General features: G+C 33.4%; 1 protein-coding gene and 1 long non-coding RNA gene across 2 annotated transcripts in view; both read left to right on the top strand.

Annotated features, from left to right (window-relative positions):
- Positions 1-34,404: 34,404 nt before the first annotated feature.
- Positions 34,405-92,764, top strand: LOC129320065 (uncharacterized). The gene is made up of 23 exons (XM_054965214.1): positions 34,405-34,731; positions 35,745-35,939; positions 37,327-37,357; positions 37,536-37,720; positions 39,396-39,555; positions 55,121-55,217; positions 56,173-56,342; positions 59,289-59,446; positions 59,636-59,821; positions 59,911-60,000; positions 64,577-64,657; positions 65,382-65,522; positions 65,608-65,690; positions 68,907-69,045; positions 69,122-69,205; positions 71,323-71,481; positions 71,565-71,652; positions 88,693-88,770; positions 89,059-89,125; positions 89,242-89,338; positions 90,213-90,329; positions 90,413-90,469; positions 92,036-92,764. The coding sequence occupies exons 1-23, from the start codon at positions 34,624-34,626 to the stop codon at positions 92,183-92,185; spliced, it is 2,721 nt and encodes a 906-aa protein (XP_054821189.1). The 5' UTR covers positions 34,405-34,623; the 3' UTR covers positions 92,186-92,764.
- A 41,443-nt stretch (positions 92,765-134,207) lies between these two features.
- Positions 134,208-144,179, top strand: part of LOC129319376 (uncharacterized) — a 13,276-nt gene continuing 3,304 nt past the window's right edge. The window contains exons 1-2 of the long non-coding RNA XR_008595492.1: positions 134,208-134,534; positions 137,656-137,773. This is a non-coding gene — a long non-coding RNA (uncharacterized LOC129319376). The remainder of the gene's footprint in view (positions 134,535-137,655; positions 137,774-144,179) is intronic.

Below are 144,179 nucleotides of genomic sequence, written 5' to 3'. Positions count from 1 at the left end.
ATACCATAGTAATTAAAATAACATTTGTAGTAATGTATGCCTATTGGAAAGGATTTATCATTATAGAAAGAATTAAATGTAATAAATTTACCTCTATCATGGTAAATAAAATGATAGTAGTATCAAATATAACTATTGGAATTCTATTTCATAAACCAATATTTAAAAACTAATATTTATTTCAAATCATAACCAGCATAGAAGCATGTTATCCCATGGTAGCATAATGCCAAACATATACTAGCAAAACTTATGACCTGCTAATGTGACCCAAGTGTACATTCCAAATGAGATACAATAAATTTTGTTAATCATAATACCTTCCAAACAATAATCTTCTTAAGAATACCTAAAATGAGTTCAAACAATATTCACAATTGTTCAACACTTGACCTCAACCAAAACTAGTTCTAGGATATACATTCGTCCACAACATAATCACATCTACCAACATAAATTAATACATCTTTACTAACTACTCAATATTTCCAAGCAAATTTGACAATATCATCACTATCTCAAAAGTAGTTAGGACCATAAGGGAAAGACAAAATTATCATGGTCTAGCATGCTAATCAAATCTAAGATCGTAAGGGACAAATAAGATCCTCATAGTATAGTATTCATATCAAGTTAAGGACCAAGAAGGACAAAAAAATCCTCTTGGCAAATAAGATGCAATGAATCATAAAATGAGTCTACATGTTCAACAAAATGTATCCATCCTAGGTTGGCAGAATATACCTAGCATAATCAAAATAATAAGGCTAAATCAAGAAATGGTGTCTTATACACCAAGTCACACCTATGGTGCTTCCTAGGCTAAACTCGTTTTTGTAAAAAATAGTAACAATGAGGAATGAGACTTATAAGTCCCAGTAACCATAATTAATATGTATTGATGCATGAAGATATAATTAACCATGCAATTGCCAAGTAGGCATACAAAACATTTATACAAACAAATATTTCCAAACAAACTAAACGAATTTTTAATTGTATAACTACATTTTGTATCCCTCCTTATGCCATGCTTATAAGTCTTGGGCCCTAACTTTTCAAACAAAATATTTGAATGAATAGTTTGGTATGTGTGAGTGGTGATTGTGTTAATCCTTTCCTATATCTGGTGGATATAAGGGAGTGTAACAACAGCTGTTAACTCAAGGTCATACATTAGATAACTCTCCTTGTGAGGTTGCAACTGCCTTGATGCATATGCTGTTACTCGGTCTTCTTGAATCAACACGCATCCCAAACCTTTTAGGGAAGCGTCTATGTAAACCTCATAAGGCAACCATGGATAAAAAATAATCAACATCAGCACCGAGGTTAACTCCTCTTTAAGCTTTGTGAAAGTAGCTTCACACTTTTCATCCTAAATGAAAGGTAAATCCTTTCTTGTTAACCGATTCAAATGGATAAATGTAACATCCTAAATTTCTAATCCTGTATCAATGACTGATTAGAAATGAATTAGTGATTTAATGTGGGATTAGAGTTTTGAGTAATGAAATGTTATATTGATTCACTGGGGTGTTACATGAATGGATATGAGCAGAAGAGTGGAATCCCAAAGCAGAGCGTATGAGCATAGTAAGAATTTCCCTCACTGTACCATGTGCCACAGCGAAGGATAGATGCGTCACGGTGCATGGTGCAGAACTTTGATTAATAAGACGTACCAGCTCATGAAAATAGAAGGGAAAACATGAGAGAAGAGCTTAAACATGGAGAATAGGGAGAGATATGCTAGGTCAAGCAAAATCAAGACCAAGGATGGTGTTTCTGACCTGTTACTTATCGGGTAAGTCACATACTGCCTTAACCTGTGAATTTACCCTGTTTTCACTTAGTTCTAACTAGTGAGAAATTGAATTTGAGAGTTATAAGGAGTTAATTTATTACCTAATAGTAATAGAAAGGTTCTTTGAAACTAAACTAATATTTTGTAACTAGTTGGAGTCGAAACGATAAAGTTTTAAAATTGTAGGCAAGATTTGCCCCAATTTAGAGAGAGTAGTGAGAGAAAATTGCTAGAAAATGTCAAAGCTTGAAATTAGGGGTAATTAGTGGTAACGTGTGTAATCAAGTGTGAAATATGGGTTTGATAACGATTGGGTGTGTTATTTTGATAATTGGCACTTTTTGTCAATGGTGAAATTGACTTCAAATGCCAATTCTGTATAGATTCTAGTGTGTGACAAAGTAGATAAGCAGAAAGAGATTTGAGTATGGAAGTAACAAGGGTAAACCTTTCTATCAAACAGAAGAATTGAGGTAACCATATAGTTTATTATGTTTATTAACTATTATAACTGTATAGAAATGAATATCAAATGATTTATTGTGAATTTATAAGTTTTATGCATGATTGTTATTGAAATGGTTTTAGTATGAACATTGGTTTGTGAAATGAAATTTGAAAAGTTATTGATTTCAATGGATATATATTCATATAGGATATGAAAGTATATATCTTATGAAAATGTGGATAAGTAGTGGAAATTGTGAAAGAACATGATCATATGGGGTGGGAGTTCACCCAGAATATGTAGGGAAGTGTGTGTGTGAAGATATGTGAGTGAAAAATCCTTATGGTCAGGATGACATCATAAGACATCTGGTATAGCATTATACAGGCTATTACTATGGGTAATCTAATACAATATATTATGGGATTATTACCATGGGACATCCAGGTAGTCTAGCAACTCTCTAGTGCCCAATAGGGTACAATTAGGAGTCAACGATGCCTCTATCACAAGTGTGCAAAGAGGGAAACCATCGTCCGTAGGTGGGTTAGATTACCTTTGGCTAGGTGTTTTTACAACTGAAAGTGTGCTCGGGTCAACAAGTGGTTGATCTAGAAGAGCTTATGGTTTCATGTTGGGGAGCTTTAGAGGATTGGTGGATAGTTGATCATGCTAAGATGTAAAAGTCCTTGAGATATTATTTATATGTGAAAACAATGTTTTTGCTATCATATACTATATATGAATGCTACATTATGGTTTTCATTACTTTAGCATGGTTATTTGTGGTAATAGGCATTTAATAAGCTATAGTGGTTACTGAGATTTTTATCTCACTCATGGTTATTTATATTTTTCAAGTTCTGGTGCTAGTGGATCAAAGGGAAAGGATATAAGCTAAGTAGAGATCTCTTGCCTAAATCTTTGTAAGAATTGGTGTAATGAATTTGTTGCTAGTAGTTGTAAATATGTATAAGTTGCCTTAGGACTTGAGCATAAGCATATTATAGTATTTGATGATTTTGAGCTTCCTAATCCTTGTATATGTGTGAATAATAAGATGATTGGATGGGCTAGTGGAGGAATGCATATGTGTGGGAATGTGAGATGGTTGAAAAGTATATGTAGTGATTTGGCCTTGTAAGAGAATATAGAAGTGAAAATGTGATTTTAGCCTAAAGTGTAAAATGGACAGTTTACAGGCCAAATGTGTGTATGTATAATATATCGTGCATGTGTGTAGTCCATTAAGTATGTATTACCTACTTGGACTTGGTCAAGGCCCAAAAAGTGACTAATGACAATTGATTTCGAACTAAGACACTTAAGTGACAATATTTTGGCAAAAAATGATCAAAATACACTTTGGTGTTCAATTTTTGATAGAAATATCAGATTGAGTTAAAACTAGTGTCACTAGTTAGATTTCGAAACAAGTTTCATGTGAGCTCTTGAACCATCCCAATTAGACATCATATATGAAAATGGCACACATCTGAATTTTATATCAAAAACTACCATTTGATAGCAAATTCAAGTATGTGCGCCGCAGCGCACGACACAGTGTGTGATTGTGGTCTCTGTGCCACATGTTGTGCCACGTGTGGCATGGGCCACGGTGCATGATATAAAATTTTACTTTATTTTTTAGAATGCACATGTTTCTTTTCAGTACCTGAATATTTGTTGCTTCTGTTATATAGGTATTTTATGTGTTGGGTTTTATAACCCGAGTGATTTATAAAATGATTTGAAATCTTTTCTTCGGATCCTAAAGCTTTCAATGTTTTCAAAGTAAATGATTTTAATTTGATTAGTAAGATTGTAGTGGAGTATATGGTAATGTCGATAAAGGGCATTACAATAAAAGTCTGTGAAAATCCTTAAATAAATCTTCAACAATAGCTAGCCATACCCACAAAACTTCGTACCTCAATTACTAACTTGGTCTTTCCCATTACAAAACTGCATCCACTTTATGGGGATCTACTAAGATACCCTCAACTAACACTAAGTGTTTGAGAAATTGTACTTCTCGTAGCCAAAATTCACACTTACTCAACTGGGCATACAAATGGTTATCTCTCAGAATCCTTAGCATAGTTATTAAATGTCTTGTGTGCTCTTCCTCATTCTTAAAACATAACAATATGTCATCTAGGAACATGATAACAAATTGATCCAAGAAGGGATAGAATATGCAGTTCATATAATCCATGAAAATCATAGGCGCATTCATCAACCCAAATGGCATTAATAAAAACTCAAAGTGACCATATCGAGTATGAAATGCTGTCTTAGGTACATCCTTAGAATTTACTCTCAATTGATGGTACCCAAATCATAACTCAATCTTAGAAAACACTGATCCTCCCATAAATTGATCTCCTAACACATTTATTCAACCAATTTCATCCTTTTAACCTAACTTTTAGGCTATCTTGAGCTTAAATCCTCAAATCTCAACCCTTCAACTTCATACTAGTCACAAAACCTTAGTTCTATATTTGATAGCCCATTTTAAACCTTTCTTTTAGATTACAATACCTCAAAACTTCATGATTCGATTTCTCAACCGATGAAATTCAACAAAAATGGGGTAAAAATAAAGCTTAGAGTTACGCAATACTTATGCAGCAAGTTATCAATTGAAGCAGAATCCCAATAGCTGGATAAGGCTTGCCCTAATAAAGATGGACTCCTTTTCCCCTTTGATGCATTTCCAGCAATTCCTCTTTTGATTTCATGAGCTAATCATGTCAGCTTTAAGTGATCCCTGAATAATGCGCCATGATGCATGCAGCTTCCATTGCAGCATATGGCACAGTGAGTCTAATTTGACTTGTGCTTGCGCGTTATGCCTCAGATTGTTGTTCTATCTTTCAATCCTATCAATATAACATCCAAACAACACAAAACATCAACTCAACACCCAAACCACAATTAATCCGCTAATTACTAATTTATCCCTGATTTGCAATTAGTTCCTAGGATTGAAATTCAGGATGTTACATATGGGTTTGGTTTCAATTAGATATTTCATTTGAAAATTGAACACCCAGATGCAAAATGACCACTTTTTGTCATTTTCACCAAACCCAAGTGCCCTAAATTAAACCCTTATATCAAAACCTATAAAATTATAACAATAGGGTGAGATAAACATTTTAGTAATAGAATAACTCACAAATATGAATTAATATGAATAACTATAAATAAGTAAGGCTTATATATAAATATACACTTATACATATCCAAATAATCGCATATCCATTTTCATAAACCATTTTCACATTTTAGTATGATCATTCTACCATCTGAGCCTCCATATCATCCCGACTAAAACCAAAGGCCCCATTGGATTAATCACACATTGGTCTAAGCACACCTTCAATGATAGAATTACTCAGCCAATGGTGTTTTATCTTACTTTTGGACTATGATATCCCCTATCACACACACATTTAGGCATCATTATTTTAACACCACATCACACAGATGCTTAGGAGCATAAATCTATAAGACTACACCCATATGGGCACTTAGGAGAGAATCTCCAACACCGTACCTCACTAGGTACTTAGGAAAATAATTCTCCAACACCATACCCCATCAAGAACTTGTAAGCATGTATGCCATATGATCTTTCACTACTCCTTATAGGTGAACTTCCACCCCTAACATGATCATGCTCACAATTCACATATACAAACTACATGTTTGTAATCCAAGCTATATATATACATATATACATATTATTTTATAAATATGTTTCTTTAAAATCATTTTTCATACACAATATGCTTATTTCTCAAACATGCAGCAATTTCAAAACATGTACATATAGTATTATAATTACTCACAAATAGTTTATCGAACTAATCAAATAGAATGAATTATTTAGTTACCTTAACCCTTTTATCACAAGAAAAATTACCCATGGTATTCTTTTTAGCACATAATGCCACAACTCTCTTTCACTACTTCAGGTTGCCCACATAACACATCAACCTACACAATTAGTACTATTATTCAATTTATAAATTGACCACAAGTACTAATCATTACTATTATCCACAATTAATCAATCATTTCCTTTCATTAAACTACCCTAGTCTTAACCACCCTTCCCAATGCTTCTATCACTTTAATCACCCCTGGTATACTTCACACCAAAATTCTCACCTTCTTCAACCATCGTTTTAAGGCTAATTTAAGCTCACTGCTTAAAAGCTTAATCATTAATTCTCAAACTAGTTGCAAAACATTAGTTTAACTCCTAAGAATCTTTTTGTTATTAAAAGGTAAGAAATTAACCCCTTAAAACTTCTTAATTTAATTTCTTTAAAACTTAAACTAAGAGAAATTAGGGTAAAATCAGATCTTAGGGTGGTACAAAACTTACTCAGCAAGTGATTGGTAGGAAATATCTCCTAAGGCTTTAAAATCTCTTGCCCTAGTAAAGTACTCCCTTCTCTCCCTCTCCTTTATCTCTTTCCTCTCCTTTCCCTTTTAGTTCTATGAGCTAACCACATCAGTTTATTCACAGTTTTATGCCATACACCATAGTGCATGAAGCATATGCCATGCCTGTAGCACAGTAAGGGAAAATCCCATCGTGCTCACACACTTCACTCTGAAATGCCATCCTTCTACTTAATCCTATTCATTTAACATAAAGCACACCAACACATCAGTCTATTATCCAAAATCCTAATTACCTACTAATTTACTAATTTATCCCTAATCAACAATTAGTCTCAGGATTAGAAAATTAAGATATTACACATAACTATCCCTCTTCTTCTTCAATTCTAATTCTCGACCCTACCTCATAGCTATATGGAGCTAGTTACACATTACTTCATGAGTAGCAACCCAGCAAGGCTATTGATAAAGTGTAGTTGCTTAACCCTCAAAATAAACTAGAACTAACCCTAATATAGTATAAGGTCAACCCTAGGTCTTCTCATAAAGTGGTGATTTGAACTAACTAGGAAAATTAACTTGGTGAATAGATTAACTAAAAGAGTAAAATTGTTACCTAATTAACTAGTGAATTTAAGTTGCAAACTAAACCTAAATGAGGTTGGTGGAATTTCGTATTAAAGTAGGAACCCTAAAGCATTATTGATAGAGGAATCCTGGCTTCTAAATAATAATGGCAGCTCAATCAACTTCTCCCCCTTCATTAAAAAAGTGATCACTTAAGGTAACTATCTTGAGCAATCTAGTCTCACCATTTCAATTCTTTAAGTGCTAATTACAAGCCTCTTAAGTAACATCACTAGCTTTGCTCAAGGATTAACCAAGTGATTAGTCAAATATCTTCTCCTAAAGCCACAGTCAAGAGGACACTCAAGTACAAGACTATGCAACTTGAGCAATTCATCAAGTATTTACCAAACAATTACATGCTAGGTCAATACAAGACATTCACCATTTGAAATCACATATTACAATATAAATTCAATAAGTGGTCGAACTATATAGCAGCAAAAGGAGATGAAATTTAAGTCAACAACCTTGTTTCAACACAAACATTTATAACCAACCATGAAGCTAAATTCAAATTGAACTACAATCAATCATAGTCATAGTATTCTAGTGAAATTGAAACAAGATGAAGAATAAGTTGAGCTTAGCCAAATGTTGTCTTCAGTGCTTCTCTTCCATCAACTCCTCCCTAGAATTCCATAGAGAATTTAGCTAGAAATCATCAAGAACATCTTGCTTCTCTAAGAAACCAACATGGTGGTGTGGTGCTCCATGAAAGATGATGAATCCAAGCTTCAATTTCTATAAAATTAGGAGGGGTGAGGTTAGCTCAATGAGAGGAGTGGAATGGTGGTGATTTTATAGAGGTTTGATGGCTGGAAATGAAGATGGAGGTGCTAGAAAATTAGGATTTCTAGAGAGAAGGTGGAGAAAATGAAGAACCATATGAATTATAGGGAGAATGGAAGAAATGAATAAGTGTGTGGTTAAAATGAGTGTTTGAATCTGAATATTAATGAAAAGGGATGTGCAAAATGGTTTGCTCAGCTGATCCCATTATTAAAAATAAAAGAAAAAGAAATTAAAAAGACTAGAGAGCTTCATACTATATGCACATGCCTTTAGGTGGCACTTTTTCATTGGTTGGGTGATAATTCCTATGCTCATATGAATATTCTCATGCTTTGTACTTAAAAAATTTGATCTACCCCATCCTTTAGGCATTTAGCACACCACTCTTGCCCAAAATGCCCTCCTTGCACTTCCTTGACCAATTGATATAAGCCCAAGTACACATGTATCACCTATGCCACATAATGAACAAAATTAATCAAGTAAATACATATGACATAATAATTCATATTTAGGAACATGAAATCAATTATTTTAATGGGAGATAAATAATAAAATGCATTCTAAGGGCTACCCCATGTGAAAACTATGTGCGCACACATGCACAAAACTCTTATTAAGTCACAAGGTCAACAATACTAATTTTATTATTTTTAATTAATATCTCCCAAACCACATTGAATTTTCAAAATCTAATTTTATATTCATTTTCCTGGCCATCAAACACATTTGGACTAATTTTATTGTACAGTCTCAGACCTTGCCCCTTGCTCTAGCCTTAGCCCCTCATGATCCCTATTATGATTCAGGGCATCATAGCCAGTAAGATTTTGTTGAATACTTAGCATCATCTTGAGCAACCATGCTAATACCAAGTCATTCTCTTATGGTTGCTTAGATGGCACCTCTAAAATCTAAGCCTCTAGACCCTGGGAACGATATGGATTCTGACCATGTCTCCTCATATTATAAAAGACAAAATTAATAAATACTCCCTCCGTTCAAAAATGTAAAGCATTTTTAACTAAATTTCACCCCTAATAAAGTAGTTACCTACTTTCAAGTTAACCCTATCTTTTCATATTTACCCTTATTAAACTTCTTACAATAAACATAAACTTTTTATCAATAAGGGAACTTTTAGAAAAAAGGCAATGATTATACCTCAAAAGACTAAAAATACCTTACATTTTTTAATGGAGGGAGTATCTAATAAGGCAACTAATCAATAATCTAACCATTGAAAAGGATGAATTAGATGTTATGAACATGATGACCAAATTTAATCCTGATCCAATAGTGAACAAATTTAAAAACATCAATTTACTGTGTTTGCTTTGTGAAAATGCAAAAATAGTTGTTACAAATAGTAAGGCTAATAGCTCTCTAATCAGGATACTAATAATTGATCCAATTGTAGACAAGTTAGATTTTACAATCCTTATAACCAAATTTAAGCCCCGATCCAATGGTGAAAGAATTCTTAAAGGTTGATTTATCAAGGCCACTCTGTGTAAATGTGAAAACAATTTTCTCTTTACTTCTCTCTGGAATGGCTATAGCCTAGTCACACATATACTATTTTTCTCATGACCTAATTTGACCCCTCTCTTCTCTACTTAGTGAAACTCACAAGGGGTTTTAAAATTAGGCCTTTTTTCACATAAGAAGGATGGCCAAACTCATTAACCTCAATTTTCCTCAAAATACAATTTAATTATTAATTAAACCTTATAATTAAATTAAATTCCTAAATAAAAATATAATCTTATAATTTTCTTAAATTAATTTTCCAAATAAAAATAGGAAGTTAAAATAGACGCCACACACTATAGCTTAAGGTGGCCACCTAATAGTGACACACTTGCCATATCAAACTTTATACTAATAGAACAAACACGACAACAATAATAGATCTAACCTCAAGCTCACATAATTAATTACCTAGACCTTTAATTAAGATAATCCAAGCATCTACATGCATGTAATTAAGTAATCTAGCTATAGACATCATGAACATTTCAATCCAATACTAAACAAGGATCCTGGAACACTATGTGCATTATTAAGTCTTTAGACTTTTTGCATAAACACAAGTGTCTTGCCTCATAATACACACGCGCGCGCACAAAAGACTTGAAAATTCATTCATGCATCAATACTTAAATCATGCCATTAATCCAAGAGGTGAAGGAATAAGCAATAAAACATCACATCACATACTTGCACTATAGACCTTGAAACCTAAACCCAAGGCCGTCCCAAAATTGCCTGAGCCAACCAATATAGCATGCATGCAAATGATCTGTAGTGAACTTATACAATATGATCCTATTATTGGCAAAATAAAACAAGTTTTACTACATGTAAAAGCAACAAAAGTTTACAAATCAATGCTCTAGTGCTTCGCCTCATAGGCTTCTACCTTGTCCTTCACTTTGTCATCTCTTAGAAAGACATTAGGTAACAAGAGTGAGATTAAACAATCTCAGTAACCAAGAACTTAATGAAAGCATAATAAAGTATGGCAATTACATCACAAGACAATTCAATAATATATGGATCCTTTAAAACATCACATAATTCACAATCTTGCAGAAATACAAGTGTACCAATGCTTTATGATTAATGTAACCATCTTATCTCCATCTTGATATCATCTAAAATAATCGATGGGCTAAAAACTTGTATAGAACTAACTCGTATGATCAGATTAGCTTTGCTCTCGAATTATGAGGGGTTTTCTAAACAAAAGCTCCTACACTCATTCTTAAATCATGGGTTTCCCTTACTCAAATTTCGAGGTGTTATAAGTGCTCAACCCACACTGTCTAATTCAGAATCAGTAACACGAAGCATCATGCTCGACCCATGCTACCCCATAGGTTATTCATAATGCTAAGTGCATTATTAATAATATATGCCTACTACTGTGTGCAAACTCAATGGAGGCCACACTATGTGAATTTTTCTAACTTTCTACTTTTCTAGGGTGAACTCCTACTTATCATGCTTATGTGAGTTCAACTCAACATATCAAATTCATCTTATACAAATCATAGTAAGTTAACATTCTCCTTTAACCACAATTTACTCAACATCGCATATTTACTATGGATTATCATATTCATTCATACTACCACCAATCTAGGCTTCTATTCCTTTATGCAAATGCCAATCATCTCACATAGCCAATCCAGGCATTCATATTTCATCACAACATATCATCTTTATCAACATGATAATCAAACAGATATCACTATCAAGCATACTTCTTATTTAATAACAAATCTCATGTTCAAATCTCAACAATTTCATGCTACTCAATTTATATCATTAGTTACATAGCAAATTAAGCACAGTTGCAGACATAATGATATGTAATAATAAGATTCATCGTTACCTCCACTTTGGGCTATCTCTTTAAGAGTCAAATTTAGATTTCCTGAGAAAGCTACTCCAAACATAAGCTCCATGTACAATCAGTTCATAAACAAATTCATAAAACAAATTAATGACTAATCATCATTAATTACCTCTTAATTGTGATTAAGGCCTAATTGCTCACTAAGTGTGATTAAGCACATGTAGACCCAAAGGCAAAATTACATTAGTTTATTTAACCTTTATTAAGTCTAACAATCACTGCTAATATATCTTATTAGCTTAACCTTAATTATTTAGCATTAGGTTAAATCCTTAACCTCCTATTAAGGGTATCTAAAGCTTCCATTAACAAAACTAAGGTGTAGGAGCATTAAATGGCACTAATAAACCTTATTTAAGTTTTAGGAGTGACTATAACACCATCATAAATTTGAACTTCAACTTCCCCATGCTTTAAATAAGAAAAACAAAGAGAGAAGGGGCAAAAGAAGATATAGTAAAGCTTACCCAATGCTATAAATGTAATGTGTAATGTCTGCCTTAACATTACCAAAATTCACCACACAATCACAACAAAATAACGATAATTAGGAGTTTCTTACTCGTAATCTCACAGCAAAATATAGAAGGGTTAAAACTAATAATCCTTTAGAAATAATTTGGAATATTTGAGATCTCATAAAAACTCTTCAAATAAGTAGTTTAAGCTTAAATTTAATGATTTATAAAGATATGAAAAGCATGGAAAAGTTTGGGAAGCAAAACACTTAAAAACAAGGTTAAAAATGTCATTTTTGTGCATTCTACAACATGAATTATGGCTCATGGTCCATGCACCATGACATGTGGCACAAAGAGGCTAATTTAGCCTCTACGCCATGTGCCACAGCTTGTGTGCAAAATGTCGTGGCACACGTGTCCTTATCATAACAGCTTTTCAAGATGAACTTCGAACACGTGCCGCCATTTTCACATCCAATATTCGATTGGATTCATGCGTCCATGTGAAGCTTTTTTAATAAGCTAAATAATGGTATAAGTTTCATTATGATCCGACACCGTATGAGAATTTTAGACACTTAAATGCAAAAGTTAGTTTTTAAAATGATTTTCAAGCATCAAAGTACCCAAAACTCAAAACTTATACCATTAACCTATTTTGAGGCTTGAACTGAATCCAATGGACTAATACACACACCTAATTGAGCATTTAAACATATAATAATAAACCAAATATGGGTAAAAATACAAAATCACATTCACACATCATTCGGCCTCTATTGCCACGTAATACACTATATATACATTATCACCACATGTATACAACATTCCTTGCACTTGTATTAGTATTTTAGCCCTTCACTATAAAAATTACCACATACTCACTTCATATACAACATTAGACTAAAATACAAAATACCATAATATACTACAAGTGCAACCAATCAAAATGGCATGCATTCCTAGTTGCAACTCATCTTATCATGCATTTAAGTTTACGTATACAACTCAAATAAAAATTAGGCATTACAAGTACAAGTGAAGCTAATCAGCTAATCCTTACCCAATTCCTTCCCTTGCTCAAACTCGACCGTAAAACCTATAAAATAATGACCACGGGGTGAGATAAAAATTTTAGTAATCAAGATAATCTACATTATCGATTAACATGCCAGGTTATAAACAAGCTTTAAGATATGCAAAATAATCACACCATATACGGTTCACTAGAACAAAATGCATGGTCGCTAATCATTTGGTCCTCTAATACTCCCAACCAAATTCGTAGGCTATTTCACAGAACTAAACCACATGTATGGTCCCTAAGTTTACCATCTATGCTAGGACTACTCGATCAAAGTGTCCTAAATCACTTCTAGACTATAGGTTCCCCCTATTACAAGTAATTAAGGTGTCGTTACTCCAATACCACATCCTACAAATGCTAAGGAGCATAATCTCTAACCTCACACCCTTTTAGGTACTCAGGAGAATAAGTCTCCAACACTGCACCCTTTTCAAGCACTAAGGAGAAATATGAGCTACACCTAGCATCCCGAGGTGCCAGCAATGCCATATAGACTTAATCTCCACTAACTCCACTAGAGTGACCTCCCACCATTTAACATGCCACATTTCACTCATATCTTCACTTGACCATACATAACTACTTTCTAAACAAACATAATGAATCTTACCACTTATTTCAAAAAGATGAAATTTCACAAGTTAATGCTCTACACATTTTCTAAAATACTTAACTTTTGCAAAATTTATATAAGTATATATAATCAATTATACATAACAACTTGTGAATAACTTATATAAAATAATAAATAATGTAAATTATCTAGTTACCTCAAACCTTTTGCTGCTAAAAGGGTTACCGATGGTACTAAATCTCCTCTTGTGTTAAGGCAAGTTTCCCTACACATCAATTTACAACAATAAGTACTATATGCTAATTTTCAATTAAACCAAGCACTAATTGATGCTAATATCACTCCAATTCTCCCACTTTTCACTCTTATTCTCAATAAAGAAAATAGTCAAGTTTACAACTAGTTCACACAATCCCCTCAAACTTCCCTCTAACTCTATCACAACATAACACTTGATATCTCAACTTGTCGTATATCACAACCCCATAATTAAGCTATGGCTTGATCTAACTTACATTAAACAATAACTAAGCTTCATATTACTACTTGTCTAAGGTGAAAAATCTTAAATCAAATCTTTAGAGTCACTTGAAGTCTTTAAAACATAGACTCAAAGCTTAATCCATTCATAGCAAAATTTACCTACTTCCCAAATCTAATGAAAATAAGTAGAGGTAGAGGAGAAAGGTGAAAAACTTATTTAAGAGTTTGAAGGCCCAACTTAGCTTCAAAATTCTCCCCAATTGAAGCCCCAACAGTGCTAAATCTTCTTCCTTCAAGTTTTAAGCTTTCCCTCACCAAAATTGCCATTTTCTGATCATTTTCACAATTTTGACTTGTCTGGCTGTGCTGTGCACCATAACTCATGGCACACAAGCCGCGGCTCATGACATAGCTAGTAAAAATTCACTTTTGCTCCCCCTGATGTCACATAATTTGATCTAACTTTCATCTTAACTTAATTTAGAGCCAAATATGACTCAAGAAGCTAATTGACAACCTAAAAAATTAATTAAATTAATTAATTATCTTCTTAACTAGTTCATCCCTTAATTAGCAATTTATTCTAAATTTAAAAATTTTAGATGTTACATAATGCCCTTCTCTAAACATTACTAAACTTAGGTAATCAAAAGTCCTCAAGCTTCTGGACTAGAAATTAATTATAATTACTAAATTATAGTAATTTATTATCGATAGAAAGTAGGGATCCCAATAATCTTTCAAAAGCATGGTTTACTCACTCAAATTTATGTATTTATGCACAATAAAAGCATTCCAATTACATGAAGACCATAATAGAGAACACAGGGAAAAAACTATAATTTCAAACAAACTGAGCCATATGCCACAGTATGTGTCACATGCGCCATAGCATGTGGCATAGAGCCATTACTTCTAGTTTTGTGTCATACATAGTGACATGTCCCTCATGTGCTGCAGTGTACATGATAGTTTTTCTACTGTCATGATAGTTTTTTATGCAAGGTTTTGGTGTGTTCTGTTTCCATATACAGTGTTCGATTAGAATAGTTCAAGCACCCACATAAAGCTTATTTCAAAATCTAACTAATGACATAAGGTTTGTCTTAAATCTAACTTTTCGTTTGAAAATTGCATACCTAGATGCCAAATGATCATTTAATGACATTTTCACCCATATGAGTGTCCCAAATTAAAACCATATATCACTAGCTTTTAACACATCTAATAAGACACTTTTCACCTAATTGACCACACACATCATTTATAATGACACCATTCATGATTTTGGCTAGCTAACTACCCCCTCACACAATAGGGCCTTTCTGCACACTTATGCACAAACATATAACCAATCAACCAAAAATTTATATAAACATTCAAAACACAATTGTGTACTTGCACAAGTATCTCTACCCTCCCAGCATCAACACACACATTCTGTAATTTGCACAAGATACCCTTTACAACATCTCTAGCCCTCCCAGCATCAACACACACATACACACATCTGAATTTGGCCACAAGATACCCTTTACAACATGAAAGGCTATTTTTCTACACTTCTCTCTACATGCATTAGCCAAATTCCACACACAATCATTACACATTTTCACATTCTAGGGCTAAATTACACACACACTCACAAGTGCATCCATCACAACAATGCATGCATTCCTATAGCAACTTATATATGTTTATATACACATTAATAATTCATTACACAATAATCTAAGGCAATCATAGTCTCACTACACTTGGCTCATTTCCTTTCCTCTGTAGCTACTAGTCTTAGGACCTATGAAAATATTAATCATGAGGTAAGATAAACATCTCATTAACCAAGATAATTCAAAGCTATCTACTAATACGATTAAAAAGCCTTAAAGTCTTGTCAAGCTTCTCTAATTACACACACCACTCACAAGTGCATCCATCACAACATATGCATGCATTCCTATAGCAACTTATATATGTTTATATACACATTAATAATTCATTACACAATAATCTAAGGCAATCATAGTCTCACTACACTTGGCTCATTTCCTTTCCTCTGTAGCTACTAGTCTTAGGACCTATGAAATATTAATCATGAGGTAAGATAAACATCTCATTAACCAAGATAATTCAAAGCTATCTACTAATATGATTAAAAAGCCTTAAGTCTTGTCAAGCTTCTCAAAGAAACTAAGTGTAGTAGTGTGAGTACCCTAGGTCATTCTATCCCCAAAGAGCAAGCATTCTGCAACCAAATTAAGCCAATGACCATGAAAAATTAAAAGTCTAAAATTGAATTGAAGAGTTTGAAAGAGAATTTAGATGTTTATGTTTGATTTTAATGTGAAAAAAATGTGTACGAATCAACCAAGTATCAAAGTAACTTCCTAAGATTAGAATCCACCACTTCCATCCTTGTTTTTCCTCACTAGGTTTAGATTCAATTGCTTTCTTTAATTGACGTATGAAGGTGTCTTAATGACCATCAAGATTGGATGATAGTGATTAAAACCTAGTAACTACTTAGAATCCAATGCATAAACCACCCAAATAGATACACTAATTTATGATTCAATCTTGAAACAAGTCCTTGCTCTTGTCTTGATCATATTTAATACCTTAAACTAATCAAGATTATGATATCAACTAGAGTTTAAGACCTAACAATATCTAATGCATGTCCAAATAGCAAGAGATTGAAATGAAAATATATATCCATTCATCAAAACCTTGAGGCATAAACATAAATACTTAGAGTACACAATTAGTTCAAGAATCAAATACACATGCTCGCCTCTTTGGAACATGAATTTCAGCTATAATGATTAATCTAAGACCTAGAATCAATTATCAAGAGCATGAATTATGGAATTAAATAAGGAAAAGAGAAGAATTCAAAGCAATTAAAAGTAAGAGAAAAGGTTTAGGAAAACTCAAGATGTGGCTTCATCTTTCTTGGACAGCTTTAAAAATCTAGACTCCCATAGTGAAGGAAAATGAGAGAAATTTTAGGTACAGTGGTGCTGAAAATTTCAAAAAAGTGAAAGAGAATAAGTGTGAATCATAATGTGTAAAATAAGGTGAATGTGTGCGTGCACAATCTAAATCCCTCTATTAAGTTTATGGTGGTGTAAAATGAGTATAATAGGATAGGCTTTAGGTGATCAAAGCTAAAAAATATCTGAAACTACTTAACAAAATAGTTAGGAGGTTCAAGAATGAATGTGGCCATCATTCACGCTAAGTTAACTTGAAAGCATATGTAGCTCTTGTAGGATGCTCCAACTTGATTAGAACTCACTAAACACTTCTAGAAATATGATCAAAGGGTGATTAAGGGCTTCTTGATCAAAAATCCTCAATGCTTAAAGTTATTAGAAGCTCTTTGAATCAACTCTTGCACATGTGTCACTTAGGGTCTTCTTGCTTTATAGTTTGTCATGTAATCCAATATTTTGCCACTTTAATCTTCATCCAAATTCTTGTTTCATCTACAATTATATACACAAGAGTGATCAAAGCGTGTGTGCAAAATTTCAAATCAAAACTTAAAGCTAATTGCAAGATACAATGCCATTTCCAAGCTCCTAGGCTATAAAATATGACAACTAGTATTAATATCTTTGTCTTGAAACATCCTATAACTTATGTCTTTTGATATCTCTTAGCAACCTAGAATGAGTTTGAATCTCAAATTTATTTCATTGATCTTAGAAAAACAAAAGACAACAAACTAAGCTAATGTCCTAAAAATGCCAAAAATTGTCAAATGACCAAAATATCCTACGCTATGAATGAACCCTAATTTATTCTAAAGGCCTAGAAATGCCTAATTAGGCAAGAATTAATCATCCAAAAAATGCAATAATACAATAATATCATCCTAAAATGTAATGCAAATAATGCAATATGTCAACAATTAACTATAAACAAGTAATTATCGACTAAATTCATAGGCAACCCTAACTATCACTAGAAGTATTTAGTCCTTACCCAACCTTCCATAGCTAAACCACTAGGCCAAGGTGTTCTATCCTTTTTTAGAACTATGAATTCTCCCTTCACACATGCTAGGGGTGTCGTTGACTCCTATTCGCACCCTCATGGGCACTAGGGAGTTGCTATATTGCTAAAAAAATTTCTTGGTACATTCCCCTAAAATTTACACCATGGGTCCCCTAGTGTCAACTAATCCATATGGATTTTTCATGCTTATCTCTTCAATATGGGTAAACTTCTACCCCTCTAATGCAAGTGAATGAAAATATATGCATATTCAAGTTTCTACATATATATCAATGGTTTACTTTTGAATCCATTTTCATAAACGATTTACTCTTTAAATAAATTCCTTTTCAAATCAAAATTACACAAGTTTACAAATTATGCCAATATTTAAAAATCACACACATTTACTTATAAACAGTTAATCTAATTAATAGACATAATGAATTATTCAGTTACTTCAACCTTTTTATTAATAGAAAGGTTACCATAGTACTTATCCAACTCTGAGTTTTGTCTAACTCAAACACACAATCACACTCGTCAATCTACACAAACTAGCACTAATAGTCAATTATCAATTTGACTCAAAAGTACTAATTATCATAACTAATCACTAATAACCATTTAATCACCTTTACTTAACCATCCTTGGTCCTAATTATCATCTCTAAACCTTTATCATTCCACTAGGTTCTATATCATTCATACCACTCTTTCACCCTTAAGCTTCATAATTTAGATTAAGTTGAACTTATAACCTCATAGCTCGCCCCTTGACCACCAAACTTGTTACAAGATCTTAGTTTGACCTCCGAGAACCTTTTATTACTAAAAGAAAAGAAATCAACCTCTTAAAACTTCCTAATTTAATTTTTCTATATCATAAACTAATAAAAATTAGCATAAATAGGAGCTAAGAGCGATATAAAGCTTACCCAACAAGCAACTAGTTAGAACTAACTCTCAATACTTTGAGATTGTAAGCCCTAGTAGAGCCTTAATCTTCTCTCTCCTCTATGCTTCTTTCTACTTCTCTCCTCTACTTTCACACACAGATCCATGTAACATCTTGAAATCATAATTCTGAAACTAATTGCTAATTAAGGAAAAATTAGTAAAGTAGTGAGTTATTGAGATTTTCGATCGTAATGTGGTGTTTTGACTCTTGGGAATGTTAAATGAACAAATTTGAGTAGACGGATCGTGTTCCAGAAAGAAGTGTGTGAATGTGGTAAGGATTTTCCTCACTATGCAGTGCATTGTGGCACAAGTTGTGTTTGCCGTAGCGCATGGCATAGAAAATTAGTTAATAGCGATGTGTCCAACTTGTGGAGAGAAGAGAGAGAAAGAAGGGAAATGCAAGAAGGAGGAGAAGAGAAGGTGTGAAGCTCTGCTAAGGAAAGGATTTATGGAGTTGTGGGAGATGTTTTTGACTAATAGCTTGGTGGGTAAGTTTCATACCTGTCTTAACTTCGATTCTACACTAAGTTTTCTTATTTTAAGTAATAGAGAAATTGAATTAAGAAGTTTAAGGGGTTTATTTCTTACCCTTTGATAATGAAAAAGTTCTTGAGAATCAAATTAAGGTTTTGTGACTAGTTAGGAGTTTTTAACGATAAAGTTTTAAAATTGTATACTCAAATGACTCTAAATTAAAAGAAAATGAGAATGAAAATTGGAAGAAAAGGTGTTAGAATTGATAGAAGTGATAGAAAGGGATGATTGGAGTGTAAGGAACCTAAATTGACCAAGTGAAAGGGAATAAATGGTTAAGTGTGATTTTAAGTGATAATAGTACTTATGGTCATTTGGTTAATTAACTAATAGTGTTAATTAAGCATAGATTGGCACATTTTGAGTGTTTCCTTGAGAAAGAAAGCTTGTGGGGACATTAATGGTTAAAGGAAATCCATAAGTAACATTTCTTGTATTAGAAGGCTTGGGGTAACCAAATAACTTACTCTATTTGATTATATATTGTAACTATTTGTGGATATTATAACTAGTGCCATGAATTTTTTTAATTGTGCACATTGAGAAAATGATGATTGTGCATGAAAAGATTTCAAAGAAATGGATTATGAAAATATATGATTATATAGTTATAAATATGGATTTGAATACAAACAAGTGGCTTGTATATGAGCATGATCTAATGGAGTGGGAATTCATCCATAAGGAGAAGTAGTGAAATCCATGTAGCATTTATTTCTTGGTGCACGACGCGGTGTGCGATGTTGGAGGATTTCATGTCCATAATGCCTATTTGAGGTGCAATGTTGGAGATTATTCCTTAGCATCTATGTGATGCGGTGTTAGAGTAACAACGCCCTGATCATCACGTGATATGGGGAAACTATAGTGGGAACAAAACACCTTTACCGGGTAATTCTATCACTGAAGGTGTGCTCAGGTTAATGAGTGTATGATTGGCCTAATATAGCCTATGGTTTCAATCAGGGTGACTTAGAGGCTTGGATGGTAATTGATCATACTAGTGGTGATATTTTGATGTAAAATTAGTTTATAAAATGAAACTTTATGTTATATGACTTTATTTGCTTTTAAATAAGATGTACTTATTTATGGTTATCTGTGATAATTAGTAGTAATAGGTTATTCTATTACTAAGATTGTTATTTCACCCCGTGGTTACATTATATAGGTACGAATAGTGAGGCCGAGTAAAAGGAAAGACTCTAGACAGTGTAGTGGTGCTACAGCCATGATCATTGTAAGAGCTTGTGTAATGAATTTGATTTTTTTGTGAATTTATAAATGACTAAGTTGCTATAGGATGCAAATGCATGTCTTAGTAGTGATGTGTGGTAAATTTTGTGAATCTTAGTCCAATCGTGTGAACAAGTGGTGAATGTGAATTTGGGCTAAAATTATTTTGTATGAAAATTTATGCATGTGGATTAGTAGTGAATGTGTAGTGAATTTAGTTAGAAATGAATGTGTATGTTCTTGTTAAATATTGGCCTTACTTCTATGTAAATGGGTGATTTGATGACCAAATCTCGATATAGGTGTATATATATATATTAATTGTTGTCAATTAGGTTCAATGGTTCTTTTGGACTTAGTTCTAGGCCAACAACAATTTAATGAGACAAAGTGTAAGATTTGAACACTTTGGTACTTGAAATTTTTTAGAAAAGTAACTTTTTTCACCCAAGTATCCCTTAAAAGTAACTTTGGATTGTGTTTAAACTTTTCTCGTTAATTAGCTTATGAAATGAGCTTCGTGTTAGTGCTTGAATAACTCTGATCGAATGTCATTTGTGGAAATGACACACACTCAAAGTTCACATCTGTGAACTATCATATGACAATAAATGTATCGTCATCCTCGACATTACCAAACACACATAACACCAAGCACAAAACACCATTATGATAAACCAGGATATTTAAATCCCTTAAAAGTGGTTATCATAACTCAATAGTTAAAAGAAAGATTTAAGAAGTTGGGATCTCAAGAAAACCCTTTTTAAAAGCCGTATGAGTTCAAACTATAGATTAAAACAATTTAAATTAGATAACAGCAACATAGAAATCGAAACAATGCTTAAAAAACAACATTAAAGTAAATCCAAAAAATTTTTTAGAAATTGCATAATGCACTGCGGCGCAAGCTTTGACTTGTCGTGGTGGACAACACAGAGGGATTACATTCACTCTCTATGTCTCATGCTGTAGCTTGCTTGTCAATGCACCATGACGTGTACCTGCTGTCATGATAGCACTTCAGGCTAACTTTTAAAGCATGTAAATCACCATCTGATGTCCTATTTGAGCGATTCAAGTATCCATATGTAGCTCTTAGAGCTACCTAGTTATTGGCACCTATCTCACCCAAACACTAAACAAAAGAAATTTGAACATTAAACCCAAAATTTTCTTTCCAAAACCACCACTAAAGCATCCAAACTCACATATTAGGTGCCAATAATCATGAAACCACTTTGAAAACTTAAATAGACCATAACAACCTATTTATATCAATTAAACCACAAAAATAATACTCCAGACACAAATTTGGCCATTAAAACCCCAATAAACATAAATCCAAAAAGGGGTACAACAATGCAATAATCACTCAAATAGCCATACAAACACATGAATCAACACAAAATAGCACTTGCCACCAGTTATCTTGACTCTCACAACTATTACATCCCAAATTATAATTTCCAAGTCGACATACCTATAAATTATACCAGAGTTCATGTAAGTAACAACAAAATGACTTAATGATCTTAAGTTAGCATGTGCAAATTCATTCATTACAAAACCAAAAGAAATAGAAAGGACTAAAAGAAATAGAAAGGACTATACAAAGATGACCTAGTCCCCTCGATGCTTAGTTGCAGCTTCCTTCCCTTTGCCCCTATTGAACCTTCACTTGTAAAATATAACCACGGGATGAGTTGAGGACTCAGTAACTAAATAGTTTAATCTAACTATCCATGCCGGAGAATAAATAGTGTGTATGTAAAGTGGTATTAAAACACATAACAAGTCATATATCCATACATATAGTTTTGGTATGATATGCATGATCAGCACACCACCTTATGCCTCCTTATATCTTCTGACTGAATCTGTGGGTTGATAATTTAATAGGATGAAGTTCATATAACTAGATTGGCTTAAGTTCACCATTAGTAGGAGGTAGCCTTGGCTAAGAGTGCCTTTACCCAATATGAACCACAAATTCTCCCTGCCTATGATTACTCGGGGTGTCGATACCCAATCTATCTATAGTATTGAGACTTCCAAAAATATAGAACTATGCACCCGGACTTCTACGATGCTAATGTACCATATGAATTTCCAAACAATGTCTCCCAACAACATATTAGGGTGAACTCCTACCCTTTCACAATGATCATGCCAAACATATGCTCAATGAATTCATACATAGTCATAACATATCATTTTCGCAAATTCTCATTTCTGCTTAAGCCATAGAATTTTACAAGTAATTATACTTAAAATAGCATTTAGCTTTCAAATACTATAACATTAAAAACAAAACTTTCCATTCCACTTCAATAGTTTTCAAATCATGATCATTTCATATTATTACTATAATAATTCAAAACCAAGGTATTAACTTTAATATCTATCACATAACCATCCAAACACATAAAAAAGAGTGTTTAGACAATCTGGTTATCTCAACCCTTTATCACTAAAAAGGTTATCATGGTCAAACTTAGCTCCACACGTGTCTACTAATACCACAATGCTCAAACAATAGTTAATCTAAAAGATTAAACTTTTAATCATCAATTCACACATTACTTACCCCATTTCAACATAATTTTAGGTACTCATATACCCGAAACCTTAATTTAGCCCTATCAATTCTCCCCCCAACATACTCCATTATCCTATTTAATACCCAAACAATTAAATAAAACACCACTTTACTATCATATTCTCTTAATCTCCTAATTCTACTTAGGGTTTGTCAAAGCCTAACCCAAAAACTTCAAACCACTATATAATCCATAAATCTAGGCTTAAAGGCTTAATTTAACTCTCCCAAACCTTAACTAAAGCAATGGGTTCAGTTATCACCTAAGAAACATGAAATCACAGCCCCACATTACCCTAAAAACTTAGGAGAATTCATAGAAAGGAGAGAGAAGGTGTAGGAAGCTTACCAAAGATAAATCTTAGTCTGAATGCTTTCAAACTGATCCCAAGGTTGAGCCCTAGTGGTCATCAATTGTTCTCCATTACCTCCTTACATTCTCTTATCCCACTTTAATTTTTGGTTTGATTTGCAAGTCTGATAATTGTAAATTTTGCACATGCACTGCAAGGATGACATAGAAAGTCCAACACAACATTTTGAACCTCTCTTGTGCAACGGCTTGATTGAACTCTGACCTAAGCCCCTTCTAAGGCTGTGTCTAATGATATAAAAACTATATTAGTTCTCCAAAAGCATCAATAATAAAAATTCATTTAAGTTTACCAATTTACCCTTCTAATCACTTACAATTATGAGATTTAAAATCTAGGATGATACAAAACCTATCATTGTGTTGCGGCGCATGGTGGTCATGTTACGACGCATGGCGCAGACAGGAAGGCTGTGGGCCTTAGGCCACATGCCACAATGCATGTGGTACACGCTGTGATCCATGGCCCTTTGTTAAGAATAGTTGTTGTTTTTTATGTGTTTTGAAGATAGTGATTATAGGAAATTTCTTCCGTTATGCATTAATGGTTGTGGTGATCGATTTTTTAATGAATTTAGAAAAAGTCGGGGGTCCTAAGCAATTTAAAATTAACATCATTTTCTTTAATTTAATGATGTGATGTGTAATTATGTTGAAAGTCTACCCAAGAGGGGGTGTAAATTAGACTTTATAAAAATTTAGCAAATAATAACTAAATTTAGAATATGATTTAGAGGGATATCACTGAACACTAAGAAGAGCGAAAGAGAAGAAAGAAGCTCGCAGAGATATTTATCTTGGTTCAATTTCAACCACCTGAACCTATGTCTAGTCCTCAAGTTCTGTTTAAGATTTCTCTACTAACTTTACCAAGATTAATTAGGGCTTTGGTATCTATAGTACAATCCCAGGCTTAAATTAAAGTCTGAATCACTCCCCATTGTAAAGGTAATGATAAACCCACTTAAACTCCTCAATTTTAAGTTGTTCTATTATGAGTCAAAAAAACAGAGGCCAAATAGAGTATGTTCAAAAATGAACAACTACTATTGAATACTCTTACTAAAGTTTTGATATATAATCAATGAAGCTCACTTGTAATAAAGATAAACTCAAAACAGGAAGACTAGACTTATTTCGAAGTAAAACTTTTTTATTCATGTAGAATTTGTAAGCTTGATCTAAAAATCTTTATTTGGGAATAGTGAGTGCTATTCCTAAATAGTCTATTCCTGAATAACCTATTCCTAAATAAGAGACTTTAAAAGATGCAATGCAAATAAGTTTAAAGAATAGAACACTATTCCAAAATAATTAAGAACAACTATTCTTGATTAAGCTATATCTAAATAAACATGAGAGTTGATACTTGGGAATAAGAGAGTTCACTCAGGAAAACTATAACATCCTCAAATTTAAATCAGGTTAATTAAGCTTAAATAGATCAATTAATTGTATTAGTGAGGTGTGTGGCCAGAGAGGCCTAATAGGTATGTTTGGTCTCAATTTTAGTTCTAAACGTGGGTCCAAAGAAGAATCAGGTCACCTGGGGAAGGAAGAGGAAGAAATTATGATTAAAGTAATTATGTGCCACGCACCGCAACTTGTGGATGAGTCGCCATGACGCATGTGTAACAACACGCTTGAGAGAGGCTCTTTGTGCCATACGCCGCAGCGCATTGTGTGTCTGTCGTGGTGCATGGTCAAATTTTTGTGATATTAAGTCACAAAATTGAAGCAAAAAAGAAGAGAAAACAAAGGAAACTGAGAGAGAGATAAAAGGAGCTGAGCTAGAGCTTGAAGAGACCAACTTATAGGAGTAATTTAAAGCTCATAAACATCAAATGTAATTTTCCTTACTTAAATCTTTCTCTCTTCTTCCATTTTCTTGATAGTAGAAGTTAGAGCTTGATTAATAATGGTGATTTTAGTCTATAGAGGCTATGGGTCTGAACCCATTAACTTAAATAAAGTTAATGGGAGTAAATTGAGCTAAGTAAACTTAATATTTATAGTTTTATGATGATTGGTAGTTGGAGGACATTAAATGTCTGAAATTCTCACAAATATGGTGGTTAGGAATAATGTAGTTTCATTAATGACCATTTAAGAGCTCAATATTATTAATGAGGATTAAAGGAAGCTAAGAAGCCTTATGGGTACTTTTACCTGAGTCAAGAATAAATCTTGAGTATTAAGAAATGTTGAAGTATTAGTGAAAATAGCTCAAATATGGATATTAATGTTTTACACGGTAAATGCTTGTAGAGTAACTACCTTCGACATTATTCAAGCTTCTTGAAAGCTTTGGAAGTGAGAAATTACACCTGTGATCTCTCAAAAGTTTGAGGTAACTATGAGAATTCTATATTATGCTTTTATGGGTTTATTAGTTTATGGATTTATGATTGATCATTGAAATGTGTAAATTAAAATAAAATGCAAGTGTGGCTTGATTTGTTGAAAAATTCCACTAGATTAATTTTGTGAGTTTTATACTTTGTGATGTGAAATTCTTTGAAAACAATATCTATGGATTCTTGTATTACGAAATAAGAGTTCAATGATTTTGTGATTGAGAAGTAACATAAATTTTTGTTTATGAAGAGTTTAATGATATTTAAAATTGTGAAGTTTAATGATTTTGTGGGCATGAGATATAATGATTGTGAAATTAGAGTTCAATGACTTAGTTGATTTGAAGTTTTATGAAAATATGTTTAAGAAGTCTAATGAGTTGTGAAATGATAAAGTTCAATGAAATCAATTACATAAAGTTTTATGAATTATATATAGTGTGAATTATTGCATAAATATGCATTGCATGATCTTGAGAGGCGGGATTTCACTTAAGAAGAGGAATTGTCCCTATGGTAAGGCCTCATCTGTGTGATGGTTTACCCGGATTGAGTATATTCATATTATCCCAGTTATTCAATAAGGAACTGTCCCACTATTCAATGAGGGACTCAAACTTAGCTAGCTATCCACTGATTCAATGAGGAGGCTAGTCTAGGATGTATGACACCCTATAGTGTGAGAAATGAGAGAAATCGTGTTCCATAAGTAAGTTGGGTGCGCCTTGGCCTGGTAATCCCCTCACAAGTGTTTAGGCTAGGGAAGTCATGAAGTATAGATTATCCCATTATGTTATAGCCCATGGTTTCATGTTAGAGGAATAAGGAGAATATAAGGGAGGTGTGATCATATATGTAGTAAGTAAAGGGCATATGGTTGTCTGTAGTGTGACCCTGATAATGATAGTCATGAATTGAGTAATAATTACTCCTAAATATGTGCGATTATATTATGTGACAAACTTTCTAGGATGTGAAGATTATTGAAAATTTTTATTTCCCAAGTATTTACAATTATGCTTGGAAGTGTGAACATAGATTCTTAAATGTTTTACATGATTTAAAATATTGATATTATTTGCCACTTGCATTTTAAATTGATTGACATGCATTAGTATAAGTTAGTCGAACATTGATTTCTGAGTAGTTATACTCACCCTATTATCTTTAATATTATAGGGAATAGCTTCAGAGGTGTGGACAAAGGAAAACATCCAGAGGCTTAAAACCGCAATCATATTATAGTAGGCTTCTTTAATTTGAGAATTTATATGTGTATGATAATTTCAATTGCCAAACTAGGAATTCTCATTTGATCCTTATTTGCATTATGTGAATTGTAAGTTGTAAGCATATTTTAGGCCATAGAAAGTAAGCTGATGATATATATTATTTGTTATAGGGCTAAAATACTAATGTAAGTAAGAGTAGAGCATATTATAGAGTACTTGATGTAAACTCCCCCTTATATGTTTTTGAGATTAAGGGGTTGAGTGATGAAAATTTGATCTGTGAGTATTTTATATGATATGATGTATTGTATGAGTTAGTCTTAATGATTTTTATGTGATCAAATTGGTGTTAGTGGCTATTGACTTTTGGAAAATGGTTTGGACACTTGGTTTTACGAAAACCGTTGAAAAAGTGTAAGTTTTGAAAAGTGTCTCCAATCTTTGATTTAGAAATAATTTGAGTCTAAAACCAATGCCATTATTTAAAGCTCGAAAAGAATTTTCTGTAGATACCTAATTTGCATCAATTAGACGTTAGACAGAGATTTGGGGTGCGTTGGAAGTTTCCCCTAATGTTATCAAATTAACAGTAGAGATTACTATCAAAATTCGTCCAATTGCGTCATGGCATGTGTCTTAGAGGTGAATACCCGCGGTGCATGTTCAACGAGCTGCAGCACATGCCTCAAAATTTCTCAGAAATTCTCTTGTTTCAAATTCTTAAATAAATACACTCACATATGTAATGATCCCATGCTTCTGCATATTTGTGAACTTTGATTTGTCTAATTATAAGACTTTGAAATGATTTTTGTTTCATAAGTTTAGGGTCCCTATTTTGCTAACCATTGAAAACTTGATATTTTGTTAATTATTATAATCTCATTCCCTAATTACTTAGGATTTGGTTTTAATTATGGGATTAGAAGGAGAAGGATATTACAAAAATGCTATTCCAAAATAAAAGAGCTATTTTAGACTAAGGACGATTAACTAAAAAATGATAAAGGCTCTCAAATTTTGAATTTTTGATATAAAGTTCACTTGAGACACCTTTCAAGAAATACAAGAGGTCCTAAAGGAATTAAGACTAAGTCAAATACTTAATCTTTAGAGAGAAACAATATGAATAGTTTTAAGAAAAGCTCACTTGTTTCTTGGCTACTTGGGAATAAGACACATATTTGGGAATAAGGAAATACATGGGAATAAGATGCGAGATTCAAAAACTTAAGTCAAAGATAACCAATTTCCTTACAAGCCATTATTTCTTAATTATTAAACCTATCAAATACAAACTTTTCTCATTTTGTAATCGTCAAAACCAGGGTTTAACATATGTTAGCCCCTTCTAATATTACGTGGATATTATGAGAGGTTACAATCCACGTATTATTAATTAGAATTATGTGCCATATGTAGTGACGACGTGGTGCCCGCAGCGTATGCCATGACGCATGGCACAAGGAGAGCATTCATACTATAGTTGATACGCTTCAAGCCAAACTATGATTCTTCCACTCAATCCTAGTCATTCAACATCCTAACAAGTTAACATGTTAATTCACCATCTAAAATCTTGATTATTTAATTAATTTACTAGTTTACTAATTTATCCCTAAATTAGCACCTAATGTCAAGATTAAGAATTTTGAGATGTTACAATAAAAGTCCTAAAATTCTCCAAAATCACCCTCTCTATTGAAACCTAACAAAGCCAATCTTTACTCACTAAATAAAAAAATCTTAAACCTCTCTTTTCTCTAATTTTTGAACAATTGATCAAATTTAAAATTCAGTTGCGTTTATTGTGGCGAGGAGCATTGTTCGTTGTGACGAATAGCTCAAAATAGACAACATCATTTAAGCCTAAAAATATAGGCCCAATTCAACCCATTAACTCCTAAAACCCTATTTTGAACCCCTCCAAAGGCCCAATAGGCCTAATTGGCCCTTCCAACCCAAAATACTAACCTCTAATTAGCCTAATTAATTAGTTAAGTCCTTAAATAAAATCCAGGATGTTACACAACTCATCATTGTTCATTCTTATCATAGCTACAAAATCCTCAATCATCAATACCATCATGCTTGTATATTCATATTATTAAGCAATTAATAAACAACTCTTAATACTGGACAATAATTATCTAATAGAATTTAGCTCTCAATTACCTCAACTCTTAGGTTACCACCTTAAGAATACAACTTAGATTCCAACAAAGCTTCCAATAATCCCAAACACTTCAAAAGTAGTAAATCTATAAATAAGGATTAACAAACATCATTAATGACTAATTGTCACTAATTAGCCCTTAATCACAATTAAGGCCTAAGACCCCCGTTAACAATATTAGCTATAAATAACCACATTTATAGCTTCCATCAACTTATTAACCCTAATTAAGCATAAGAAACACTGTTAACTCCCTTCGTTAGTTTAATCTATGCTAATTAGCATTAGGGTTAGCTTTAAACCATGATTAATGGCATTGAATGCCACCAACAACCAAAACTCAAGACTAGAAACATTTAATAACACACATAGACTCCATTGAAGTCATTATAATAGGTAGAGAAATCATCTAAGAATTCAAACAACAATTGTACATTCCATAAACTTATAAGAAAATGCATAAGAGGGAGAGAAGATGAAGAAGGAAGACCTAACCAAAGCTTAGTTAGCCTAAGATCACCCTCAATATGTGTAGCTAGTAAACCATAGCAAAGAACTCTTATTCCCTCTCAGCCTCTCTCTCAAAACTCCCTTCCTTTTTGTTCCCTTATATGCTAATTTGCAAATTTAAAATTTTCTTTGTCTGCTACAATACATAACACCATCTATTGTGGTGGATGGCCTAAAACAACAACCTTAACTTAAGCCCAACAATTTGGGCCCAATGGCTCCTCTAATTCCCTTCTAAGCCTTATATAAGGTTGAATAAACCCAAGGCCACCCAATTACTTAAACTAGAACCTAGATTAATTAATTTAATCCCTGATTAATTTTAATTAATCATGTTATGAATTTCAAGATGTTACATAGCTCATCGATTCTGATGCTATGTGCAATATTGTCATTGTGAAGATTTGCTTGTTGCTAACTTGGGATGATCTTTGATTTTCTCTTATTTATTTGTTGGATTAAATTGTTATTTATGAGTTTGATGAGTTCTAATCATCTTAGCATCAACTTGATGGTGAGTTTGATATTTTGCTTCTAATTAGTTCTAATCACCCTAGCAACATAGAGTCATGTTTCATCTTACTTATTCCATTTAGCTTGCCACTTGTGAATTTTTTTGGTCAAATTGAGTGATTTAACGGTCAAGGTGGATGATGTGACATCCTAAAATTTTAATTCGAGAAACTAATTACTAATTAAATGGTAAATTAATAATTTAAAGGATTAATTAAATAATCAAGATTTTGGATAGCAAGTTGGTGTTTTGACTCCTTAGGTTGTTGAATGAATAGGATGGAGGGAAAGAATGGCGTTCTAAAGTGAAGTGTGCAAGCACAGTGAGATTTTCTTCACTGTGCCATACATCGCGGCATGCGCTTCATGCACCATAGTGCATGGCATAGAAGTTGCTTAAGTCATATGTGACTTTGCTTGTGGAATAAAGGGAAAGAAGAGGAAAGAATCATGTTGGAGAGGAGAAGAGAGTATGCTTTGCTAGGGCAAGGAAGTTTGAACCCTTGGGAGATATTTTTGACCTGTCATCTGCTGGATAAGTTTCGTATCCCCTTAAACTCCTATTCTACATTAATTTCTCTTAGTTTAGGTTATAGAAAAATTGAATTAGAGAGTTTTAAGGGGTTGTTTTCTTACCCTTTTGTAATAAAAAGACTCTTTGAAGTTGAATTAATGTTTTGTGATTGGTTTGGAAGTTAACAACTAAGCTTTGAAACTATAAGTTTAATTTAGTCTAAATTTATAAATTAGAAAGGATGAAAGTTGGACAAGAAGTTTGTTGGGGTTAATAAGAGTGATAAGATGGTGTAATAGGATGATAAGAGCCTAAGATGATTAATTGTGATATTTTTAGTTAATTTGATAAATTGACATATAATGCTAATTTATGTGTATTACCGTGAACTTGTATGTTGACCAAATGAAAGGAATCTGAGAAAGACTTTAGTGCCATGGACAACCTTTCTAAATATAGAAGGGTTGATGTAATTGAATAATTTATTATATCTATTAATTAGTTTAATTTTTTATAAGTGAATGTGGTACTATAATCTATGGTTTTATATTTGGTATGTTTTGCAATTTACATGTTTTGGCATTCAAATAAGTTTGAAAGTATTTACTTATGGTTTTAAAAGGAAATTATAATGCATGTGTTGGGGGGGGGACAAGTAAATGTGATTATATGTGTGTAAAAGTGGCATGATCATATTAGAGGGTGAGAGTTTACCTTGAGCGTGTGGAGATGTGTGCAACAAAATTTATATGGTTAGGCTATCACCATAGGACATCCAATGCAACATCATATTTGGGACTATTATCATGGGACATTAGGACAGTCTAGCAACTCTCTGATGCTTGAAAGAGGGTGGTTAGAAGTCAACAATACCTCTATCATGTGTGTGTGAGGGGGAATGCATAGTGTAGAAGTGGGAAATCATTAAGAGTGTGTGTGTGTGTGTGTGAGTTTAGTGATTGCAAAAGCAAAATAAATGGTTTTGATTACTTATTTAGAGTCAATCATGTTAGTAGATATTTTATAAATTATTTTGATTACTGAGATTTTTATTTCACCCATAATTACCATTTTTATAAGACTGGACATCGGGAACTCGAAAGGGAAAGAGTCAGGCTGAGAGTAGTGATGTTACTACTAGCCTACTAGTGAGTGTAATGAACTTGAATTCATTATCTTGTTGTATATAAGTTTCCATAAGAGTTTATAAACATAAATGTCTAATGCACTTGTATGTTTGTGTGAAACTTGGCCCAATATGTGTAATCTTGTCATGGATGTGCCTTTTGTAATCAAGGGCTGAGTTAGGATGTCAAGTGCACCTATATATATAATTGGAATGAAAGTGTGTGAACTTTGGCCAAATGTGGATAATTGTGTGTGAATGTATAATTTTGCCCAAATGTGTGACAAGGATAGTTTAGCAGCTAAACTTGTGTGTATGTGTGATATTGTTGATATACACGAATCAAGTGACAAGTGTTATATTAGATATAGTCAAGGTCTTAAAAGTGTCTAATAGCATGTGGTTTAGAATTGGGACGCTCAAGTGAGTGAATAAGAAAATGATTTAATGGTCATTTTGCATTTAGGTATTCAATTTTCAGATGAAATATCAAATTAAGACAAAAATAATGATATTAGCTAGATTTTGAAATAAGTTTTGTGTGAACATTTGAATTACCCCAATTGGACATCATATATGAAAACAATGCACATTGAAAGTTGGTGTCAGATGTGCTGTTTGATAACAAAAACTGATACGGGCGCCGCGGTGCATGGTGCACATGCCACAACACGTCACAAATGAGAAGTGGTGGCTTTGTACCACATGTCGTGAATATGGCCTAGTTTAGCCTAAAATTGTTGTTTCCTTTTCGTTTTCTTTGTGTGCTTTGTGTATGCAACTTTATGCTTCCATAGGGCATAATGAAAATTTTAAACAATGTAAAATGATTTTACCAAAGATTTTATGTAGGATCCAATTTGTTATGGTTTTCAATTTTAAATCTAAGTGTGTTAACATTGCGTATTGAACCGTAATGTCATGAGGGCATTATAGATATGGGTTATCAGTGGGGTAAAGTTGCACTTTTTTTAAAAGTTTCAAAAGTGATATTGCTTTAAAAAAAGTTTAGAATGCCATGCATTTTTGCAAAAAAAAAAGTATAAGACATTTTTGCATTTTAATCCTTAAAAGAATAATCCATCGTTTATCAAAAGTAGATTTTTGATGGTAATTACAAAGGATTAAGATAAGATTTCAAAACTCAAGAAATTATAAAGAGAGATGTTGTCTGGTAATCACTTCAGATACATATGTTAAAGACACGCTAAGATGCTAGCCGGAAAAAAAGACACGCTAAGGTACAGATTGCGGTTAGTCACAATGATCCCCACCCGGCCACCTGAGGGAAAAGGGGAGATGTGTTAACGTGCGGGAGGAGGGGAGGCCATTCATTGCATAATGAGATCAATCATTATGGAGGAGTAACAGTGATGCGATTGCCCTTCACTGCAAGAACATATATATACTTCCGGTTTTAAACAGAGAAGAAAATAATTAATTTACACGATTCAAAAAATTAGTTAAATATAATTATTATGTTTGAAATTTAAAAATTTGGACTAAGTTATTCATATAATTAACAAAAAATGGCAGTAAAATTTTATTATATAAATGACAATTTAATTTTTTAAAATTATAATTTCATTGTAGTCTTTAAAGACTTTTGTGTCAATAAATTTTAAATTAAAATTATTATTTTATTCTTATTGAAAATAATAAGTTTCAATCACAATTTTTATTTAAAGAATTATAAATTTTATTCTATGAATGATGAGAGTTGAATAATATATACAACCTATCAAATATAATTTTTGTTATTGAAAAATAAGTCTCAGTTACAACTTTTATTTAAGGAATAACAACTTTTATTCTATAAATTATAAGAGTTAAATAAAAAACTTTAACTTATCAAGTGTAATTTCAATTATTGAAAAAGAAGTTTTTAAAATAATTAACCACATTCACAATTTTTATTTAAACAATTATAATTTTTATTTAAAAAATCATAAGAATTAAATAAAAAATTATAATTTATTAATAAAAATGAAATGATTTTTTTAATTTAAAATTTATTAATACAAGATTTCTTAAGACTTAATTGAAATTATAATACTGAATTATTATCTATATAAATTGACGGTTTTTATTGTCACTTTCCCTTAATATCAAATGCATGACGGGGTTCGGTTGATAACAGCGGTTCACGCTGCAGGCTGGAATTAGTGTTACCCAAGGTGGTATTGTGGTAATACCCGTGAAAAGAACCGTCGTCCTGAACTTCTACTTCCTTCTTCCACAACGATCGAAATACTGTTCACAAATGTTTCATGCTTCTCGACTCGTAACTAGTTTGTTGATCGATAACGGGCGAAAACCTGAGATCTCCACTTCATTTGGTTTACATGGAGTTCAGACCCCGCACTTACGATGCCGATCACGAGTCTCATGTGCTTCCGCGTGTTCCTGCTGATAGCCATCCTTTAGCAGCTCCATCATTTTCTGACGTCCAGGTACTTTTACCCCACTATTTCCCCCCTTTTTCTTGATTTGATTAACAATAGCCTTAGATTTGTTGCTTAAAATTTTATGTGATTTTATATTAGATTGGTATTCAATTAAGCCCTTCGGACTCACACTACCTATTAAATTTGATTACTTGCCTGTTTCGTTAGGTTCTCACTTGTATGAACTTGAATTAATACAAGCCAGATATTGTACATTAGACAATTTCATTCATCAGCTTAGTAGAGAAAATATGAAAGAGAAGAATTATCATCTATTAGCTTGGAAATTTGGAATGTGAATTTTAATTTAAGAAAACCCTTATTCATCTCCATTTAGTCCTGTTTTTTAACATATTAAGATGGACTGACTATCATGACATACGTAATTTGAAGAGTTACTTTATTTTCTATTATGTCTAATGAGTATTCAACATGTTCCAGACACAGATATGGCTCTGTCTATACTTGTAGTCAATATGTAAGGTCAAGGGCGTTATATTTAGGATTTAAAAAATCTGTTTGTTCTGTCTTAGGATATGCTAGCAGTTATGTTATTTATCAGATGAAGCAATATAATAAACAAAAGAGATTAAAACTTTATAAACCAATATGACTAATTATAGAAGTCCAGACCTATATTGTATGTCTTTGAGGTTCAAAAATCAAAGTCATGCTTTGATAGCATATGGAGACTTGATAATGGGCTCTGAAAGCTTGGACAAGGAGATGAGGTGAGGAAGAGATTTTAGTGTTAGCTGTACGTTAATTTTCTTTCTTCCTTATAGACTTCATTATGGAGACTTGTTAAATCGGTTGACGATGACGACGATAATTAAGTAGGTGTGCATGAGTTCTATAGTAGTGGCTGCAATGTTCTCTTTGAAAAAGTGGCGATTAATCTCTATATGCTTGGTTTTATCATGTTGGACAAGGATTTTTAGATACCTCAACACCCCATAAGCTGCTTTAAATTTTTAAATATTTTGTATCATACACTTGTGGTAATTTTCTTATATTAGGTTGATACAATTGATCTTGGGAATCATGAATTTCTTGATCCACTGGGAGGATTGGATGGAGATGCAAAGGCGATTCCATTTGATCATGAAATTCCTAGTGAAGCTGCTAGTCATCCACCAACAAAGGAATGGACCTCTTTTAGGAGATTACTACAGAAAAGATTCCCAGTTTCCAAAGTGATCTCTCTTTCTTCTGTAAGTTTTATGGCCTTAATTCTGTGTTAAGTCCAAACATGATGCTGTAATGTCCAATGGCTAAGGGCAAATGGAGTATTTGTGATGCGAAGGAAGCATGCTTTGTGACGACACAAAACTTTCCATTTTGACGTTTTACACTCTCTTTTTGTAGAAATCATATTTATTGTAGATTATTGTGTAATTAAGATAAATAGTCAACACTTTGGATATTGCTAAGGGATTAAGCTGATTTTAGGGTATTAGACATTGGTTGTATTTTGATTTCTTGCCTCTCAACTGTAAATAAAGTGTTGACCTCTGCACCTGAGTTCCAAGATGGAATGATCAACATCTATTCACTCGCTTGAGGTGGAGTGTTGGAGTGCGCTGTTTCCCCCTTAGAATAGATAGATTAGGGTTTTATTATTTAATTCCTTTTGTTTTTGAATCGGCCGAGTATTTCAGCCTTCATCAGAATAATTCTGTTATTATTATCTTTTCATTTATCTCCATGATTTCAAGAAGATTATAGGAAGTAGCTGACTTGTGGTTAAACTTAGTTTCTACCTACACTTACCCTAGTCATAATCGAACAAAACTAAGCTATTCTGCTTCCAAAGTCTTCAGATTCTTTCCTAGATTCATCAGTTGAGTTTTGACTGGCAAACCTGTTGGTTGTTGCTATCAACTCTGTTGACCTCTATCACACATCCCGGAGCAACAAATTTGAGTTATACTCCAATTTTACTCAAATGTAAAATAAGTAATAAAAGCCAAACTTTAATCCCTTGTGTCCTGTATCAAAGAGTTGAGCTTCAGTGTGGTGGTGGTGGTTGTTATTTTTGCTGTCATTTACTTATTTATTTATTTATTTTTCCAGTTGTCATGGCATGGGTGTTATTGTGCATTCCACTTTTAATCTCTCATCCTAAGTGTGCGCATCTGTGACTTTGACTTGTATTATGCATGTAGAGGGAAATATTACCTCTAACTTTCATAATTTATACTCCCCCCAGTTCAAAATATAAGTATTTTCTCCCATGCTAACCTTGGTCCAATAAGCAACATAGTATTTGTAAAGATTTTTTTCCCCTCATTTTACCCTTTGTATTGGTTAACCTATAGTCTTGTGTATGTAAATTTATGACCTTTTTCTCACTCATCATAAATTGGAACTAAGGGTAAAAAGGGAAAGAAATATATATTTTCATGAGAATAAGGATTTTATTGGTATGCGGATTATTGTTAAAAGCTGCTTATAGTTTGGGCTGGAGGGAGTAGCTTTCAAAGAAGCCATGAGGAACCTTTTATATATTCCATGTTACTGTTTCTACCATTTACCCTGAATCGTTTAGTTCTTTTGTTGGTTATAATTTTTTAATTAATTTTTTCCCAATAATTTCAGGTTCCTGAGGTTTTGATGAGGAGTGGAAAATGTATGCAGATATCTTTTCCATTGATTTTCCTTTTTTTGTTGTTGTTGTTGTTGTTCTTTCTTTCTCCCAAAATTCTAATGATATGACTGACCTTTTCATTCCTTCATCTCCTGCTGCATTGCTTAAGTGTTTGATAGGACAGCTGATAATGTTCGTTTGCAATCCGTTAATTTTTCAGCTCTTGAGAAATCCTCAACAAATATGCATATGGAGGAACTATATGATCCAAAAAAATTTTCAGATGATGAGGTCAAAGTGATTGCTTGGCAAGAATATGTTTCACGACTACATGAGCTCAAAGATGAAATTGCTCGTTCTTGGGTGGTTGATGATCGTATAACATCCTTAAAGTTATCTGTAAAAGTTAGTTTTGAATTCATTTTTCTTATTTTTTCTTGCCACATTGTACTTTATGTCTGTTATATCTACCTTCATTGTGTTGAAGAGGCGGTTGTTTATTAATACTTCTTCTTCTTCTTCTTTTAACTGAAATGTGCTTCGAAGAGAATGATGCACGCATAGAGAGAGAGAGAGAGATGTGAAATCCTAGATGATAGAGATGGATAAATATCCTAGTGAATTTGAAATTCAATAGGAATTAATGTAAAAAGTTTAAAGTAACTCTAGACTTAACACTCCTTAATTTATGGAGTAAATGCCAACCCATACCCAGCTTGGGTAGATCAATAGTGAACTGAGTTCTTGGGCTGCCTTAGCCAAAACAGATGATGTCTAATTTATGAGTAGACATGTAAGTCAACTCCCTCGATCTATTTTTCCCTTTGTAAAGTGACATTTCAATCACTTTTTTTTTTTTGGGGGGGGGGATTCTATTATGGTGTATTGGTTCGTTGGTGATACTTATTATTGTTTGGTTGTCATGGAATATTGTTATGCATGTTAGGAAAGGAAGTTGTAACTCTTCAAGCAATCTTTTGAGCAAGATTCCTACACAAACTGTAGTTGTCATGGCTTACTTGAGCACTATTTTAGGCTACAACAGATTATTTCTTGCTTCTTTATGTTTTCAAGTTAACCCAAACGTTGGATCAATACCTTGATGCAAACCTCCTATGAGAAACTTAACCCTTCGCATAGGAGTATACTTCTTGGTCTTTGTTACCTTGTTGAAGAGTGCCCCTTTTCATAAAGTCATTTTTGAACACCTTAACACTTTGAGTTATTACTTCAAGGTACTCTAAGTATGTTATTTATGAATTGATCGACCATAGTTGTTGCAAAGCTGATTTCTAGTCATGCTCTGCTATATAAAATGCTTCTTGTCTCCCTTTGAGCCTTCCATGTTAATAAGATACATGGGTGTATCGGTAGGGAAGACCAATACTTGTCACCTTTCTTGCAAGCTTGCTAAACACATTACAATCTCATTAAGCCAGTCCCAGTGAGTATTGACTTCAGATAAGGACCCATAAGTGATTCTTAACCATTTTCTTTATTTGAGGCATAAACTCATCCAAGAGTGTGGCATCACCAACCATGTGGTCAGTTTTGTAGTATTAGAGTCTACAATCCATATATTTGTATACTGACCCTCTCTTTGGATTGGAAGATAAGTTGACGGGAGAGACAACCGAGAAAGAAATCATGAAAGTAATTTTTCCCTTGTTTGGATAGGGAGAAAAAATATGAGAGAAAAAATGGGGTAGAAAAACACACATGGAAGCCGGTGATTTTCTCTCCTAAAATGGAGAGATTTTGGAGAGAAACAATATTCCAAATTTGCCCATCACATCACACAAGTCTCCACAGACCATTCTGCACAGCAGTTCTTTGTCTTCCCTTATCCTGTCCAATTCTTTATCGTCTGGTCAGTGCCATCTTCCTCTTTGCCATTAATGAGTTCCCAAGAATCTAAGCACTAGTTTGTTTTCATTTATTCCTTGGTAAACACTAATGCCAAGTAACAGTATAGGTTGATGCATGAGGGAAATTAACATATTAAATCTGACCATAATTAGGAAATAATGTGTTAATGTCAAATCACTTATTTGTCTGAGATCTATTCTGTTTTCTGCAGGTGGCTAAACTTCTGATGGATACATCAATTTTGCAGTTTTATCCTACACTCTTTGTCCTTGTCACAGATATCATGGACATGCTTGGAGATCTGGTATGGCAAAGGATGAAACAGAAGGCTGAGTTTTCCGCAGATGGAACCTTACTTGGTAACTTACCAGGTATTTCATCAATTTATATTTAATTGTTTTGCAAATTGTTGTTTATTTTATACTGCTCTTGCATCTGACAGAAGTGTGGCAATTTGGATTTTTTTTTTTCCTTTTCGTTTTTGTTTAGCTTCATATGAAGCTAATATTTCTAAGATTGTGTTTGAATTCAACTTACGAGGGCCTTTGGTCTCTATGTAAGACCAGAAAAAGAGTTCCATTGAAGACTGTGAATAAGCGAGTAAGATTTGTTCTGACATACATGACTGAATCAATGTCTTGAATATATACAACAGAAGAATAAAAAATTGCTACAGGCAGTCCTAAAAATCTCTCCCTATAAATAATCAGATTACCTTTTACAAAATCAAATGTTGTAACCTTAAAACAGTTCAGCACCTATCAATTTTGTAATCCTACAATGTTAAGGATTTCTACAATCCTCTCAAGTTGTATTATAGATATCAACCTTGACCAACTTGCCAATTAGTCCTTTGAATGTATGAATCAATAAGCCCTTTATGAGGAGATTAGCCATTTGTTCTCTTGTGGGGATATTGTCATGCACACAATTCCTTTTTCCAGTTATTCCTTGATAAAGTGTTTATCAATCTCTGCAAGTTTAGTTCTATCATGTTGCTTTGGCTTGAGAGATATATTAATAGCTGTTTTGTTGTCACATATATCTTACTAGGAAGTTTTGCATTGACATGTAATTCCTCCAACAGTTTTTGAAGCCATAACCCTTAATATATTTCTGTAGCCAACACTCTAACTTTGCCACCACATTTTGTTTCTTACTTATCAATGTACCTAGGTTTCCCTATACAAAAGTACAATATCCACAAGTTCATCTTCTACCATATGTAAATCAGCCCAATTGGCATATGCAAATACCTCTTCTTGAGTTTGATGTCCCTTTTAAGCACCCTTTTGTGGTGATCCTTTTAAGTACCTAAGGTTATGCAGTTTCTAGATGTGCCTCCTTTAATGAATGCATACGTTGACTGGCAACATTTATTGCAAAGCTTATGTCTTGTCTCGTGAGATAAATAAGCTTTCCCCCTAATTATAGGTAGCTTTCTCCATCAATCGGTTTCCTTGCATTTGAAAATTTACCTCTAGTCTTTATAGAAGTATCACAAGGTTTGCAACTTAACATTCTAATATTAGTTAGGATGTCCAGAGTATATCTCCTCTGAGATACACTAATCCTTTTCTTTGATTTGGCAACTTCCATCCCAAAAATAGCATGTGTCCCAAATCTTTGACTTCTAATCTAGTGGCAAGGGCAGTTTTTAATCTTCCCATTATTGCAATATCATCACTTGTTACTATAATGTCATCAATGTTTGCTGTGAGAATAGTTTTCTTCTCTCCTCTGTGGTTGGGAAACTAGTGGAAGATTATAATTTGGAAAGAAGAGAGATAGAGGGAAAGAAGAGAGAGAAATAGAGGAGAGAAGAAAGATAGAGAGAGAAGAGAAGAACAGAAGCTAGAGAGAGATTTTGAGAATGCACAATATTTCCTTTTTTGCTATTCCGTGATGTTTACATAGATAACTAGCCTCTTATATAGACCTCTAACACCCATAGTATCACAACTAACTAATGGCTAATCAACCCACAACTACCTAACCAACTCTAATGGCTAGTTTGTTTCAAAATTACAAATACACAACAGAAACATTGTGATATGAGTGACTTTGTTTGTAACCTCATTGTTTTAAGAATTATGCGAATCTTTCAAACCAAGTCCTTTGGGATTTTAAGAATTATGTGAATCTTTCAAACCAAGTCCTTAGGGGTTGCTTGAGACCATATAATGATGGAAGGCTTGGGATAACTTGGTGTGTTTTCTAGGAAAGTGATATCTATTCTTACAAAAGAGTGTGAGGAATTGGAATTATAACAGTTGTATTCCTTCAAACAGGGGGAATATCCTACAAAAATATATTTAGTAGCACAAGGCTCAAATTTCCCTTCATGGTAACTTGAACAAAGGCAGTACATCTGAATATTTTGAGGGGAATGTCACTATATATTCAGATGGTTGTGTAAGTTTCTTGAAGTTTCTTGACGAGCATGGCAAATAGGCATCATATATATGAGATAAGTGGCAGATAGAATGGCATCACCCCAATAATAGTGTGGTATATTAGATGAGTACGCATATTTCTTCACTTAGCAACTTCTTTTATTTGGGTGTATTGCTACAAGTGCTTTGTTGTATAATTTCTTGTTTAGTCAGAAAGGAATTCAAGGTGTGATTAAAGTACCTCATGCCATTTTCACAATTTTTTTTTTGCCATTATCAATACGTAATATTTCAATGTTGGCATTGAATTGAGTTTTAATCATGGCATGGAACAATGAGAACACCTACAGAACCTTAGATGTGTTTGTCAGTGGATACACTCAACATAAGCAAGTGGGGTCATTAATGAAAGAGATAAACCATTTTTTGGAGGTTCTATTTGGAGTACATGATGATCCTTGCATGTCACTATGCGTGAAAGTGGATGGTCTGGTTAGTTTGTACTCAAATTTAGGTCAAGCATTTTGATGGTACTTGGTAATTCGTAGCTTTCATAGTGATGATCAACAGAACTTTTGTTCAAGCATAAATTTGGAAACAAACAACACAAATGTTTGAAATTTGGATGACCCATCCTCACGTGCTTCATTATTTGTTGGAAGAGAAAAAAAATTACTAGTGATACTATAGCTTGAACTACCCACTCTGATGTTTTCCATATGATAGATCCAATCATATTACATAGCATTGCCAATCACCATCTTTAGTGAATTGATTGACAAAAAAGATTACTAGCATGTTTTGGAACATCAAGGGCATATTTTAAAATTATAGAATCAAGACTTCTAATATTTTCTTTACCAACAATAGGGGCCAAGGTTCCATATTCAATTTAATTTTCATGTTACTAGCACAATGAGAATATAAAATAAATAGATCATGAGAGTTAGTCATGCGATCATAGGCCCCAAAATCAACTATCTATGGTATACAAGTTTCTGAAGTTTTTAGAGCATGAAGAAAATTACCTTCATGAGCCAATGAGGCAGTGGGAGTATGCTTTTGCAATTGGCCAAAGGATTGCACATTTGATAGCCTTTCTAAAATTTTGCTCAAATGATCATGGCTGGTTTCTAATGGGTTTTGCTATCCTCCCTTTTTTTCCCTTTGTATTTTGCTTATTAGTGGCATGATAACTTTGACCTTTGGAATATTTTCAGGGTTTCCAAATAGCAGGTTTTTCATGTAGATCCCATCAAGTATCTTTAGTGTGCCTTGTATCCTTGCAATGGTTACAAAAAGGTTCCCTTTTTTTTTTTTAGCTGCTTTCCATGAGACTTAGTGGTTGAGGCTTTGTAAACGTGGCTGAAGCCTTGGCTATAGAATACATTTCTTCTTTCATCATAACTTTCTTGCTAGCCTCTTGATGTCTTACTTTAGCAAATGCTTCTTGAGAGCATGGAAAAGGAATTTGAGCAAGTATCTTGCTTTAGACATCACTTACATTTTTATCAAGTCCATGCAAGAAATTCAAATGCTCTCTTTTATATCTTTTTTTAAATAATACACAATCATCATAATATTCCATTCCTACTCACTATAAGCATCTAACTCTCACCAAAGCATTTCAATGTAGTATTCATTTATTTCCCCACATCCTTGCTTCCTGTACCTTCTTTGTAGTGCTCAGATAGAGGAAGCTTTGAGGGAGCCATCATCCAGTGAGCTAGGACATTGCCATCAAGTTCTTTGCTTGCCACTATTGGAGACCTGTGTCATTGTTGAAAAGAGGTTTAGATATCGAGTTTTCCCATGGCCCTTGATGGCAAGTTTCATAGATCTAACCTGCACATGATAGTTCTTCCTAGAGAGTTTCTCTACATTGAAGAAGGAAGAGTTGTCAGTGGCATCACCAGCCATGGATTGGGCTTTGGTTTTCTGTGACCTCTAATGTTGACAAGTTGATGCTGGATGAATTGCCCATCTTGGCTTGGCAAGAATCAGATTCAGGGTCGAACCAGCTTTGATGTTGTGTGAACAAGGGATTATTATATGGATTTCTAAATTCTAATATACAATGCTGAATCAACCTCTCCAATGTACAGCAAAAGAATGATAAAATTACTATGAACAATCCCAGAAATCTCTTCATAGTAATCATCGGATTTCCTTTCCAGTAAAAACAGATATTGTAACAAGAAAACAGCCTAGCACCCATCAATTTGTGATATTGAAAGTTTAGGGATTTCTACAAAGAAATAATGATTAGTAAACACTTTGTTGCTTGTTCGAGCAGGGCAGTTTGTTTTCAGTTTTGGACTATTTATGATGCCATGATGGAGGAGATGTACAAGCATAGGAAAGCTTAGAGGAACCAAGTATGTTTTTTTTTTTTCCTGGTGATGTGACTTTGGGAGTTGTGTAGACCTATAAGAGGAAAACAAGGGGCAAAAATGAAAAATCCAGTGGGTCAAGACTCTTATCCTGAGGGTATTGATTTTATTGAATAGATCATTATGTGTGTAGGGTGGCTGTAGGTTCAGCTGGATTGTAGAGTCACCTTTCTGCTTGCTTAATATTTTGTTATTGTTTGTTTTGGCAATTAGACTATGTTATGACTCAGATTGAAGAGGAGAGTGTGGGTCTCTCAAACACTAGTGGGAGACCCTTTTTTGTGTTGTTGTTTCTTTCTTTGTATCTTGTTGTAATGGGGAATAGGGTTTTGGCTAGAATTAGTGACTTCCCATTTGTAACACTGATTCGGTAATTCATTGTTTTTACCAAAACCTAAGTATTTCCCTTCAATTCTCTTGTTTAGTGTTAATTTATTGTTGTGAACTTGATCAATAGAACCAAGCTCTATCATTTGGTATTGGAGTGGTATGAACCCTAAAGGTATTTGTGGAAAGGAGTAATGACAAAGGAAGTGCATTATGCTGATCCAAATGTGCAAGAGTTGAGAGAGATAGTTGGGGTATTAACTAAACATGTAAATTCCTTGAGAGGGGTAGTTGAAAAAGTGCAAGAGACTCTGGTGCAACGAGTAAAGCAGAGGAATGTTTAAGAGTCCCATGTTAAAGAGCTAGGGATTCCCAATAACAAAGAGACATCAGGGAGTAGTGGAGATCATGAGAAAGAGATGAGCAAGTATAGAAATTAGAGCTACCTATGTTTTTTGGTGAAGACCCCTTGGATGGCTTTTTAGAGTGGAAAGATACTTTCGTGTCAACTCCATTACTGAAGCCAAGAAGTTGGAGGCTGCAGAAGTATGCTTAGAAGGTAAGGCCTTGAATTGGTACTAGTGGGTTGAATCTTGAACCACCATATGGGGATGGCTGGAGTTTAAACACAAATTATTGAGATTTCACCCCTCACAGTTGGGGGATGAATACAAGATGCTGTATGCAGCAAAACAAGAACGTTTTGTACTTCAATTTGTGGAACAATTTGAATGCCTCTCAACCTTTAATAGATTCATCTGAAGAGAGTTTGATAGGTGCCTTTAGAATCACCTTGAAGCTGAAGATCCAAGTTGAGTTGAGGCTCACTAGTGCTCACTCACTATGTGAAATCATGGAGATGGCTTTGCGATTTGAAGAAAGGAACTTGGTGGCGGATTAGGTTATAGAACATTGGTAAACAAGATTCACTGATACCCTAATGGACCCAAACCATATCTGGCCCAAACCTAGTTTACTAGGGTGGCCTAGGTGCTTGAAAGGCAAAAAAGCATTTTCATCTACTTGCACAGACACAACATGCAAGCCTGAAGCAAAGGAAAGAGACTCAAAATCTGCGAGCAACCCCACGGGAACAGCATCGGTGAAAAGGGAGGAGGAGCATGAAGACTCTTAGATGTCAAGATAGCTCGCTGGAGGGAATTGGGTGTTTGCTTCAAGTATGTAGAAAAATTTGGCCCTAACCATGTTTGTAAAAATAAAAATTTATAAATGATGTTTGTAGAGTTGGATTTAGAGGAGGAGGAAGGAGGGATACTTGTTTAGGGAGATGGTGAAGAGGTTTTCGATACAAAAGGGAAGGCAACAAAAATGGAGTCATTATTGAACTTTGTTGCTGGGTTTGGAAGTAATCACACGTTGAAGGTAAGGGGCCAACTTATGGATGAAGCTATTGTAATTCTAATTGATAGTGGAGCCTCTCACAATTTCATATTGGAAGATTTAGTAAGCGAAGTGAATATTGTGGTGGATGAGGTCGCTAAGTATACCATCACGGTTGCAGATGGATACACACTCAAACAAAAGCATCGTCACAAGGGTTTGAGGCTGAAATGTAAGGGCTTGAAGTGAACTAAACCTTCTAAACATTTCCTTTTAGTGGTGTGGATGCTGTCATGAACATGGACAATAGACGTTATAATGTTAATACTAGGTCGTTGCCCGTAAGTAACGCGCTGCATGGCTCGAGTACAGTGATAAGTGAGTTAGAGCCGCTGCATCGGCGCCCGGATGTAGTGTTAAATGAGCAAGGGCTACCGCGTCATTCTGGACGCACGCGGCTAAAGAAGTTAGTCCATAAGAGCAAAATTAGATTTGGTACTTGGAATGTTGGGACATTAAATTGTAAATCTGTAGAGGTTGTAGGGGTTATGATTCAAAGGAAAATCAATATCCTTTGCTTGCAAGAAACAAAATGGCGTGGAGAAGAAGCTAAGGATATTCAAGGTTTCAAACTTTGGTATATAGGAAAAGTAAGTGCACGCAATGGAGTAGGCATCATTATAGGTAAAGAGTGGAAGAAGAACGTTGTAGAAGTTAGCAGAATTGGAGACAGAATTATTTCTTTAAAAATGATAATTGGACGTGAGACTGTTAATATTGTTAGCGCTTATGCGCCGCAAGTCGGGACACAAGCAAGTCTTAAGGAATTATTTTGGGAGGATCTGGAGGGGTTGATTCGACACATACCACAGAGTGAAAAGATTTTTATTGGAGGAGACTTTAATGGGCATGTCGGGAGGAAGCTGGTCAGTATGCGAGGGTGCATGGTGGGTTGGTTTTGGAGAGCTAAACAATGAAGGACAACTCTTCTTGATTTCTCATTGGCGTATGATTTAAGCTTGCCAACACTTATTTCAAGAAGAGAGATGAGCATCTCATCACTTACAAAAGTGGAGCCTCAAGGTCACAGATTGATTTTCTTTTGTTGGGAACACAGATATAGAAGACTTTGTAAAAATTGTAAGGTGATCCCCGGAGATGCTGTAACGACACAACATAGGGTCCTAGTCCTTGATGTGTGTATTATGAGTAAAATTCAAAACGTCGACAAGTAGTAGCACCAAGGATTAGGTGGTGGCAATTAAAAGGTGAGAGGCAAGATATTTTCAAGCGAAATCTTTTGGATAAAGGAATTTGGGAATCTAAGGGAAGTGCTAAATCATAGAAATGTTTAGGTGAAAAGGGGGGTGAGATGGTTAACTAAGTTATTTAATGTGATTTTTACGGTCCAAAAAAATGCCTGATGAGTGGAGGAGAAGTACATTAATTCCTATTTAAAAATAAAGGAGATATTCAGAATTGTACTAACTATAGAGGGATTAAACTCATGAGCCATACAATGAAATTGTGGGAGAAAGTAATTGAGCACAGGTTGAGATTGGAGACAAGTATTTCTGAGAATCAATTTGGTTTTATGCCAGGTAGATCAACTACAGAGGCGATTTATCTACTAAGGGGATTAATGGAAAAGTATCGTTGTAAAGATAAAGATCTACACATGGTTTTTATTGATTTGGAAAAAGCTTATGACCGTATACACAAGAGAAGTGCTTTGGAAAGCGTTGGAAAAAAAGGGAGTACGGATTGCTTATATTAAAGCCATACAAGATATGTATGAGGGGGTAAAAACTAGTATAAGAACGCCTAGTGGTCAAACAAAGGATTTTCCTATAAAAATTGGACTACATCAGGGATCATCTCTGAGTCCTGATTTGTTCAACTTGATTTTAAATGTTTTGACGGAACATATTCAAGAGGAAATCCCGAAATGTATGCTCTTCGCGGATGATATAGTTTTTATAGCAGAGACAAGAGAAGAGGTTAATTGCAAACTTGAGTTATGGAGGAGGACATTGGAGTCGAAAGGTTTTCGTCTGAGTAGAAGTAAGACAGAATATTTATATTGTAAATTTGGTAAAGGACTATTCAAAAATAATTTGGAAGTGAAGTGAAATTGGGAGATCAAATTATACCTCAAGTGGAAAAGTTTAGATATTTGGGAGCCATTATTCAAAATGATGGCGAAATCAGTGGAGATATTTCACATAGAATTCAAGCTGGGTGGTTTAATTGGAGAAAAGCTAAAGGAGTTATTTGTGACCGTAAGGTGCCTAATAAACTTAAAGGAAAGTTTTATCGCACTGCTATCAGACCGGCAATGTTATATAGTGTGAATGCTGGGCTCTAACGGGACAGCAAGAGCATAAAGTTGGAGTAGCAGAGATGAGAATGTTACGATGGATGTGCGGACATACACGTAAAGATAAAATTCGAAATGAGCACATACGCGAAAAAGTGAGGGTGGCACCTATTGAGGAAAAAATGGTAGAAAATTGGTTGAGATGGTTTGGGCATGTGCAAAGAAGACCAAGGGAGGCACCAGTGAGAAGAGTGGAACATATAACTTTGAGTCCGATTAAGAGAGGTAGAGGAAGGCCTAAGAGAACACTCTTGGAAGTTGTTGAACGCGATCTCTTAATTAATAATATTCCTAAAAGCTTGATAAATGATAGAGCACAATGGCGTCTTGCAATCCATGTAGCCGACCTCACCTAGTGGGATAAAGGCTTGTTGTTGTTGTTGTTGTTGTTGCAACTATCTGACTGCAAAGCTGAATCTATCATTGACCTCTTCTATTGCTGGAGGTTCATCTTGCAGCTTAAGAAATGTAGGAGGATCCCAACCATACACAGTTTTAATGGAGACTTCCCTGCAGCACTATGATGGGATGTATTGTAGCAATATTCTGCCCATGAAAATCATTTGGCTCATTGATTAGGCTTCTCACTGGTAAAACAGCATAAATATATTTCCAATCCCCTATTAAGCACGTCAGTTTGCCCATCAAACCCAGGATAACAACCAGAGCTCAGTCATAAGCGAGTACCATCCTACTTAAATAATTCAATCTAGAATTGGCTTGTAAAGACCCTATCCCTATCTGAAACAATTGTTTTTTGGAAAATCTTTTTGGGAAACCATGCAACTTGACAATCTCATTCACAAAAGTTTCAGCAATATCCTTAGCAGTAAATCTAGGAAAAGAGTAGCAAATGAGCATATTTGGTGAGTCATCAACAACAACAAGAATGGTGTGATACCAAGATTTAGGAAGCCCGGAGATGAAATCTATGCTAATATCCTCCCATACATTTTGACGAATAGGGAGGGGTTGCAAAAGGCTAGCTGGAGATAATGTTTGTTACTTGCTCTTTTAGCAGACATCACATTGAGCAACGTACAACTGCATGTCTTTCTTCATTCCCTCCCAATATATGACATTACCCAATCTTTTGTAAGACTGGAGGCAGCCAACATGTCCTCCCATGGGAATCTGAGTCATGATACTCTTCAAGTTAAAAGGAATCTGAGTGTCGGGCAGACCCATCTGTCCTTTATAATGCAAATGGCCTTTGTTTAAGCTGTGCCCTCGACACTACCTGGTTTTGTAATCATCTGCTGCATTATTTGGCTTAATTTCAGGTCTGGCTCAACTTCCTTTTCCCATTCTTCAATGTCATGGTACTGCCATAGAGAAAAGACCATCATTTGCATGGGTTCCTCTTGCCTAGAAAGAGCATCAGCTGCTCTATTCTCTTTGCCAAACTTATAAGAGATTTCAAACTTGTACCCCATTAACTTTGAAACCCATTTCTGCTGATTCTCTTCAAGTATCCTTTGGTCCAGCAAATATTTCAAGGCTTTCTAATCTGTTTGAATAATAAATTTATGTCCCCATAGATAATGTCACCACTTCTTCACTGTCATGACTATAGCCATCAACCTCCTTTCATACACAGAAAGTTGCTTGGCTCTTGGAGAGAGTTTTTGACTGAAATATGCCACTGGTTTCCCTTTTTGCATTAACACCAGCCCTACACCAGACCCAGAGGCATCTGTTTCCAGCTCAAATGGCATCCGTTGCCAACACCAGAAGTGTAGTCATCGCTGTTTTGAGCCGTTCAAAAGCATCACCAGCTTCAGTTGTCCATTTGAAGGCATCTTTTTTGAGCAAATCAGTGACAGGGCTTGCTATTTTTCCATAATTCTTGACAAATCATCAGTAATACCTGGACAACCTTAGGAATCCTCTCAAGGACTTCACATTCTTGGACTTGGGCCATTTCAGCATGCTTTCAACTTTTGTAGGATCAGCTTGGACTCCTTCCTTTGAAATTCAGAGACCAAGATACTCGATCTTCAGTTGAGCAAAACAATACCTTTTTAAATTTACCACCAACTGATTTTCCTTCAAGAAATATTAGTACAACTTCTAAATGCTTCAAAGTGTAGACACATCAGTGTTGTATATGAGTATATCATCAAAAAAATACTCATACAGAACTTACACAAACACTCCTTGAACACCTCATTCATCAACAATTGGAAGGTAGAGGGGGAGTTGGTCAAACCAAATGGCATCACCATGAATTCATAATGACCCTCATGCATTTTGAAAGTGGCCTTATGATCATCTCCCACTTTAATCCGAATCTGGAGGTAGCCAGATTTTAGGTCCAGTTTTGAAAGTAAATGGTCACTCCTTTGAATTGACCTAGCAATTCGTCAATAGCAGGAATTGGAAATTTGTCTAGAACTGTAATTTTGTTCAACACCTGTAATTGACACAAAATTGCCCAACTCCCATCCTTCTTTTTAACCAATAGGATAGGATAGGGCTTAAGTAGGCGCCATTATTGGGTTGTATACTTCGGGCATCTAGCATCTCTTTCACTATATTTTCTATTTCATTTTTCTACAAGTGAGGGTACCGATGGGTTCAAATGTTCGATGTCTACTCCTCTAGCTTGATTTCAATTGCATGATCCTAAGGTCAAGGTGGAGGTAACCCTTCAAGGGCTCGCCAAACTTCTGGAAAATTTTTCAGTAGTGCTTGAACTCCAAGAGTTTCCCCATTCCCTTCTTCACTCACTAAGCCATTATACTTGATCAAGTACCCTTCCCCTTTTTCTTCCCTAATCGCATTAGAGACTTGAAAGTTGTTTGATTCTTAGATAAGGTAAGATCACCCTATAAACAAACCTCGTCTCTCCCCTTGCCAATCTTCATTGTTAATCAACTCCAATTCATCTTCACTTCTCCTAGTGATTTCAACCACTCAACTCCTAGGACAGCATCCACACCAACAACAACAACACAAAAACCTTTATCCCACTAGGTGAGGTCGGCTACATGAATTGCAAGACGCCATTGTGCTCTATCATTTATCAAGCTTTTAGGAATATTATTAATTAAGAGATCGCGTTCAACAACTTCCAAGAGTGTTCTCTTAGGCCTTCCTCTACCTCTTTTAATCGGACTCAAAGTTATATGTTCCACTCTTCTCACTGGTGCCTCCCTTGGTCTTCTTTATACATGCCCAAACCATCTCAACCGATTTTCTACCATTTTTTTCCTCAATAGGTGCCACCCTCACTTTTTCGCGTATGTGCTCATTTCGAATTTTATCTTTACGTGTATGTCCGCACATCCATCGTAACATTCTCATCTCTGCTACTCCAACTTTATGCTCTTGCTGTCCCGTTAGAGCCCAGCATTCACTACTATATAACATTGCCGGTCTGATAGCAGTGCGATAAAACTTTCCTTTAAGTTTATTGGCACCTTACGGTCACAGATAACTCCTTTAGCTTTTCTCCAATTAAACCACCCAGCTTGAATTCTATGTGAAATATCTCCACTGATTTTGCCATCATTTTGAATAATGGCTCCCAAATATCTAAACTTTTTCACTTGAGGTATAATTTGATTTCCCAATTTCACTTCCAAATTATTGTCGAATAGTCCTTTACCAAATTTACAATATAAATTATCCATCTTACTTTTACTCAGACGAAAATCTTTCGACTCCAATGTCCTCCTCCATAACTCAAGTTTGCAATTAACCTCTTCTCTTGTCTCTGCTATAAGAACTATATCATCCGCGAAGAGCATACATTTCGAAATTTCCTCTTGAATATGTTCCGTCAAAACATTTAAGATCAAGTTGAACAAATAAGGACTCAGAGATGATCCCTGATGTAGTCCAATTTTATAGAAAAATCCTTTGTTTGACCACTAGGCATTCTTATACTAGTTTTTTACCCCCTCATACATATCTTGTATGGCTTTAATATAAGCAATCCGTACTCCTTTTTTTTCCAACGCTTTCCAAAGCACTTCTCTTGGTATACGGTCATAAGCTTTTTCCAAATCAATAAAAACCATGTGCAGATCTTTATCTTGACAACGATACTTTTCCATTAATCCCCTTAGTAGATAAATCGCCTCTGTAAGATCTACCTGGCATAAAAAACCAAATTAATTCTCAGAAATACTTGTCTCCAATCTTAACCTATGCTCAATTACTTTCTCCCACAATTTCATTCTGTGGCTCATGAGTTTAATCCCTCTATAGTTAGTACAATTCTGAATATCTCCTTTATTTTTATAAATAGGAATTAATGTGCTTCTCCTCCACTCATCAGGCATTTTTTTGGACCGTAAAATCACATTAAATAACTTAGTTAACCATCTCACCCCTTCTTCACCTAAACATTTCCACGCTTCGATAGATACACAATCAGGTCCGTTGGCTCTACCATTTGCCATTTTCTTAAGAGCTTCCTTTACCTCCTTATCACGTATTATTCGATAGAATGATAAATTTTGTTCTCCTTCACCAGTTACAAAATCCTCCAAGTTACTAGATGAATCCTCTCCATCATTGAAAAAGTTTAGAAAAGTAAGTCTCCCATCTATTTTTAATTTCATCATCTGTAACTAAAATTCTTCCCTTTCATCCTTAATACACCTTACCTGTTCTAGATCTCTTGATTTTCTTTCCCTACTCTTGGCAATCTTATAAATATTTTGCTCTCTTCCTTCGTCTCAGGCTCTTATAAAATTCTTCAAAAGCTTTAAAACGAGCTTCACCCACAGCTCTCTTAGTTTCCTTCTTAGCCATACGGTACCTCTCCCAATTTTCCTCATTGTTACACAAATGTATGGCTTTAAAACAGTTCTTCTTATACTTGATTTTGTCCTGTACACTATTATTCCACCACCAAGACTCCTTATCTCTCGGACCAGAACCTTTTTGATTCTTCCAAAACTACTTTTGCAACCTCCCGTATCTTTTTCGCCATATCCTCCCATATGATGTTAGCACTTCCCTTAGATTCCCAAATTCCTTTATCCAAAAGATTTCGCTTGAAAATATCTTGCCTCTCACCTTTTAATTGCCACCACCTAATCCTTGGTGCTACTACTTGTCGACGTTTTTGAATTTTACTCATAATACACACATCAAGGACTAGGACCCTATGTTGTGTCGTTACAGCATCTCCGGGGATCACCTTACAATTTTTACAAAGTCTTCTATCTGTGTTCCTAACCAAAAGAAAATCAATCTGTGACCTTGAGGCTCCACTTTTGTAAGTGATGAGATGCTCATCTCTCTTCTTGAAATAAGTGTTGGCAAGCTTAAAATCATACGCCAATGAGAAATCAAGAAGAGTTTGTCCTTCATTGTTTAGCTCTCCAAAACCAAAACCACCATGCACCCTCGCATACTGACCAGCTTCCCTCCCGACATGCCCATTAAAGTCTCCTCCAATAAAAATCTTTTCACTCTGTGGTATGTGTCGAATCAACCCCTCCAGATCCTCCCAAAATAATTCCTTAAGACTGGCTTTTGTCCCGACTTGCGGCGCATAAGCGCTAACAATATTAACAGTCTCACGTCCAATTATCATTTTTAAAGAAATAATTCTGTCTCCAATTCTGCTAACTTCTACAACGTTCTTCTTCCACTCCTTACCTATAATGATGCCTACTCCATTGCGTGCACTTACTTTTCCTGTATACCAAAGTTTGAAACCTTGAATATCCTTAGCTTCTTCTCCCGCCATTTTGTTTCTTGCAAGCAAAGGATATTGATTTCCTTTGAATCATAACCCCTACAACCTCTACAGATTACAATTTAATGTCCCAACATTTCAAGTACCAAATCTAATTTTGCTCTTATGGACTAACTTCTTTAGCCGCGTGCGTCCAGAATGACGCGGTAGCCCTTGCTCATTTAACACTACATCCGGGCGCCGATGCAGCGGCTCTAACTCACTTATCACTGTACTCGAGCCATGCAGCGCGTTACTTACGGGCAACGACCTAGCATTAACATTATAACGTCTATTGTCCATGTTCATGATAGATTCAACAAATTTTTACATTGGCTATTGATGGCCTAACACAACCCTCCTCCTTTACCCGGGCTTGAGACCGGCTATAAACATAGGCGGAGAGTTGCAACCTTGAAGGAAAATTTATCCGTGGCACAAGTAAGATGAAACAACAAGCTGATAGTGGAGATTGATGCAACAATTTGTTAAGCAAAAATTTAGATTTTGCTTTTATAGTATCCTTAGTCACTTAACAGTTTTTAAAAATTTATTAGAAGGAAAAATGTGGTAGTGTCATTTCCTAAAATCCTTTTTTACTTAAAAACCTTTTCCTTGAAGGAAGAAGGAAAACTGAACCGTACTATTATGTTCAGTCAAAATTTTTGAGAATTTCCTGGAGTCTTCTCTGATTATTTCAATATGGCATACAAAGATAAATAGGATTCTGTGTTAATATAAGATAATTGAAAAGTCAGGGAAAAAGAAAAAAGCAACGATACAGCATAGTCAAAGCAAGTAAAACGCTAAAATAATCAGGATACAAAAAAGAATGATAAACTCAGATCATATGGGCTAAATATTGGGCCCACAGTGCCATTATAAATATTGCTAATAAGCTTTATCCCTAAATATTTGTTGGTTATTATATGTTATAAATATTTTATAGTATATGTTGTTGTTGTTATTATTATTATTACTTAAAAAGAAAAAAAGGTCAAATATGATCAAACTGAAGCGGGTTAAACTAAATTGAAACATGTTTGTTGTGTGGTTTAATTTTGATAAAAAAGCCCTGAAACTTCTATAAATTAAAAAATCTAGGTGTGAACTAATGATGCTCTATTCCACATGCTAGTTGTTACAAGTTTCATGGCTGTAATGTTTTACTGATGGATTGTCATCATTTTTAAATAACAATGCCACATCCAGTAGGATTGTCGATTGAACATAATTTCCAGTGATGTAATGAAGTGAGAATTTCTTTCAGATCTCTAATTAATCGTGTCATTTTTCCATGGCCTGATGAATTATAAGATCATGACCGATTGTGTGTTGATTAAAGGCCACAAATTAACTGTAATATCTTGTCCTGAGTTTGCATTATATTTCTTCCAGAGAACTTTAAAGCAGTTGATATCTGCTCTGATGCTAGAGAAACTTGCTATAACTGGTTTAGCAAAATTGGTTCTGTGCGAGAGCTTCTTCCACGCATGTAAATTCCTGATCCTTCATGACGTATTAAGTCTATTCTCTCTCTTTTTCTAATAAAATTAGTTCTGTGACTTTTTCCACTGTTTGAAACTTTCTGACCTCTATTTCAGATAACAATCTCTTTCACTGCTGCAAATCTTAATTTTAGATTTAAGAAACTGTTGCTTTTGTGGAAAACTATATACATATAGAGTTCCATGATCTTAAACTAAATGCACTGTAGTCTTATTAATGGCCATGCTCCTATGCTGCACTTATGAGACTGAACATTATAATCCAAAGGAGATAGTTCTGTCAATTATGAATTACTCCCTTTGGACCATGATGTAAGTCATTGTCTAAAACTTGCTTTATCTAAAACATAGGACATTGGGTAGGTGTTATATTCTTTTCCAATTACACCTTTACTTTATTGAATAATTAATGAGGTGTTTTTGAATAAGCCAAATGTTATATTTATTACTTTCAAGGGCATGATTGTAAAGATGTAGAAATTTTTAGAAAATCAAGATCTTAACCAACATTTTTGATAAACATAAATTAATTAACATTAACAATACATATATTGTAGTCCAGAGGGAGTATAAATTAGGAGCATGGAGGCTCAATGTATGTGGAATAATTTTTTCGGGAATCTGGATGTCGAGTAAGTGCGTGTGCAAGTTGTAAAGATTTCTGGCACTGACATGACGATGTTATTTATTGGCATATGTTTATAGTATTGTATAGTTATTCATGATTAACTCTCAATTTGTTTCATAATCCTCTATGTAGTGCTAATTCAATAGAATATCCCAACTTTTTTCTGGCTAGTACTCCATAAATATTGTGTAAGGCTTTTTCCAAGAGACTCTTTCATGTGATAACCTTTTTTTGTTAGAATTGTTATAGACCATCAAGGTTACATCTCCCTGATGGCGATTTATGATGTTTGTTTCCCTGGAATTGTGCTGTAGTTACTTGGAGCTGGCAATATTACCTTGCTGGCGTTTTCTTCTTGACGAGCCTCTGGATAGTCTGAAGCGCTTGGTAATGATGACCAGAGGATTAGGAGATCCAGTGGCATTTGCTTATTGTCATCTATACATGGCTCACTGCGCCCAGAAGTTACCTTCACATGATATAGGTATAACTATCTTATAACATTAATTTAAGGTTAAGATTTATAAAATATTTTCATCTGGAGAAACATTTGGACACTTTTTGATTAGTAATATAAGCTATGAAGATAATGGTGTGAAAACACACAGAGGCAGATATATGTGTGCGTGTTGTGTGTGTGAAACTGAAGAGAATATTTGAAGAAAAATTTCTTATTGATGATAATACTTAAGTGGAATTATACTCTATATACGATACCATAATGTGCGAGGAAATGAAATGGATGTCGAGTAAGTGCGTGGTGCAAGTTGTAAAGATTTCTGGCACTGACATGACGATGTTATTTATTGGCATATGTTTATAGTATTGTATAGTATTCATGATTAACTCTCAATTTGTTTCATAATCCTCTATGTAGTGCTAATTCAATAGAATATCCAAACTTTTTTCTGGCTAGTACTCCATAAATATTGTGTTAAGGCTTTTTCCAAGAGACTCTTTCATGTGATAACCTTTTTTTGTTAGAATGTTATAGACCATCAAGGTTACATCTCCCTGATGGCGATTTATGATGTTTGTTTCCCTGGAATTGTGCTGTAGTTACTTGGAGCTGGCAATATTACCTTGCTGGCGTTTTCTTCTTGATGATGACCAGAGGATTAGGAGATCCAGTGGCATTTGCTTATTGTCATCTATACATGGCTCACTGCGCCCAGAAGTTACCTTCACATGATATAGGTATATAAAAATCTTATATAACATTAATTTAAGGTTAAGATTTATAAAATATTTTCATCTGGAGAAACATTTGGACACTTTTTGATTAGTAATATAAGCTATGAAGATAATGGTGTGAAAACACACAGAGGCAGATATATGTGTGCGTGTGTTGTGTGTGAAACTGAAGAGAATATTTGAAGAAAAATTTCTTATTTATATAATACTTACAAGTGGAATTATACTCTATATACGATACCATAATGTGCGAGGAAATGAAACTCATCACTGTTCAGCGAACAACAACAAGGATAGAATTTGAAATAATAAATTTGTGCTTTAATTATTGAATATTACTTAATTTCAATAAAAATCATAGCTTCCTGTCATAGACTTGACAATAAATATGGATAAATATCGTAATGAATTTGAAATTCAAATGGAATGAGAGCCTATTGTTTAAAGCTTAATAATTAAGTGATTTAATTTATTGTGTAAAGATTTTATAAAAAGCATAAGTTATTTTCTATTTGATTGCAATAATAAAAATTATTTATTATTTAATCATTTTCATACTCTATGATGCCTTCTTATATCTCTACTCTTAAAAAAAGATATGTAAATTGGCCCACCGGTTGAGAAAAATCTTGTGCCCAGATATATGGATCAAAATTTTGAAAATTTGGGAGTATGGCTTGTTCACATTGATATACAAGGGATATATCATTAAAATTTTGAAAAATTATAAGGAGCTTATCATTGATATATAATGGTATATTATTGACAAATATAATAAATCGGCTATAGTGCAAAATATAATAAATATTGCAAAAACCTCAAAAATGATTTATTATTAAGTGATGTTTCTTATTTGATGATATGTCCATGTATCTCTATTTTTGAACATTCTCTCTTATCTAGGAGGTCTAGTTATATTTAGAAGCTAACCAATGTAGCTTCTCAAAATCAACAAGTCTTGTCTCTCTAGGCAGGGCTGGCTATATGGATTGCATGATGCTATTATGTTCTATTAACAACCAAATTTTTGGATATATTGTTCACCAAAAGGTTTTGTTCAATAACTTCTATGGGTGTTTTCTTGAGGCCTTCCTCTACCTCTTTACAAGACTAAAGGTTGTTTGTTCAACCTCTTCACTGGCACCTTCAATGGTCTTTTTCATACATATTTGAAGCATCTTAAATAATTTTTCACCTTTTTCTCCTTAATAGATACTGCGCCAACTCTTCTTTATATATGATCATTACAAATTTTATTAGCATCCTCATCTGTACTACTCCAACTATATTCATGTTGTCTCTTTAATGTCCAAAACTCAATATCATATGGCATAATTGCTCCTATAGCAGTTTGATAAAATTTTCCTTTTAGCTTATTAGACACTTTCTAATCACAAATAATTTTATTTTTGTGAAACATCCCCACCAATTTCACCATCATTTTGCATAGTCAATCCCAAATACCTGAACTTTGACTCCTGTGGGTTGAGCTGATCTCCTATTTTGACCTCCAAATCATTTTTAACTTGCCTTGTATCAAACTCTTGTGCATATATTCTAAAAAGCTTAAGCAATCATTGTAAAATTTCTGAAAAGTGATCTCTCTGTTTTTTAAAATATATTATTTCATGAAATTCGATCAAATAAATGCGCCTTTTATGTGAAATTATTTCAAGATTAAAGTTGGGGAGTAGATGTGATTTAGAGCAACTAAGAAAAGAGGGAAAAGAAGATTGAGAGAGATAGCAGTTGGTAGGGAATTATGGAAAATGAATGATCTGAATTTCAAACCATTATTGTCTAAGAAAAGGGTATAACTTCTCTTTATAGGAAACCCCAAAGACAATATCTTGAAATAAAATGACGCCTAATAAAGGAAATGAAGTAAATCAGATAATAAGTTACTAAAAAGTTTCCCATCATTTTTGCTCCAGTTTGAAAGAACTCTCCTTTCGAGAAGAATCTAAATGGAGAAACTCTCAAAAGAAATGATTTGAAAAATAAATATCCGTACTTCAAATACTAATTAAAGATGGATAACTATCTTAATAAGTTTGAAATGTAATTTTAACTAATATTAAATTCTCCAATTGATTCAAGATTTTACAGCCTGCATCCATCTAGCGAGTCTATGACATTTGTTCAGACCTTCACTTATGTTTGTGCATATTTATATGAACATCATACTGCATAGACTCTGGAATTCTGTCTAACAAGTACTGTTTCAATTGAACAGGATATCTTGTTACATGTCTTAATGACATCAGAGTTATCTTGATCCGAATCTTATCCCCAAATGAAAGCATATATGGAGACAAAAGAAAATTGTTTGTCAGTCTGATGGAACCAACCATTGAGTATGTTATGAATTGCATATTTAAGGGGATGTCTCAGGTATGTAGTAATGATTCCTTTTGCAAGAAGAATTGTTCAAAGTTTTCATTATTATAATGATAATTAAATTAAATTCTATAATTTAATCAGCAAAAAGAAATGAAGAAAAACAGTCGGACAGTGTTTTTGCATGCCTTTATCCTCATTTTATCCTTTATATTGTTTTGATGTCATATTTCTGTCTTGAAGATGCAAATCAGTGATGTTCTTACTGAGCTTGGATTGAGGAAGAAACAACAGTCTTCTGGCAGTGTCACTTGTGTTTCCGTTTTTCTACATCATTTATTGAAGGAACTCCCAATTGAAGTAATTTTCTCAAATATTATTGAAATCCTTCATCTCATTGAGTGTAGCAAGGATAAATCCTTTGATCAGGTATAATGCATTTGCTAGGTGTATTCTACCCGAAATGCTACTTCACTTCTTGGAAGTTGTTGTTTTATTATTCCTTTGGCTTTATGCAGCATATGAATTACAGATTGCTTGGATTCAGGCTTAATGAAAGGAGGTGCTCGTATGACATTGCCAAAACTGTCCTTGATAAAGTCATTCAGGTATTATACATTTCTGTTCTGGTTTCACCATTTAAGAGTTGGGTTGTCACTTTCTTTGAATATTATTTTATATTCCACGTCTCTTTGTTGATTTGAAGGGAGGACATTGTATTTTCTATAATTCTCTAGGGTGGGCAAGGATGAGCTGGAGATTGGTGATTTATTCTAGTAAAAAGTTATTTGGAATGCATGGAAGGGGTGCAAGATTTAGCTCCTCCGCCACTCATTTTGATTGCATGTAGTCAGCATCTCTAGGTGGGTTTTCTTATGTAAAACATAAATTGAGGAAAAGACAGCTGAGTATCTTTGGTGAACTCAGTACTTTATTCAGTTAGGGTTTAAATAACATAACAGTGAGGCAACAAGTCTGCCTCCTAGCCCTAATCCCATAAAATCTGATTCTGATTGAGGAAATCAGATCTATCTAAATCAATATATTGTGATAAAGGGGGTGCGAGATTTAGCTCCTCCGCCACTCATTTTGATTGCATGTAGTCAACATTTCTAGGTGGGTTTTCTTATGTAAAACATAAATTGAGGAAAAGAAGGCTGAGTATCTTTGGTGTGTTCTTTACTCAGTTAGGGTTTAAATAACATAACAGTGAGGCAACAAGTCTACCTCCTAGCCCTAATCCCATAAAATCTGATTCTGATTGAGGAAATCAGATCTATCTAAATCAGATCTATCGAAATCAGATCTAATTCTACTAACTACTTTTGAAATAATTAAAAATAATAGAAACAGATAAAAGGGCTGAGCCCTGCAAACAAACTAAAATAAAGGAAATAAAAAAAATCACTTTAAATAAAGAGAACAACCGTTGTGACTTCCAACAAAAGCTGACCTGTCAATTTCTATCTAAATGGATAATACAACAACAACAACAACAACAACAAGCCTTTATCCCACTTGGTGGGGTCGGCTACATGGATTGCAAGACGCCATTGTGCTCTATCATTTATCAAGCTTTTAGGAATATTATTAATTAAGAGATCGCGTTCAACAACTTCCAAGAGTGTTCTCTTAGGCCTTCCTCTACCTCTCTTAATCGGACTCAAAGTTATATGTTCCACTCTTCTCACTGGTGCCTCCCTTGGTCTTCTTTGTACATGCTCAAACCATCTCAACCGATTTTCTACCATTTTTTCCTCAATAGGTGCCACCCTCACTTTTTCGCGTATGTGCTCATTTCGAATTTTATCTTTACGTGTATGTCCGCACATCCATCGTAACATTCTCATCTCTGCTACTTCCAACTTTATGCTCTTGCTGTCCCGTTAGAGCCCAGCATTCACTACTATATAACATTGCCGGTCTGATAGCAGTGCGATAAAACTTTCCTTTAAGTTTATTAGGCACCTTACGGTCACAGATAACTCCTTTAGCTTTTCTCCAATTAAACCACCCAGCTTGAATTCTATGTGAAATATCTCCACTGATTTCGCCATCATTTTGAATAATGGCTCCCAAATATCTAAACTTTTCCACTTGAGGTATAATTTGATCTCCCAATTTCACTTCCAAATTATTTTTGAATAGTCCTTTACCAAATTTACAATATAAATATTCCGTCTTACTTCTACTCAGACGAAAACCTTTCGACTCCAATGTCCTCCTCCATAACTCAAGTTTGCAATTAACCTCTTCTCTTGTCTCTGCTATAAGAACTATATCATCCGCGAAGAGCATACATTTCGGGATTTCCTCTTGAATATGTTCCGTCAAAACATTTAAAATCAAGTTGAACAAATAAGGACTCAGAGATGATCCCTGATGTAGTCCAATCTTTATAGGAAAATCCTTTGTTTGACCACTAGGCGTTCTTATACTAGTTTTTACCCCCTCATACATATCTTGTATGGCTTTAATATAAGCAATCCGTACTCCCTTTTTTTCCAACGCTTTCCAAAGCACTTCTCTTGGTATACGGTCATAAGCTTTTTCCAAATCAATAAAAACCATGTGTAGATCTTTATCTTTACAACGATACTTTTCCATTAATCCTCCTTAGTAGATAAATCGCCTCTGTAGTTGATCTACCTGGCATAAAACCAAACTGATTCTCAGAAATACTTGTCTCCAATCTCAACCTGTGCTCAATTACTTTCTCCCACAATTTCATTGTGTGGCTCATGAGTTTAATCCCTCTATAGTTAGTACAATTCTGAATATCTCCTTTATTTTTATAAATAGGAATTAATGTACTTCTCCTCCACTCATCAGGCATTTTTTTGGACCGTAAAATCACATTAAATAACTTAGTTAACCATCTCACCCCTTCTTCACCTAAACATTTCCACGCTTCGATAGATACACAATCAGTCCGTTGGCTCTACCATTTGCCATTTTCTTAAGAGCTTCCTTTACCTCCTTATCACGTATTATTCGATAGAATGACAAATTTTGTTCTCCTTTACCAGTTATTAAATCCTCCAAGTTACTAGATGAATCCTCTCCATCATTGAAAAGTTTAGAAAAATAAGTCTCCCATCTATTTTAATTTCATCATCTGTAATTAAAATTCTTCCCTCTTCATCCTTAATACACCTTACCTGTTCTAGATCTCTTGATTTTCTTTCCCTACTCTTGGCAATCTTATAAATATTTTGCTCTCCTTCCTTCGTCTCAAGGTTCTTATAAAATTCTTCAAAAGCTTTAGAACGAGCTTCACCCACAGCTCTCTTAGTTTCCTTCTTAGCCATACGGTACCTCTCCCAATTTTCCTCATTGTTACACAAATGTATGGCTTTAAAACAGTTCTTCTTATACTTGATTTTGTCCTGTACACTATTATTCCACCACCAAGACTCCTTATCTCTCGGACCAGAACCTTTCGATTCTCCCAAAACTACTTTTGCAACCTCCCGTATCTTTTTCGCCATATCCTCCCATATGATGTTAGCACTTCCCTGAGAGTCCCAAATTCTTTTACCCAAAAGATTTCGCTTGAAAATATCTTGCTTCTCACCTTTTAATTGCCACCACCTAATCCTTGGTGTTACTACTTGTCGACGTTTTTGGATTTTACTCATAATACACACATCAAGGACTAGGACCCTATGTTGTGTCGTTACAGCATCTCCGGGGATCACCTTACAATTTTTACAAAGTTTTCTATCTGTGTTCCTAACCAAAAAAAAATCAATCTGTGACCTTGAGGCTCCACTTTTGTGAGTGATGAGATGCTCATCTCTCTTCTTGAAACAAGTGTTGGCAATCTTAAAATCATACGCCAATGAGAAATCAAGAAGAGTTTGTCCTTCATTGTTTAGCTCTCCAAAACCAAAACCACCATGCACCCTCGCATACTGACCAGCTTCCCTCCCGACATGCCCATTAAAGTCTCCTCCAATAAAAATCTTTTCACTCTGTGGTATGTGTCGAATCAACCCCTCCAGATCCTCCCAAAATAATTCCTTAAGACTGGCTTCTGTCCCGACTTGCGGCGCATAAGCGCTAACAATATTAACAGTCTCACGTCCAATTATCATTTTTAAAGAAATAATTCTGTCTCCAATTCTGCTAACTTCTACAACGTTCTTCTTCCACTCCTTACCTATAATGATGCCTACTCCATTGCGTGCACTTACTTTTCCTGTATACCAAAGTTTGAAACCTTGAATATCCTTAGCTTCTTCTCCACGCCATTTTGTTTCTTGCAAGCAAAGGATATTGATTTTCCTTTGAATCATAACCCCTACAACCTCTACAGATTTACAATTTAATGTCCCAACATTTCAAGTACCAAATCTAATTTTGCTCTTATGGACTAACTTCTTTAGCCGCGTGCGTCCAGAATGACGCGGTAGCCCTTGCTCATTTAACACTACATCCGGGCGCCGATGCAGCGGCTCTAACTCACTTATCACTGTACTCGAGCTATGCAGCGCGTTACTTACGGGCAACGACCTAGCATTAACATTATAACGTCTATTGTCCATGTTCATGATAGATTCAACAAATTTTTACATTGGCTGTTGATGGCCTAACACAACCCTCCTCCTTTACCCGGGTTTGGGACCGGCTATAAATATAGGCGGAGTTATCTAAATGGATAATATTGTGATAAATCTCACAAATGAGGATTGTGACATATGAAAATTCTGTTAGTAAATGGGTTTGATTTAGAGAGATAATATGTGAATTTGGTGTGATCTCACTCTAATGATCCTAAGCAAGATTACACACCAGCAAATATCAGTCAGATTACATCAGCAAATAAGTAAACGTATATATCAGTCAGATCCCTAGCTAGATTGTGTTTGTATTTATGGCCGTCTCATCACAGTAGAGCTTGATAGTCTAGATACTTCTAACATGGATGCTTAAAAAAAGTAAACGTATCTATATCCTATATGTATATGATGTGATACTTGTAGGATACTTAAACACCTATATTATAATATTTGTAATATGATTATTTGGCTTTTTACTATAACATGTATTTATTGTTAAGGGGTAGAATGATAGTTAGGTTTCAAAAGATTGATTAAATAACAATTAGGTCCTCGACAAAGTCTATATAGTCAAGATCTTTCATCATATTCATATCTTTTCTTTTGATGGCAATGGCAGGTCATTGAGCAGTATGATAGCTTACTCGAGTACTTAAAGGTTGTAGATGCTTATGCAGATCTCATTCTTCAGAATCGGATGGTATGTTTGAATGACTAGGAGCAATCCAACACCTATTAATGCCATCAAGAAAATTGGATTTTTTTTTTATTTCTTTAGAATGAAAAAAAGCAACATGTACGTGAAAGATCTCAGAGCACAAGTCTGTCGGTGGATCCCATGAATTGAGCAATCGTAAATGACATCAGAGTTGAATTAAAAGTTTGAATTGAGCAATCATAGGTGACATCAGAGTTGAAATCATAAATGAATATAGGAGGTAGTCTGGCAAAGGAAGTTGTTGGTTTTTCTTTCTTTCCGAAAATGGTTGGGCATGCAAAAATTACTTATTTTATTAAATAACAGAGGAACTCATACATAGAGTGGCGGAGGTATCATAAACAGGATCGCTTAATTCTCTCCAAGAACATGGAAATAATTAAAAATTGTTCTAGGAATAATAAGCAGACAACAATATCAACTATAAACATAAGGATAGAGCTTTAAAGGATAAGTTAGGGTTATGTAGTCATCATACCAATTAGACATAAGCCCACTTCCAAACACTTTCTTTCATCCATTCTTTTCTTCCTTCATTCTTTATTTATATATTTTCTTGAAAAATAAGTCACATGACATAAAATACATGTTTAGTCAGACCTTAAATGATAAAATCATACTTGAATTTGTAGTCATAATGAGATCAGAGTTGAATTTCAACAAATACTTTCTTTTGTTTTTCCCTAAACATGGGCCCTTATGCCAGGATAATATTCTAATCACCATTTTAGAAAGCATATCCCGATATGCATATAAAGGGGTTATAGAAGATGAAATGCTAAGCTTGCAGTCTCTATTGGTGAAGCTTCTTTCTCATTTCACATGCCTGGAAGATGTATTTGCGCTGGTATTTCCTATAGTCTTTTTTCTTTTCATTTTGAACAACAAATGAATCCTAAAAAGTGATTGGTTTAATTGTTATTCTTTCATAGAATCACTTTCCTGAAGTTTTAGATATAACGCATGGGAACACACGGACTGTTGTCTTTATTCGCATCCTTGATATCGCAACAAGGTACCTTTTGTCAAGAAATTTATGTTCTTATCCTTTATCTATCTTGTAAAAGTTCTGATTTTCTAGGTCCTTTCAGATGTGATCACCTCATTGGCCTTGATACCAACTTGCATTGTGTTTGATATGATTCTTTGTTCAATGTAGATATGGGAATGGAAATAAGGTTCCAATATATACATTTGCAAACTTGCCAAATATACCAAAGCAAGCTATCCTATGAATACATGCACGCCCTCACAATCCTTCCACTTCATTCATAGTGAGCTGCTGGGTGCCTCTACAATCAAAGGCATAACTGATGTAGATAGTTCATAACCTTTGTCCATAAAAAATGCTCAGATTTAATCTTTCGTCTTATAAAGAAACAATCAACTTAAAATGCTTGGTGCTCATATAAAACTAGATTGGAAGCAATATTCATCATTTCTTGGTTGTCACAAATCAACTCCACTTGATTAATAATTCCAACCTCAATTCTCGAAAGGTTGCTTCAACCAAACAAGTTCACATATTGCTAGGCCATGGCATGTTATTCAGCTTTTGTGCTGGAATATGCAAGCACATATTGTTTCTGGCTTATCTAGGAGGCTAAATTATCACTAATAAGCACACAATATCCTAAAATAGATAATCTATAATAGGAGATACAGCACAGTTTGCGTTACTATAGCCAATTATTGGAGTATTGCCTTTATCTTCATATTGTAATCTGGCTAGGAGCTCCTCTTATCACCACATGCAAATGACTATCACACAAAGATGATAAGGACTGACTACATACACTCAAAAGCAAGTGAGAAAACTGGGTGAGTGATGTTGAGGTAGTTAAGTTTTTCATTTAGTATTAACATGTTTGCAGTCTAACATGCTTGTTTTGCTGCTCACTGTGTCTATGTGTTGAGAATCAAAATATTCTCCTTTCGGACCACAATATGAGCCATAGTTAACTAATTCATGATTTACGAACAAAGTTAGTTGAAACTTTAAATTCTTAAAAATGTTCATTTCTTTCCTTTTATACTATCATTAAATATTTTATATAAGAGTCTTGATAATAGTAATTAAAATTCTAATGCGTGATTTTTTTTTTTCAAAAAAGAGTAATAAATGAAGTAGGGGTATAGCTGAAAAAACAAATATAGAAGTTATCCAATGTCCTATATTTTGGACCATGCAAGGTTTCTAGAAGATATCTTATATCATGGTTAGGAGGGAGTATATCGTATTTATTGTACAATATTAGGGCTGACTAAATTCTCGTTAAGTAGATCGTGTATCTTTTGTCATTATTACTCTTTATTTCTTTGTCTTATATATACCATTATAAATGAGACAGATTGTAGTTCAATACATTCACTAACTAGTTTTCATATTTCTCACTATTCACATAGTACCAGAGCCACGGTTATGATTTTTTTTTCCAGGTTGTGTCTCCTTCCAACCTTTTCCTTTTTTTCTGGAAAAAATAAATAAATCAGAGTCACTGTTTGCTCAACCGTTCAGATGTACCACTGCTAGAAGCTCTATCGATGACATGCGCCCTACCACTATGTTCGGAAGCCGCCAATCAATTAGATCTTGAAGTCGGCCACCATCTGCCATGACACATGCTCCCACATGCCATCGAGACTCCCTGCCCAATCTTGCTAAGAAGATTAAGGTTTTTTTTTTGGTTGTGTGTGGAAAAACAGAAGGGCTGGAACGAAGCACAATCCTAAAAAAAATCAGAACAGTGGCTCTGATACCATTTGAATAGAGAGATGTGGGAAAAGAAGTTTGTGAATATACTAAGCTACATTCTATTTTATTTATAATCATATACACAAGACACATGAGTAAAGAGAAATAATGACTAAAATGTATACTGATCTTCGTAAGAAGAGTTTAGTTAGCCCTAATATCATACAATAAATACAATATGTATTTTGATTCTCAACCTATTGTGTTCATTGTATTATATTAGGGTTGACTAGATGCTTGCTAGGCATATCAGTATATATCTTGTCATTATTACTCTTTATTTCTTTTTCTTGTTTATGCAATTATAAATAAGACAGATTGTAGCTCTATATTTTCACTGACTACTTTTCAAATCTCTCTCTATTCACATATACCATGTTTCCTTTGGGATATGGCAATCCTAGTAGAAGATTGGGCCACCTCACATATCAAAATGTATTTAAACCCATATCCTTAGATTCAAAGGAAGAGAATAAGTATTATGTTGAATGTTGCCATCTTGATCAATGATAATGTCATCTACATAAACAACTAGGTGGTTGCATTGAGTAGACAAGATCAGGTGATAGAACCACCTTGCTATGAACCACCCCAAATATCTTAACAATTGAGCTAAATTTGCAAACCGATAAGGGGATATTTTTGACCCATAAGTAGATCGATATAGTTGATGAACCTTGCTGGACATCCTTTCTGCACCAAAATGCAAAGTAAATGGTTGCTCCATTTAAATCCTTTTAGATAAATTGCATTGTGCCGCCTATTTTTCAAAAAAGTAATTTTCAGTCTGGTTATCTCCAAATCTATGCGCTTCTGACATACACAAAACAGCTTTTTGCACTCATTTAGGCCACTACTAATTTTTGGTCATGCCTCTTGCCTTGGAATGATGTATTCCGTCCATACTAAAGGAAATTTGTTCTTGTCTTTTATGACATTCTGGTATATAGCTCTTCTCCTCAACAACGTGGAGATTTGGTATGCAACTCATTGAGATTTCAGAGTTACTTATCCAATGGGAAATTGACCTGTTGAAGATACAAGTTGGGAGGATCATGACCTTCTTTAAGCTCAATTTCCTAATTTCCAACGTGAGGACAAGTTGAGTTTGTTGGGGGGGGGGGAGTTATTAAATGGCAACAAATCTAGTAGATATCCTTCTCTAGACCTAGCAAAATTTAGTATCGAAGCCCCTAGGTTTAATATAATCCTACAGCAATTATATTTTCAAGCTTGAGCATTAATCATTTATTCTTATTTTAACACATGTTGGTCATGTTTTTATGCAATTATTTATTCCCTTTGATGGAGTTTTGAACTGCTTGTCATTAACTTGTAGGCTTCTCCTTTGTCTACACTCTACATTTTGTTTAGTCTTTTCCATTTGTAAAATTTAATTATGTGATCAATAAACTAGACAAGATACTCTTAATTTCATTTGATAAGAATTGTATTTTATGGTTATTTGTTAAGCAGGAATTGTCACACAAGACACCCAACAACCATACAGTTGCTTTTTGAAATTTCTCAGACCCTACATGATGATATGGAATTTATGAATGTTAAAGATGATGATAGCCATGTGTCTCGGCTGATCTCTTGCTTTGTTCACATGGTAAATTTTGTTATATACTTCTTTGTGGTAATTATTGTGCAGGGATTATGATTATTTTCTTGCTTATATTCACTAGGTAGATTATGGAGCTGATGTGGAGAGCCATTTAGCGTTTTTGGTTGATTGCAGAGGAGCTTTCAGTAGATTAGAGGAAATTAAGGTTGTTATTTTTGTCCTCCTAGTGCATCAAAGATAAAGCATCAAATTTTTATTTCAAGTTATATCATTTTCCATCTGATATTGCCTATCATGTCATAAATAGAGTAGTTAATTAAATACTTGGCAGCACCACCTCCCATGTTTGGAAGAGATCTGATGCTCAATCACAGCATCGACATGTTTGTGTTTGTGTGTGTCTGTGTCTAATTTGATTGTATCCAAAAAAGTACAGTGATACTTGGTGAAACTAGGCAGAAATCTGACAAGGGATTGGCTGTTGGGCTTGATTACTCAACATCATGTAGTAGCACAATGATAGTACAATAGCACAAAAGTACAATGATAGTAGCAAAGAGTAGAAAAATTACAATGAATCTAGACACTATTCAACCCTATGCACATTGTGGTGATACTTTACTACTCTGACATGGTTTTATTGCCTTAAAACCATGTTACACTTGGGGTATGTGATAACTAAGTTAAGTGGCATCTCTAGTGAAGTATTTCTCCTCTTCTCCACAACCCCTAATAAACATCAAGGTAACTGAAAACCGTAAGAGGTAATTATTGCAATTCAGTTGATGGCATATGATCGCTTCGTGGCCTTTATAGCCATGGAGGGAGCTTTTAGTTTACAAAGCTATTTATCTGGTTTAAGGCTGATCCCATTGTGTCAATGTTGTTGATTTGTACACTAATGCCTCATTTGATAGCAGGGAATTAAGGGGGGAGAAGTGGAAGTAGAAGTGGAATTCAAAATTTAGTATTTGGTACGCTTGAAGTGGCTTCTCAAAGAACTCAGTTCCATCAAATTTGATGGAACTGTGTTCCACACCCAGACCCTAAGAACTGGGTTCCACTTTGAAATTTCGTATCTGACCATTTTACCCCATCACCTTCTCTGCTAAAACAACCAAAGGATGATGAAGAAGATGAAGGACTATGTTCTCTTATAAAACAACCTACAAATTTAATTTTTATATTTGATTCCATGAATTTTTGTTCTTCATTAGTGGTTCATGACGGTTCTCTCATGGATCCAGATCTAACTCCTCATCTTCTCTCTGCATAGGTCCATGCCTTCCCATGTTTTTTAAATTTTGTTCCATGAATTATTTAAACTTTGTTCCAGTCTTTCGTTTTTCTTCTGAATGGTGATTCACAGCAAGGAAGGGGTTTGGCTACGAGGATTCAGAGGGTTCATATTGCAGAAGTTTTTTTTTTTTTTCTTTTATTTCTTTCTTTTTCCCCCCTTGAAATCTGGCTCATGTGCTCCCTGAAAGTGGAAGTTCATGTTTATTGGGTTTGTTGGGTGTTGAATATTTTGGATCATGTTCATGCTTGATGCAGGGCGGGCTGGGAAGATGCGGAAGAGGATGGAGCTTTTTTTTTTTTTTAAATAAATTTTATGGGTAATTTGGATTTTTTAAAAAATAACTATATTTATTAAATAAATCTTTTATCCTACTTCCATCTTCATAGCATAAATACTTTTATACCCAATTTCACTTCCACATCCACTTTTATTTCCACTTCCACTTCCACTAAAAACACTTCTTTGTACCAAATGGGGCATAAGGGACGACAAACAGGAACAAACTGAGTGCATGTTCTTTCATTAGAGGTGTTGGGATATTGGTTAGAGGGAAGACTAGTCTGATCCCACTACCAAAGGAAAAATATCATATCGCATCCTAGTTCCAAGAAAATTAAGGAAATTCACAAAAGTGAAAAATAAAAAGCATATTGACAGGAAAAAAGGAAATGAAAATGACAAAATACTAATTATCATATCAAGAATATCTACAAAAATTTGATGCTAGCAAATTAATATTATTAGAAATGGCAACACATTTAAGAGGGGGGTGAATTGAGTGTTTGTCAAAATTTTTAGTTCATTTTAAACTTTCTTGGAAAGTAGAGACTAATTGGGGTATATTAGGATATAAATAACAAGAAAATAGAGTTCTCACTAATGAATAAACAACAACAACAATGATGACTACAACAATAATAAACAACATGGAAAAGACGCGCTAACACAATGGTTGGATAAGTTTACTTCCATATGACCTAAAGAACGTTCATATTGATGTAGTCATTAATGCTTTCTTGTAGGAAACTCTTGTTCACTCCAGCAACTGTTTAGCTATTCATGCATTGAGGTCTAAAAAGCATCTCAGTTTTGTTAAATCCTGCATAACATTTAGTGAGATCACGGTACTTTCTATTTCTGCTCAGAGGAGGCAATTTGATCTTCTTCTAGAGACAGCCGAGGTATATTCATATTTGGCATTTAAAAATGTTACATGTTTTTTTTTCCCCTTTGCGTGAAGTGTATTCATGCTTGCATATTTCAGGTTGCTTTAATAGGGGGCTTGTTTTCTCATTCAGATGAACTCATTGACTCAGCAATTGGCTGTTTGCAGAGTTCAGACATAAGAGACGGTTAGTTTTCATGCTTTATTGTGTGAAGTTACTTGATTAAAGAGATGAGGAGATGGCAGAAAAGGTTGTAAATCAACTATATACTACTAAATATTTATTGTATTATTTTATTAAATTTTGACACTATTCTTATGAATTATCAAACTAGGCGTAATTCTTGTTCTTGAGAAACCCTCATGCAATTGGCACTGAAAACTAATTAATTCAGCAGTTATATGTAATGTCTTATATCCTTAGGCTCTGTTCTCATTGATTTGAAACATTGTTGTGTTGATATTTTCAGTTTCTTTCTTTCTAATTTCTAGTGATTTTGTTGACCAGTAGAACTGAATGATAAATGACTCAAGATTCAACGGACATTTTCCCTTTTCAGAGTTCCCGTGTATATTGTGCATTATGTCTGTAATCCTAGAGGAAGAGGAATAACTTTTCTATTAGTAGTGACAAGGGGTAGTGTTGGTCTCATGGTTATATGGTCATTGGCTCCAAAGTCAATGACCCAATAGTCAAGAGAATATTTATTTACAGCATTAGAAACAGACGAAGATTGAGAAGAAATTCCTAAAAACACCAAAGAATGTGTATCTACTCTGGAGTTTTCTCTAGCATCTCCAAAATTTCCTCATTTCGTTGTCAATGAACTTGACCAACCAGGACATGATTGTTTTGTTCTTTTGCCTTCCAAACTACATATTTTTGAGGCCTTAATTTCTTGAGGAATGGTAACTTCAATGGGGTAGTTATCTTACTGACTTAACAAACAATAACAACAACAAGCCTTTATCCCACTAGGTGGGGTCGGCTACATGGATTGCAAGACGCTATTGTGCTCTATCATTTATCAAGCTTTTAGGAATATTATTAATTAAGAAATCACGTTCAATAACTTCCAAGAGTGTTCTCTTATGCCTTTCTCTACCTCTCTTAATTGGACTCAAAGTTATTCTCACTGGTGCCTCTCTTGGTCTTCTTTGTACATGCCCAAACCATCTCAACCGATTTTCTATCATTTTTTCCTCAATAGGTGCCACCCTCACTTTTTTGCGTACGTGCTCATTTTGAATTTTATCTTTATGTGTATGTCCGCACATCCATCGTAACATTCTCATCTCTGCTACTCCAACTTTATGCTCTTGCTGTCCCGTTAGAGCCCAGCATTCACTACTATATAACATTGCCGGTCTGATAGCAGTGCGATAAAACTTTCCTTTAAGTTTATTAGGCACCTTACGGTCACAGATAACTCCTTTAGCTTTTCTCCAATTAAACCACCCAGCTTGAATTCTATGTGAAATATCTCCATTGATTTCGCCATCATTTTGAATAATGGCTCCCAAATATCTGAACTTTTCCACTTGAGGTATAATTTGGTCTCCCAATTTCACTTCCAAATTATTGTCGAATAGTCCTTTACCAAATTTACAATATAAATATTCCGTCTTACTTCTACTCAGACGAAAACCTTTCGACTCCAATGTCCTCCTCCATAGCTCAAGTTTGCAATTAACCTTTTCTCTTGTCTCTGCTATAAGAACTATATCATCCGCGAAGAGCATACATTTCGGAATTTCCCCTTGAATATGTTCCGTCAAAACATTTAAGATCAAGTTGAACAAATAAGGACTCAGAGATGATCCCTGATGTAGTCCAATCTTTGTAGGAAAATCCTTTGTTTGACCACTAGGCATTCTTATACTAGTTTTTACCCCCTCATACATATCTTGTATGGCTTTAATATAAGCAATCCGTACTCCTTTTTTTTTCCAACGCTTTCCAAAGCATTTCTCTTGGTATACGGTCATAAGCTTTTTCCAAATCAATAAAAATCATGTGTAGATCTTTATCTTTACAACGATACTTTTCCATTAATCCCCTTAGTGGATAAATCGCCTCTGTAGTTGATCTACCTGGCATAAAACCAAACTGATTCTCAGAAATACTTGTCTCCAATCTCAACCTGTGCTCAATTACTTTCTCGCACAATTTTATTATGTGGCTCATGAGTTTAATCCCTCTATAGTTAGTACAATTCTGAATATCTCCTTTATTTTGATAAATAGGAATTAATGTACTTCTCCTCCACTCATCAGGCATTTTCTTGGACCGTAAAATCACATTAAATAACTTAGTTAACCATCTCACCCCTTCTTCACCTAAACATTTCCACGCTTTGATAGATATATAATCAGGTCCATTGGCTCTACCATTTGCCATTTTCTTAAGAGCTTCCTTTACCTCCTTATCACGTATTATTCGATGTGAATTTCAGGAAATTCTGTTCTATATTGCATTTATCATATCGAGAAATACACACACACACACACACACACATATCGGGAAGACAAATACAAGATATCAGATGCTCAATCCCACAAATCATGGAGGAAAATCAAACAAAATAAGAAGCAAGATAACATAGGAAATAGAACTAAATCCGAAACAAGAAAACTGAAATCTAAGAGATATTCCGAATATAGTCTTTCTATAATAGATAAATAATAAAAATGGAGTAAACTCTATAATAATAAAGGACTTGGTTATTGGGTCCCATGAGAAAAGCTATACCTCAAGCTGGTTCATATGTGTTGATCATTCCCAGCTGCCAGTTAGCTCTTCAAATCTCACGCTTAAGAGTGCCTTTGTCATCATATCTACAACTTGAGAATTTGAGGACACAAAATCCAAATTAACACTGCCTAACTATATCTTCTGTTTTATAAAGTGATGATCAATTCTCACATGCTTTGTATAGTTATAATGTATTGGGTTTTATGCTATCCTCATAGTGGTGTATTATCGCACAACAATTTCATGGGCTTTAAGACATCCACCTTCAACTCCTTTTATAACCTTTTATCCACATCCCCTCAAATTCCTAGAGCCAATGCTCTCTATTTTGCCTCTCCTACCATGGGCTATTCCTTGCTTCTCCGTCTAACAAAATTACCCCACATGTAAGTGCAATAAATGCCCTGTGGTAGACCTTCTATCAGATATTGAGCCTGCCTAGTCAACAGCTAATTGTACTTCCACACCCCTATCATGTCCTTTTGAAAATAACAATCATCGATGTCATCTTTAGGCATCTCCATAGACTATGTCCAAGTGTTGCTCTTATGGGTTGCTAATGAACTACCTTACCATGCTGAAATCTTATGTTTGGTCGAGTATCTAACAAATATATCAATTTGTAATACTCTAGCATCTTGTAGCCACAAGAGTCCCAATCTTGCATCAAGCTTCAAAATTTAAAGGGGTGTATTAGAACAGTTATTCTTTTATTTATTTCGTAGATATTATAATATCATTTGTATTGTAGACATGGTGTAATATAGAGATTGGGCATTAACATTATAATGGAATCCAACCAAGTAACACAGTAAAGAACAAGGAAACAAACAATGACAAACTGACAGTGTTAAAATGTGTAGTTAATTGGGTAAATTTATTTTATTCCTTTAGCAGATAGATATTAGTTGGTGGTTAGAGGTTAATATACCATGTATTAATATACTCTTATAAATATCACAGCAAGCTCTTGTAAATATTGAGAGAAATAATGAAGAGTATTTTTTTCACCAAATTTGTCATGCTATCAAAGCCCTATTTGAGGTTCGGAGTTTTTGAAGTTGGGTTCAATGTTTTGCCTTAGGGTTCAGTACTGTTTTTGTGCGTTAGGGCAAACCCACTATTGCTGGTGACTATTTTGCCTACACGCGCCGGACCATAGCTTTCGCTTGTAGCAAACTAGTTGAACCTAGAAGTCTGACCACCGTCCGCTACAACACATGCTGCTCAAATTAATCTTCTTAATGCTGCATTTTCGGTGCGTGGGAGTGCATCTGAGCTCTATTTGGTCTTTGGTCACCTTCATTCTACTTAGAATCTCCTCTCCTTGTTTTAGTCATGTCCAACTAACAAAACATGTCTGATAGTACTAGGCCTTCCTTGTTTGGGTTTTTTGGGGGAGTTGCCAAGTGTTCCGGTTGCTTATTGATTGACTAGAGCCAACTTTGTAGCTTAGTCTCAATATGTTCGTACCTTTTTAAAAGGCCGAGGGAAGCTTAGTCATTTACTTGGGACTAGCCCTATGTGAGGAGAACCCAAGTTCAATGCTTGGAATGAAGTTGACTCAATGGTAATGTCTTTGGCTGTGGCAATCTATGGCCTTAGAAGTTAGTTGCATGTGTTTGTTTTTGTCCTAGGCTAAGTAGATTTGGGATATGATGCATTAGACTTACTCAAAGGTGAAGGATGTTGTCCAAATTTATGAGATATGAACCAAGATTTCCGATACCAAATAGGGCAGTAAATATATCATTGAGTACTCTACCCTTATGAAGAGTCTATGGCAAGAATTAGCCACTATCAGTGTATTATTTTGAAAGATCTTGATGATGTAGCTACCTTTAAACACTTCATTGAGAAGTAGAGAATTTTTGAGTATCTTGTTGGACTTAATTCAGAGTTTGATCCTATAAGAGTTCTAATCCTTGGTCGGGAAGATGTTCCCCCTCTTAATGAGACTATTGCTATTGTATTAGCAAAAGAAGGCCGTTGAGGAGTGAAGATGGAAACTCCACTTGTGGAAAGTTTTGCTTTGATTTCAGGGAATATTGCTTCTCGTTCTGTGGAGGATGAAAAATGAGGAGACTCTTCCAAGAAAGAACCTGTTCGGTGCTCTTATTGCAAGAAGTTGTGGCACGCCAAGGAAAAGTGTTGGAAGCTGAATGGTAAGCCTCCAAATATGGAAAAAGGACAAGCTCATGTGGCCATTGATTTTACCAAGGGAAATTCTAGTTAGTCTCATCTTAAGGGGGAGATTGAGAAACTTAGATCTTTGTTGGAGTCACTTGATAAAGCGACTACTTCTAGTTTTGGTACAGGTATTTGTTCTTTAAGGTTCTCAGGCATCTCCTTTCAACTTTTATTTGTATTATTTTCACCTGTATTTATTGCCTCAAAACAACATTTTCTTCATTATTGGATTGTGGATTCTGGAGTCTCAAACCATTTGACAAATTCCTCCAAGAATTTTGTATCTTATAATCCATGTCCTAATACTAAGAAAATCATGTGGGGTGATGGGTCTATAGCTATTATAGCTGGTCAAGGGGATGTCAGATTGAGTGATTGTCTTGTCCTAAATTGTGTGCAAGCCTCATCTCTGGGGAAAAACTTGCCACTGATTCTAATTGCTATGTTCTATTCTCTTTTATCTTGTCTTTTTCGAGAGTGAGAGACGAATTAGATGATTGGACTTGCTGAAGAAAGAGATGGATTTTATTTATTTATTTTTTTTTATGAACCTAGTGAATGTAGTAGGATTCAAAGCTTGATGGCTTCCTCCTCTTCTCAGTCAAAAAGAGCCGAGTCTGCACAAGACTAGATTTGGCTTTATCGTTGTCGTTTAGGTCTCCCTTCATTTAATGTTTTGAAAACTATGTTTCCTTGTTGGTTTAAAGATGTACTTGTTGAATCCTTTAATTATAAATGATCTTCATATCCTATGAGTAATAAAAGAACTTATGTTCCTTTTAATTTGATTCCTAGTGATATTTAGGGTTCCTCTAATGTCCCTAATGTTACTAGGTCTTGATAGTTTCTATTCTTTATTGATGATTGCACCCATGTAACATAGATTTTTTTGCTAAAACAAAAATCTGATGTTAGTATTATTCTTCCCACCTTTTATATCATGATTAAAACTCAATTTGGAGATGGGATATAAAGGTTTAGGTCTGACAATGGAAAAGATTTTTTTTAATCAATCACTATCCATATTTTTTTATGCACATAAAATTCTACTTGAATCATCCTTTGTTAATACTCTAACAAAATGGGGTGGCTAAGAGGAAAAGTAGTCATCTTCTTAATGTTACTAGAGCCTTATTGTTTCAAACTAATATGCCTAAACGATATTGGGGAGAAGCTGTTTTAACTACAAGACACATGATTAATAGACTTTCAACCCCTATCCTTGGTTCAAAAAGTCCTATTGATATTCTTACCCAATTTTTCTCTAATTTTAATACATCAAGTGGTCTTATAACTAGAATATTTGGGTGTGTTGTCCTTGTTCATGTGCATTCTCAACAAAGGACTAAACTTGACCCTAGAGCTCTTAAATGTGTTTGTTGGGTATTCCTCTACTCAAAATGGGTACAAGTGTTATCATCCTCCTTTTAGGAAGTTTTTTATGTCTACTGATGTCACTTTTTCTGAATCTGATTCTTCTTTCAATACCCCTCTTGAAAGAGAGAGTCCTCTTAGTGAGGATTAGGGTAATGATCCTCTTGTCAACGAACTTCCTCGTTCCTTACCTAGTGGGACCTTGGAAGCATAAAGTCCCGATTCTCACCTCAAGTTTTACTTACATGTTCACAATTTATATTGCAATACAATATAATAACAAAGATATAACCCTTAATTTATTTTTAAAATGTGAGATCCCGACTTTGTAGAAAATATGTCAATAAAAAGGGCTTATGGAAGCATAGACGCACACCTACTTAATAGATAAATCAAACAATTAGTTTTTTCAAAAACAAGTCACTCGCCAAGAAATGTGGTATAGAGCAACGTGCTCTGCCTTTGTGACATGCACCACGGCTTACACACCATGCGCCACGACACATGTATAAAATTCTGTTGTCATGGCAGATTTTTGATACGAAATTCCACCATGCACTATTTTCACATCCGATATCCAATTGGAGTGATTTAAGTGCCCATACGAAACTTATAATATAGTCTATCTGATGAGAGAAGTTTAGACATGATCCAGTGGTTTGATCTTAAATTGAATCCCCGGGTGCAAAGAACTACTTTTCTTTGAAAATTGAGCACATTAAGTGTTCAGTTTTCATATTTTGCCTCATTAGACCACTTTGTGCTTCGAACCAAGTCCAAAGGACCAAGTACACTCGATCGGCACATTGTATCACATATATCACATCATATTCGCAATTTGACCCCTCAATACCACATTATACACTTGTGGTCTTATATGGAGTATGCACATAACCACATAAACAATAACATACTTGTTCCACTTTGCACCTCTAACTTACACATGGGGCTTCGCTTCACCATACAGTCAGGATTCACAATAGACTTGTTCATAAACTAATCTAAGAAGGGGCGAAATATGTGGTTCATATAGTCCATGAAAACTGTAGGCACATTCGTCAATCTAATTGGCATCACTAAGAGCTCAAAATGCCCATATCAAGTATGAAATGCTGTTTTAGGCACATCCTCAGCATTCACCCTTAGTTAATGGTACCCAGATCGCAAGTCGATTTTAGAAAACCCTAAAGCTCCCACCAGTTGATCCAGCAAATCATTAATCCTCAGAAGTTGATATTTGTTTTTCACAGTCACTTTGTTCAACTATATGTAGTCAATGCATAAATGTAGGTTGCGATCCTTTTTCTTTACAAACAAGACAGGCAAACCCTAGGGGACCTACTAGGGCATATAAAGCCCTTAACTAGTAACTTTTCTAGTTGCTTCTTGAGTTTTGTCAATTCAAAAGGAGCCATTTGATATGGAGCTTTCGAAATAAGCTTGGTAACAGGAACCAAATCAATGGAAAACTCCACTTCTTGCTCCGATATCAAACCCGAAATCTCATTTACAAATGCATCTGGAAACTTGTTCACAACCTAGATTTCATTAACATTACTATTACCATTATTGCTGCCTTCCACTGCAAAAAAACACTGCATAGGTCTAACAACCCTCAGAGACCAATATTTTAGCCTATACTATCAAGAGTAACCTTGGCTAACTAGTAGTTTCTGTAAAAGTCGCAGTAGAAGTCACATGAATTGGCAACAACACCATCTTTCTGGCATAGTCCAGAGTAACATTATTAACTATCAACTAGTCTATCCTAATGATAACATCTAACCCTTACATAGGGATTATGATTAGATCTTCCACTGAAGTCCTACCCTCAAAGCACAGCTCTACTTACATACATACCTTACTCTTCTTATCTAGTAACTCAAATGGTGTAGACACTTTAACAACGAAAGGAAGCTCATACATAGGCAAACTTAGGGCTTGTTTAGAAACTTGTTTTGGGAACAGTTTTCTATTCTCCAGAACAAAAAAAATAGTCTATTTGGTATCGTGTTTTCAAAAAGTGTTTTGTAGAATAAAAAAATAAAATATTGTTCTACAGGATAGAAAAATGGAAACAACTTTTAGGTGTTATGGGATTGTTGTTCTAGAGAACAAGAGAGAGTGAGAAAAACACCTATTTTTTTTTTTTCAGAACATGTTCTACAAAACGTCAATTCTCATAACAATAAAATAAAAACAGTTTCAAACAGCCCCTTAGCTTCTTCACACACTCATGCGACATGAATGAAAGAGTGGCTCTAGAATCAAATAATGCCTCAACCTCTTGTTCGCAAATAGAAATTTTACCTGTAATTAGATTAGGCACTGTCTGAGCCACCTCTCGAGAAATTATGTAAAATTGACTTGTCACTTTAGGTCACTGCTCGTTAGCTCCTTCTTGATTCTTCAGACAATCCTTTGCAAAGTGACCCATATCACCACATATGTAATAGGCCCAACATCTCCCATCATGATTCCTCCTATAGATTGTGCACACAGGTGAGTGTGTAGTGCTCACACGAGATGTAGGAGTAGTAGCAGTTGACTCGACTATTGTGCAGTCCTAAAATCCCTAGCCCCACCAGTCCTCCTACTCTAGTCAATCGATTCTCGAAACTGTGGTTCTCTACTGAAAATCCTCCTGCTTGAGCATCCAGAACTATTGGTACTAGAACTATTCCTCTTTGATATTGCTCCTAACAGACCAAAAGGAGCTATAAACCAACCATAATTATCTCTTCTCTTCTTGGATTCTACTCGACCTCGCCTTGCAACTATACGGAGTCGGTTGCATGTTTTTTCATAGGTAGCGTCACCCAATAAGGTTATTTGCCTCTAGTACTCTAGGTGCATTTTCTCAATCAATCTCTTTGTCTTCCTAAGTTATTTAATGTGATTTTACGGTCCAAGAAAATGCCTGATGAGTGGAGGAGAAGTACATTAATTCCTATTTATAAAAATAAAGGAGATATTCAGAATTGTACTAACTATAGAGGGATTAAACTCATGAGCCACACAATGAAATTGTGGGAGAAAGTAATTGAGCACAGGTTGAGATTGGAGACAAGTATTTCTGAGAATCAATTTGGTTTTATGCCAGGTAGATCAACTACAGAGGCAATTTATCTACTAAGGGGATTAATGGAAAAGTATCGTTGTAAAGATAAAGATCTACACATGGTTTTTATTGATTTGGAAAAAGCTTATGACCGTATACCAAGAGAAGTGCTTTGGAAAGCGTTGGAAAAAAAGGGAGTACGGATTGCTTATATTAAAGCCATACAAGATATGTATGAGGGGGTAAAAACTAGTATAAGAACGCCTAGTGGTCAAACAAAGGATTTTCCTATAAAGATTGGACTACATCAGGGATCATCTCTGAGTCCTTATTTGTTCAACTTGATTTTAAATGTTTTGACGGAACATATTCAAGAGGAAATCCCGAAATGTATGCTCTTCGCGGATGATATAGTTCTTATAGCAGAGACAAGAGAAGAGGTTAATTGCAAACTTGAGTTATGGAGGAGGACATTGGAGTCGAAAGGTTTTCGTCTGAGTAGAAGTAAGACGGAATATTTATATTGTAATTTTGGTAAAGGACTATTCGAAAATAATTTGGAAGTGAAATTGGGAGATCAAATTATACCTCAAGTGGAAAAGTTTAGATATTTGGGAGCCATTATTCAAAATGATGGCGAAATCAGTGGAGATATTTCACATAGAATTCAAGCTGGGTGGTTTAATTGGAGAAAAGCTAAAGGAGTTATTTGTGACCGTAAGGTGCCTAATAAACTTAAAGGAAAGTTTTATCGTACTGCTATCAGACCGGCAATGTTATATAGTAGTGAATGCTGGGCTCTAACGGGACAGCAAGAGCATAAAGTTGGAGTAGCAGAGATGAGAATGTTACGATGGATGTGCGGACATACACGTAAAGATAAAATTCGAAATGAGCATATACGTGAAAAAGTGAGGGTGGCACCTATTGAGGAAAAAATGGTAGAAAATCGGTTGAGATGGTTTGGGCATGTACAAAGAAGACCAAGGGAGGCACCAGTGAGAAGAGTGGAACATATAACTTTGAGTCCGATTAAGAGAGGTAGAGGAAGGCCTAAGAGAACACTCTTGGAAGTTGTTGAACGTGATCTCTTAATTAATAATATTTCTAAAAGCTTAATAAATGATAGAGTACAATGGCGTCTTGCAATCCATGTAGCCGACCCCACCTAGTGGGATAAAGGCTTGTTGTTGTTGTTGTTGTAATCTCTTTGTCTTCCACTTGCTGTCATCTCGATCATGCAGGTAAGTTACAAATTTGGAAAGCTGATTGAATTTCTTCATAAATGATTCCTCATCCATATTTGCCTGCTAGAAATCATAGAATTCAACTTCCTTTTCATCTTTGAATGCTGTAGGGAAATGGTAATTAAAGAATTTCCCCTTAAATTGTTCCCAGCTAAGCCGACTATCATTAAAAGGTCTTCCATAATTCCACTAATGTTTGACATTTTCAACTAACTATACTGTGGCCAGTATAATCCTTTACTCAGAAGAACATGAAGTGACCTCGAAGATTGTGTCCTCTCTATCCAGTTCTCTGCATCTTCCTCCTTCATATTTCCATTAAAAGTTGGCGGACTCAATCGCAAGAAAGTTTTCCGAACTCAATCCATAAGAATCTTTTAATCTTTTCTACCGGTCACTAGCCTACTCAAGTCCACCTCATGATGCTTCTTAGGTTCCACCTCACTTTAGCCTCAAGCCTGATCTCTTATTCTAGCCTCGGCTCCTCGTAATCCCTATTACAGTTTAGGGAATCACAACCAGCTAGATTCTTTTGAATGTATAGCATCACTTCAGCATTTGTGCCATTGTTGGGTCATTTCCCTAGGTTGTTCCGATGGCACCTTTGGATTTTGCGCATCTTGACCCTAAGTGCACCGTGGCCCCTCATGGCTATTTCAGTGCTACTGTAGCTCTATGTGCCTTTCCCTTTTAAGGAGGAAAGTCAAAAAATAGAAGAAATAGGTGATTAGTGGCTGAAAAAGAAAGTAATGAATGTATAAAATTTGCCAACTATTGGGGATGCAAGACAGAAACAGGTTAAAACCAAGGAAGAGTGATACCAAACTATAAAGTGCTGATTCTCACATCTGGCTTTACTCACACATCCATACCTTACATTGCAATACAATACAGCAACAAAGATATAACCTTTAATTTGTTTCCAAAATGCAGGATCTCGACTTTGTAGAAAATATGTTTAATAAAAAGGGCTCATGGAAGTGCAGATGTACACCCACTTAGTAGATAAAGCAAACAATTAGTTTTTTCGAAAACAAGCCATGCGTCATAGCGAGTACCATATGCACTGCGGCATGTGGTACAGAGCAACATACTCTACCTTTATGACATGTGCTACGGCTTGCACTCCAGGTTATTGTATGTTTCTTGGCTCAAATCTCATTACTTGGAGGACCAAGAAGCAGGATGTAGTATCTAGATTTAGTGTTGAAGCTAAGTTTAAAGCTATGACACTTTGAATTTGTGAGTTGTGGGTAAAGATAATTTTATCAGATTTGAGAATCAAATGGGAAGGTCTAATGAGACTTTATTGTGACAAGTAGTTAGCCATCAACATTGCACATAATCCTGTACAACATGATAAGACCAAGCATGTTGAAATTGATCGATACTTTATCAAAGAGAAGTTGGAAAGTGGTCTAGTCTGTACCCTTTACATATCCTCTAGTGATCAATTGGTAGATATACTCACAAAGGGATTATGAAGTGAGCATTTTCATAAGTTAGCATCCAAGCTAGTAATGGATGATATCAACTCTCTAGCTTGAGGGGGAGTGTTAAAATATATAGTTAAATTGTGTAAATTTATTTTCTTCCTTTAGTAGATAGATATTAGTTGGTGGTTAGAAGTTAAGATAGCATTTATTATCCTATGTTGATATACTCTTATAAATATCAAAGCAAGCTCTTGTAAATATTGAGAAAAATAATGAAGAGCATTTTTTCACTAAATTTGTCAGACAATGATAAATATGAGGGGAAAATGCTGAGATCTTGATATTAACATATTAAGGGAACTAAATTAGAGTTGCAAGAAAATCTCTGATTTTAACCAAAACCCTATCCCCCCTAAATAATCAAAGTACAACTAGCAACACGATTAACGAACATCAAAATAAGAGTTCTACTCTCTCTGGCATTCGAGAAACCAGTCTCTCCTCACAATTCCATCACAACAGACATATCCCCTCAACACAAGAAAAAGACTAATAAAACTCATAGCAAGGCTTCCACAAATCCCCTACCCAAAAGATACTATTCATAACATAAGATCAAGATTTACGATTTCTTACAGCCATGGACCGATGGATAATCATTTTGACTAATCAAAGCCTTTCCATTTGAGTCATTACCCTCCTCTTGTAAATCTTAGGGAAGTCATAGGTTCTATGACTATCCTCCCTTAGAAGTTTCACCTTGTCCTCAAGGGAAAAGCGAGAAGTTGCTAACTAATCAATTCTGCATGTTCCCAAGAATTCTTGGGCTCAAGTAGATTGTGCCATTTATCCAACACCTCTTGTCCATTTAAAAGTTTGTGAATCCTCCTAATATCTTGAGGTTGCACTTGTAATTCTAATTCATTAGAGAGGATTGGGGGAATAGTAGGATTCACTACAGCAAAATGCACAGACTTTTTGAGTTGAGAAACATGAAAAACCGGGTGAATTTGAGCAGGTGGTGGATGGTCCATCTTGTAGGCTACTGTACCAATCTTGAAAGGACTGTAAAAGCATCGGCTCAATTTCATTGACCTTTTTAGCCAAAGTTTTCAGCCTATAAGGTTGGAGTTTTACATAAACAAGATCCCTAACCTCTAATTGCATATCCCTTAAGAGCGAAATAATCTGGTTTCTAACTTGAATTTGTTCATTCACATCTTCTATAGTGCAAGGTTCGCCACTAAGTTTCAAGAATGTAGGAGGATCCCTACTATACACTACATTCAAGGGTGTCATTCCAACTAAATTGTGATAAGAATTGTTATACTAGTACATAGCCCAAGCTAACCATTTAGCCCATTGAGTCAGCTTTTCATTGGCGAAGAAATGCAAATAAGTCTCTAAGCTCCTATTTAGCACCTCAAGTTGTCCTTCAAATTCTGAATGGTAAGATGAACTTAGGCAAAGTTGAGTACCAGCTTGTTTGAACAATTCTTGCCAAAATTGGCTAGTGAAAACCCTGTCTCGATTTGTAACTATGGTTTTAGGAAAAACATGCAACTTCACCACCTCTATTATAAAATTTTCAACAACATCCTTTGCAGTAAATGGGTGAGCAAGAGGATAAAAATGAGCATATTCGCCGCAAGTATGGTGTCATACCTCTTTTATTTAGGGAGCCTGGTGATGAAGTCCATGCTAATGTCCTCCCAAACACTTTTTGCAATAGTTAATTGTTGCAACAAGCCAGCAGGGGACAAAGCTTGGTACTTATTCTTTTAGCACACTTCACAACTTGCTACATATTGCTGCACATATGTTTTCATTCCCTCCCAATACAGCACGTTGGACATCCATTTGTAGGTGCACAAATAGCCTGAATGCTAGCTATTGGAGAATCATGATATTCCTTGAGAAGTAAAGGAATTTAGGAAATCACGATGAAATGAGGTGACCTAATTGCTCAGTCTTTGATTGTACAAAGGTTCACTTTTTTAAATGCACTACAACCTGATTTTCTTTCAAGATTGAAATTACAATTTCAAGTTTTTTCAAATGTGAGGTCAGGTCAGGACTATATATAAGCATGTCATCAAAGAATACCAACACAAACTTGCATAAATACCTCATTCATGAGAGATTGGAAAGTTAAGACTGTGTTAGTTAATCTGAAGGGTATCACCTTAAATTCATAATGTCCCTTGTGAGTTTTGAATGCTGTCTTGTGCTCATCCACTTTAATTCGAATTTGATGATACCCAAACTTTAAATCCAACTTTGAAAATATTGTAAATGACTGGGATTGGAAATTTATCAGGGACTATGATTTTATTTAAAGCCCTATAGCCAACACAAAACCTCCAATTTTCATCTTTTTTTTTTCACCAACAATACCGGACTTGAGAAAGGATTGTTGCTTGGCTTTATAATCCCATCTTTTAGCATGTCTCTCACCATATTTTCTATTTCAAATTTTTTTTTATAAGGTACTAGTATGGCCTAATGTTTGGTGGTTGCTCTCTTGGCTTGATAACAATAGCATGATTCTTGTAATGGGAGAGAGGGAACCCCTCAAAAGCTTGACACACCATGGGATATTTCTCCAACAGTGTTTGAACTTCAAGACACAGTGATGTTAGGCTTTCATCACTACTAGTCAGGCCATTGTATTCAATCAAGAACCTTTCCCCTTTCTTCCCAACCAATTGCATCAGAGACTGAAAGTAGTTGGAGTTCAAGAGAGAGTTGGATCACCCAATAAGCAGGTTTGCTCCCCTTTCTTGCCAATTTTCATCGTTAATTGGCTCCAACTAACTCTCACATCACCCAATGATTTCAAACATTCCATTCCTAAGACTGCATCAATACCACTTAGAGAAAAAGGGTAGAAGGTTTAAATAATATTATGACCTTGCACATTCATTATGATATCCTTGCAACGTTTCCTTCCTTTCACGGCAGATCCATCCCTGACTGTAATAGTATACTCTGGTATTTCATCATTAATTAATTCAACCTATTAGTAAATCCTTTGTGATGAAATTATGAGTGGCACCACTGTCAATCAAAATGACCACCCCTATGTATCCGATAGCCCCTTTTACCTTCATAGTGTGATTATCTCCAAACCTAGCCATGGAATTTAGGGGTAATTCCATTTGTGTCCCCAATTCAATTACCTCATAACCCCTCTCTTTGCATTTCGGTGCTGCATCTTCCTCTTCAGGATTCTTGTCCATTCCCATCTCCATGATTAACACCTGGAGATTCCTATTCTTGCATTGATGGGTTGGACTATACTTGTCACCATACTCGAAACAGAGTCCAGGCTCATGTCGCCTCTCAATTTCCGCATCATAGAGACGCCAAGAATTGCCTTCTCTCTACGTCGCAATTTCCATGCTCGTCGTGCTTCCTATTCTCGATGGGTCTAGTGTAGACTCTATTCACTTAGAATTTTCCATAGACAACGTCGTTTAGGGGCTCAAGTGTATGCTGGCTTCAGACATGTGAGTCACATGTGCAGAGTAAAGGGGTTGGGTTGACTCGAGTTTGGGCCCAAAGTGGGTTTGCTGGATCCAGGTAGCCCTAGCCTCCTTGCATTCTATCAACACTTGACAATGGCATCTCCATCAGTTCCCTTAACATGGTTGTCTTGGATATTTTCAACTCTGTCCTAATCTCAGCCTTCAACCCTTTGCAAAAAGGCCCAATCAATTGCTTTTCAAAAGCGTCCTTTACTTGTGCAAATGAGAGCTCGAATTTCTCCACAAATTCCAGCATTAATTTTTCTTTCTTTGTAGTGAATAATCTATCATATCCCCCTTTAGGTTGGGATGAATGAAATCGGCGTAGCAGCTTGTTCTTGAATTCCAACCAGTTACATAAAAGTGCCCTTATGTCAATCCATTAGTACCCATTGAATGCTTTTCCTTCTAGACACACCACAGCTGCTTCAAGTTTCTCTTGTTTTGTGATGGAGTTTATGTGGAAGTACCTCCACTCGAAAAAGCCGCCTAAGAGGATCCTCACTCGAGAACACAGGTAATTATAACTTCTTGTACTTGCTAGACTCATGTTCACCTCCTTGGTCACTCCTAGCAGTCTCCATATGATGAGTGCCTCCCTGTTCTTCCCCATAGGCCTAGACACTTTCTTCTGTATCTATACTACGGCTTCATTCATGACTTTTAACATTTATTTGAGCTTGCTCACATCTGTTTTCAACCCCCCAACCTTCTCTTTTAATTCTTGTACTTCCCGATCAGCATAATATACTCTCTTTGCCATAACTCTTAATCAAACCTCCCTATAATCATAATGCTTTGATACCAAGTAATGGAACCCAACCAAGTAACACAGTAAAGAATAAGGAAACAAACAGTGACAGCAATAAAGATGAGGGGAAAATGCTGAGGTTTTGATATTAATGTACTAAGGTAACCAAATCAAAGTTACAAGAACAATCTCTAATTCTGGCCAAAACCCTATCTCCCCTGAATAATCAAAATACAACCAGCAACACGAATTACAGACATCAAAATAAGATTTCCACTCCTCGCAATTCCATCGCAAAAGACATACTCCCTTAACACAAGCAAAAGACTAATAAAACTAACAGCATGGCTTCCACACACCCCCTACTGCCAAAAAGATACTAATCATAACACAAGATCAGGATTTACTGTTTCTTTCAGCCATGGACTGAAGGATAATCATCTTGACCCATCAAAACCTTTCCGTTGGAGTCATTCTTCTTCTCTACCCTCCTCTTATAAGTCTTAGAGAAGTCACGGGTTCTATCACATTATGAGTGAGTCTCATAGTTTGTTGATATATTGCGTTGCTTAGTTGAATAAAACAACAAATTCCAATCACTCTCTTGTTCAATATCCAAAAAACCAACAGAGAAAACCTATCCCGCAGTAAATCTCCAATAAGATGCTGGGTCTATAAAATTATGCACAGTATTCATCTTTTTTAATTTTGTGGTCACTTGACCATGACTATCAAGTTTTTTAATGCTTGCTTCTGCTATTTGAAGTTACATTTTATAATATTATGAATATGCCATATTGGCCTCTTTCTGAGAATATTTATTTGTCAGTAATCTAGCAAACATTACCTATGTAATTGATCATTTATTTGGTTGATTGTGTAGGATTTCGGACCCCAAATGATGTTGGGGGACTAGTCTCATCAATTACAAAGCTATGCGGTTTCTTGGTTATGGTTCCAGGTTCTTTAATTTACCGCATTTTCTTTATTGATTTAAATAATGTTTCTTGCTCATAATTATTTTCCAAACCCTCACCCCTGCTTAATAGAGTTCAATCTTTTATATTATTTTTAAGTTGAGCAAATTCCATGTGCGTGCATGGCAAATGCTTTCATATAGAAATTTCATAACCTGTTGAATTTTGGATGTCTTAGCTATGCTAATTTAAAATTAAGAGCTGGGAACTATTTTGTTGCACTATCTTCATATGCTTTTATTCACTGTGATTATCTTTTAATGGAAATGAAGGTAATTTTAGTCAAGGATTCACCTATTTCCCTAGTAACTTGTTCAATGTGATCAGCTCCCAATCATGGTAAGCCTTTCATACCTTTTATCATGACGCAAAACCTATCATGTTCTGTTTCTTTTACCCTAACGTTAGTCTTTATATCTTTTGACCTCTATTTTTGATTAATTGAATCCTTGCAGGATTGAACCAAAACTGAGGATACGTATTTTTTCTGCTATCATTTTATTGTTGACGACTTGGTCACAAAACAAACTTCCATATCATGCAAATAAGGAGGTATAGCTTTGCCTTTAATGTATACTCGTAAATTTAGGCCTGGCAAGTGGATGAACTTGCGTGTTTTGGTGTTAATCCCAGTTTAATTAGGTGTGTTTTAGCTATGAACTGTAAGGATTGACTGGTCACCCAACTCAAGCATTACACCCTAGTTTTTAAATTTTTTATGCCCAAAAAGAAAATAGAATCCATTTAAAACCAAAGCACAGTAATTTTTCTTTTCTTTTCTTTTTTTATTTTATTTTTAGGGAAAACATCAACTTTGACATCTTAAATTTTTTTTTTTTATAACATTTATCAAATAGTATTTTAAATATGTGCATATCTAATTATGAGTGAATGTGACATGCACATATTTATGTATATCTGTGATTTTATTAATATTGGTAACTGCGTGTGCTTGAATTTTTATATATACTATTTCATCAACGCACAAATATTCATAACGTATGTGCCAATCATATCTGTTGTCAAGAATGTATGAATGTAAATGTGTGCAAGTGCTAGTGTGTATGTGCAGATATTCGTTTACGGTCTCTATATCTGTTTATTTGCACATGTCTATAATTATATGCTTGTGTCCCTGTTTATATGTATACGTTGACAAGAAGGCAAGATGCGAGGGGAAAAATATAAGGGAAAATTACAAATAGCTCTCATCTTAAAAACTTATTTACAAATGAGTCCCATGAATTTGTGAAAATGCACTAAAATCCCATTAGACTTGGTTGTAATTGATTTACCGTATGTGCAATTCTTTTGTTACTGAGCATTTCTGACCGGTTTAGTTTTTTTTTTTTTTTTTAATAATTTTGATTTCTAAAACATGATGGTGCTTCTTTTTCTTTTTTTCTTTTTTCTTTTTTTTTTTCAGGTTCCAGGCAATGACACGTTATACTATGGTAATTTATCTTACAAGCAAGAACTTGTTTCTTTCTCCAATATTATTCTTCAAAACTTGGTTAATGCCATTCAAGAAGAGCCTTTGCAGGTAAAATCGTATCGACTTCAAATAAAATAATTTGATTTATTTGACCAATCATAATTAGTACTTAATTTGAGGCTAAAATGAAGGCTGCTAGAGGAATCATGGCGCTTGAAGCATGCAACTCCATTGCATCATCTTTCAAGGTAGGCTGGTTTTCTGAATTTGTCTTGTATTAAACATTGCAAATTTGCAATCAATATGATTATCTTTCATAAATGCAAAAGAGAAGGGGGGGAAAAAAATACTGGTGTGCCCTTGGAAATGAATCTGATGGGTGCCTGAATGGGATAGAAAACCCTACCTTAAAAGCTAGTTATTGAGTTGGGAGGAGCAACCCCTTTGGATACTCCATTGAGCATCCCTTACTAATCAATGTGAGATTTAGCATCTCATACCACCAAGTCTAGAGTTAAACATAGTAAGTCACGCAGAAGTTGCAAAAGATTGGCCTTTGTTCCTGCGAGTTCGCTGCATATCACCGATCTTCACTAGTTTGTCCTGACATATGCATCGCTCATTTTAAGATGACTATTTTGTTTTAAGGTTTGGCAGATGTGCTAACTTTCAGGGAAAAAAAAAAATTTCTTTGTTTTGTTCCCCTTTTATTTCAAGTTGTTAGGATATAGGATGTAGGATATTCTTTCTTTTATCACGTCATAGTGAGCTTATCCAAATTATTTCATGAGAACTTATATAAATAGGGTAAAAGAACAATTCACCTACTAAATTATATGTAGAATAGCACTAGAGCAATTTACCCCCTAAAAGAGCAAGCGTCTGTTACTTATGATGGGCCCAGTGGTTCGGACATGTGGCCATCAGTTTTACGCTGACATATGGATGAACTAGTGGACCCCACCATCATAAAGTAACGGACATTTTTCTATGCTTAATGCTGGGGGGGGGGGGTGGAGATTGCAACGAATTCAAGAGTTGAGAAAACAAATACAATAAATGAGTTTAGGGCCTCTGGTACTACTCGACCTATAATTGATAGGGAAAATTGCTCTTTTTCCCATATAAATATTGAATGAAGCTTAAATCAAATCTTGTAAAAACGAAATCAAATCCACAGAATAAATCCGGCAGCTTCTCTGGCCAAAAAGAGAATCTTGTAGCTCCAAAATTTTTTTCCTTCTAACTATTGAATGCCCCCCCGTGCATTGCCGAGAGGTTTATTCAATTTTCTGGGGAATTTGGAACGTATATAATAATCTTTCAAAGTTTGGCATGATAAATCAAATAATTGATTATAAGAGAATCAAATCTGAGAGGTTTGTAATTCTGAAAGAAAGAGAAAGAGAGGGAAAGAGAAAAACGGAGGAAAAAGAGAAATAGAGAGACGAGAGAGAGAACAGAGATACTGAATTGTACGCTGATTATTCTCATTATAGTTATGCATAATCTGAATTACATATATCTAGTGTATTTATTATCTTCTATTCCTATTTTCCCCCACCTAACGGATAATAATAACCTCATCTACTCCTAACGGCTATTTTTATAACTAACAGTAACTAATATTTCAACATTACAATTATGTAACAAAATCCTAGCTTGACTCCACATACCAGCTCTGTCAAAATAAGAAGTTCAGTTGTTGCGCACGGGGGGGAAAGAAGCATATTTGATCTCTTGGGGTTTCTGAATCTGCAATGCTTTACTTTAGCCTTCTGCTCACTGATTTCATTTCTCTCATTTATGGACAGTTAAGCAATGAAGTATCGTCTGTTTGCGTCTCATTGATAGAAACTGGAAAGTCATGTTTGAGTCCTCAAGACAAATACCTGCAATCAACCATTCAATTTGTAGAAAAACAGTTGCCAGCTTTTGCAAGAGCGTTGCTGTCTTCTGTGTGATTTGTGTCTGCATAAGTTTTCCCCTTCCAAATATGGCAAAGCTTAGTGGCATCTGGAGTCTCTCCTTTTTCCTTACTCTCATTTTCCCTCCTTTTCTTTGTTATTGTTAGATCAAAGCTTTTCAACGGTTCTGATTTAATTTTTGATAAAATTATCATTATAATTTTACATAAAAATATATAGCTAAAATACTATAGTTTTAAATTGTTTATATCAAAATTTAGTAGTTCAAATATATTTATATATTTTAATGTAAAATTATAATGATAATTTTATCAAATATTAAACCAGAACTGTTAAAAAGCTTTGATCTAACGATAATGAAAATAAAAGGAGGGAAATGGAGAGTAAGGAAAAAAGAGAGACCCTCTCCAAGCAGGATTGAATTCACAGCTGCTCACCAAGGGCGAGTAAAGGGCTATTGGCGGTGTAGGTTAGATTTGATATGATCTGCGGACTATAAATTGTAATCTATTGTTTAACTGTACCTACATGTTTTCCTCCTCATTTTTTGGGGTAGCTTATTGTTAATGTTGACTTCATCTTTCATTGTTTCCATTATTTTTTTCTTCCAAAATATTTATTCTTTTTAGTTCGCACTTGAATTGGAATTTCAAAACGAAAGAATTAGGGCATGTTTGTTTTTTGTTTTAAAAATTATTTCTTCTTTTTGAAAACCAAAAAAAAAATGTAAACACTTGTTTGGATTAGTATTTTTCATTTAATTATATTTAAAACATTTTTTAAGACAAGAGAATAAAAATAACTTCAAGTTGTTTCTGTTTAATTTTTATTATTTTTAAAATACACTGTATTTGATTATTAAAAATTATAGTTTTCTTGATCAATTTTTATTTCATTTTTAATTTTAGAATTATTTTTTAATTGACATAATCTAATGGATTTTCATTTTATTTTGTTTTGAAAAATAATTTTAAAAGTTGTATTATAAAACAGCTTTTAAAAACAAAAAATGAGAATAGAAACTAAGCAGTCCTTTAATCTTTCATCATCTAAGAAATACTTTAGTTATAAAATTGTCTTCTCCATTATCGTCTAAAATAATACCTGCAAAAATTATATTTTAGATGTACAATTTAATTTATTTTTATTAGATGTATGACAATATAAATTATTAAATTTAATTATTTAAAACTTAAGCAATTCTGAAAGTCAAGTGCATATCTAATGTTTTGATTGTATCAAACTATATTTGCATTAGTTGACATATACTATTAAACTGGCATGAATTTCCATACCATGCATGGCGTCCAGGAAAACATAAGTAAAATAGAAGGCAAAAGAAATTATATAAATTAATATGTATGTATATCTAAAATTAAAGGGTCAAGGTGAAAATTTAGCTTTCAACTATTTTTTAAAGATTACTTGGTAGCCTATGTTATGCAATAATGTAAAAGAAACCATTAACTATTAAAATTGATGCATCCCTTACCTACTATCAATTTCTCAGTAACATTTGTTTATTTTTAAAAATATGGGACCCAAACTTCCTCTCTCTCGCTCTGCTTTGTCCACACTTTCATCCCCGCACTCATGTGCTCTATCCACTTTCACCATATCTATTTCTTTGCAACATGGCTAACATTTTCGGCCAAAGAAGATTGGTGACTATTGCCACTAGAGAAAGATGACAATGAGTTCTCATTTGTAGTATGATGACATCATTTTTGGTGAATGTCTACATTACTACCCATCGAATTATTGGAAGTAGAAGAGAAGCTAAAGGAGTGGAAGAGAAGGAGATTATTAACATTCACAACACTTATCTTAGAAGGAGATAAGGGTAGGAATTGAAATTCCTTAGCTTGGTAAATGTCATATGAGATTCTCAATGTTGAGGTGACAGAGTAATTTAAGGTGATAGAGGTGGAGGGCACTGTCTGACAAGAGAGTGGTAGAGATAAGCTTTACTCAAAAGAAGAAAATGATAAAAGTGGTGGCGCACAGCGCCCAATGAATATTATACTATATATAGAGAATGTACAAGAACCCTAATGAATGTGGTTTAGCCACGTATATAAAGAATGCCCTATAGCAAACTACAAATAAAAAAATATATAGATAAATATACTGGAATCATTTATTGGGCTTGTATATACTGATTGGGCTTGTGTAAGTTGGGCTTCCTCTCTATTGTCTTGACATCCTCCCTCAAACGAGAGGTTGGGCTTTTGACTAAACCAAGCTTATCTCTCAAACTCAGAAAGCGAGAGTGAGATAAGGCTTTTGTAAAAATGTCGGCCACTTGATCTGAGGAAGGTACAAAATGAACAAGCATCTGGCGCGCAAGAACTCGCTCGCAAATAAAATGAACATCCAATTCTATATGCTTAGTTCGAGCATGGAAGACTGGATTCGAAGCCAAGGCAGAAGCACTGAGGTTATCGCACCAAGCGGTCGGAATCTGAGTCAACCAAAAACCAATCTCAGAGAACAAAGATTGAATCCAAGAGAGTTCAGTGGCAAGATCTGCAAGTGCTTTGTATTCTGACTCTGTACTTGAATGGGAGACAACTCTTTACTTCTTCCCAGACTAGGCAATTAGAGAATCACCAAGAAAGACACAGTAACCTCCCATGGATCGACGATCGTCAACACACGCAGCCCAATCCGCATCAGAAAACCCATGTAAGGTGAGATACTCAACTGGTTTTAGATGAAGAGTCAGATCAATCATTCCCTTTAGATATCTGAGAACTCGTTTAGCTGCTTGCCAATGAATGTTGTAAGGGAATGTAAAAATTGGCTAAGTTTATTTACTGCAAAGAGAATATCTGGTCAAGTGTTGACCAGATATTGTAATGCTCCAATTACTCGTCTGTAAATTGAGGGATTCTTCATGGGAGTCCCAACATGAATAGACAGATGCTTATTTATAACCATCGATGTTGGAGCTGAAGCACATGATTCCATGCCAAAGTTCTTGAGTAGATCAGGAATATATTTTTCCTGCTTCACATAGAGACCAGAACTATCTCTATAGGCTTCTATGCCCAAGAAATGATGCAGAGTGCCAAGATCTTTCAATGGAAACAGGGCATCTAACTCTTTAACAAACAAGGATAAGATAGTAGAATTGCTGCCAGTGATAATTATATCATCAACATAAATAAGCACAAACATGATATTATTCTTCACCTTGAAATAAAACAGAGAGTTGTCACATTGAGATTGCTTGAATTCCCAAGTCAATAATGTGGCCTTTAATCTGTCATACCAAGCCCTTGGGGCTTGTTTGAGTCCATAAATAGCCTTGTTCAAAAGACAAATGTGGTTGGGATATCTCTTATCAACAAAGCCTTCCGGTTGTTTCATAAACACCTTTTCTTGTAAATAACCATTTAGAAAGGCATTATTGATATCCATCTGTCTAATTGGCCATTTAAAACTAACAGCCAGAGTCAAAATAAATCTTAGAGTAGCAGGTTTCAAAGCAGGGCTAAAAGTCTCATCATAGTCAATACCTAGACTTTGTTGAAAACCTTTAGCAACAAGTCTTGCTTTAGGTTTAAGAAATGTACCATCAGGATTAAACTTTGACTTAAATACCCATTTGCAGTCAACAGCCATTTCTTTGCCAGTTCTAGGAACCAAAATCCAAGTCTGATTCCTTACAAGAGCATTAAATTCATCTATCATAGCCTTTTTCCAGATTTTTGAATTTAAAGCATCTTTAATAGTAAATGGTTCTTCATAATTAGATTTACTAATTTCAGTCAAACCAATAAAAGGAGCTTTAGGTTTGAATATACCAGCTTTGCTTCTAGTAACCATCTGATGCTGATTTTGTGTAACACCTTAGACACCTTGATCAGGTTCAGTTGAAGGTAATGTCACTGCAAGACGTTGAGGATTGTAAATCTGATTTGGTAAGGACATAGCAACTCTATTATTATTGCTTGTATTATTCTCTGGTGATGCACAACTTTGAGGTGAATCAGGACCTTCACTAACTGGATGTTCATTTAATGAAACAGAAATATCACCAGAAATAGTAGTGTTTGGTGATTGAGGCAGATGAGAAGATATATTACCAGAGAAAGAGCACTGTGAAGGCAGAGAACAAACTGCAGGTCTGAAGAAAACAGTAGGATGAGTCTCGTCTACAGGTAAAAGTTTCCTGTTTATGAAACCATTAGCAAAAGGAAACTCTTTTTCATTGAATTCAACATGTCTAGATATAAAAATTCTGCCAGTAGACTTAAGCACTTATAACCTTTGTGTGAGTTGCTATAACCAATGAAAACACACTTTGTTGTTCTAAAATCAAGCTTATGTTGATTATAAGATCTTAGACAAGGGCAACAGGCTGCTCCAAAAACCTTTAAATTGGAGTAATCAGGATACTTAGTAAACAACCTCATAAATGGTGAAATACCTCCAAGAACAAGAGTAAGAAGTCTATTTATGAGCACAGTTGCTGTGTGAAATGCCTCCCATCAATAAAATAAAGGCATCTTTGCTTGGGCAAGCAAAGTAAGTCCTGTCTCCACTATATGTCTATGTTTGCACTCTACTCTCCTATTTTGTTGAGAGGTATGAGGGCAAGAATGTCTAAATATAATTCCAGCATCTTGAAGAGTTTTTGTAAAACTACAATATTCTCCACCCCAATCACTTTGAACTATTTTGATCTTCTTCTCAAACTGATTCTCAACATGGTTTTTGAATTGAAGAAACATAGATAGAGCCTCATCCTTGGATTTCAAGGGGTAGATCCATGAATACCTGCTATAGTCATCAACAAATAGTATATAATAATGAAAACCATTGGTAGAAGATAGAGGAGAAGGTCCCCACAGATCTGTATGTATGAGTTGCAGGTTATGAGAAGTTTTAGGTGTTGAAGCTTTAAATGGGAGAGAATGAGACTTTTCATATTTGCATGATTCGCAAAACATAGGTTCAACTTTTGCATTAACTTTGAAATTACATTCACTAATAATCTGATTCAAAATTCGGTCATTAGGATGACCAAGTCTATCATGCCAAAGCTTCCTAACATCATTACAACTAGTACTAGTATTATGCTTGGGAGTTAAAACTCCAACTTCTTCAACAGTGAAAACATGTCCAGAATTGTCTGAGTCCTTTGTCTTTTTAGCAGCAGCACTTCTTATCTTTTGAACCTTTGTGGCATCAACTCTATAAAGTCTAGTGTTACTTCTCACCCCTTGCAACAAAATTTTTCCTGTTTCCTGATTCTTAACAATGGCAGTATGAGAATTCATTAGAGTCAATGCACTATTGTCATCTGACAATTTTGGAATGCTAATGAGCTTTTTCTTAGCTTTAGGTGCAAAAAGAACATCATTCAATTTGACTGAGTTATAAGGGACATTTTGAATTTGTGTAGAACCAATTTTTGAAACAGGTAAGTTTTAGCCATTAGCCACAGATAACTTAACCTTACTATCATTAGGCACTGCTTGATCAAGGATAGAAGCATCATTAGTCACATGAGAAGTTGCTCCACTATCAAGATACCATGAATCATCATTGATAGTTTCTGGAGTAGCATAAAAGGCTTCATTAAGCCAACAGCAGAAGAGGAACCACTGTCAAAACTCCTACGGTTGTTAGTAGGAGGATAATGATCAAACCTTTGAAAGCAATTTTTAACTGAGTGACCAGGTTTGTCACACAGTTTACAAGGAGGTTTTCCAGATCTGTTGCCTCTGCCACGTCCTCATTAACTGCGTCCACCACGAGGGCCACACCAACCACCACGAGAGAAATCAGTCCGAGTAAATTAGCAAACTAAGCATTGAGATTAAGCTGAGATAACTAACTTAGCTTATCCAAATGAATCTCAAATGTGAGCAACTCAATTTGAAACTCAATCCAACTCATATCCTCTTTAGAAGCAAGTTTGACCACAATGGCATTGTATTCACCATCAAGACCAGCAAGTATTTGAAGGAATAAATCAGCTTGGGGAATAGAACTCCCAGCTAGTGTTAGACTTTCAGAAAAACCTTTCATCTTGTTGAGATACTCTTCCATACGCATCACACCCTTCCTAGTGCATTGCATTTCAGACCTCAACATTAGAATGCGAGCCTTGTTTTGTGCTCCAGCGATCTCACGAGCTACATTCCAAAGCTTAGCAGCAGTTGAAACTTGCATCATTTGAGATGAAATATCCAAGGTCATAGTATTAAGTAACCATTCAAAAACGAGCTGATCAGCCGAGACCCAGTCTTTAAATGCTGGGTTAAGTTTTGTTTCATCCTTATCATCAAGAATAAACTGAGGTGGACATGGTTTAGTGCCATAGATAAACTCATCGAGCTTGAAACCTCTTAGAATAGGTAAAACATAAGTCTGGCAAATAATATAATTTGTTCTGTCCAACTTGACAGAAACTGGCTGAGATAAGGACTAAGGTCCAGTGGGGTTTTTGGTGAGAGCAGCAGCAGAAAAAAGTGAGCTGGCAGATTTAGAATTAGACCCAGATTATGAAGTGTTTGATGAGACAGTAGCCATGGCTATTAGCCTAAAAGCTCTGATACCAAGATAAGCTTTACTCAAAAGAAGAAAATGATAAAAGTGGCGCACAGAGCCTAATGAATATTATACTATATATAGAGAATGTACAGAAACCCTAATGAATGTGGTTCAGCCACGTATACAAAGAATGCCCTATAGAAAACTACAAATAAAAAAATATATAGATAAATATACTGGAATCATTTATTGGGCTTATATATACTGATTGGGCTTGTGTAAGTTGGGCTTCCTCTCTATTGTCTTGACAGGTAGCAACTTTAATGGTTGGCCAATGAGGATTGGAGGTTCAATGTGGTTGGAGGTAGAGTGTAAAAGAGGAAGTTTTGGAGGTGGACTTGCATGCACGAGAGAGAGAAGAAAGAGTCATCGCCATCAAGAGGCTCAAAGAAGCTCACATTGGAGGGAAGAAAGAGTTTGAGCAACACATGGAAATTCTAAGAAGGTTAAGACATCCAAACATTGTTAATTTGAGAGCTTATTATTTTTCCATGGATGAGAAGTTTTTAGCCTTTGATTACGTGCCCAATGGAAGCTTGTTCTAGCTTTTTCATACCACAAAGATGAAGAACACCGATCATGCAAGAGTTCTTGGATGAGAGAGAGAGAGAGAGAAATTAAATTAATGTGAAGCCTACAATTTTAATAAACGTCTATTTGTTAGAAATTGCGAGGAGGTGCCAATTGCTCTAATTTTGATAGTTAATAGTTTATTTTTCACCAATTTATAATATATATTACCCAATAGTTTTTGAAAATTAGTTGATAGCTAAATTTACACCTTTATCCAAAATTAAATTGTACTCCTTAAATAGAATATGATTTAAAATCTTTTACTTCCAATCATTCGTGTTACAATTATTATTAGTACAATCACATTATGTCTTTATATTCAAGATATTGAGATTAGACATTTTAACTAAGTGGCCATTACATCTATCTATCCAAGAAAGCTAGCGTTCACTATCTACGTGTTGCATGAGAGATGTTAGTTTAATTCAACTTAAAGTAATATATATTAAATGACTGTTGCATAAAATTCATATAAATTACCATATTGAAATGAACCATACATACCTCTTTTACACAAATTCCTAAACATATCACGATACACTACATTTGTTATTGTATTCTTTCTCTTCTTATTATTGCCTACAAAAATATTTTCAAGCCTGTGTTTGATTTCACCCTTGACAAAGTGACATATAGTTGACCATGTGTAAAGACTGGCCTTATCAAGTACAACCCAAGATATCTTAATGATTAACCTTGACTTTTGTTGATAATAATTGAAAAAGAAATTATCATTGAAAATTGCCTTCTTTGCATGCAAAAAAGCCACCTACTTTCTGAAGGATTCGTGTCTATTTTATGGATTATTATCTGTTGATGATGCATTTCTTTCTCCACTTAACAAAGCATCTAAAAATCCTTGGTATAGGTCTACTCTTGTTTCCTTTTGATGGGTTCTAGCTCCTAACAAATATTGTGATTCAAGCATTGTATAATCGTCAACTATAAATTACTGTAACAATCTACTGGCAATAAGTATAATACTAATCTCATTATTTCTTGTCATTAATATGTATGCAAAGTATTCTTTGATGTTAACTATTTTCCTCTTTTCACTTATACTTGTAGAATTAACACTATGTTGTATATCATCATGATAACCATTTTCACCAAGAGGAAACAAAATAGGATATTAAAGAGGAAGGTATGATGGATGTAGTTCATCAATTCTTTGCAAAGATCCATCTATTTCCTTAACAATAACATCTCTTCTACTAAACCACAAATCTATGTCACCAACAATTAATGTAGCAACATTGAAAGTAGATGACAGGTTGTAGGTTCTACCATTGTGAGCTCTTAAACTGATCAAGCATAATCTCAAATTGCCATTATGATTATTTCTAATCATTGTTTATGCCAATCAATACTGCTTGACAAATGGATTAACAGTATTAAGTACTATTTTTATTTCATTTGCGATCACTAGAGAATCCCTAAGATTTTTACTACAATATGAAAAAAGAATAATATCCTATTAATTGGCCAATTTAAAAAATTAATAGTGAACTTTTCACAACAATTTTTCATAAATTAAAAGTAAACTATTGACTATGCAATTAAATAAAATTAAACTCTAACTTGACAATAGATATCTTATTTGAAATCTCATTCTTAGTATCATATATATAAAGCTATGAACATACTGGGCCTTAAACCTTGTGAAGATAATAGACTGCCAATTGTATGGTAATTCACTCTAGATAAAGCAAATTTTTCCTACATTGCTATTCTTCGAATGATCAAATTTTCTTTCCATTAATGTAAATAAAAACATGTTATTGTATGTCCTTATATTTGAATTGAAGTTTTTTGACCTTTAGCTTTTCTACTCTATGAGCAAAGACATCAACTGTGGTAGTGGTTTGTGCAAGGTTGGCAAGACAACCTTTCCTTTCAAACAACACATAGAAAAAGAAGGGGATCTTTCCTTCCCATCACACTTTACTCTTTCTTCATACCATATTAGAGCTCCATAGTAATTGCATTCATAAGTTGGATCTCCTAGATCATTATATTCTAGTCAAAGAAACATGAATTACTAAAACATTATTGTAATAATAACTAATAACTTAAGTTGTATATAATTCAATTGTATATACTATCCTCATCTATTCATGCATCAAATATGATTATTATTGTTTTTTTTTATATGAATCAAATGTGATTATTTTACATACACGTGTAGTATTATTTGATGTTAGTATACTTACCATCATCATGATAAGATAATTTACTAGAAGGTAATAAAGACACCTTATAAACAATTGTCACTATAAATAAGGGAAGATAATCAATTGAATTAGGATAATCCATTTTGGTAGATGAATCTGAATCCCTGGTGCTTATCTGATTAGCTGGTTCATTGTTTTCATCATTGTTATTTTTTTCTTATTTATTTGTGTTATTTAAATTAGTTGTTAAACCCTTTTCAAAACTCTTATTTGTTTTTTTATAAATAACAAACATCACTCTTCTAGGTTCGATTTCTAGAATACTTCGGGATTTATTACTACATCGATCCCATGCGCTTGCGAGAGCGATGAATTTTTTAGCACCGTTGCTGAGGATGATATATAACTTTATTATTTCTTTTCTTTTCTTTTCTTTTTATTTATTTCTTTGTTTTTTTTCTTGGCTTTCTTATGCAAACTATATATTCTAAAAAATCTTCTAAAGTTAAATTGATGCTTGATAATAAAGAAATTAAATAATTATGCAAGATTAATAGAAAAAAGAAGAGGCAAGAGAAAAATCAAGAGGAGCCTGAGCAAGTAAACTCAAATCAAATAGAGTCTCTAAGAGAAATCTCTACACTAAGATATTAATGGAGGATTAGGTGCTAATTGCTATACCTCAATGGAGGGACATTGCTATACCTCATGTGAATGCCGGCCCTTCATCCATCTAGTTGAGTGCCAAGCTAGAAACTATGAGCTCAAGACTCATTATCTAAACAACCTTTCATCATTCTATGGTAGGCCATCTAAAGACGCTATAGTCTTCATTAAGAAGTTCTTCCATGTTGTCTCTATGCTCCCTCCCAACAACCTAAATGACAACGAACTTCATATGAGTTGCTTCACTCACTACCTTTATGACCATGCTAGTAAGTGGCTTTTAAACCCACCTAAAAGATCTCTTACCACATGGGAGTAGGTATATGATATGTTTATATACAGGTTCTACTTGCCACATCATACTTAAGAACATTGCGAAAAGATTTTCAATTTTTCCTAATTGCTTGTGGAACTATTTCATGAACCCTGGGAATGATATAACACATTATTAAAGCAATGCCCCTACCATGGCTTTACCCTTTTATGATAAACGTTATAAAGGGTTGATAATAACTTACATGAACCTAGTAGGCAAAGCTGCTAATGGTTATGGAGGAGAGATAACAACAAATTAGAAGATAAACATTTATGAATGTCTGGTTAGAAACTCAAGGCAGAAAGGTGACAGTGGGATGAGAGTCCAAACTCACTAAGTAGACTCTAACTCCACTGTTGCTACTCAATTAGAGAACCTTAATAGGAATATGTGTGCTTTAATCTCTAAAGTTATTCTTTTTAATTCTTTTGTTCCTTTTAATTATGCTTATATATCTTATGGTTCCTTATAAGGTAATTATGGCAATTAGGTTTAGAGACTCACTTTATGGATGCCAACCAAAACTAAAGAAGGAGTCAAGGAAGACCTTACAACCCTTTTGGCAACAAATATAAAGAGGGTTGGAAGGACTACTTAAAGTTTTAGCGGAGGACTAGAGAAGGCACCAAGTCAGTGAATATTGAGCAACTAATGGTTCCACTCCAACAACCTTCCAACATTGATGAAAAGCTTAACAAATTAGAGAATATGATGTCCAAACTATACATTACTCAAATGACTACATAGTCCACCACTAAGACTATACTTAAAAAAGGAGACACAACATCAAACCACTATTAGAAACTTGAAGACAATATCAAGTACCCATAAAAAACTTGGAGACCTAAATGAATGAATTAGCTAACATGTTATTTGAACATCCATAAGGTCAACTACTAAACAACACTGAAGTCAACTCCAGGCAAAGGGTTATGGCCATTACGTTAAGGAGTGGAAAATAATTGTAAGACCTAGTCCCTCTACAACAAGCCATAAGGGAGGCCCTACCATTGGGAGATAAATGAATGTAGTGCCTGATTCAATTAATACTTGTATTTCTTGCTCATATAAAATAATATTACATTTTATCATATTTAAAGATGATCTGGCTTCTTCTTGTGTCATAGCAAACACTCTTCCTTGTATTGTCGACTCTCTATTCTAACATCTCAGCTTTGCCCTCTAAATATTGCCTTGCTAAATAGCCCACCTTTCCACATTTGAAATAGGTCTAGCACTTCCCAGGATGATCCCTACCACACTTGGCACATAGTGGTGATCTTGTAATATTTAAAGTTAGAGCAAGCATGATAGAAATATGTTGCAACAGTTGTGGAGCCCTAAAATTTCTTACCCTACTCCTCAATACAGAGTCTCATGACTGAAATCTTCTATTGAAATTCTTTTTACCTGAAGCCCTAGAATTACTTGGATCATAGCCAGATTTCTTGAACACACCCCTAAAATGACCTAAATAGGAGGAAAACTTTCCCAAGCTATCCCTTCTTTTCTCTGCCTTGGCATCTTGACCCCTTTTCACTACAACCCAAAGCTTATCACACATTTCTTTATAAGTTGTTACCCCAAGCAATGCAATTTCTGCCTATATTCTAGTCTCGTCTTCTCTAGCAATTTTGCCAATTTCCACTGACTATCATTGCTTTCATTCAGATAGGTGGAGAAATTTGACAACTGGTTGAATTTTTGAAGAAACTCCTCTTCATCTAGATTCTCTTATTTTAAAGCAGGCTTCTTGTTTCATCTCATAAAGCTATAAGAAAATGATAATCAAAGAAGAGTTCCTTGAATTGCTCCTATGTCAAATGACAACCATCTAAAGGCTTAATTGTATCCTACTATTGTTTTACATCTTATACTAATTGCATTGTAGCTAACACCACCTTCTGCTCAAATAAGCATGGAACCACATTAAATATTGTTTTGATGCATTCAATCCATTTCCTTGCCTCCTTCCTTCATACTCCTATCAAATGTCAAGGGATTAAAGTAGGAGTAGGTTCTCCAAGCCTAATCAATTGGAATCTCATTGTTTCTCCTAAGCCTAGCCTTGTTTTCCCCACATTACTGTGGTCTTGGAATCACTCAAAGATATTGAAATCTATATTTACAAGTACTATATGTCAATTCATTAATTTAACACAAGTATGCCGTAGCTAAATTAAATTAATTTAGCTACCTAACAATCCAAATCTCTACCATTGAGTTAGTCAAAGCTTCTATAACCATACATTATCTTAATTTAGCATATATGAGGTTGATTCATGCTTAACTTCAACTCAAACAACTTTAAAACTCAAAAACCAAACTAGGGTTAGTCCATCATCTTCCATCCAACAATACATACATACATACATACATACATATATATATATATATATATTTATATTTATGTATGTATGTATGTATGTATGCATATGTATGTATGTATGTATGTATATATAACCACTTATTCAACACAAAAGAACTTAAATCAAACTCCCACAACCACATGCAAGACCTAAATCTCAAGTATAATCCCCCTTTAACTTAGAACTAAACCACCCATTCTTTAAAATTCAAGAAAACTAAGGTAGGCAGGTAGAGGAGTGTTAGGAAGCTTACCTCGATGATTGGAGTTCCAAACAAACCTCTAACCTTACTTAATGGAGGCTTTAAGCCCTTATTCAAAGGCTCTTAAGCCCAGTTTCTTAAATATGAAGTCTGACCTTATTCAAACTGGGCCCATAAGCCTTTATTATTATTTTTTATTTTTCAAATTTTTTTAAAATTAAAAATTTCAATGATAACATTTCATATGTTTTTAAAATATAAATTCTAGTATTAAAAAATTAAAATAAATAAATAAAATAAAATCTTAAAGTATAAACATATATTTTAAAGTTTAAATTCAATTTAAAAATAAAAATATTTTATTTTTTTAGAGTTAAAATAAAAAAGAGACTAAAAGAGCTACTCGAGCCTATTTTTTCAGGACCTATCAAGGCTAGGCTTCAAAGCCTAGTTTCTCTAAAATGTGACATTTTTTCAAGCCTAAACCCTTATAAAAATGGGCTTAAATGGGTGGCCTGTCAAGTCTGACTCTTATTTCTGACTCTATTTATGATATCAAATATCCTAACATTCCACTTTATTTTTCTTATGCTTTTTAGGTCTTTATGTTAAAACTGTGCCACATGACACAACATATGAAGCACATGCTATGGCATGTGGCACAATGAGCAACTCTATTGCTTCATGCCATTCAAACCCAATTCAATCTAACTTTTACCCAAACTTGATCTTGAAGCTATCCATGATTCAAAATGTTAATTAACAACCTAAAAACATGATTAACTTGATTAATTATTTTTAACTAATTTCTCCTTTAATTAGAAATTAATTCAAGATTAAAAACTCTAGATATTACATATATAAGGAGAGAATTGGGTTTGTTAAATCCTAATGAGTTGTAAGTATTTCTAACTTATTTTGAGATAATATTTTCAATTTAAATCTGAGTCTAACTTAAGCTTCGAAATGTTTTAAGTTGTTTTTACATATCTCTATTTTTAAATTTGGAATAACAAGTTTATTTGAGTATAAATGTTGGTATAGGCATTACTCTGCCAAGATTAACTTGTGTTCTGAGTATGTGTAGGCTTAAACCTCTTATTTTGGAACAAAAAGCTCATTTGGGAATGGTGATAACTATTCTAATATAAAGCACTTATACCGGAATAACAAAGAATATTGGAGGGAAGCATGTAGAAAGGCTATTGCAAAACAACGAAGTCATTTCTATACAAAGATAGATATATTGGTATAATAGGCTTGCACTAGAATAAGCTTTAAAGAAAAGAGTTAGAGATATTTAGGAATAAAACATCCTCTAAAGTATAAGAATAACTTATAACAAAACAACTATTTCTATTCAAGAATAGTAAGGAAACGTTTCACATTTTGTTGATGTTTTAGATCCTCTAATGGCTAGTTACTTAAATGAGTGTAAAAGGTAACTACTCCGAAACAAGTCATTTATTTATATAAGCTCTGTTCATTTATTCCCTTTCACTTGTAACTCTTCTAGAATACCTACTCACCCTCTTGCACTCAAATCTATTTGAGTAAGTGACAATTCACAAATTTCTCTCAAAACCCCTTCTCTTAATTAGTCTTTAAAGTTCTCTATAACTCCAATTGATCCCTACAATGTCTAGTACTTCAAAAGGATGGATGGCATAAAGATTACTCATGATTCTCTTGTTACCTGAAAGCTTACACCTTAAGATGTCTTTAGGGTAAGGATGTAGTTGTTAAAAACAATGATAGAGTCAAAGCATGTCATTTGGAAATCATCATACTAAAATTTTAGAGAAAGCTAAATAGTTTGCTAAGGCTAGGAAGAAGAAAGAGGCATTTACAAAAAAGAAGTTAAGATTCAAGAAGAGCCTCATATGGTAGAAGAAACTCAGTCTACTTAGAAGGGGATTTTGAAAAGCAAAACCTTGAGGCCTTTTTACTTGAAGGGAAAGTAAAATACTACTCAATCCCAAGCCCCTATTTTTTAGAAACATGTTTTAGTTTCATCTGAGAAGACCCTAAAAATGTTGCTTCTTAAATTCTAAGCTTCAGTAATCTAAATATAAGAAGAGAGAGTATTTGGAGCAAGCAAAAGAGGAAAGGAAAAGAAAAATTGACTTTGCCTTAGATAAATTAGGTAGATTGCAACTGTCAAAATCTCTATAAAGGAGTCATTGGTGATCAATATGAGAAAATATATAGCAAGAATCTTGGGTTGGGTTGGTATGTATTTTAAGGTTCTAGAAGAAGAAAATGGGTATAATGTGAAGAAGGTTGTGAAGCATTACATGGTGTTTATAGAGATGAACTACCCAATGTGTGAAGAAGTTATAAGAGCTTTCTATAGCTCCATTTATTTATTTTTTTTAAAGATGGTAAAATTCTAAGAGCTAAGATTAGAGACCAAGAGTTTGTCATCATAGAAGCTTACCTAATCAAGCTTCTAGGATTGTCTACTGATGGATTGATGCCCAAGCTACTAGACTTTAGATTCTCAAAGCCCAATAACAAAGCAAGTTTTTATGCCTTTAACACACAAAATCATTCATCACATTTTGACCAAAGTGGCCTTAGGTAAGCAAACTAGTCTCAACGCTCTCAATCAAGAGGAATCCATTTATATAATTGCTTTACTTAAAGATTTCAAGATTAATGTGACTATAATCATTATAGAGGGAATGAAGAATTTGGTTTCCTTGAATCACTAAAGGGCCAGAAAGTATTTGGTTTATGGATCTCTTATCTCTAGAATTTTGGATGATTAGAAAATTAAATATCTAGAAAATGGGATGAAGGTGATTGGGTTGATGTTATGGGAAAGAAAACCTTAAAGAAGATGAAGCTACTAGCTATCAAAGAAGGTCCGGGGGAAGTGCCAACATCTGTGGCACCAATAGCTACTACTTTATATGCTCAATCTTTTGGCACTAAAAGAAGAAGCCCAAAGCCATGTACTTTAGTACTTATTGCTAAAGAAGTAGATATGTCTCATATGGATGCAAATACAATGACATGGTTGGATAGAAGATTCAAAACTCTATCCCAAGTACTTATTCCTTATGCTTAGAAAGACAATCTAAGATGTACATAACTGAAGTCCAAGGTTTAAGGGTAGAAGTAGATATTCTAAAGGCACAACTTAGTAGCTTGGGATAATCTATGGAAGAAATGAAGAATTTTCTTAAAAGGAAAGAAAGTTACCCTTATATGTCTATACTTGAGCATGTTTCTATACACACTACAGATACCTCATCTTAAGGTTTAAGGAAGAGGAAATTTGATGATATTAAGCCTCTCAAAGATCTAGTTATATCTGAAAAAGAGGTCATATAGCCTTATGAGAGACCAGATAAGCAAGAAAATGTCGTGGTTGAAAAGCCTCATGATAAGGAAGGTACGGTAGTAAAGGATATTGATTTTCAGGCAATGGCTGCTATTACCCAAGCTTATGGAGACTTTGATGAGGTTGAAGTCTCTTCAAGCTTACTAGAAGTTCATACACCTATCTAGCCTCTTAGGGTTCCCACAAAGCAATTGTTTATGGATTTGATGAATAAAAATCACTAAATGTTTAAGAACCTATAGCTACTTACTATATTGCTTGCCTCTGGAGAAATAGTTCATTTGTTTCCATACTTAACTCAAAGTCCATCCTAGGATGAGATTGAAGCCAAAGTCAAGGCTACAAGCCCCTTGACTCTAATTACTCTACTTTCTTATCTCTTCAAGAGTGTTTATTTGACTCCTAAGCCCCTTGATGATGACACAAAGGGAGGAAAAATATTAAGAGTTTGGTTATGGAAAAAAAGTTTAGTTGAGAAGGAAGCTGAATAAGAGAAATCAAAGAAATTTGAAGAGAGTTGTGAAATAATTGGGGATTTAGACAAAGACAAGAATCAAGGAAAGCTAATGATAAAGAAGCCTACTGCAAGGAAAATTTAGGCCAAGAGTTGTCAAAGAGAAAGTGTCAATACCTGTAACTATGCCAACTAGTTCTTCAAAACCTTCCAAGTCTTCTCCTAAGCCTTTGACCTCTACAAATACTCCTTCTTTGCCTCACATCAACATTATCATTGATGACTTCATGAAGGACTTTGTAGCTAAAATGGATTCAATCAAGGTCAAGAAGGGTCCTATCATCACTGTGTTAGAAATTATGCCCTAGGGCTAATCATTGCACTATGAATATTGTTATTTGTAGAATTTCTCTTTTGTTATTATATTAATTATATATTCACTATGATAACTGTATCCTTGGCTAAACTATGTTAATTGTCCTAAATATCTCTGCTCGGTCATCTATAAGGGATCATAGATGAAACAAGACTAATATAACTTTGATTAATTATAAAGATATAAATCAAAGTCGTAAACACTTGAAAGAGTTCGAGGTGCTGGACCAACCCATTATGAGAAAGCTTCATGGTGCAACTTATAAGCTTATCTCATATATAACTATATCACTAAGCCCTTTGACTTGAGATCATCATGGATTCCTATATCATGACCACTGAACTTTGATCTAGTCAAAAGTCACCTTCACCGGGTGATTATAAAGGCTATGATTGAGTTTAGTTATATTCATATAGAGGAATATAAGTGGTCAAGATAGAATTTGTCCCTCACATTAATTGAGAGATATTACTATGCCCCTCAATGAGTAAGACTGAGAAAATGTATAGTCATACTATAATAAAAAGGGTTTTTCCATTGTTATAGTCAATCCACTCAGAGATCGAGAAAGTAATGGTCAGGTAAAGGAGAATGACAATTTCATGTCTCATACTTGACTGAAATATCATGTGACAAAAAGAATGTGATACGGTTATATGATAGGTTGCATTAAATCATCAATCTCCATATGAATTGGATAGTAGCAGTGTCTTACTAGAGGCCATTTTTGACTTATAGGCTAATAGCATAATTAGCTTACTGCCAACTTCATATGTGCCTACAAGGTCATACACAAGAAAAGTCCAAGTCAAGCTATAATGCCCAAGTTCATTGAATTTGAAATATGTCTAGATTTAATGAATATAATATAGGGTGAATGAATTATATATATATTTGAATATTTATTTGATATATATATATATATATATATATGAAATATAAAATTGAAAATATAATTACATATACAAATATATTTTTGAAATATATATGTATACTCGTGTATGTGTATATATATATATATATCTATATATATGCATATGATATATAAAATTCAAAATATAATATATATACATTTGAAATATATATATATATACATATATGTGTATTTTTGTGTATACATATATATATATACATATGTATGTATATATTATATTATATTATATTATATTAGTTTCAAATTTAATTTTATGTGATACATTAAATTTAATAACTAACATGATATGAGAGAATACCATATCAGTTTTATAGTTTGAATTTATAAGATAAATTCAAATTAGATATGATATTATAGGTTTTATTTATGTAATAAATTTAATCTAATATTTTTATTGACTCATTAAAGTAAGGCAAAAATCTTAATCTATATATAATATGAAGATTGTTGCTCTATTTTTCGTGTTATTTTGGACTCCTAAATTCTCATTCCATACACATTCTTTTCACATTCTATGAGTTGTGTTAACTCTCTAATTATCCTAGAATGTTTTTAAACACAACTTCAGGTTGGATTAAACACTTATTGATTTTTCAAATATCCTTACTCTCGAATGGTGTCGTTCATCTAAGTTCTCACCTACTTTTTGTCAGAACATTTATTGAAAAGGGTTATTACTTTCCTTACTGTGAGAGAGAAACTCCATCATAAAGAACTGTGCCATTGCCTCATTTCCAAAGAAACATATAGGAGAGAAGAACACTAATGGCTATATTCATGAGTCTAATGGATCATTCTCAAAGAACATTATATAAAGGTGCATTTATGAAGATGTTGAATAAGGACAAACAACCGAGTTAACACGTGAGCTTTCTCATTTATTGTTTCACCTATCTCTTATTGTTGTATCAATTACAAGTAAGCTTCATTGATTTCACATAAAATCTTTAAGAGATTATTTGGTAGAAGTAGTTTATTATTGAACTTACTCTATTAATCCCTAATTTCTTTTCTTGAAACAAAGGATCTTAAACTTGGGGAGTTTAAGGGGGCTTTATCATTTCCTTTGTAAGGAGGAGTAATTCAAATTTAAGTTTATGTCTATGACTGTGCTGAAGCAAACTAGAGCCTGGCTTAATCTTGGTAGGGTAAGTGGAGAAAATCTTAAGTACAACTTGGGAACTGGACATAGGCTTAAGTAATTAGAGCTAAACTAGGATAAACAAACTTTTCAAGCTACTCTTCCCTTTTCTCTTAAGTATTTGGTGATTTCTTCCTATCTTATATTTTATTTTTGCAATTATTAGTCAAATTTTTATAAAGCCAAATTCACCTTCTCTTAGCTAGACTATCAAAATTAACATATGAAGATGTATGCAAGACAACATGGAAATTCTTGTCCTATGATAGAGAGAACATGACAATAACAACTTTTCACCATTCAGTAAAATAGTATACATTGCATTACAAGAATATAAAATAGTACAATAACATATCCTTTTTAAAATTCAATATCATTTTTTTACATCAATTTTTAGACAAAGTGATTTACATGCCATTTCAAAATTACAAGTAGGAGCCTAGAACTCAAAGTGGTCCTATAAACTACATTGTATCCTAAACATTATAACTTCCACCCACTTCAATGTAGTTTTATATTGTATCCTAAATAACAACAGCAGGCTAGAAGCCTAGTTCTTCAATTCTTTCCAAGTTACAAAAGCATAAATAGCAATTGAACTATGTGAGTCTTCAAAACTAGCTTACTCTTTTACATGGGAAATTTTTCCATCATCTAAAGGTTCCTAAAACACACTAACAAAAACAATATTCAAAGGATTAGAGTAGTCATCCAACCATAAAAATTTTCACAGAATAAGCATAATTGCAAGAATCAAATAACCAAAACACTAATTCCACTTGCAACCAAAAATGAAAATTTTCCACTGATTCAACACAACTAAAAAGGGAAGGTTACAGATGCTAGGAGATAAAGTGTAACATCTCAATTTTAATAATATAATTTAAGAAATGATGTTAAAAATTGATTTATCGAATAAATTGTGAGTAAGAAATATTTATTTACATTGATTTGAATTTGATGGAATTATTTCATATTAAGTTGAATTTATCAAATAATTATTTAAGGAAAGGGAACTTACCCCACAAGAGTTAAAATTTAAGGATATATTATCAATCCATGATAGTTAGTATATATATGCATAAGTGGCATTAAATAAAATGATGTAAATATCTTCCTACAAAAGAAATTATAATTATTAAAATTTTATGAAAATGTATATGTGAGTAATGTGTAAAGTAAGTCTATTCATTTAAATTTTGTGTTAACCTTGAAACATTATAAAGTATTAGAAAATAATTTATATATTTATGAATTAGTTAAATAAAGGAAAGGAAAGGAAAGGAAAGATAAATATGAGTGAGAGGGGAAAATTATTGGGACCCACAATATTATGTTGAACCCATCATCACTTTATCATTCAACCTCATTTTGCACTTATAACCCCTTCCAATTAGAAAACTCCCTTCATAAAAATTATTCCATGCAATGAGAGCTTTTTAACAATATGATTATTCAGGGGTGCAAAGAAAGTTTAAAAATTAGGACTTAGAGCTAGTTTTGGGTATCAACAATTAGGAATTGTAAGATTATTAAGGTGAGTGATCACTTAAATTTAATTAGCTTACTTTGTTAAAATAAGGTTGAATTTTTACATCTAGGCATGCTAAGTTTGAGCCTTAAGTGTAAAAAGAGTAATTTTGATTATTGATTATGAGTAACTTAGAAATACTTGTTATAAATTGATTATAGGATTAAATCACAAGTTTGAGTGGTTTTTCTATTTATGGATTAATCAATGTAAATTTTCTTGGTATTTTTTGTTTGAGCAATATGGACAATATTTGGCTAAGGAATTATTTTAGTTAAGAACTTTAGGTAATAAGGGTCTTATGAATACATTTTCATAGTTATTAGAGTTAGTTTGAGTTATTGTTAAGTACACGAGATTCTTAGTATACAAAGAATTTCTTTTTTTGGCATAACTATAAGAGTTTGATGGTGAATTTTGAAGATGAATATTGGATATTAAATTTTAATTGGACAAAGTGAAGATTTTGATAAATTAAAGTGTGTACTAGTAATCTATGATCCTAACATATTTGTTGAGTTTGAGGAATTAGGATTTAGAGTGTCGAAGGAGGAATTAAATTGGGGATTTTGATAACTTTAGGAAATTATGGGTTTAATTATGATTTGTATGGTGTGAAAATAAGTGTTCGATATATATTGAGGTGTTAAATCTATTGGAATGCCGTGAGGATTAGAGGTTATTGATTTTAGTATGTTGTGGAATTAAGTTATTGGATGGAGACAGAGAAATGAAATGGTTGATGATCAGTGAAAATGGTAGAGGCTTGTAGCCTAGAAATGATTTGAGTGAGTTATAGTTAAACAATATCGAATAGGGACTAAATTAAAGATAGAGTCAAGTTTGCATAAAATATGGATTTTAAGTGTGTTTTAGTAAATTGATGTATTAAATTGTATATATTGACATATTATATTATCTAAAGATTAATTTTGATTTCTATAGTTGGTTTCAAATGCTAGTGAGTTAAATTGTGTAATATTGAAAATGAGGTAACAATGGCTTATTCTTTTTGTACTAGAAAACTTCAATTTTATATTATTATATATATATACATAAACTGCTCTAGGAAGGTTGTGCTCTAAGTGGTTGCTTGACTAATTTTTGAACTGGAATATGCATATGTGATATTTGAACTATTATATAATTATTCTATCTATTTCAAGCATGTTACTTTATGTTGATTAGTGATTTGATAGTGGAAATGAGTTCTTATGCTAGTTTAATCATTTCAAGCATGTTTGTTGATTTTGAGAGTTCAATATAATATGGTTTGTTTTCTTTTAAGCATGCATGTGTGTTTTTAAAAATTAACTTTTAGAATATGATGTAAAAAGGAAATAAGGTGGTTGATGTATGGTGGCTGTTGTTATTTTATTGGAGATTGAGAATTGACTATCTGTTAATGTAACATCCAAAAATTTTAAATCTGAAATAAATTGACTAATTAAGGGATAAATTAGTTAAAAAGATGATTAATTAATTTAATTATATTTTGGGTTGCTAATTGGCTTTTTGGGTCATATTTGGCTTTAAATTGAGTTATGATGAAACTTGGATCAAATCGGGTGGCATTGAGGGGAGCAAAAATGACATTTTGCTTGCTGTATCATGGGTTGCGGCTTGTGCATCGTGCATTGCAGTGCATTGCGTGCAAGCCACAGTGCATAGTACAATGGCAAAATTAGTCTCTCTGTGCAATATGTCATAGTGCATGGACCACAAGCCACGGCGCGTGCACCAAAATACTTAAAAATAACATTTTTTTTCAAATATTTTGCTTTTCAAAACTTTTCCATGCTTCCAATATCTTTATAAATCTTTAAGTTTGAACTCAAACTACTAATTTGAAGGGTTTTTATGAGATCCTAAATATTTCAAACTTATTTCTAAAAAATTATTAGTTTTAACCCTTATATATATAATGTGAGCTTATGAGCAATTCTTGCTCCTAATTATGATTGTTCGTTGTGATTGTGTAGTGAATTTTAGTAATGTCAAGGTGGACATTAGTTAGCTTATTGAATAAGTTTCACATGAGTGCTTGAACTACTCTAATTGAACATTGGATGTAAAAATAGCATGCATTCAAAGTTCGTCCCAAAAAGCTGTCATGATAGCATTTTGCTATCATGACAAGACACATGCGCCGCGGCACATTGCATGCAAGCCATGGCACACAATACAGTGGCAAAATTAGCCTCTCTATGCAACATGTCATGGTGCATAGACCACAAGCCGCAGCACACGTATCAAAATACTCAAAAATGACATTTTTGGCCTTGTTTTCAAGTATTTTGCTTTCCAAAACTTTTCCATGCTTTCAATATCTTTATAAATCATTAAGTTTGAGCTCAAACTACTAATTTGAAGGGTTTTTATAGGATCCCAAATATTCCAAAATTATTTCTAAAAGATTCTTAGTTTTGACCCTTGTGTATATAATGTGAGCTTAAGAGCAATCCTTGCTTCTAATTATGATTGTTTGTTGTGATTGTATAGTAAATTTTAATAATGTCAAGGCAAACATTACAATTACCACATGGTGTGCCTCTATTAAGCACTTAATGGTTGGCTTTTTTATAGTTCCCTGTTAACTTGGTTTGGATTTTGGGACGATGAGCTGTAATGCCCTCACTAACATTGCCATGCAACTCTCCACTCATATTACTAATCAAATCAGATCATTTAATTTGAAAATTTTAGGATCCCAAAGAAAGACATTTCCAAAATCATTTAATAATATATTTGAGTTGGAAAATAGTACACAGTGAAAGCATCTCTAGATTCACAAGAAAACATGTGTAATTTAACCTAATCAAGTCAAAACTGGGATAGTACGTCACGACTCATGCCACATGTGCCACAGCATGTGGATACATGCACCACAATGCACACACCTGATTCTTCTATCATATAGCAATTTTTGGTACAAACTTTAGATGTGTGCTATTTTTACGTCCGATCTCCGATTGGGGTGGTTCAAGCACCCACAAGAAGCTTGCTTCAAAATATAACCAATGACACTGGTTTCATTTAAATTAGACACTTAAATGTATTTTGACCATCTTAAGTCAAAATTTGCCATTTGAGCTTCTCCAAATGAAACAGTATGTCACTAGCCACTTTTAGGGTCTTACACCTGATTGACCAATCATATCAATAATATAACACACATACACATATTTGGCATATAAACTACCCATCTCACACATTTAGGCAAAAGCACATTTTCTTCACATTCATTTCTATACAAGGCCAAACTTCACAATACACGCACAAACATATTCACGAACATATCTACTAGCCCACAATAACATTTTATCATCTACACATATACACAGGGCTAGGAAACCAAATCCACCAAAATACAGTATTCACGACCTTATGCGCACATACTTAATTCTTATGGCAACTTATACACAAGTTCATAACTAATAATATCCAAATTCATTATACCAATTCTTATAAGAAGGCTTTAGTGAGAGATATCAACTCAGCCTATATCTTTCCCTTTTGCACTACCACTACTAGAACCTGAAAAATATAAATAACCATGGGTAAGATAAAAATTTATGTTACCAATATAGTTCGTTTAATGTCTATTACCACAAATAACCATGCTAAAGTAACAAAACTAGAGCAATAATAATTATATAATAAAGTATGTAAGAATTTCCTCTTTTCAAACATTTCCATAGAATTTTCCACAATAGCATGATCATCTAGCCTTTAAACCTCTAATGTTCCCTAACATGAAACTATAGGCTCTATTAGATCAATTATATATTGACTCGAGCTCACTTTCAATGGTAGAAATACTTAGCTAAAGGTAATTTATCCTACCTACGGACTATGGTTTCCCTCTTTTCACACACTTGTGATAGAGGCATCGTTGACTTCTAACCGCACCCTAACGGGCACTAGGGAGTTTCTAGATTGCCCGAATGTTCCATGGTAACAGTTCTATAATATGTTGTACTGAATTACCCATAGTACTAGCCTATAATATGCTGCACTGGACGTCCCATGATGTCAACTTAACCATATGGATCTTTCACTCACATCTCTACACATACATCTCAACATATCTTGGGTGAACTCCCACCCCCTATAATCATGCTTTTTATACAATTTTAACTACTTTCTTTCCACAATTTCCACCACACATATATACCAATATATCAAACAAAGCTTAAAAATCATCAACTTTTTTTTCAAAATTAGATTTCATGCTAAAACCATTTGCAATAGTCAATTATGCATAAAACTCATAAACCAACAATTTCATATTTACTCTTACACAATTATATTAGTTAATAAACATCTATATTATTACCTCAACCCTTCTGTTTACTAGAAAGAGTTACCCATGTTTCAACAACCCTATTCAAGCTCCTTTTCATTATTTACACATCACATACTAGAATTTACACAAAATTAGGAAACCAAAGTCAATCTTACTATTGATAAAAGTGCCAATTACCACAATTAAACATCTAATCGCTATCACTTCCACAATTCACACTTGTTCATGTGCACTATGACCAATTACACTCACATCATGCCTTAACTTCCTCACAATTAAACTTTCTCTCACTACTCTTTCTAGATTAAGGCAAATTGTGCCTATAACTTTAAAGCTTTATCATTTTGACTCAAACCAGTCACAAAGTACTAGTTTATTTTAGAGGATCTTTCTATTACTATAAGGTAAGAATTATCTTCTTAAAACTTTTGAATTCAATTTCTTAATAGTTAAAACTAAAAGAAAATATAGTAGAATCAGAGGTTAAAGCAGTATGAGACTTACTTAATAAGTAATAGGTTGGAAACGTCGTCCTTTCTCCTGGAATCACTTGCCCTAGCAGAGAATGGTTCCTTCTCCACATCTGACCCATCTAACTCTGCCTCTCCTTCTATTTCACGAGTGGCTCCACGTTCTAATTAACCAAATTTTGCACCATGCGTCACGGCGCATCCATTCTTCGCCACAATACATGGTGCAGTAAGGGAAATCCTAACTGCACTCACACGCTTTGTCACTAGACCTCATTCTTCCTCCCATATATGTTCATATAACATCCCAAGGAGTCAATATAATACTTCACTACCTAGAATACTAATCTCATGTTAAGTTACTAATTCATTCCATAATCAGTCATTAACACAAGATTAAAAATTCGAGATGTTACATGAGCACCTTCTTTTATGAAGGGGAGTCTAGTTCTAAAGATAATGCACTTTTGGCTGGGTATATCCTTAATTAGTCTAGGCTTCATCTAGTGGGAATTAGGTGTAAGGGGCAGGACATATAAGGGTGAATTAGGATTATGCATCACTTGTTAATTTATTTGTATTACTTTCATATCACATATGACTATTAAAATTAATACTACATTCCTATATTTGATAATTGATTTATATTACTTTCGTATCTCTTATGACTGTGAAAATTAAAATTACATTCCCATATTTAAGAAATGATTTTGTGAACTAATATTACAAAAGTTACTATATATACAAATATATGTTGTGAAATGATTTTCAAAATGATTTTCTAGTGTATTTAGAATATCTATTTGTTACTAAGATTTAGATTTCATTTGTTACCTCTTACCATTTTTAGGTAAGCATTTCAATTGAACATTAGAGAAGGTCTCAAAGAATTGGGTCCTAAATGCTCATATGTCTCCTGGTTTAATTGTAATTTTCATGACCTAGGTTTTGTTGACTTGAATTTTTTTAGGCTATGAAATATTTACTTATGTTTTTGGGTTGTAAATCTTTTGTGAAGAAAATGGATGAGTTTGTGATAAGATGGGCTAAGCCCTATATATATATATATATATTGTGTTCTACTAATGTTTTGGGAAATTATTATTGGGCTTGTTAGTATTTACTTTTGGGCTTCAAATGCCCTTGGCCCAATTATATGACTTTGGGATCTCATTTTTATAAGCTAAATGAATTTTTGTTAAAATGTTTTGGGAAAACATATGTTTACATTTTGGGACATTACATTTTGATATAGAGCCTCAAGTCCTGAGGTGCTATGGTTTTATTGGTAAACCTTCCTAGTAGTCATGGCAATTGCTTGAGATGTGCACTTTCATTGTTAAAGAGAAAATTATTTGTTAGGGTTTAATTATTAGTCTGACCTTGTTAAGCATATCCTTGTGGTGTTACATAGGAGGGGAGAATGGGGGAAAAATAAGAAGGCTCAAACCGCCTACGTGTGATCACAATCTTTTGGAAACAACGTTTCCTTAAGCCGGTTGAGGGTGTTTAGAGAGTGCAAAAGCAAGAGGTTAAGTACTCTGGGTAACGAGTTTGATGAGCTTAATTAAATTCTAAGTTAAGAAGAAAAAAAATCTAGGGCAATTATAATGGATATTATAATTATTGGATATGATTGTTAGGGGTGAATAGCCATTCTTTAAACATAATGAGGATAAATGGTGAATTATCACGTATAAATAAGTATAGAAAGTAGTGTTTAATTAAGAATTGGAAGTATGACTCAACAAAAGTTTCATATACATAAATTCATAGTGTGGCATATCTTGATATGCAGGAAGCAGGTTAAGTTGAACCTCTATGTAGTTTAATGAGTTAAATCAACTCCTATTCTAGCAAATTGAGGTGGATGTACTTATGGAAAGATGTGAATGGAAATTTTTTTATCTCTTTTGGAGACAACATCCAGCATAAATTTATTTAAAAAAAATTAAAAACAGAGATGGGAAATGAGTGGGTACTAGAATTGTTGTCTTATTGAATTTGACTATGGTTACACTGATATATATATATATATATATATAGGCACATCCACAACGTGTTTTAATTACATTCAAGAACTATTTCTGTAATATAAAAGACTTACGAATTATGTTGGCTAATGCAGTTGACCCTAAACATTTAAGTCTACACATTCTATACCACCAATACCCTCAACCTCGGGTTTCTTGGGTGACTGGTTTGTATGACATACAAAATGGAGGCACTCACAATAAATAATTCAATGTTAGTTAATTCCCAATTTTTTTTACTTTTTTTGGGCTAAAGGTTCATGGATTAGTATCTCTCTAATTGAGTTAATAAGAAATTCTTCTCTTTGAAGTGTATGTATGTATTGCCTCCCAAACCGTCACAACTTAGCTTGTACCATCATTACCCCCTACAATCCTTCCTTAACAAGGAATGACAAACCTAAATATATATATATACACACACATGGGAACTTTGAAGATGTTTGGGGACGTGGACGTTAGAAGCATTGTATAGAGGAAAATATATCATACATTACAGGTATGTGCTTGATATCTATTTGTACTAGCACTACACGAAAACAGTCTGTCAAGGAAATTTCTCATGGAAATCGAAACATTGAAATTTCTTATGGTTTTTCTCACAGAAAATTAGTTTATGCATGATTTCTCATACCTTTTTCTCATGACTATGATATGAAAGAAATATTTGTGAGAATTGCATGAGAAAATTTGCAAGAACTAAAGCATATTGTGGCGCCAATTTGGTGGCAATTTTTTCATTGTTGGTAGTTGTGAAAAAATAAAAGAAATGTTGTCAAAATATAATAAAAACTACTTCTCATGGATAATATATGTAAAAGAAATTGATCTCATGGAATTTGTACCCATGAGAAACATTTCTAAATGATAGAGTTCCTATGCTTTTTATCCATGAGAAATTCTTACAAAATTTGTGCCTATGAGAAACATTTCTAAATTATAAAGTTCCTCTGCTTTTTATCCAAAAAATTCTCACGGAATTTATACCCATATATAAGTAATTCTCACGGATTGTACACTGTGAGAAATTCTCTTCAACTAGTTTCCATGAGAAAGTATTTTGAGAAAAATTTTCTCATGGTCAGCTTAACGATAAGAACTTCTTTCAACACATTATCTGTGAGAAAAGTTTTTAAGTTATTCCGTTTAAATATTTCTCACAAATAAAATGTCAAGAGAACATTTTTCAAATTTCTACCTGTCAAAAATTATTATCTTAAATTTTTCTCATAATTTATTAGTGGTGAGAAATTCTCTTTGATAATAGTTGTGAGAAAGTTATCTAAGTATATATTTCTTTTTCCAATAATTTTGTTAAATAATATTAATTAACTAAAAAATTATTTTTATGAAAAAAGTATTTAAGTGCATATTTTTTTTATTTCATATGAAGTTTGTTACTAAGTAATTAAAAATTATTCAAATAGTATTTATTTTGTTCAAGATCAAAACATAAATATTTTTATCTACATTTTTAAGCATAGAAATATGTTGTTTTTATAAAAATAAAATAAATAAATAAATGATATCATAAAATAAAATAAATATAAAATTTTCTCACAATTTATATGTTAAGATAATCCCTCTCAAATTCCTACCCATAATAAATTATTATTGTGAATAATTTCTCACTAATAATAGGTGTGAAAAATTTATTTAAGTGCATTTTTTTTTTACAATAAAGTATAAAATATTGAGAAACTTTTTTCCAAAAGCTTCTAATATCATTAAGTAAACAATAATGCATAAGTATTCATTAACTTTATAAAAAAGGTTATAAAGTCAAACTTATACTTAACAACTTATGCTTTTAGGCTGAATTGAATACCCAAATTATTAAATATTATTTATTTTATTTTTTAGTCAATGTCAATTTTCATTTTAAAAAAAGTAATATTTTAAATTTTATTTTATTAATAATAAAAAAGAATTTGGCTATTCAGATTTGGCCTAAATTTCTTTGGCTTATTGTTTTGAGGTAGGTAATAATTAAAGGTTATGTAGATTGATCACATATGACATCCTTATAATTATTTTGTATTGTGAGCTATTGGTATTCATTAAAAATTAAACATTATTCAAAATAACTATTAACAGAATTTATATGATTAAAATTAATTTTTTTTATTAAAATACTATTTAAGATAATTGAAAAATTATGGATAAATTTATTTTTAAGAAAGGAAGGAAAAATTTAACCATTTTGAGAGAAGATAAAAATTTAATCATTTATTTATTAAATTTTAAGAAAAATATGGGAAAATAAAAGTAAAAATATCTAACATATACTCTGTTTTGGTCACTAACATAAACTAATATAATACATATTATAAATAAATTATGTATCTAATTATTTTAATTGAAAAATAAAAAAAATTTATAAATTGGTTAAAATATTTATAAAAAATTATTTAATACTTAAAATTTGTTTCTTTTAAGTTCATTTTCCTAATAAAAATAATATTTGTTAATAAAAATAATATTTTATTAAAATATAATAAAAATAGTCATATAAATCATTTTATTATATTATTAATTGAAAATAAAGTATAATATATGTATGTATTTTTAGTAGTATATTATTTAATATACATGTATGAAGTTAATATATATTTAATTTTGCATATGCTGATTGTAGGTGCCTTTCAGTTCAACTAGCAAAGAAGGAAAGCATAAGATTTAAAAGGTGAAAGGTCAAGGGTTCAAGTCTTGACATTGACATATTTATAATGAATAAATGACATGGCTTGAGGAGGTGGCAAGTAACATGTGGCATATGAGGTGGTGACATGGCAGATGACATAGTATGAGCTGACCCACACATGGTGAGTAACATGGCGTTAAGTGATAAGTGATGTGGCATGAGCTAGATGCACACATGGTGCTTGATGTGGCGTGAGGTGTTGTGTGAAGTGGAATTAACTGATGCATGCATGGCAAGTGACATGATATTAGTTGCAGTATTTCTCACGATATACTATTATGAAAGACTAATAAATTTCTCTCAAAAATATTTTAAAAGAAATTCTCTCATATTTATTATGAAAGACTAATAAATTTCTCTCAAAAATATTTTAAAAGAAATTCTCTCATATTTGTTGAACGTGAGAATTTCTTACAAAAAAATGGTTATAGAAAATTCTCATAACATAATAATATAAGATAAATTCTCACACCAATTTTGTGTGAGAAATTGTCTCAAATTTACATTAAAAAAACTTCTCTTAGAATCATTCCGTGGTACCATCTCACGGTTTTAAAGGCTGTGAGAACTTCTTGCAGATAATAACATGAGAAATGATTCTCACAGTTTTATTTGTGTGAAATATGTTTTCCTTCAATTATTTTAATAATGAACCTTTTGACATGAGAAATGATGTTCTCACAAAATTTTTGGTGTTTTCTTATAAAAATATGTTGGGAGAAAATCACCCTCTTGATATAGTGTAGGAACGATTTGAGGAATTAGAGGTTAACGATTAAGAATATTGACTATTGGAAGGAAATTTACAAGCAGAACCTAAGGTATAGGTTGTGAGAATATGCGAATGACAAGTACTTGACGTAGGTGCAGGGACACGATTGAGTTTCGAGGATGCTAGGAGACAATTATTGGAAGACTATTTGAGCGAATTTTTTTAAATATATAATAAAGTGGAAGATATGAAAGTAATTAATTTTTAATAAGTAGTTGGCATCACAAGAACTAACAATATAAGCATATAAATTCTATGATGTTTTACTGTTATTTTAGAAATTTTCTTTTTCCATATGATGAGTGGTTCCTCCAATCCTATTTATAAAACATTTTTTAAAAATAATTTTTGATCCAAAATATAGGACAAATTTTATAATAATTAAATAAATTTTTTTAATTTTACCCCTTCTTGATTTTCATGAATGTATTTAATATAGTTGTATTATTATTTAAAGTCAAGGGTAAAAATAAAAATACATCTCACTTTTTTATGATATTAAAAAAAGATTAAAGTTTTTTAATATGTATGAAACGGTTGAAAGTATCTTATAACAATAATTGAAGAGAGTATTTTCATAGATATTTCATGAACAAGTACATTTTCATACCCAAAGATACATAAGTAATCACATGATAAGTATTACACTTGTCATCTGAATTTGTAGGGTGTTATGAATTAATTTAAGGTTTGATAATGTTGGAATTTGCATAAAATCCCCCCTTGATGAGCCATTAGTGGGATATGACATAAATCCAATAATAATGTGTTGACCAGCATCTAAAATTAATTTGATTAATTTCTAATTGAATTCTAAAAGAGAAGTGATCCTTTACAGTAATGGTGATTAGTCAAATCAATTTATTCCCTACATAATGAGGCAAATTATTATTGATTTGACTTTCTTTTTTAGAGGTGGCCTCCCTCCACTATAAATAGATAAAGTGGCTAGAGGTAGAACACATACTGAAACAAACAATTTTCTAGTTTGTTCTTCCTCTCCCTCTCTTTCTCTCTTCAGTGCATCTGTTGTGCACCACAGTTTAAACTCTAATAATCTAAACTCGTGTGAGTAATCTCTGCTACGCCCGAATCTAATAAGACTCTGACCCGACTTTTTTACTTTGCTGCATTATTTATTTTAATATTCCTTCAGATAAAATAGTCAATTTTTCGATAAGTTTAAAGTCCATATAAGTTAATGTATATGGAAACATAGGCATATGTAAATCAGTGTTATTCTTTCTTGCATTTTTTTTATGAATTTGTTTGAAGTTTTGAGTTTATATGAACACGGTATTCCCCTAATAAATTTGGTGAAAAGATATCCTCTCATGCGTTTCAAAGCTTTTATGTTGAAGGCATTTTTGAAAATATTTTTTTCAAAAAATTTAAAAAATTAAACTAGGACTCCATCGTTTATGTCCTCTTGAGCTATTATAAATTGTTTCTTCAAAGGAGCCAAACAGAACTAGTTTTGATTCTCACACCACAGATTTAGTTATTAAAAAAAAAACATGTATATATGTTTGACATAAACCTTACATTTAAACTTAGAAACTTTTGTTCATTCTCTTAATGTCTATATCCAACAAGGAATGAATAGTTTTCGAACAATACAAAAATCATAAAAAAAATTTCTAAAATAACGCACCTATTTTTGGGACAGAGTTTTGATTACAAGATTTTACAAAAATTTATGCTTAGCTTAGAAGCGTAGGAAGGAGCATGTATGGAATGTCAGTATGGCGGGGAGATAGTGCTGTGAAAGCCAACAAAAACAAAAAAGAATTTGTGATATTAAGGGAAAACTTAGAATTAGTTGTTGACTATTTGGTTTTTATTTTCATTTTTTATTTTTAAAAATTATTTTGTAGCATAATTTTTAACATTATTTTTCAAAACAAAATAAAGTGAAAATCAGTTTGCTTATGTTAATTTAAAAATAGTTTTAAAATAAAAAATAAAAAACATAACATTGGGTCCGTGCACTTAGCTTGAGTTTTGCTATAGATCCTTATATTTTTTTTTTATGTTCTAAATCCCTACACTTTTATTTTTTAATATTTTAGGTCCTTATAACACCATTCAATGAGCGACTTAGAATAGTAAAAAATAAAATTGTAGAAACCTATAATACTAAAAAAGTGCAGAGATATATAGCAAAACTCAACTAAAGTATAGGGACTTAAAGTTATATTTTTTCAATTAAAAATAAATTGATAGTAATGGTTATAAATAATTGATGGTGATAATTTATGATAGAAATTGATCAAGGTAAAAGTAATTTTTAACAATTAAATGTAATTTATTTTAAAAACAAAAAAATAAAATGAAAACAACTTAAAATTGTTTCTATATTTTGTTTTTAAAAACAAAAAATGAAAACAGTTTTAAAAATAATTAAATCAAAAACACTAAACTAAACAAGTTTTTAAATTTTTTAGTTTCAAAAAAAAAAAACAGTTTTTAAATTAAGGAAAAAAAAAATAAGCCCTAACTTAACTGAGTACTTTGCATGTTTGAGAGTATAGTAGTAGGAATTGAAAAATAAAATAAAATAGAGGGAAATTGGTTAAACGATTGAATTTTATAAGAGTTTCAAAAGATGAATTTATTTTAACAAATTTGTGAAGATTTATAGTGATATATTTTCGATCTTGTCTTATTTTCAATGAGATACATCTATAACTGGAAGACTTTTACAAATAATGTTTAGATAAATAATAAATATGAAGAGCTTATACTTCACCTTATACTGGTATATGTATATATACATTAGAGAATTCTTAATACACATTGAGTTGTTTAAAATTTATGAAACGTTTGCGTCAAATAAAGACTGTTGATTTTTCATGTTGAATTCACAATTTGTTGCGAATTGGATAGAGAATTAAAAAGTAATGACCATGAGTTGAGAAATTCAACGGTTAAATGATGTTCTATCAATAATTATATCTACGAAACCAAACTCTTCTAATGCAAAAGACTTTTGGGAGTCCTTAGAAGATATGTTGTAAACTAGAAAACTTTAAATTTCAAGAATTTTTTTAGAGTTAAAAAAATATTCAAAATTCAACCAGTTATTGATGGTTTTTAAGGCAAGGTCTAATAGGATGAAATTGTATGTGACTGAGGGTAGTGAATTATTGTAAATATACGAGATGTATAGTAGGATTTGGAAGATACTAGAAGGTTGTGGAATGGTTTGTTACTTCTAATACTCTATTGGATTGGATATGTAGATTGTTGTAGTGATGAGTATAGATTAAATCCTTGAATGTGAAATTTTCTAGAGGAATTCCAAAAGTTGGAAGGGAATTGTATATTTATAGTTTAAGATGGTGACTAGTGTATATTTGTTTGAACCAACAGCTAGATTTCTGTCATACTAGATTGTTCGCCCAACAGCTTACCAAAATTAAACAGACTCATCCTGCAAAATAAGTAGGGCTATAGAATAACAAAGACTAATAGATATACTCAGCAATATAATGTAAAGGAGGAGCTTAAGAATTGGAGATAAGCCAATTTACTAGCCCACCTTCGTTTCTTAACATATATAAACTAGTAGCTCTCTTTATGTGGACAATGTGAGACTTTTTCTTTTGACACAATCACACAATAACTACAATATTCCCCCATATATGTCAAAAGAAATACTGTCATCTAATTTATTCACATGGAAAATAATTACTTCCAATCTGGTGTCTTTCATCTTGAACCAAACCTAAGCCAATAAAACTTAGCACACAAAAAAGTTAGTGTAATTTCATCATTGAACTAAAATCTTGAGTATATACTAGAGGTCTTGTTAGTCAGATTATACCCCCATAGTCTTTGCTATTAACAACAGTTTTTTGCATTATCAATCAAGCGCATGCCTAGTTTTAATGAATGCTCTAGAGATTTCATCACAATCTCATATAACGGTCCCACTTCACATTTGTATAGGTGTTTTTTGTAAGGTCACCTTTACTAGTCCACACCTTAACCATTGTCTCACAAATTATTCACAGGATTAGCCAAATAGGTTACCTAACCATGGTTAAGCATCTTCTCAATACACAAATTTGTAAAATTTACACAATTGGGATCCCAAGGTTTTTATATGAAAACAAGGTAAAAGAAGTTCAATCAAATCTAATTTGACATTTGATAAAGTTGGGGAAATATGGGATACCACCTATATTTTCAAAATATTGGAAATAGTAAAGTTTCACCTACCCATTATACTTATAATGCCCTCATTGACATTACCATTCAGCCTTACATGCAGTCTACCAAACAATTTAAAACCATTTTCTTTGAAAGGTTGGGATCCCAACATAAAACATTTGAAAACCAAATCTTTGACATACTCATGTTACAAGATATTACACAGTGGAAGCACTTCATTTATGCATGTGAAAGTCAATGAGGAAATGGATTTCAAACAACAAAACTCAGCCAAACAAGGGTCATGTGCCAGCGACATGTGCCACATCCTATGCGGCTTGTGGGATAGAGGCACTAGCATCCTCTCTACGCCATGCATCGTGGTTTGTTGACAGAAGTGCTACTACTCACACATCAAATTTTGCTGTCAAAACAACAATTTCTGATGCAAACTTCGGATGTGCATCATTTTTGAATCTAATGTCTGATTGAAGTGATTCAAGTACCCCAGAAGCTTGTTTCAAAATCTAACCAATGACACTGATTTCATTCAAATCCAATATTTCATTTAAAAGTTGGATACCCAAGTGTATTTTGACAATTTTAAGTTAAAATTCACCACTTAAGCATCACCATCTAAAGGCACAAGTCATTGGTCACTTCTATGGCTTTGACCAATTCTACTAGGACAATTTACATCTGATTAAACAATCATATATACTATATCGCACACATACACACATTTGGTTGCTTAACTACCCACTACATACAATTTAGGCAACATCCCATGTTTCTATTTATATTTATATTGATGACCGAACTTCACATTTATCACATATACATTATATCGACACATATATATATTTTCAATCCTTAGCCCAATTCATCACAAACATTGTAACACACTTATGCGCACCACACCATGCTAATATTCAAAATTATGCTAACATTTATAATCAAAATGCTTGTGTACACTTTTAACTACTATGGCAACTTATATACAAATAAACAGCTTATACCATACAAGTTTATTACACCAAATTCTTACAATAGACTATATCAAGAAAATATCTAGTCTTGGCCTAAATCCTTCCCTTTAACATCATTAACATCAGAATCTAAAAAATATAAATTGCCACGGGTGAGATCAACATCTCAGTAATCAAAATAGTTCATTAAATGCTCATTAATACATATAACCATATATAAGTAAACAAAATCAAATAATAGTATATATCAACTATAAACATAGCTTTTCTCTTTATAAACCCTTTTACACATTCAGAATCACTAGCATGATCATCTATCCACTGATTCTCCAAGGCTCTCCAACTTGAAATCATAGGCTCTAATAGATTAATCACATATTGACCTAAGCATACCTTTAATGGTAGAAACACTCGACCAAAGGTATCTTGTCCTACTTCTAAGCTATACTTTCCCCTTTCACCCACACTCATAATAGGGGTGTCGTTAACTTTTAACTGCACCCTTACGGGTACTAGGGAGTTACCAAACTACCCAAATGTCTCATGGTAACAATTCCAGTATATTGCTATACTGGATGTCTTATGGTGCCAGCCTGATATAAATTGTTGCACTGAACGTCCCATGTTGCCAACCTAACCATATGGATTTATTCACTCACATCCACACACACATCTATATATACATAAAGTGAACTCCCACACTCTATGATCATGCCTTTCACACAAACACTTTAAGACTTTCACATAAATCACATATATATCTATATCAAATTCATAAAAAAAGTCATTTAAAATTGAATAAATATTTCACAATGTCTTTAATGTTAAATTATGCACATCATAGACCTTTACACCCAGAAATCTCAACAAAAATCGTACTTCACATTCACTTCTATGTAATTATAATAATTAATGAACATAACAAACTATATGATTATCTCAACTCTTCTATTATGAAAAAATGGTTACCTATGTTACACTCTTTTACTCCAAGTTTCTTTCACTATTTCAATATGTCACACATGAAAATCTACACAAAATTAGCAATTGGAGTCAATTATCTTATTGACTAAAAGTGTCAATTATAGTAATCAAGCATCTAAACACTATCACTTCCCTTACTCAAACCCATTTCCACCTTCTATACCCAATCACCACTCAACACGAGTGCTAACACACTTATGTCTAAACTTTACCCATCTCTCTCTCTAAACTCAACCAGTTTGAGTCTATAATTTCAAAACTTTACTATTTAAACTCAAACCAGTTGCAAAGTCCTAGTTTAAGCCTAGAGAACCTTTTTATTACTATAAGGTAAAAAATCACCCCCTTAAAACCTTTGAATTCAATTTTGCAATAGTTTAAACTAAGACAAAATAATATATAATTGAAGGTTAAGGTAATACAAGACTTACCTTATAAAGTAATAGGTCAAAAGCGTCATCCTTGCTCCCAAAAGTGGTTTCCCTATAAGAGGTCACTCTCTGCTCTACTCTCCCATGCATTTTTCCTCTATTTCCTTTTGTTTCTCATGAGTTGGAAACATTCTTATCCTCCAAATTTCTACACCATGTGCTATGGCGCATCCGGCACTAGCCACAATGTGTGGCACAGTAAGGAAACTCCTCTCCGCGCTCACACGCTTTGCTTCGTAACAACGTTCTTCCACTCTAATTTGTCCATACAACATCCCAAAGAGTCAAATTAACGTTCCACTATCCCAAAATCCTAATCTTACATTAAATTACTAATTTTCCCCTTAATTAGCGTTAATGCAAGAATCAGGAATTCATGATGTTACAATACCAATTCTACAACATAGTTACTATCAAAAGATAGCAATCAGGGCTAACTTTTGGCTTGCCCTAATTCTTCATCTGACATTTGAATAAGGCAATCTAGATGATTTTTCTATTACCACTAAGAAGCACCAGTTCATTACTCATGGTGCTCTCATAAAATAGAAGAAATAAAATGGCTTTTCATTCACTTTAAAATTGGTTTTTTCTTTGAAACATTCATTGCTTCCACCACCTTTAGAGTATCTCCATCTAACTATTCTAAGATTGCTCCATATCATATTTTTGATGCATCTGTCTCTACTATCTTAAAGGTTGTTGGATTTTCTATCCTTAGACAAGGTAGCCTTTTGACTACTTGTTTTACTTATTTTAATATGTTTGTCATTTTGTTTTTCCATTCTAGAGGGTGCTTCTATAATATTTTAGAAAGTATTTCTATTTTTATCCTTATATTTGGAAGGAAGTTTTCCACATAATTTAAACACCCTAAAAGTCTCTGTAATTGGTTTTTATTTGTAATTTTGTTTAGAAATTGTTTGGGCAATCCCGATCAAACCAAAAAAACTAGGGATGTGCATAATTTCTATAGTAAAAAATATTATACCATGCCTCTTTATAATCAAAATAATTATAAACTTGGTCATGGTAATTTGTTGAAAAGTTTTTAGCTGTATAAAATGAGTAACCCCAAGTGGTTGGAGTTAATACCTTATGGATTTTTATTTGGCTATAAAAACCTCCTTGTTTTCCTTGATGTTGAATCATAATGGGTTTTGAAGCCATCAAGATTAACTCATAGTTTCTTCTATATTTCATTATCTATTGGAATTTTGAGGGTGCATTTTTTAATCCAAATGGCATTACATTTCATTCGTAATATTCAAAAGGAACTGTGAATGCTATCTTATATCTATCTTTCTCTATTATACGTACTTGGTAGTATCAAAATTTCATATCAAATTTTGAAAATATTGAAGTATTAGATAGTCTTCCTATTAAATCCTTTTTTTAAGCATAGGACATCTTATCCATCTTAAAACTTTATTTAGTGCCTTATAATTTATGATTGACCTTAGCACACCTCTTTCTATTTTTGGGTTATTTTGGACATAAAATGTTGAGCAACTCCATAGAGATTTACTTGGCCTTATCAAAATTCTATTTCTGCACTATTTTGGATATAAAAGGCAATGCAACTTCATGAAAATGTATGTGTGATTAGAGTCGATAATTTAGGCGAGCCAAGTTCAATTCAAGCCTGTCTTATTCAAATCAAGTTTAAAGTATCCTACCTATTTTAAAAAACTCATATAGCCAAGCCCAGTCCAAACACATTCAGGCTTATTTGGACTAGCCCAAATACCTAAAATTTTTTAAAAATATTTTTTGAACTAATTTTATTTTTTAAATAATTCTGTTAAGTATAAAATATTATTTTAACTTTAAAATAATAAAATAAAAAATAATAACTTATCAATTTTGTGCTTAAGTAACTCTATTACTATTTTATTGTATTATGTATAATTTATTCATGAATGTTTTTTTTACTTATAAATTAATGTCTTAGTTATTTAAATATTGCTTTTATCATGGTCATATGTAAATATTTTATGTATTTTAATTAAAATATATGATTTTAATTATGATCAACTTGATCTCAATTCAATCATGATTAGATCACTAACTTAAAATCATTACCCCACTTAGTTCAAAGCTTTTAATAACTTTTGAGTAAACTATACTTTTTATTTTTTAAGAATATTAAAAAAATAGCTATCATTATATTATATAAAAAAAATCATTTAATTATGAGTAAAATACTTTTTTTAAAAAATTATTTTTTCTTTAACTTTTCATATTGTTTAACCCTTACATACAAGGGATATTTACATTAATTTATTCTTAATTTTTAATCAAGTATGGTGTGGATGATAACTAAATAATTATTCAAAAATATTATTATGTTTATCTAGTAGTAGAGCTAGGAATTCATACATGCTTAAATTTTATTTTTAAAATTATTTTACATTTTATTTTTACTTTAAAATTAATTATCTTATTTTATAAAAAATATAAAATATATTTTTTTGGAAAAATGATGCATAGGACTCAAATTTTTTTTAAAAAAATTGCATCTTAAAATAAAAAAATAAATATTAAAATATATTTTAAATATTATTTTGTGATATTTTATTGGTTAAAAATAATACAAATATGAAAATATAAATATTTTTAAAAAATAACTATAGTAATGCACTCAAATATATAATATTTTAGTACAAAATGATATAAAATCTAAAGAATTAATTAATATTTATTATATTTAAAAAAAATTTAATTTTTTATTCAGTATTCAAGCTAAGCCCGAATTTGATCGAGCTTGGCCTGAATTTCCTATGACTTATTTAGGATAGCCTAAATAGGCCAAACATTTAAATTTTTTTTTTTTGGATTGGCTATAAATTTTTCAAGTAGGTTCGGACTAACTCGTTAGGCTTGGCCTAAATTACTGATTCAATGTGTGATAGAACCAGAATCTCAAAGAGATAATATATCCCATACTATACAAGCAATATTTCCTCCTCATCAAAAGGAAGGCATTTGGAATTATACTCCAATCAACATGAAAAAAGATAGAAGATATTATGAATTGATCCTGGTAGCTTCAAAATCCATCATGATTAATCATCAAGGAAAAGGAGGAGGATCTTACAACCAAATAAAAATCCATAAAGTATTAACTCCAACCACTTGGGGTTATTCACCTTATATGGCCAAGAATTTTCAATAAATTACCATGATTTATTTTATAATTATTTTTATTATAGAGAGGCATGGAATGATGTTTTGTATTACAAAAATTATGAACATTCCTAGTTTTTTGGTTTGATTGGGATTGTCCAAATACTTTTTTAAAATGTTTCCTTGAATAGTTTCATATTTTCGGACTAATAAAGAAAATCCTCCTTCTGAAGGTGGCAAAAGGGTACGAGTGTTTTAAAGGAAAGAAAAAATAATTTCAAAGACAATGAAAAGCTATTTTATTTCTTTTTTTATATGAGACTATTGTGGGTGATGGGTTGGTACTTCTCAGTGGCAACTAAAAGACCACCTTGCCTTACAGTCAATTATCTAGTAAGAAGATTTAGAATAAAAGGGTGGGATAAATATAATGAAAAATTTGCCGATACAAAAACAATTCTTGGGTGGATTAAAACTACTATTAAAACAATTCCAAAGCTAATTAAAAAACAAGCTGTTGCGTCAGTAGCTTTTTTGGCAAAAAATAACAAGTTGATGGCCCAACTAGCAACTGCCCAGACAAAAGGGGAATGGGCTTCAATAATTCAAGATGTAGCTTCTCAGGCATCTCAAGCTGCATCTAGAGATCCTCAACTTAGGAAATAAAAGATGACAACGTATTTGGAGTTGATTATGAAGAGTTCCAAATGGTTGCCTATAGATAAAAGAAAAAGAGAAGTTGGCCAACAAATGTGGCATTTAGTCAAAAGCAAAAGAAGAATAGAAAAAGAGTCACGAGTAATGAAAAAGAAAAAGCCAAGGGCACACTACTTAAAGTAATCAAAGTTAGTCAAAAGGAACCTCAACTAGAGTTTGGTGAAGCAAACCTTAAGGTTACTCAAAAGCCTATAAAAGAAGTAGATTCTTCATCTTACAGACATTGAGTGAACAACCCCTCTCTTGTAACCTATCTCCTTCTCCTACCACTTGTAAAATTCCCTCTTCTTTTCCTCTCAATTTCTTCCCTATAAGCATTTTGTACTTTTCTTTATTTAAAAAAAATCCTATGCTTATATTTATATACTGCTTTTAAATTTATGTACTGCATCCCGCAAATATATATATATATATATATTATTTTATTGTTATTAATTTATTAGCTTAGTTTAGGATATAATTTAAGGATTAAAAAATAATAATAGATAACTTTAATCCTGTAAATTTTCTATTGAGGAATCTTCTTCTATAACATTTATTCTATCTTTACTTTTTTTTCCTTTTAGATTTGGCATTTCTAATTTCTTATTTATTCTTGATAATAAATTTTCTATTTTGTTTTTATCTCTTATATCCCATTTTTTTTAAATTAATCATTTTTTTGTTTGTTCTGCAGATATGGCTTATAGTATGTAAATTTATATTTATATAATTATTTTGCTGTGCAGTTTTTTGTGATTCTTTATTTTCTTCAAGATTTATTATAAGTATATGTATCTAAAGTTTCACCATTAATTTCTTGTTGTATATTTAGAATCTTGTCTGCTACTTCTTCTTTTTCTTCTTCTTCTTCAAAAGATTATTCTTCTTCCGAATCATAGGCAGCAGCTTACAAAGGGAAAAAGTGAAGAGAGAAGGTTGAAGGGAATATATTACAAGTGGTAGGGGGAGAGAGAGAGAGGGTTTAGAAATTCTTCGATGTTTGCAATGTCCAAGGTTTTATGTTACTATGGAGGTCAAGAAAACTCATGGTTGAATCAACTTTCTTTAACCTTGATTGTTTTTCTTAAGTGCTTGGCTCTACTTTTGATAAGATTCTATTTTTAACTTTCTTTTCTTGTAGCTTTTTTTTTTGCTTTCTATCCTTTGCTTTCTTATCTTCTTTCTTTCTTTTGTTACCCGTGATTTATTGTCTTCCTTATTCTTTTGCTTTTGCTTTTTTTCTTTTACTCTTGGTTTCTTTTGGCCCAACTTGCTTTCTGTTGTTCTTTTATTTTTCCCTATCGGCAACTTGTTGATAATTTTCAAAGAGCATTGTATATGTCTTCATTTTCTAATTCTTAGATAGATGACATTTGACGGTGCCCGTGAAAGGCCAAGTTTATAATCAGCTTTTATAGCAAAAATGTTTTCAATAAACTACCATGACTAAGTTTATAATTATTATGATTATAAAGAGGTATAATACTTTGTTTTATACTATAGAAATCATGAGCATTCCTAGTTTATCTAGTTCATTAGGGATTGTTCAAATAGTTTTCAATATAGTTTCTTGAATGGTTTCACTAGACCAGTAAAGAAAATACTTCCTTTAGTGATAGTGAAGGGATATGAATGTTTTAAAGAAAAAAACTGATTTTAAAAATAATGAAAAGTCATTTTATTTCTTTTATCACATGATAGTACTGTGAATAATAAGTTAGTGCTTTGTTGTGGTAAATGAAAGGCTACCATGCCTACAGTCAATTATTTGGTAAGAAAATTTAGAGTCAAATGGTGGGATAAGGACAATATAGAATATGTGAACACTCAAGCACTTTTTAGATGGATGAACAACATCGTCAGAAATATTCCAAGGCAAATAAAAAAGCAAGCATCACAAGCAGCCTAGGTAGTTTATAGTGAAGAATTTACCTCTCTTATTCAGGAGGTAGTTTCCTAGGTAGTGTCAGATGTAGGGTCCTCTATCTAAAAATTAGAAAATTAAGACATATTCAGTTCAGATTTTGAGAGTTATCAACTAGTTGCCAACAAAGAAAAATAAAAGAAGAAAAGAAAGCAAGTCATGAGTCAAAAGAAACAAAAGAGGAAAAGAAGAAAAGAAAAAATAAAAACAAAAGTAAAAGAAAGACAAGAAATTAAAGGTAAAAAAAAAAAAAGGAAATAAGAAAGATGGAAAGCCAAAAAAAAACCACAAAAAAAAAAAGTCAAAAATGAAATCTTATCAAAAATAATAAAGTCAAACTTTAAAGAAAAGCAATTAAGGTAAGTTAATTCAAGTATGATTTTTTTTTTGAACCTCTATCAAATTAGAAACTCTTGGACGTTACAGGCATCAAATTTTCTAACCCACTATCCCCCTACCACTTGTAGAATTCGGTCACCTAAACTAATAGTGGTTTGTCCTTCTGAAAAAGAAATATTATAATAATAAAATAAAAAATAAAGTCATTTGTCCCCAAAAATGAAAAAAAAATATAATGATAATAACAATAAATAATAATTATATGAGACCGACACTTTTTTTTTAATAAATATAGCCCCTTCCATTTTGTCTTCATCCCTCCATTTTGCACCTTCACCTTGGTCTCTTCCTCCTGCTCCTTTGCACAGCGTTGCCAGTTTTTCAGGTAAGTTCTAAATTTTCAGATCATTTAAGTATTTAAAATGATTCCCAATCACAAAAATATTTTGATATATATTTTTTTACTCATTAAAAAATATTTTATAGTATTTATTATATTCTCAATAACCTCAACATTTATTTTTAAATCATCATAACTTTAGATTAGCTGTTTTATAAGAAAATTTTAATTTAAATTTTTTTTCTATTCATCAAAACAATGCTATTGTTAGACAATTCTTGATTAGTGAAAAATATTAATCAAGAAAATTTGGAAAATGAGAGTCATTTTGAATATCCAAATGATCTGAAAAATTTGAACTTAACATAAAAAATAAAATGGCGGACGCTGCGCGAAGGAGGAGAAAGAGACCAAGTTTAAGTTAGGATATAATTTAAGGATGAAAAATAAGAATAAAATAATATATATATATATATATAAAAATAAAAAAAAGAAGAAAATGGGACAAATCACTTTTTAAAAAATAAAAAATGGATGTGCTTAAAGCTCAAGAGGAGCTAGTAGGCATGCCAAGCCTAAAGAGAGTTTAAGAGTTTAAGTCTAATGTGTCCAAAGATCCATTGTAAAGTATAGGAGGTCCAACAATTAGAGCCCAGACCACAGCTATGAAGGAGGCCTAACTGGTCCTATTAAAGAAGTCCAAGAGCTTGAGCCCATATTCTTTAATGAGCTAATAAGCTCAATGAAGAAGGTTCACACTTGCTTACAACATTAAAGATCCAAATTCATGAAAATGCAAGCCCAATTGGTGAAAACTCAGGCCTATTTAATTCACCATATGTTAAATAAGCTTAAGGGGTATTTTGGTCAAGAATGGGATGCCATTTATGGTCTAATTTGAAGATAAGAAGGTGCCATTTATGATCATAAATGAGTAGAGAAAAGGCATGATCTCCATCATCTTTAAGCCTTCAATGTGAATTCGAATTATTTTCTATTTTGTTCTAAGTTTGAATTTTAAGACTTAATTGTTTTTCTTTTTAATTTTTAGCTTTAATATTGATTCTTTTTCATTATTATCATTTTATTAGGTGATTTGACTTAGGAAGCAAGACTTTAGTTATTAGGAAAGTTTTTGAGTTCTCTCATCTAGCAATTATTGTTGAATTCCCAAGAAATAAGGAATCTTCTTTTCTGAGAAGATGATGCCATTATGTAGGGAATCATCTAGGGCTAGGGACTCTAGAGTCTTTTATTGTCATGCCTATAAATAGACCCCCTTATGTAATTTTCCAACCATATTATGAATGATAACTTTCTCTTAAGTTTGGTGAAACTCTCTGTGTGAGCTGTGCTTCCTTGTGGGAATCCTGAGGTGAATACTAGTGTGATCAAGAGTCTGATCAACTCTTATGGTGTCTCAAAGGCTAAGGATGCTAGAAATAGGTGTTCTAGTTTTCCTTTTCCTTGATCCTTATCTTTCTTTTGTTTATCATATCTACATCCCTTATCATATTTTCATCTCTACTTTTGTTTGTTTATTTTTTATTCCTTATTCGTGTTTCAGGTCCTGTCTCAAACTAGCACGATCTCGCTCCAACTCCCATATCACCTCCCCTTTCGTTTTCCACCTTGGCCTTTGTTTTTTCTCCTCCTTCTTCACATAGCATCTACCCATTTTTCAAGTAAGTTATAACTTTTTAGATTGTTTAGGTATTCAAAATGACTATTAAGCACCAAACTCTTTTCATAAATATTTTCCACTCATCAATAAATATTTAATAGTAATATTATTTTGATAAATAGAGAAAATGTTTTGATTTGGATTTTTTTGTAGAATGCTTAATCAAAAGTTGTGATGATTTAAAAATAAATGTTTAAGTTGTTGAAGGTATAATAAATGTTATAAAACATTTTTTTAGGTTGGAACTCAAATTTGAGAGTTTGTAAGTTAAACTTGAGACTTATATGATTGAATTTATATTAGATTTGAGATGTTGGGATGAATTTTTAATTATTAGATGTTTATTTGAATATGAATAAATATTTTTAAGGCTATGAAATGTTGATTTGTAGTTTGAGGGGTTTTTTCTTTGAATTTCCAACTTAATTTTGAACAAATTTTTAGAATGTGGATTAATAAAATTTTGATATTAGGATTGATTTGGAGCTTAAATAATTTATTGGACTATGAGAATTTTAGAAAGGAATGTGGAAAAAAAGTTAAACAAGGCACTAATCTTGAAGTAGAATTAGTATAGGTCTTAAGAGTAAAACTTTCTAACTCTTTAAATTAGAATTACTTATTAATTTTAATGGAAAATTAATATTTAGTATTATAAAATAATTATGTAGATTGTGTTGACAAAGAGAGTGATGAAAGAGATATTGTAAAGGGGAATATGTTGTTTAAGAGATAGGGTAACCATTATTAATATGTGGTAGTGTGTGTGGTTTATTGTGTGTTTGTTTTGTTATTAGAAAAATCTTGATTTTTGTTGATAAATAATATATGTGTATATTTTTGTTCTGAAATAATTGCTAAATGGGTAAGATTTATATTTATGAATATTTTATGAATATTGGCCCTGCTAAAAATATGAGATAAAATGTCTGGTTGATATAAAAAATGTGCCAAGTGATTTTGTCTAGTTGTTATAAATGCATGACTTGTCAAAGTGTATTGAAGATTGTTCGATAGGGATTTTGTCTGATTGAGTTACCATATGGTAAGCTTGTCGGAGTGTATTAAAGACTATTCGATAGGGCTTGTAGCTTGATCCAACTCACCTTTGGTCGGGTGACTTAGCATCTGAGCATAGATTAAGAAGGGATATAAGGTGTTTGGAAAAGTGTTTTTTGGACCTAAGTCAGGTATTAATAGCAAAAATATGGTTTGTAAAGTGTTGGTTACATGACCATGTTTTTGAAATTTTAACAAAGGTATACTCTTGAAGCACTTAAAAAATAAATACTTCGATAGTAGATTATTTGTGAAAGGTTTTTATTATAAGGAAAACTCTTTCTACCATGGTAAGGGTTTAAATGTTATTAAATTAGTTTATTAAACTATTAATTTGTAAAAAAATAAACTATTAATTTCCCTTTCTAAAGGGGTATAAGGTGCCAGGCATTCCATAAGGTGAGGGTTGGTAGTGATGCGAGTCAGGTCTCGCTGAAGTACTCTAGTTCCTGTGCTTTTGTGTGTTTTTATGGCTTATAAGGCAGCCTTGAATGGTACCTCATGGGTTTTTAATATGGATAGGAACCACACAAACAACCCCTTTGGTTAGTATGGTAGTGATAGTGTTTCCCTAAGTAGTGGCAGTAATGGTGATTCACTTTTTCATCTACTTCTTATCCATCAATTGAATGGGAATGAATACTTGTAGTGGTCCAAGATGTTCGTACGTGGCCGAAATAAGGAGATTTATTCGATTGGTTCCCTGAAACTACTAGAAGTTAGTGACCTCAAGTATGAAATTTGGTTTGCAGAAAATAACATGGTGATAACTTGCTTTATCTACTTTCCAACTCAACCTAGGAAATTTTAAAATCTACTCAACATACTTATTCTGTAAAGGAAAATACAGCAACAATTTATCAAGAAAAGCATACTCTTTGAACTCTTACACAGGGGGAGAAATTAGTTACCTTGTATTACACAACTCTTATGCATCTCTAGCAACATATAGACCTATACAAGGTGTATCAATAGTCTTGTCAAGCTAATGCGCTCTACTATAAGATGGTAGTTGAATGTGAGCGGTGTTATGAATTTCTTCTTGGCCTCAGTCACTCCCATGAGGATCTTCCAGGAAGAATTATGGGTATGAAACCTCTACCTTCTCGTGAAGATATATTTAATATGATTAAATATGAAGAAAGTTGTGAGGCCTTGGTATAGCTTTCTCTTCCTATTTCCTCTTCCCTTCTTAACACTTCGGTTATGATAGATCATGGTTATCAAGAGAACAATCACAAAGGAAAAAGGTCTCTTTAATGTGATCATTGTAATAAAAATGGTCATATCCAAGGGACTTGCTGATAGATTCATGGCAAATAATTTCATTTAAAGACCAAAACTAGGGTGATAGCAAGGGCAAACATAAAGGTGATAACAAAGAGTTTACTATCATGCTTACTTATGATCTTATACTTAATACTAAGAAAATTGCTATGATGAAATACATTCTAGAAAAATATACTTGAGATGAGACAAAGTCAAAAACCTACTCCCTTGGTCACCTTGGCCCATACTAGTAAGAATTTACTAGTTGAACTTAGTGCTGTTTCTCACTGTAACAACACCTGGGTGGCTGATTCGAGGGCAACAAACCATATCACAAGTTTTGGGAACTATTTTTTGAGTTTAGCCCTCATTTCGAGCATACTCGTGTACAAGTAGCTAATAGCACATATTCTCGGTTGATAGGAACTAGAACTGTTGTTATCTCCAACTTTATTATTTTGAAGAATGTTGTATATGTTCCCGATATCCAATGTAGTTTGTTATCAATCACATGTATTACCCACTATTTATCTTTCCTTGCTACCTTTAATAAATCTCATGTTTTTTAGGGTTTAGTCTCTGAGAGGATGATTAGCAATGCTAAAGGACACAATTGGCTCTACTATGTGGAAGGAAAATCTTCCAAGAAAAGCTATTTAGTTGATCTTATTTCCAATTTTGTCTTTGCTTTTTCTATTATGTCTCAAGAAGACATTATGTTGTGGCATTTTCATTTAGGTCACCCTAGTTTTGATTATATGAAAAATTTGATTAACTCTATGAATGAAATTAAATTTCATTGTGACACTTGCAAATTTGCCAAACAAACTTGCAATCCTTTCCTAACTAACTCTTATATTCCCTCCATACCTTTTTCTCACATACATAGTGACATGTAGGGTCCTTTACGGATTGAAACTCATACTAAGGCCAAGTGGCTTATTTCTTTTGTTGATGATCACACTCAATTGAAATGGATTTTTCTTATAAAAGAAAAATCTATAGTGACAATGAAATTGAATATCTCAATTCAGCTTTTCATTCTTTTCTTATTGAGAATAGGAAACAGTACCAAACTTCTAGTGTGCATTCAACTCAATAAAATAGAGTAGCGAAGAACTAAAAGTTGCTAGGGACCTCTTACTAGGTAAAAATGTTCCATAAAAATGTTAGGGAGATGTAATCCTTAAGGTTGCTTACCTCATTAATTGTATGCCCTATAAGGTTCTCAACTTTCAAATTCCTCTTAACTTATTTTTGACATCCTATCCTCACTCTCATTTGATTAACTCTCTTCCAAAAAGGTTTTCGGACAAACTATTTTTTCTTTCATGAAGCAAGCAGTAAACTCAAATCTTGGTCTATCAAATGCATTTTCTTAGGATGTTCATCTACTTAAAAGGAGTACAAGTATTATTCTCCTTACACTCACAAGTTCTATATCATTATAAATGTCGTGTTTGTTAAATCAATAACCTTTCTTTCCCAACTTACCCATTCAAGGGGAAAATGATGGTGAATGGCTAATTTATGCAATAAACAATGGTCATTCAAATAATAAACAAACTAGCAGCCTTAGTGTATGTCCTCATATGCCACTAGACCTTTTCTCTAATGAAACTAGTAGCCGAAGTGTGCATCCTCATGTGTCATTAGACCTTTCTATGCTAACTCTATTTTTATTCCTATCCCTACTATCCCAAGGCTTGAACCATCTATTCTAGAACCTAAAGTTTAAACTACCCAAATTGAACTCAATTTTAAGACATACTTGGATGAATCAGGGATAGATCAAGTTGAACGGCATACAAATAGTGAAGATCCCATTGTTGCTTTAAGGAAAAGTCATGATTCTCAATCTAAGGTTAATCCTAAAGAACTTCAGCGGTCTATTGCTCTTAGAAAAGGTAAGAGGAGTTGTATTAGACACCTCATCAATAGGTATGTCTCCTATGACAAACTCAATTCTCAATTGAAGAACTTTGTTGTAATTATTGATAGTAAGAATATACCTTAGACTTTTGAGGAAGCCATAGTTGACCCTATATGGATGTGGCTATTGCTGAAGAGCTGAAGGCTCTAAATAAAAGGTAAACATAGGAGATTATGAAGTTACCTTAAGGAAAGTCAGTGGTAGGGAATAAATGGGTTCTTATAATGAAGTATAATCCTGATAGTAGTCTTAATAAATATAAGGCAAGATTAGTTTCCAAAGGCTTTACCTAAACCTATGGCATTGACTATTAGGAAACTTTTGCACTAATGGTGAAATTCAATACCATAAATATTCTACTTTCTCTTGTTGCTAATTTAGATAGGCTATTATTTCAATTAGATGTTAAGAATGCCTTTTTAAATGGGGATTTAGAAGAAGAGTTGTACATGGAGATTATACTAGGACTGGGAGGTTAGCATAATGCATGAAAAGTATATAAATTGCACAAGTCATTATATGGCTTAAAGCAGTTGCCCAAGGCTTGGTTTGAAAGGTTTGCTCATACTGTAAAGAGGTTTTGCAATGTTCAATGTCAGGTTGATTATACATTATTTGTAAGACAATTTGTCAAAGAAAAACTTTCCTAATCATATATGTGGATGATATAGTACTAACAAGAAATGATGCAGAAGAGATCTTAAAGCTAAAATAATGGCTAGCTAAAGAATTTGAGATCAAAGACCATGGAAATCTAAGATATTTTTTGGGTCTAGAGGTTGCTTGATTGTCTAAAGGCATTAATATATCATAAGGAAAATACACCTTAGACTTGCTTAAGGAAATTAGAATATTAAGAGCAAGACCTACAAACACTTTAATGGAATTGAATTGCAATTTAAAGGTGAAACTTGATAGGAAGACATTGAATAAAGAGAGGTATTAAAAATTGGTGGGAAAACTCATATACTTATCTTACACAAGAACTAACATATCCTTTGGAGTAGGATTTGTGAGCTAGTTTGCAAGCAATACCTAAAAAGAGCATATGGAAGTTGTATACAAGATCCTCATATATCTCAAAACCACATTAAGAAAGGGTTTATTCTTCTTAAAGGGGAATAAGAAGAGTATAGAAATCTATATAGATGGAAATAAGAAAATTCTAGGATCAGAAGGTGTAATAGATGTAGAAATCTACAATGATATAGACTGGGCAGGAGCAATTTATGATAGGCATTCCACCACAGGATATTATTTATGTGGGGTAACTTGGTAACTTAGAGGAGTGAAAAATAACTAGTCATTTTTAGAAACTTGGTAGAATTTAAATATAGAGCATTAGCTCTTGGAATTTTTGAAGGTATATAGGTTGTACAACTATTGAAGGAACTTGGTGTAGAAATGAAAGCTTCTATAAAAATGTGGTATGATAGTATGGCATCTCTCAAGATTACAGACTATCCTATTTAACATGACTATACTAAGCATGTCAAGATTGATAGACATTTCATCAAGAAAAAAATAAGATCATAGATCTGGCATATATTCCCTCAGGAAACCAAGTTGCAAATATGATGACTAAGCCTCTTAGAAGAGTGAAGTTTGAAGAGATGATAAGCAAGATGGAAATGATCAACACCTATTTTCCAGTTTGAAGGGAAGTGTGGAAAGTAGGCTAATGGGTCTTAGGCTCATTAGTTAACTTAACCTAACCCTAATGCTTATTAGTTGTCTTTGTTCTATCATTACCTTTTTTTAAGTAAGATACTAGCGATTATGTTTTATTCTATCATGATATGATATCATTATCACATCCTTCTTGTACATTATAAGTCTTGCTTCATCTCTGAATAATATTGATACAATTTCATCACAAATGTCTACACCTACCTATCATGCCCAAGCATCAATCCATTTCTTTTTCATCCCCCCAATCCTTCCTTTGTCAACATGCCATCATTTGCTATGCCTCTTGGCCAACTTTTTTTTTCCTCCTTAATAGGCCTATCTATTTATCCTCTTTTGGAGGAAAAATTGGATGCAACTTTTGCAGGTACTAGCTATTATGGCACCTTCTTTGCTGGATCAACTCTATAACTTGGATTCTCCATGACATCTCCATCTAGTTGTATTCTTTCCCTCT

Source organism: Prosopis cineraria, unplaced genomic scaffold (genome assembly GCF_029017545.1).
Source record: "Prosopis cineraria cultivar Desert tree isolate PC_DT_omini unplaced genomic scaffold, ASM2901754v1 PC9, whole genome shotgun sequence".
Classification (NCBI taxonomy): Eukaryota; Viridiplantae; Streptophyta; class Magnoliopsida; order Fabales; family Fabaceae; genus Prosopis; species Prosopis cineraria.
The sequence above is the reverse complement of the archived record's forward strand: the minus strand, read 5'-3'. Positions and strand labels throughout refer to the sequence as shown.

Coding starts and splice junctions, on each gene's coding strand:
- LOC129320065 (XM_054965214.1), top strand. CDS start 34,624: ATGGAGTTCAGACCCCGCACTTACGATGCCGATCACGAGTCTCATGTG. Junction 89,126..89,241: donor GTGATCAGCTCCCAATCATG/GTAAGCCTTTCA, acceptor GAATCCTTGCAG/GATTGAACCAAAACTGAGGA. Junction 89,339..90,212: donor CATATCATGCAAATAAGGAG/GTATAGCTTTGC, acceptor TTTTTTTTTCAG/GTTCCAGGCAATGACACGTT.